At 41.3% G+C, this 144,179-nt stretch overlaps 1 protein-coding gene and 2 long non-coding RNA genes across 3 annotated transcripts; all 3 read left to right on the top strand.

Annotated features, from left to right (window-relative positions):
• Positions 1 to 4,171: 4,171 nt before the first annotated feature.
• Positions 4,172 to 13,261, top strand: LOC119088301. Its single transcript, XR_005091922.1, has 4 exons — positions 4,172 to 4,216; positions 6,765 to 6,807; positions 7,256 to 7,281; positions 13,174 to 13,261. It is a non-coding gene; the product is annotated as an uncharacterized LOC119088301 (long non-coding RNA).
• Positions 13,262 to 36,599: 23,338 nt separating this feature from the next.
• Positions 36,600 to 131,620, top strand: Vps13c (vacuolar protein sorting 13 homolog C). Its single transcript, XM_028866011.2, has 67 exons — positions 36,600 to 36,685; positions 37,835 to 38,006; positions 40,007 to 40,069; positions 43,322 to 43,448; positions 44,002 to 44,096; positions 46,586 to 46,728; positions 47,615 to 47,807; positions 48,969 to 49,083; positions 49,636 to 49,772; positions 50,896 to 51,019; positions 52,442 to 52,559; positions 54,225 to 54,354; positions 54,879 to 54,957; positions 55,606 to 55,745; positions 57,832 to 57,985; positions 60,102 to 60,181; positions 61,912 to 61,971; positions 63,285 to 63,444; positions 65,105 to 65,221; positions 66,586 to 66,689; positions 66,852 to 67,019; positions 67,488 to 67,792; positions 69,812 to 69,959; positions 70,540 to 70,648; positions 73,591 to 73,724; positions 75,482 to 75,638; positions 76,435 to 76,514; positions 77,424 to 77,483; positions 78,381 to 78,543; positions 80,451 to 80,564; positions 81,827 to 81,930; positions 82,269 to 82,436; positions 84,767 to 85,071; positions 86,123 to 86,270; positions 88,166 to 88,316; positions 90,202 to 90,311; positions 91,797 to 91,966; positions 93,383 to 93,630; positions 94,704 to 94,933; positions 96,142 to 96,234; positions 97,932 to 98,297; positions 98,634 to 98,720; positions 100,719 to 100,868; positions 101,031 to 101,295; positions 102,081 to 102,241; positions 103,253 to 103,374; positions 104,004 to 104,298; positions 105,644 to 106,033; positions 107,381 to 107,485; positions 108,140 to 108,304; positions 109,334 to 109,462; positions 109,730 to 109,863; positions 111,684 to 111,810; positions 113,426 to 113,661; positions 117,669 to 117,810; positions 119,167 to 119,307; positions 120,227 to 120,308; positions 120,402 to 120,471; positions 121,125 to 121,236; positions 121,351 to 121,464; positions 122,684 to 122,823; positions 125,685 to 125,766; positions 127,441 to 127,554; positions 128,312 to 128,387; positions 128,729 to 128,892; positions 129,177 to 129,222; positions 131,386 to 131,620. The coding sequence occupies exons 2-67, from the start codon at positions 37,890 to 37,892 to the stop codon at positions 131,511 to 131,513; spliced, it is 9,564 nt and encodes a 3,187-aa protein (XP_028721844.2). The 5' UTR covers positions 36,600 to 36,685; positions 37,835 to 37,889; the 3' UTR covers positions 131,514 to 131,620.
• Positions 131,621 to 132,020: 400 nt separating this feature from the next.
• Positions 132,021 to 134,881, top strand: LOC119088300. Its single transcript, XR_005091921.1, has 2 exons — positions 132,021 to 132,109; positions 132,817 to 134,881. It is a non-coding gene; the product is annotated as an uncharacterized LOC119088300 (long non-coding RNA).
• The last annotated feature ends 9,298 nt before the right edge of the window (positions 134,882 to 144,179 follow it).

Here is a 144,179-nt window from a genome sequence, read left to right as displayed (position 1 = left end):
GCTTGGGAGATGAGCGTCAGTAAACATTTGATACAAGTGCTGTAGATAAATCAAAGAAATCTGGAAAAGTCACATAGCACTCACTCTATGTGTTTGTCATTGTTTTAGGACATGTGCCTAGATTAGGGCCTGGTGTTTTTATTTCTTGCCATTCTGTTGTTGTGTCAGAGTTTGGATGAATCTTGGTGTTTTATATTAAGAACTGGCCAGGGAATCAGGAGACACAGGCTCTATTAGTACAGTGGCACAGTGGTTTTATAACCTTGGAGAAACCACCCCATGCGCTCAAACACCGGCTTCTCCATGTGACCATGGGAAGGGGGTGGGGTGAGATCTGCGTGGTCCTGGAGTAGTTCTGGAATGTAGCCTAGGAACCCTGTTAGAGATAAGGTCTAGCATGGTCATCTGCAGTGCCACTTCCTGTGTCCCCGAGAAACTGTCTCTTCCGGTGCTCCTGCTGTAATCCCCTGACTCCACCCTTTTCACTGCTTTCTGGATTTTTCTCTAACCCGTACAATGTAGAGACCCCGAGTGCCACCAACAGGCCTCTCATTGCAGAGTCTGGTTATTGCTTGGTGAACGAAGCAGACTTCTCCGGTGGGATTGGACCTCTACCTGTTCTACTCTGCTGTGTGGCAGAGACCATGGTGTGCTGAAGCATGGCATTGAGTATCAAAAGACTGAGTGTTGGCTTTTCCATGTGTAGGTCACCATGGTGTTCATAGGCCTTTCATTTAGCCTCAAGAAACATGTTTCTCTTTCTTGACGTGTACCACCTGCCTCCTGTCTGTGAGGATCCGGATATGCAACGCATCTGAGTATAGATTTTGAAATGTTAATTGATGGCCTCATTCGAGTTCTTTCTGTCCTGTAGTTATCTGTATTCTAAGGCAATTAAGCCACTCTTTATTGAGTCCCAGTGATGAAGGACACTGGTAGGGAGTTCATAATTGTGTTGGGGATTTATGTAAACTTACGTGTTAAATACTGGAAGGGAGATACAGCCTAAGCCTCTGTGAAAACATGGAGAGATGATTTCTGCTTGAAAGTACTTTTTTTTCCCTTTCTATTTGTTTTTTGAGACAGTCTTATGTAGCCCAGGCCAGTCTCAAACTCCCTATGTAGCCAAGGATGACCCAGAACTTTCGATGCCCCTGCCTTTGTTCGGTATTGGAATTACAGGTGAGTTGCCTGTTACTCTGACAATACCGCTTGAGAAACTCGTATTAACCTATTTTTTGGTGTCTCCCCGGACCTCTGTGGACTTGAGGTTAAGTGCCACCTGATGGCATGCTTGGCCTTGGTGTTTTCCTTGCAGGCAGAGTGGAGCGTGTCCATTTCCCATTGTTCAGCCTCCTGACTTTGTTTCTTTTCGTTATTTTAAAGACAAGACACAATTATTTAGTCTTTGCTTTTTTTTTTTCCCCCCCTAGAAACTTCCTGTGTCCTCTAAGTGTTCCTATCTCTGGTGATCTAGCTAAACAGGAAAGTTACTTCTGTGTGTTTGGAATTACTATTTCTGGAAGGAAAATGCCATCTTTTTTTTTTTTTTTTTAAATGTATTTTTCACCGGTACTCAGTTCAGTATGAAATGGCTGATTTTTAGGTGGGATGTGTTTCAGTCTTACAAACTATTTAAGTGGAAGATCCTGTGTTCTTGGGCCATGGAATGGAATGGATGCACATGTACCTGTCAGAACAGCGTGCACCGTGTTGGCCAGGTGGCTGGTGCTTCACCTCGCCAGGGCCCTGGCTGCTGGCTGAGGATGAACGCACTTTCCCCCATTCGCTGGGATCCCGCCAGTCTGCAAGGTGCTGATTTTCCTTCCTCCCTTGGCATTGGACTAGTGGCTCCTCCTTTAGTGCAAATAGCTGCAGAATGGCATCGCTATGGCTACCGTTTGTATCGTTTATCCAGGAAGTATGAGCAGGCCTAGCTAGTTCTTTGTTAGTTGTATGTGTCTGCAAGTAAGGTGGATGTAAGGTATGGGGAAGAATTCATATACAAACATTGAGGCAAATTAAACTTAGAATTTACCTTTGCTTTATTTCTTATTTCCTCATTTCCTCTGTTTTGTGTCATGATTTTACTTAAAAGTAACCTGGTAATTATAAAAATTGGAAAATACTGAAGATGGTTAATACAAAAGCCATCCTTTGTCCCACCATTAGTAATCATCACTTATAGTATTGTTAGGTTTTTTTTTGTGTGTGATTATTTATTTATTTTTTTTGTTTTTACATCCCTACTGCAGTTCTCCCTCCCTCCTCTCCTCCCAGTCTCTCCCTTCACCTCCCTCTTTCCCTCATCCACTCTTCCTCTTCTATTTCTCTTAGAAAAGGGCGGGTCTCCAGTGATTATCAGCACCCAGGATATATCAAGTTGCTATTCTGTCAGTTTTTTTTTTTTTCTTCTTTCTGTGACAGGTTTCTTTGTGTAGCCTGGAACTCGATCTGAAGTCCAGGCTGGCCTCGAACTCACAGAGATCTCCCTGCCTCTAACTCCCAAGTGTTGGGATTAAAGGCGTGTGCCACCATCACCCTTCTATTCTGTCAGTTTTTAAGATGTACTTCTTTGAACCTTGTTTGCCACGTTGGCAGTGGTCAATACCTGTTAGTTCATTGTAGGACCACAGTTCACTGTAGTAGAGACACCCCTGCTTTCACATGCATGTTTATATATAGTCACATTTGTATGTTACGTGCATGTTACTGTCTTACCAATTGTGAAAATGTCATTTTCAGTGTGGATGATCCGAGTACTCATTGAGAGTCTCTGGGCGGAACAGTCAGGACTCATGAGCAGGTTCAGGATCTCTGGTCACCCTAGAGCTTGTTAGACTACTGTGAATGGCTGAAGATAGGTGTGTGTGTGTGTGTGTGTGTGTGTGTGTGTGCGCGCGCGCGCGCGCACACACACCTGTTGGCTCACATGGTGGTGGGGGGCTTCATTGTAATTCCATGTAAGACATCACGTAATATAGTTAAACACAGAGCTGTGTACTTCTGTAATTTTAGAGAATGTTCTCACTAAGAATGCCTTCTCTGGGTTAGAGAAATAGCTCAGTGGTTAAGAGCACCGTAGCTGCTCTTGCAAAGGACCTGGGTTCAATTCCTAGCACCCACAGGGCCTCTCACTCTGTCTGTCCAGTTTCAGGGGATTTAGCACCCTCTTATGGCCTGCATAGGCACTGCATGTGGTGCTCTTGCGAGCATGAAGGCAGACCACCTAAACGCATTTAAAAAAAGATTCCTCCAAGAGCCGATTACTCTTCTAGGGTTACCCTCTGATTTTCATGTGTGCCAGTGGTGCCTTTCCTTCAATTCTGGCTCCAAATTTAGTCTGTACTGTGACGGCCCCTGTTTGACACTAAAGTTACTGCCTTATTTTAGGTAGATATATATGGATGTGACTTTGGGAGAGGGACTTGCTCTGTAGTCCAGGGTGGCTCGGAATTTACTGTCTAGTCCACACTGCTCTCAAACTAATAGCTGACCTGAGCCTTAGCCTCCCAAGTGCTGAGGACACAGGCTTATACCACCACACCTGGCCGTCCCAGGCTTTACCTTCTCCCAAGTGCTGAGGTCACAGGCTTATACCACCGCACCTGGCCTGTCCCAGGCTTTACTCTCTTTCCTGCTGTACGGTAGAGACTGCCAGGCAGTGAACTCTTTCCCTCCTCTCTAAATACAAAGCTGAAGTATTTCCTGCCCATTCCTGGGGGGTGGGGATGGGGTTGGGGCTACTTCCCTGCTTCTCTGCCTTTCTTGTAGCTTTCAACGATTGTCTTAGAAAAGTTGGAATATTCCATATACAGAGGAAGCACATATTATTCATAGAAGTGGTGTTGTGGTGACACAGCTTACGTTTGTTTGGTTTCTGTTTGTTGGTGTTTTGCACACACACATGTACATATATGGTTTTAGAAATTATATCAGCCTGGATGATGTGTAGCCTTTAGTAAACATTATTCTGTAAACGTTTTTGCCTGTCCTCCATTGCTTTGTTCCATAATGCAGGTGTGTTCTGGCCTCTGCCTCCTGCAGGACCTGAGTCCTCACATTCTTCCATCTGTGTTCTTAGCGCTGACTTTGCATCCTTGGTGTTTGGTAGATGTGGCACGTTATACTAATGGCTGTATTAATGTTACGTTGTTTCTTGTCTTTTACAGGTAATGTGGCTTTGGATAATCTGCAGATAAAAGAAAATGCTCTGGTAAGGGTTATTATTTTTTTTTAAGCTATGCTTAATAGCTCAGTTAATTTGGCAGGCTCTTTGAAATGTTTGGTTACTAGGCATCTGTACCAGGTACCAGATAAAGTGACTGAGTCACTCCAAGCAGGGTTCTTTATTTAACTATTTGCCATTGGAAATTATGGATTAAAGATTTACAGTTTTCCTCAAATGATCAAAATAGTATTTTTTTTTTTTTTGGTAAAATGTAGTTATTTCCATGACTTAATTTGGTTGTATAGCTTTTAGTATTTTTTGCAAAATAGTTTGTTCCATGACCTAATTGTATAGCTTTGCTGTCTCCATTTGTATTACAGAAATATTTTTCTTCAGATGATCCTTAGACATTTTCCAGGCACATTAGGGCTTGGTGCTAACCCGTGATCCAAATGATATGGACGTAATGCCGTGACAGGGGAGCCAGGGTGTACTGAGGTAGCGGTAAGGTAGAACTGGTACTTTAGCTTTAGGGAGGAATTTGCATCATTTGCTGTTAAGCTAAGGCAAGCAGCACTCACCCTTTCCACACCCAATGAGGTTCTGTGTAACTTGTTATGCAAATCTGTAGCCAGAAATTTCTCTGGTCTGCCTGGCCCCTGCAGTTGGTACAAATCTCTCCCATCTGCATGTCCCACAGCCTCTTGGTCCCAAGTAAACACACAGAGGCTTTTATTATTTACAGACTATATGGCCTATGGGTCAGGCTTCTTGTTAGCTAGCTCTTATAATTTAACTCAATCCATTTCTACTAATCTATACAGAACTGAAGTCAGTGATATCTCTTAAGAAAGTTTATTCATCATATTTCAGATTTCCTGCATGCATGCTTGTATGCATGTGTACATACGTGCTTCTTTTTCTTTTTTTGAGATAGGGTCTCGTGTAGATAATGTTAGCTACAAATTCACTACCTAGCTAAGGCTTACCTTGAATTCCTGATCCTCCTCATTCTGTTTCTCAAATGCTGAGATTACAAGCATGTGCTAGATTTTCTTTTTTCTTAGTTTCAGTTTCCTAATGTGCTTGAGCACTGGTTCATTAGCAGAACCGCCTTGGCCTTGTGGCCTGCCGGGATGAGAAAGGGAGCCTGGCACATTGGAGATACTCAGAGTGGTTAGCTGTCCTCCCCTGACTTCAGGTGGCATGCCTCCATTTGTAACATTTTATTTAAAAATTTAGAACGTAACACTTCTGTTGCTAGACGTTAGAGTCAAGTTCATTTTTTTTCCCTCAATTTATGAGAAGATTTTGTAAGACAATAAGTATAAATACAACTGTGGGCACAGTATTCATTAACATCTCCAAAAGACAGATTAAGTTGTCAGCCTAATTTGAGTTCTGGTTAAAATTAAAACAATAAGTTACTTTATAATTTATAGACTTTATTACTTAAAACTAACCCCCTTTCACAATATAACCAAATCAGTTTTATTTATGTATTTTTTTTTAAATAGTTTTGTGGATTGAACCTTATGTCTTCCCTGTGCTGGGCAGGTGCTTTCACACTGCTGTATCCCTAGCCTGAAGTTTTGCTTGGGAATAGGAACTTTATTAATTGTTAAAATTATTCCAAGTGAATTAAAAATGAGCACAGAGATGGGCAGTGGTGGTGCATGCCTTTAATGCCAGCACTTGGGAGGCAGAGGCAGGTGGATCTCTGTGAGTCCGAGGTCAGCCTGGGCTAGAGAGTGAGTTTCAGGATAGGCTCCAAAGCTACACAGAGAAAACTTGTCTCGAAAAACAAAAAACAAAAAAAAAAAAAAAACAAAACAAAACAAAAAAAAAAAAGCAGGGGACAACATTTATTAGGTGACTTATATTGAACATGCCTGTCCTGACCCCTGGAGAACTGAGTCACCGCTTATTCCAGTTCTTTTGTCAAAGGTTCTGTGATCAGTTCCTCTGCACCTAGATCATGAAAATGGATTCATAGTTAATTGGACCCTACAGTTCGTAGTTCAGTGTTCAAATAGTCACAGTATTCATATATGTTAAGTAATAACTAACAGCAAGTGTGCACTGACTGGTTAAAGTTTAATAATTCTGAAGATTTGTCCTCTTTATGAATGAGTTATGGCTTAGTGACCAGGAGTCCAGATCAGGCAAAAGTTATTGTTGTTGGTTGGCATGTATAATATCTAAGAGGAATAATAGTTTGGTAAATAGTATGTTAGAGCCTTCTTTTTCAGGGGGTTTTGTTTACTCATTAGCTAAATGTATTATCTGAAAGAATTATTCAGTGATTGTTTTTAGGTGACATAAGAATATGGCCTCTGTTCTTTCCCATTTCATGCATTTCAGATAAACAACATCCATCTGTTTCATTTATTAAAATAACCTGTTTGTACCATTATTTTCCTTATGAACTCCTTTCTATTTATAATTTTGCTTCTCTGTGACTTCTTTATGTAAAACTACCGTTTAAGGAAGCATTCATAGCCATGAGTTACTCAACTGTATACTGTTGATGGACAGAAGTGATTGGGGGGTTGCTTAAAGAAGTCCTGTAATTTTTTTCTTTCTTCTGAAGAGTGAGTTGGATGTTCCTTTCAAAGTCAAGGCTGGCCAAATTGGTAAGTACTTCACTCTTCAGTGAGTTACGTAGTCCTTTGTAGTTCCTGTTTGACCTCTACTGCTTGACCCAAGAAGTCGCCTTTGCTTTACCAAAAGTGGGGGAAGTTTTTTGGTTTATGTTCAGAGTTTAGTTATTTAGAAATAATTAATTTCAGAGTTCTAAACCCAATGTGCATCATATATGATACTTAAGTATTTTTTTTTAAATGAAGGGATAGAAAATTACTCTTTAAAATGGAAGGACATTTGAACTGTGATGGTCACGACCTCCAGGCTTTGGCTTTACTACATAAAACATCTTCAGTTTCAAAGCTGATAACCTAGTTTCCTATACATTTTCTTTATATATGTGAAAGTCATACAGTTGAAAACTCTGTTGAATAGACTGTTAATGAAGCTCACTTCCCTCATGTTTGTTCACCCATCTTCACTTGATGTGTTATGCAGCAGTGTGGTATGGAGGATATGCCTTGGTAAGTACGAAGTCTCCTTCCTTGCAGCTAAACTCATATCCGTTATCCATAACTCAGCATATGTGTCTGCTGAAGAAAATTTTCAATAGGAGATTTAATCTACAAAGCTCTCTCAAATTATCCATGTGACCTAGTTTTACTGTAACTTAAAGAAACAGAAATGTCTCTCTGTATCTATCATTTATTTGTCTAGCATCTATTTATTATCTATCTATCTGTCTGTCTATCTATCTGTCTGTCTATCTATCTAACTACCTACCTATCCTTCCTATCTGTCTATCTCTATCTATCTATCTATCTATCTATCTATCTATCTATCTATCTATCTATCTTCTACATCTCTCTCTTTGTATCTATCTATCTATCCATCCCATCTGTCCATCCATCCATCCATCCGTCTATCATCTATCATCTACCATCTATTTCTCTATCTCTCTTTGTATCTGTCTATCTCTATCATCTATGCATCATATCATCTATCTGTCTCTCTAGGTAGGTTACTGTTACTTTAGAGTTTGACTTAAAGACTCATTTGTCCACTCCTCCCCTACTGCTAGGTTACATTATTTCCCTTCTTCAATCACTATTTTGCTAAATTTTAGGATTTTATTCTTTACTGCTTTAGCATCCTTTCCCCCTTTTATTGAAAATAGATTCTTTTCTCACATAATATATCCTGATTACCATTTTCCCTCTCTCTGATCTTCCCAGTTCTTCCCCACCTCCTCTCACATCTGGATCCAGTCTCTTTCTTTCTCTCATTAGAAAACAAACAGGCTTCTAAAGGATAATAATATAACAAATATAATCTAATCTAACAAAACTTAACACATTGGAATTGGACAACACAGACAGAAGGAAAAGAGCCCAAGAGAAGGCACAAGAATCAGATGCCCACTCATGTGCATGTTCAGGGATCCCATGAAAACACTAAACTGGAATCCATAATACATATGTAGAGGACCTTGTACAGACCCATGCAGACCCTGTACATGTTTCCTCAGTCTCTGAGAGTTCATATGAGCTTTGATCATGTTGATTTTAGAGGGTCTTGTTTTCTTGGGGTCTTCCATCCCCTCTGGCTCTTACACTCTTTCTGGCCTCATCTTCCTCAGGGTTCTTTGAGCCCTGAGGGGAGGGAGTTAACAGAAACATTCCATTTAGGCTATGTCTGGCTGTGAGTCTCTGTACTTGTTCCCATCTACTATAGGAGGAAGCTTTTCTGATGTTGGCTGAGCAAGGCACTGATCTATGAGAAGAGCAGGATGTCATTAGGAGTCATTTTATTGCTACATTTTTATTATTAGTTTTTATATGGTTTTCTCTTAGGTCCCTGGACTATGTAATCTTAGGTTCTTTTTCCTCCAAGCAGTGTTGGGTATGGCTTCCATCTTGTGGAGTGGGTCTTAAGTCAAATAAGACGTTGATTGATTAACCCCACAAGCTTTGTGCCACCATTGCCCTAGCATATCATTCAGACAAGAGCATCGTAGATTGTAGGGTTTGTATTTATGTTTCTCCTTTGATATATTCAGAGTGTCTTCCTTCAAGGATGCTAGAACCTATGTGAAGGCACTCTTGGTACTGGAAGCTTCATCTGGTTACAAGAGATAGCCAGTTGGGGCTCTGTCTCCCCCATTATCTGTCTATTTCATTTAGATAGCCATCATGTATATAAATTTTAGAAAGCTTCTGCTGTATTATATTTCCATAATAACCATCCAATAATCCTTAATTTTAATCTCTATATCTCCCCATATTCCCTCCCTCATCTCCTTCTCTCCTCTTTCTCCCTACTTGATCCTCCCATTCCAGTCCTTTCCATCCATTCATAATTATCTATTCTATTTCCCTTTCCTAATGAGATCTGTCTGTCCCCTCAGTCCCTTACTGTATACCTAACCTCTGTGGTTCTACAGATTGTAGCTTGGTTATCAATGACTTACTAGCTAATATCCTCATATAAGCAAATATATGCCATATTTGTTTTTATGGGTCTCGGATACCTCAGGATGATTTTTTTTTTCTAGTTCCATCTAATTATCTGGAAATTTCATGTTTTCATTTTTTTAAATGGCTGAGTAATACTCTATTGTGTAAATGTATCACATTTTCTTTATCCATTCTTCTGTTTAGGGATATCTAGGTTTTTTCCAATTTCTGGCTATAATGAATAGAGCAACAATGAACATGGTTGAGCAAGTGTCCTTGTGGTAGGATTAATCATCCTTTGGGTATATGCCCAAGAGTGGATAGCTGGATCTTGAGGTAGATCGATTCCCATCTTCCTGAGAAATCACCACACTGATTTCCATAGTGGCTGTAAAAGTTTGCACCCCCATCAGCTACTGAGGAGTGTTCCCCTTACTCTACATCCTCGCCAGCATGAGCTGTCATTTTTTTTTTTTTTTTTTTTTGATCTTGGCCATTCTGATGGTGAAAAATGAAAGCTCAAAGTAGTTTTGATTTGCATTTCCTTGATGACTAAGGTTGTTGAACATTCCTTTAAGTGTTTCTTAGCTATTTGAGTTTTTTCTTTTGAGAATTCTCTTTTTAGATCTGTACCCCGATTTAAAATTGGGTTATTTGTTTACTTAATATCTACTTTTTTGAGTTCTTTATGTATTTGAACTTGAACTACAAATATAGCAAATTCAAGGCAGCTTGGACTCTGCCTCTAAAGAAAAGGTAGAATGTGTGGTTGGGAGACAGCTTAGTGAAGTAGTTGCCTAGCATGTGTGGGGTTCCTAGGTTCAGTCTCCAGTACCACATACACTCATAAACGAGACTGTCATGTAACTAACTGAATTACTTCAGGACCTTTTTGGGGGATGACTTGATAAGTCAGGGTAAATGGAGAAAAGGGTAAGGAACAGGCAGTCCTTTTCTGTTAAAGGGCTATTGTCTGTGTTTTTGATCTTATACTCTCTAAGAAGGCAATTTCTTGTGAGGAGGTCATGAAGTTATGTGTAAATACTGCTGGCAATGGTCGAGAGACGGCAGGAACTGACCTACTCTGGTGATGGGATGGCCAAACACCCTGATAGTTGTGCTAGAAACCCCATCCAAGGACTGAGGAATCTGGATGCAGACATCCACGGCTGGGCCCCTGGTGGAGCACTGGGAGTCTAATTAGTGAGAAAAAGGAGGGTTTATATGAGCGAGAATTGTTGAAGCCAAGGTTGGATAAAGCACAGGGACAAATAACCAAATGAATGGAAGCACATGAACTATGAACCAAAGGCTGAGGGGCCCCCAACTGGATCAGGCCCTCTGAATGGGTGAGACAGTCATTTGGCTTGATCTGTTTGGGAGGCAGCTGTGCGGTGGTGCCGGGTCCTAGGCTCGTTGCATGAGTTGGCTGTTTGAATCCTGGGACTTATGCAGGGACGCTTGGCTCGGTCTGGGAGGGGGGACTGGACCTGCCTGGACTGAGTCTATCAGGTCGATCCCGGTCCTCGGGGGAGACCTTGATCTGGAGGAGGTGGGAATGGGGGGTGGGCTGGGGGGAGGAGGAGGGGGGCGAGAGGGGGAGAACAGGGGAATCTGTGACTATTATGTGGAACTGAATGGTGTTGTAAAATAAAAAAAAAATATATAGTTGTTACTCACTATAAAAGTATAAGAATTAGAAGTGATCCAGAAGTGTGCTGACGTGACTTATAGGCTCCTCTGACCTGGAAGCCGTGAAACAAACTCAACAGCTTTACAAGCTGAAGAGAAATGAAATAAAAAATATTTTGATTATTTTAAATTATATGGATGTGGCTCTGTGTGTGTGTGTGTGTGTGTGCGCGCGCGCGCGCGCGTGCGCGCGCACACGCGCACGCGCATGAATGCAAGTACCCACAGAGGCCAAGGGTGCCCTTGGAGGTGGAGTTAAAGGTGTTTGTCAGTCACCTAATGTGGGTCCTCTGAAAGAGCAGTATATGTGCTTAACTTATCCACTGAGCCATCTCTCTGGCCCTTGAGAAATGAAAATTTTAATGCAGAAATAATTTGATATTCTATCCCTGGCACTACATTTCCACATTAAACTGACTTGGTTACATAGCTGTCCAACTGACCAGAATATTATCCCTTGTAGAACATTATTTTATTTCCTTTCAGTTTGTTGTATTGTTTTTCAGTTTGTTTGAATGGTGAGCACCTTTCTTTAAACATTGCCAGTGATGATAGTCATACGACTTCCTATCCGCAAGCGAGTCAAGTCAGATTTCTTTCTAATAAATCTTGTTAGCAGCACTCACCTGATATCTATATTTTTTAAAATGAAAATGATGGGGACCAGAGAGATGGTTCTGCAGTGAAGAGCACTGTCTGTTCTTGCCCTTGCAATCCTCAGCACCCACATGACAACTCACATCTCCTAACCCCAGTTACAGGGATCCAACACCCTCTTCTGACCTCCATAGGCACCAGGCATGCATGTGGTATACATATATGCATGCTGCCCACAAAACCATACACATAAAATAGATAAATAGAAATTATGATGAAGGAAGATGTTTGATATTTTGTTTTTGGAACATGGAAAACTTCAGGGGTAGGAAAGGTTAGGACAGAATTGTAATCATGACAACTGGCTAGGACATTAGCTGTCTGTGGCCTTGGAAAGAGGAGTTTGGAAAAAGATAAAGAGATAATGAAAAGATACCCCAAATGATTTCACTTGTTTCAGAATTCAGATCTCCTCTCTATTCTGCATGCATAGCCTTCTCCTCATACAACACCAAATGAGTTACTAATATTAGAGCCATAGTTCTTCTGTGAAGAGTGATAGTTTTATGGGCTCATTTCTGAATATCATTAGACTGACTTTGAATGTGCTGGTGGTGAGTCTGGCTTTGAACTCTTGATCCTCCTGCTTCTGTCTCCCAACTGCTGGGATCACAGGTGTGCACCACCATGCTCAGCTTAATACCATTGTTTCTAAGAGAGAACGTATGTTCTGCTTCTGAGTGATTTGTCAGTACATAATTGTAAACTAACAAATCTGAGTTGTATAGCATTAGCAACGTAAAAGAAGATAATGCTGGCTGTGAAACAGCATGCCTTGCCTTCAGATATGGCCTCTTCCATTCATTGCTGTTTGACCTGCTGCCCACATTCATAAAGGAGAGAAGGGACTTCTCTGCTGCTTTGGTTCCTGTTTGCACGGACACTACAGTGGCTGTGTTGATGGCCACGGGCAGTACTTACAGTGGCTGTGTTGATGGCCACGGGCAGTACTTACAGTGGCTGTGTTGATGGCCACGGGCAGTACTTACAGTGGCTGTGTTGATGGACGGGCAGGGGGGGGGCAGGGCAGTACTTACAGTGGCTGTGTTGATGGCCACGGGCAGTACTTACAGTGGCTGTGTTGATGGCCATGGGCAGTACTTACAGTGGCTGTGTTGATGGCCATGGACAGTACTTACAGTGGCTGGGTTGATTCAGTTGCTGGTAAGGCTGGAAGATTGTGTCTTCTGGTGTGTCCAGTGCAGAGCTCTGACTCCAGCATCTTTACTGATGACCTCGCTGGACACAGATGATTAATTTTTGCCTCTCTGAGACTGAGCTGCCTTTTCCTTTTCCAAATTTCTGTGATCACTGTTTGACTTACCAAATGAGGTATTGTCATAAAGTTTAGAAAGTATAAAATATACATTTTATTTATTTATTTCTCTTTTTTTATTTTATTTTATTTTTTATTTTACAATACTATTCAGTTCTACATAATAGCCACAGATTCCCTTGTTCTCTCCCTTCCACCCTTCCCCCCTTTTTTCTGGAGTGACAAATATACCAAGTGCCTGAAGAGTTTTGTACTTTTCATGAGAAATGAGAGCTTTATTTGTATCTTCTTCAGCAGTCAAATAAGGATTTAAGACGGAAATTGTGTTTCTTTAGATAAATTAACTTTGAAGATTCCTTGGAAAAACCTTTATGGAGAAGCAGTCGTTGCCACCCTAGAAGGATTATACCTGCTTGTGGTCCCTGGAGCAAGTATGTTGTTTTACACTGTAATCATTCAGTGACATTGCAAGCAAGTGAAACTGTTCCCCTCTGAAGTTCTCTAATATGAAGAGGAGCAAGAACGTATGTCAGACACTGACCCTATGTTCATAGGGCAGTGAGTAAGCATACCGTTACATATGTAGACACGTGTGCCGTCACATTTGTATACCAGGGGCTTTTCTGTTGTTGATGAAGACAGTACAGTCAGTCAGGTTTAACTTTACTTCCCACGAGTACGTATTTGGTATCTCAAGCTTTTTTAAGAGTTGCTAGGCAGTTGTTGATAGATGTATGTACTATTGAAGAATGAATTGAAGTAAGAAATTTAACATGTACCAGTATGTTAATTTACGTATTTTAAGACTGGAAACTTTTCCCATATTTTGTTACTTCTGATTTTAAACAGGTGTTCGTTCACACATGTGTACCAGGTTGTTTCTTCCTTAGGAATAGCAATATTTTAATAATAGTTAATATTTTGAGATACCGAAGCTTGATATCTCTAGTCATTGCTGTTTTCAGCTAAGATGGACAATATGAAAAAAATCTGAATGCTTTGGGAAAAATTACTCAGTTTCCCAGCCATAATATGGATATAGTGTTTCTTTTTCATCTTGCTTGTTTCACTGTCTACAATACTAGCTTCCTTGTTTAGTAGTTACCAACTAAATACATACTTCTTCAATGCTTTTTGTGTATCTTGGTTGTCAAGGTGATACTGAAAAGTTTTGAAAGGTAGTGAATATTAACTGTTTCTTTACTATTATGAAATACTATGATTATTTCCCTTTTTTTCTCTTAAAAATATTTTTTTTTTAGTTCATCATACAGATAATGCCTCTCATCATGGCAGCTTAATATATGTGCTACTATATTTCATTAAAAATCTCCTTCTTATAGATTTTTTTTTAACTTTTTTATTTTCTTAGAATATTATTATCAGATATGAGATTACAGATAAAATGATGTGTTAGGATTATTAATTACCCCCCAGATACTTTGTGAAAACACTTTTATCAGTCTACATTAATACCAGATAATAGATGTAATTATTCATTTTTTTTTGTTTGTTTATTTGTTTATAGTTTTTTTTTTGAGGCAAAACTTCTCTGTGTAGCCCTGGCTGTCCTGGAACTCACTTTGTAGACTAGGCTTGCCTTAAACTTGGAGGTCCTCTTATCTTTGCCTCTGGAGTGCTTAGATTAACGGCATCCACTACCACGCCCAGATTTTATTTATTTTAAAAATTTACTTATTTATGTGTATTTGTGTGTGCCTGTGTGAGTTTACGCTCACCACTTATGTGCAGGTGCCCCTGAAGGCTGGAAGAGGGTGTCAGATCTTCTGGAACTTGTGAGCTGCCTGATGTAGTGCTGGGAGCCGAACTTGGGTCCTCTGCAAGAGCAACAAATGTTCTGAACACTGTACCACATCTCCAGCACTCATTTTTATAGATACTAATTTTTACCAGTCAGGCAGTGGCAGCGAGTGTTCAGACCCATTTTTGTGTCTTCTGCTTTTCTCTTTGAGTTATCTACCCAGCCTTTCCTGTCTTTTCTATTTTTAGCTACCTTCTTCCTTCTAATTTCTGTCCTTTTTTTGCTTTGTGATGCTTTATAAACAAATAGGAATCATTTATGTGCAAATGATTTTATATAATTATTTAATGTAATTTTTATGTAAAAATGTAAATTTTTATAAGGTTAATTTTTTTTTTTTTTTTTTTAAAGGGTTTTCTGTGTAGTTTGTGTTTCTGAGCTCATTGGTAGCCAGGCTGCTCGAACTCAAAGATTGCTGTCTGCTCCGATGCTGGATTAAAGCGTGCCACACCTGCAATAAGGTTAATTTTTGCAGAAGTGGTTTTTGACATATAAAAATGATGTTAGCATATGATTATAACGAAGTTAAAGTTTCTCATTTGTGTACTGATTAACTTCTTTTTGTGAGAATTAACTGTGTGTTTTTAGGTATTAAGTATGATGCTGAGAAAGAGGAAAAATCCTTGCAGGACATTAAACAGAAAGAACTTTCCCGAATTGAAGATGCCCTTCAAAAGGCAGCAGAGAAAGGTACAGCAAGTTTATTTTAAATACCTAGACACTTATATTTCAGACATATTTAATATCATTTCCTACCTTCTTTTTTTTTTTTTTTTTTTTTTTTTTTTTTTAAGACAGAGTTTCTCTATGTAGCCCTGGCTGTCCTGGAACTCTCTCTGTAGACCAGGCTGGCCTTGAACTCACAGAGATCTGCCTGTCTCTGCCTGCCAAGAGCTGGGACTAAAGGCTTTCATAGACTTTCTTAAGCTCAGTTCCAAAGAAGGAACCTTCTTTTCCAGTCTTAAAGTGCCATTTATAAATATTTCATTGACCAACATTGAGGATTGATTGCTTTTGTCTAGTGACCGTTTTGTTCTAAGTTTCCAAAGATAACTAGCTCTGTTTTGAATAACATTGAGATATGTGTATTTTATGTGTGGCATTCATTTTAAACTGCGATTTGTAAGATGACAAGGTTAAGCTGTCACAGTGCAGACATGGCTAGATGCTAGCTGCTATGATCCTATTTCCCCATCTCTTCAGGAGATAAAAGATTTCCACAAGTCTTTTCTTCAGGTCTCACCATTTTAACACCCTCAAAAATTTCTGTTTTTATCTAAGATAAATTTGATAACTATGTTACATTTTGATTTTGACTTTGATTTCTAAAGCCAGATCAGAATGAAAGGAAAAGCATCATTAGTCTGTAGTGTGATGATTGAAGGACTCTTCCAGATTTCAGCTTGTTAATCTCTTTAAAATCAAACAGTATCTGTTTCTGACTGAGGTATAACTTACTAGTATTTCACCGCATTTTCCAGTCATTTGGTGTGTGTGGGTTTCAGTGATGACGACTGATAGTCTCTGATAATGTAAAGCAAATATTTTTGAATTTTATTATTTCACTCTATGTACAAAATTTCTTTTTTCTACAAAGAAAACAGGATAAGACAAGGCAAATATTAACTTAAAAAATGACCTGGATTTACAGTTACACACAGGGAGGGCTCTTTCTGTCGCGCTGGTAACGTGAACCAGTGAGAACTCTATTTTGAAATGACTTCTCGAGCTGAGTGTGGTTGTTTAGCTCTGGCTACTCTGGAGGTTGATGTGGGAGACCCCGTGGCCCAGTAGTGTGGGCTGGTCTGGGCACCAGGAGACCCTCCTTAAATAGTTGCAACAACAGTATCTGTTCCTGGAGGTTCCTGGTCACTGACCCTAATCCCTTTTTGTCTGAGGAATGTTTTTCTTATGCAGAAATGTTGATTCTTTACTAGAAGTTACTAATGCCAGTCATAATACAGAGGCCACCCTAAGGGAAGAAAATGGTTCTCTTTTCCACTTTAGAATGTTACCTTTCCATTGAAACTTAAATAGTTGCATCTTTAGGAAGAGTTTATCTGTGTTGCTTCTTTGTACAGAATAAAGCATGCTGAGGTTTTCTGAGGGAAGTCCCGTAGGATTTTTAAAAATCAGTTTTGTTTCATTAGTGTATGTAGAAATAGTTCAATAAAAATGAGGTGTGATACTCGGAGAGCGCTAGAATTTCATTTTTTTCTATAGAATTTTCAGAGTAAGTATATTTTCTTAATTCACATGTGTGTGCGCACGCACGCACGCACGCACACACGCACACACGCACACACGCACACACATACATTGTGCACACATGCACACACACACATGCACATACATGCATACACATATATCCATCTAGGCATAATGGCATATTTAGGTATACTGATACATAATTATACATTTATAGTGACATATATAATTAATATGTTACCTTTTGTGAAATCTCCAACTCCCTTTTTGGCAGGACTACTTGTAATTGCTTAAAAAAAATACTTTAGTATTTCCAGTGTTCTGTAAGAAGGTGTGAACTGATCTGTTTTAGTAATTGATGGTTTAATTGGGATACAGATAACGTCCTATACATTTTGTCCTTCGTGCTTACGAGATTTTGACTGCTAGGTATTTAGTGCTTAGCCCTGAGCTGACATGTTTGGGTCTGGTGGAGACTCGTGATTTCTCCGTAGAGGGTGAACAGGTATGGAGCTGGTCCTGCATGAGTAGGTCTGTTAGGTCTGTACAGTATGTAATACAAACATGGCAGCTTCTTGGGTGATACATTTTAGGATTTGTTGGAATGTATTTAAAATTCAGGAAATGGGGCCTGGAGAGATGGCTCAGGGGTAAAGGCACTTGCCCCCAAGCCTGACAACCTGAGTTCGATTCCCCAGACCCACGTGGTGGAAGGAGAGAACTGATTCCTGCAGTTGTTCCCTGACTTGTGCTTGTGCACTTGTTCACACATAAATACGTAATAAAAACATAACAGTAAAAAAATAAAATTCAGAACGTGAAATTCAGGTTTTCATGTACTGGTTCTGAATGTAAAATAGTTGAATTTAGTAATTGTTCTCAATATGCTGAGAGATTATTTTCCTGTAACTGAAGAAATTCATTTAATCATTTTGACTGCATTGTAAATATTCTTTCCTAGTTTCCATGGTTATGCATCATCTTCTTATGATGCTTTTCATGTGAATGATAACTATGTCCTTTAAGTACTTCACCTCTTACCACACTAATTAATAGTTATTACCTAATTATCACATTTTTCAGACTTATTTTCCTAGTCTTTCTTGATTTTAAAGTGCAATGGCACCTTTGCCTGTGTAGCGACTTGGGGAGATAAGGAGAGGGGGTGCTCCAGCCTTCATGGGCAGATAATAAGAGCAAAAATAAAACCCTCATGTTGACATACCTGAAAACATGTCACTTCTTAAAAATACCGCTACCATTGTTTGGAACAAAAACTCAATTTTTTTTTAGTTCACTTTCAGTGAATTTACTTAGCTGTAAAGATAACTTTTTCCCCCTTTCATTTCTCTGGAGTGACTTTCTGTACTTGGGAAGGCACAAGCTTCCCATATGTTAACCTCCGTATTCAAAATGTTAATTTCTCAAAGTAATATACACATACACTTAAAAATCCAGTGGTTCCCCATGGCACTCAGGGTGACAGGTGGCAGTCCCCTGTGCGCACTTTGCTGTCCTCCACACCCTTTTCTTCCAGATCAGTTATGTTTTAGGAGCGTCCGTGCTGTCATTTTCTGATTTGCTAATGTGCGACATTATCCCAGACTTCTTGTTATGGTCGTCAAGGAGTTTGCATCTTGCTGTTTCTTTCCACGCTAACTCCCTGTCTTCTCCTGTTGACATGAGCCCCAAAGGCCACGGCGCGATGCCCTCTGCGTCTTCTCAAAATCTGGATAGGTCATGACCCCTGGCCAGTTACTCTCTGTGACTAGGCTTCATTTGGGAGGAAAATGGGGGAGGGTGCTGTGACTCAGTGGGCAAAGGGTGCAGGCAGCCTATCTGCAAGGAACATGTCACACTAAAGTAAGATGAGATTTTTCTCATCTGACTTGAAAATGAATGGCAGATGTCATAGGAACTTAATGAACATGGGCAAAATGACAGGTGGGGAGAGAATCCAGAGAGCAGATCCGTGTTGTGTTTGAAGATGAAAATCACAGCAAGACCCAAACCATCACTGCTGTTGACCCGCCCTGACCAGTTTGATGGCTCCGACTGTCACGATGGAGAATTTTTGGTGTAATAGGAAAATACGGTTTGTTTGTGAAAAGGACGAACCTGCTGTCACTGGGAATGTCTCCTTAGGAGTGGGTGGTTTACTTAGCTGACTCTTCACTCGCCCCGTCGCGTGGTTTCTGAGTCTTTGCAGTTAAGTTTGGGTGCGTTTCCCGTGCAAGACTGAAGGTGTCTTACAATGCTTTGCCTTTCGGTTTCTGCTGCCGTGGGATGCAGGTGCACACTCAGGGGAGTTCATGTATGGCTTGGAGAACTTGCTTTACAAGGACGTCAAGCCTGGTGGGTATGCATGGTTAATTATACTTCGCTTCGTGAATGTGATGTTCTCATCCATGCCTGAGCGTTTAGTGGAGTCCATTCGATGGTGTGCCACCCTTTGAGAAATATGGAAATGTAATTCATGTTCACACCCTCGCCCTTCCCTCCTCTTCCCTCCCCTTTGCAGCCATTCACTCATTCACTGAGTCTTGTGAGTGTCTTCTGGGGCAAACTCCATGCTGGGGGCTTGGCGTTTGTGGATGAGCAAGCAGAGTTCACTGCCCCTGTGGAGCCAGCTCCCATAGCGGCAGGTGATTATGAAATTCCTACTGCCCTTTGGCCTTAGTTTCTAGTACAGTAGTAGTCCTGCCCACCTGACTACTTTCTCATGCTTACAGCAGAGATTTTCAAATTTTCAAGAAGCAGTAAGATGATTTTTTTTTTTTTGTAATACTTCATTCAGAGCCTCAAGGCAGGATTTCTGCATCTTCTCATGCCCTCCCTGATTGTAGAATCTTCTCTAGTCTGCTGCCCCGTGCAGTGTGTTGAAACCTGAAGCTTCACAAAGGCAAATTGAAGGCTGTTTGCTGTAGGATTTAGAAGGGGACCTTTTGTACACTAGGATTTGTACCAGATATATAGCAACAGTTTTTACTATTTTAAATAAAATGTTACGTTTTTGTAACTCTTCAGGAGTTTTTTTTTAATGTTAATTTAATCATACTTTAGATTTGCTGGACTAAATGGTAAATGGATCTGCATCTCAAATCTTAAACAGTGGGTGCTATGTTAGAATTCTCATGCAGATAGAAGCTTCTTTCATATTTGTGCCCATTTTGACAGTGGGAGAGCTTGCCTGGCAGAGTCATAGTGTTAAGTGAAGTTATCTCGAGGACAGTTGTTCTTTTTACAAATCTGCCATGGTAGTGACCATGGCTGACTGCTGATTGTTACTTTGTTCGACACAGAGGATAGTATGGGAAATCTCAGGGCTCATTGTGCAGTTTTATAGGCCATAATGAACCGGCTCTCTGTTGTCAGTGGGGCCAGGGTTTTCTGGTCTATAAATGGATGTTGGTGACCCTTTCTAATACGTTACACAATCACTTGTTAAAAGCCATCAGAAGTCACAGTGAAGGACCTTTACTGATTCATTACCCTCCTTTTAGATTTTAAAGTAATCCTGGATAAAGTGAGGCTCGTGGTACAGTGAGAAGAGTTCCTTTGATGTTGTCCTCATTCCCTTAGCTAGGAGCTAATGTGTGCTTTCTGACAGTTTCCCCTTTCAGTTTCCAAGTGCACAGTCTTCCCTTATTTCACACCACTCTTTTTTAACTTTAGAGCAGCCATTCTCAGAAAGGCAGAGCTAGCTATTTTCATAATGCTATCAAAACATTTAATTTATCACTGAGTTGGCATCTGTGTGCAGGTGTTCAAGCAGTGGCTTGTAAACTCAGTGGCTGCTGTGGCCTGATCCAAGGCGGGACACCTCACTGGACCAGTAGTCATTGTATTCTTTACTACAGTGTACTCATTACAAGACAAAAGAAAATGAAGTGTGCCAATACTTATTAACGTATTTCCTTGATAAAATAGAATTTCAGTTTTAACAGACATTAATTCTTGAGCAGGTCTCTAAAATTTTGTGGGACACGAGAGAAAGTATGTGTGAAGCCTTTCTGAATGCTGAGGCAGGTTCTTTCTCAAGGATGATTATTTGTGCAGATGTGGGAGTTGTTAGCTGAAGTTGCCTCTTATGAACAGAGGCTGTTTTTTACTTGAAAGATTGACCGATTGTCATCATTCAAATTTGAGTGTGTAGCTACTTCACAAAACAAAGTAAAAGTGAACCAGCGTATTTGAGTGGTAACACTTTGTACTTTGAAGGAAACATTAGAATTTTAAGAAGCCCTCGTTTGCCATCTTGAGCTAACAGCCACCCAGGATGGCCAGACTTTCCCATGAGACTGGTGGTGATTCCAGCAAGGGTGCCTCTGTGTTAAACAGTGACAAGACTGGGCCTGAGGAAGGCTTGCCCAGCTCACTGCAGCGGGATTTCCATATAGCCAGTGAGGATGAGTCACGGGTGTGTGAAAGGCCCACGCAATGTGTGAGGAGGCCAACTGATTGTGATCTGGCTGACTACAAAACTGTAATTAAGAAACTCTATATACTGAACTTGAGTGCATTCCCCATTATTACACAAAGAGACCACGAAAACACTTTTCATTGTGTACTTCAGTCAGAACAGCATATTTCAGTGGATTGAAGGCAGAAGCAGATATGTGAGTCCAGCCATCTTCTACTAAGCCAGATATTAAGGGGATTGGTAAAAATGAAAAAAATCACATGCTTCTCACGGTGACTTTAAATTGTGTTTGTATATAATATATATGTATACACATACAATATATGTATATATAGGGCATAATTATAAGTAATCAAATGATGCTTTAATATTATTTTGAAAGAATTAAGAAAATAGTTTCTGTTTTTATTTCCAGCATGGTAAATATGAATAATTATAGCCTATATTACTTAAAATCTCTTCAAACTGCTTATACTTTAAATGTGAATTAAAGGGTCCTGAGACCAAAGTTTTGAGAACTGTTTTAGAGTATTTGAGAGTAATACATTTATTCTTCATTAGATTAATTGGGAACTTTCATCACTATGTAGCACTCTTGTGGATTTAAAATGGTTTGAGGAGGACTGACGTGATGTCCCTCATGCTGACATTAAAGATTGGGCAGGGTCTAGACCACCTGTGAAGCTAGAGAGTTAACAGCTGGAATGGTTTCTGAACAGTGCTGACTTTTTTACTTTTTTCCAAGTAGTATTCCTTGAGAACTCAGTCTTTCTGTATGTTTGATTTATGGACTGGAATCAGGAACTGTGACTGTGTTAGGAAATGCTGGTGTCTGCGCTATCCAGCTTCTGTTATGTATGTAAGTGCTTTCTTCTGGAAACTCAGAGTTTATTTCTGTAATTCAAGTTCACGCCCTAATTTTATGGTAGGAAAGTTTGCAAATATCAACAAAACAAAATAGAGTTTACAACTATATACAAATATATTTCCATCTTATTTATGTATTTTGTTATAATGTTTATGTGTAGATGTTTTAATTCATTTGAACAGACAAATATTATGTACTTTTTGCTTAGATATGAATCTCTGTCCTTGGAAGCCTCCTGCTGGATAGGAACCTCTTGCTCATTGGCAAGAGAATCAGGCAAACACTTTAGATACAATGCCCTCCCTGTTTATTAGAATTTCGTGTAAGCTACAGGCCCTGGGGCTGCTAGAGGAGCTGTGAGAAGCTTCAGACAGGCAGCGAGTCATACAGCAGGATGTTGGACACGAGACAGCCAGCTATGCCTAGAAGATTGCTCAGCAAAGGACGGCAGCCATTTACAGAACAATGTGTAGGGAGGCAGTAGGCATTGACATTATGTGTGTTTTGTAGTTCATGACTGGCAGGATAAGGCCCGTGTCATGCAGACATTTGATTTTATCTGGCAGGCTGCAGAGAGCCTTTGAATGATTTTGAACAGGGAATTGATGGGCTCAACAGTATTTTAGATGCAGTAGCATGCAGAAGGTTCTGTAGCAGAAGGTGAGGATGGGGGCAGAGTCAGGAGAATGTCCTTGGGGAGTTCAGGTCACAGCTGATGCCTGGCTGCCTGTTGAGTAGAACATTCAGAGGCTGGGTAAGAAAGGTGTTGGTTAATGTGAAAATGTCAAATAAAAAAGGATGCAATTTAAAGGAGTGACTGCTAGTTGGATGGACTGTTTAGTATACAATTATGCCCTATGCCCTCATACTTTTATGAGCTATAAGACACGCCTAAGCAGTTCCTGTTTGTGAAGGGTATCATCAAGAGAGGCCATCAGCACTCAACCCTTTCATCCCATTTGTATCCCTGTGTCCCTGCCGCACATTGCTTAAAACCTTTCCCTGAAGGTTTTATATCATCACCATTACATTTCCAATATTTTGGTAACATTGAATTGTAATTGACACTGTAAATCTGTAGTCATGAGTATTAAAACACCATTGGGAATGGCTATATCTTATCCATATTTTGTATAATTGTTCCTGCCAAGCTATTCTCTAGATTAAAGGTTGTTCTTTAGTGCAGAATGCTAGTCTAGTAAAGGAAGTGTGTGAGTTTGTGTCTATGTTGAAGTAGTAGGTCAGTCAGTGTAGTCGGAGGTAAGTGACGCTGAGCTTTGATGTCAGGAAGAATTCTCGTATTTTCTTTCCTGTCCTCTTGTCTGCTAACTTGACTTTTATCCTTTTCTCACTAAAATGCTTCCACTGAGAAGGACGTAAGCGTAAAAAGCACAAAAAACATTTTAAGAAACGTTTTAAAGGTCTTGATCGCTCCAAAGGTAGGTACACACAGTTCTCTGCCTGTGCTGTTTATACACCTTGATTTCTGTCTTAGAAGGTAAAATGATCGTTAGAGTGCAGTTTAAATATAAAACTGATTTTTAAGTTGGAGCTGGATATCAGGCTCTACTGTAAACCTAAGAGAGGACCCTACAGCACATTGTAATTTCTATTGCGTAGTTCCATTAGTGCCCCTCGGCCGTCGGTTAGGAGGTGTGAGAATTGCAAGTCTTGAGCTCCTCTTTTTCTGTTTTTATAGATAAGCCCAAAGAAGCAAAAAAGGATACATTTTTGGAAAAATTGGCAACTCAAGTAATAAAAAACGTTCAAGTGAAAATCACAGACATTCACATTAAATATGAAGATGACGTAAGTGGTTTCAGTATTTTAAGTTGGTCATTAAATGTGTTTTATGATATTCTGTATCTTACAGTATTCCATCTGCAGATTATTTGAACCCAATTTAAATAATTTAAGATAGCCACTCCTGTAAATATGCCAGTGTTCCACCTTTTCCTCTAGGCTGAGTTAGCCGGGCTCTACATACATAAATACACTGTAAAACCGCTGCATGTAAAACCACGTGACTGTTCTCTGTGGTTTATTTGGATTTTGTTGTACATGTTATGATGTAACTTTAGGAAACTAATTTCATTTTTATATGGTCAGAACAATTTGTTCTGAAAGGTGATGGAGTGACTCTTGGTAATGGCAGCCAGCAGATAGGGCCTCTGGTCATGTAGTTACAGCCTCTTACCTGTCCTTAGAGTGGGCTTGAACTGGTCATGAGCACCCACAGTGGCTCTGAAGCCAGTCTTGACACAAGTCACCCTGGATTCTCTTGTTAATTTGCATTAAGTTTTGACTAGATTGGAAGCATATGATACACAGGGTTTTGATTTCCTTTCCGGGGTCTCTGTGTAACACTATTGAATATTGAAACAAAACAAACAAAACACTCTACTACTTACTTTATCTTTTAGCTTTCTGGAGGAATTAAAGTGAACTTTGATAACAACTTAAATGTTCTTGGTTATAGTAAACTAGGAAAAAATTGTACTCCATGTATTATGGAAGTGAAAGAGTTATTGTTAAAGCTATGTGGGGGCGTTTCTATACTTGGGGGTTCACATGCAAATGATATAACTAATTTTAAAAGCTGGAGTGCTTTTCCCCAAAACCTAAAATTAAGAGTACAATAAGATTCACAACTGATTTCTGGATATATAACTGAATAAATTGAATGAAACATCTTGAAGAGACATCCGCAGTGTTGTTCACAATAGCCTAGATGTAGGAGCAGCTGAAATGCAGTAGACAGATGAACAGATAACAAAAATACTGTACTTTTCCACAGTGAAGTACTTTTTGGCCTGAAAACAGGCCGTTTGTCATTCACAACAACATGGCTGGAGCTGGTGATTTTAAGAAAGCTAAATAAGAGAGTTACACAGAGATAAATACCGCAGATAGTAATGTATATCTGGGAACTAGGAAGTCAAATGCATAGTGGCTGCTGGTTATGAGAAGTAGGAAATGGTAGATGTGTGAGGTGAATTTCCCACGTTCCAGCCCTCCCCAGCAAATATAGCTATGGCAACATCACATTGTACTCTGTGTCCTAGTAACATAGTACTGAATGAGAACCTCAGTTTGAATCTGTCTAAGCTTCTCACCATTAGAAATACAATTAGGAAGTCATGTGACTTCTTTCTGTTTAATAAGGAATGCACAGAGATCCATAGGAGTCCACTCAGTCATATCTAGACTGGTGTCTGTGGCAGCATTTCACCTGTGACAAAATATAGTAAAATAACCTAAAAGGAAGAAAGTTGAAATGTGTAAACAGTTCTTATATCACATGTCTTTCAGGGTAGTTGCCTTAATTATTTTGTCTAAGAGTGTATGAGAAATATGGGATGTAAGAAATATACATTGGGGAATTACAGGCAGTCAGTCTTTCAGCTGTAGAGTTGGCTCATATCAGAATTTCTTCTGAAATCGCTGTAAGTTATTTTTGAAGTAGCTATCAAAAGATGAATAAATCATTTCCTTCTCCCTGTCGCTCCTTTTCTCCACCCCCCTCACACAGAGGTGCAGACTCACACACATGCAGACACACACATATGTACACTTTTTCCTTTTTTTTTGAGACAAGATCTTATGCAGCCCAAGCTGTCATGAAACTTTATATGTAGCTGAGCGTGGCTGCTTGCCCCATCTACTGAGTTCGGGTATTACAGGTATGTACCACCACACACGACTCCATTATATATTTAATTTAATTTTATTTTTTTAATTTTTTTTTTTTTTGTTTTTTTTTGAGACAGGGTTTCTCTGTATAGCTTTGCACCTTTCCTGGAACTCGCTTGGTAGACCAGGCTAGCCTCGAACTCAGAGAGATCCTCTTGCCTGTGCCTCCTGAGTGCTGGGATTAAAGGCATGCATCACTACCACCTGGCTTATATATTTATGTAAATTAAATATTTATGTGTATTAATTGCAAATAAGATCTATGAAGCTGTTTGTGCTCTCCAGCTCCCCCAGAGCATGCACATGTATTTCCTGTTTGAGAAGGGTCTGAGTGACAAGGCTGTGGAGTTCCATTTGGATGGCTTAGAACAACATTTACAGTTCCTTTTCTAGGAGTTCTCCATCACAAGCAAACAGTTGTCTATGGCTTTCCAACCTCTTCCGGCAGTCTCAGGCAGCGACATCAGGCATGTCATGGCACAGGCTAAACACTGTATCACATAGCAAAGTTCAGAGAGAGAAAAGCGGCTTATCATTGGGAGATCTGGGTAAATAGACCCGGGAAATTACATACCGAGATTCTGAAGCCTGGCTGCAATAGAAAGACTCAAAGTTCAGGACCAGGCTGGACTACAAAGCAAGATCCTGTCTCAAGAAAAGCAAAACAACCCCAGCAACACACAAAAGCCAGGCTTTCCCCTTTCCAGGCGCCTTTGAAGCGTCAAGGGAAGTGAAAGGTTATAAAGATAGTCTCATGTTTCCAAAGAGGAAAATCTGAGGTGTTGGAGCAGTCATTTAGTGATGAAGTCGTCATCTGTGATGCCTCCTTATACCTGTCTGAGAAGAACATTGTGATACACGCAAGCGTCTGTTGGTCATAGTTACGGAGCTTCTTAATTACAGGAAAACAGAGTTCTGGGAAGATCCCGAGTTAGTGGCATCGGAGCTGTCATATGCTCCTGTGGACACATGGCCATGTCAGAGTCCCCTCTCCTCCTTCAGAAGTCCCTTGGGCAGTGTGACTTCTTCCTAGACATGTGTCTACCTGCTGACTACTTATTATTTTTATTATTAAATTTACATTTTGTTTTAAATTTAATTTTTTTGAGAATTACATACACAAATACTATATTTACATAATTCTACCCCTCCTTTCCACCTCCTCCAGCTCTTTCTGTGTTCCTGTCACTTAGTCTCAAATTAATAATCTCTTCTTTTAAAATCACAATTTTTAGTTACAGGAAAACAAAATCTACCTCTGCATGCATTTGGTATTGTTCGTATGTACATGTGTTCTGTTTGAAAGCTTCTACCACCTCATATTTTAATGTTTCCTTTCTTCTTTGGTAGGTCACTGATCCAGAAAGGCCGCTTTCATTTGGTGTCACGCTGGGAGAATTTAGTTTATTGGTAATGTTGTCTTATTTAAAATTTCTGTGGGATCTGTAAAGTATTAATATTCTGAAATCAACTGAATTGCCTAAGGCACGTTGTTACTTCACAGAGCTTTCATGTTTCTGAAGAAGTCTGCTGCACATTTTCTGCAAGTTTACCATTTTTGGTATACTTTTATATTTAGTAATTATTTTAATTTTTTTACATGTTCCCACATAACAAATGTTAAACCATTTAGAAGAAATGAATGCTGTACCTTACCCATGTGGGAAGGAGCAGATGACTGTGTAGTGTGCTGAGCTCATACTTGGTATGATTTTGTAGGCTCTCCAGAGAGTAGACAAAGAGGGTGTGTGTGTGTGTGTGTTTGTGTGTGTGTGTGTGTGTGTGTGTGTGTCAGAGAGAGAGAGAGAGAGAGAGAGAGAGAGAGAGTGAGTGAGTCACATTGGGATGTATTATGTTACTCATTTTTATTAGATATTTCATAATACAGGTTGTTTACTGTCTAATCTCTTAAACAAAAGAGAATATGCATATTCTCAGAGTAGATTTTTTTTATTACTGTTCTAAGTAACTAAATGGTAAGAAACATGGTTGGGGACATGAAGTAGCTTTTGATAAAACAGAATAATCTGAAAGACCAGACTCTGGATTCTCAAGGGTAGAGAGATCGTTGGTTCAGAAGACTTAGCCTAATAGAGTGTTCACAAAGAGCATCCTACTTACCTTTGAGCATCTAACATGTAATACAGAAATGAGCACTGGTCGTCTACCCAGCCTGGTCTGGAAGGGCGTACTAGTGCAGATGGTCTCCTCACTGTGTGTTCTTGCGATTCCCTGAGTGTGTGCTCAGAGTCCGTGCTGTTTTATTTGCCTGTTTGACAGTTCCCTTTGCCAGCCTGGTCATTCTGCCCAGGCTTTAGGACTCCTCAGAGAGTATCTTGCCTTTGCTGTTTGTTTTTCCTTCCTTCTTAGAGCTTATCAGCCCCTCCTGTGCTCCCTATTGTATTGTGTCAGGATCTGTACGTAGCATGTCATCTTCCTAGGTACCAGGATAGGCTTCTAGCTAAACTACACTTATCGCTAATTCAGAGACCTACCTTGTGTTTGGTGAGATTGAGTCTGTCTGAAGCCTGTGGAGCATTGTCTGACTTGGTTATGTCCTGCTTCAGCTGCTGGGGTGTTGTAGGTAAAAGGAAGCCTGCTGCCTCTTGTGTACACACCATTCTTCCTTTCGTCTTCCCAGGAACCACCTTACTTCTGTGTTAGATCTGTGTCTGCGCAGGGTCTCATCTCCCCCATGTCCCCAGGAATCTTCGTTTCTTCCTCCTTTCTGTCATTCTTTTTTTTTTGTTTGTTTGTTTGTTTTTTGAGACAGGGTTTCTCTGTGTAGCTTTGCACCATTCCTGGGACTCACTCTGTAGCCCAGGCTGACCTCGAACTCACAGAGATCTGCCTGCTCTGTCTCCTGAGTGCTGGGATTAAAGGCGTGCGCAACCCCCGCCAGCTTCTGTCATTCTTTTCTAGAACAGCTTTCTTTTTCTCTTTCCTTGCATCTTCTCATAAGCAACTAAACACTTTTTTTTTTGAGACAGAATCACACTATATTGCCCTGGCCAGCTTGGAACTCACTAGGTAGACCAGACTGGCCTTGAACTTATAGAAATCCTCCTGCCTCTGCCTCCTGAGTGCTGGGATTAAAGGTGTGTGCTATCATGCCAGTCTTCACGTTCTTGTCTCTTCCTCACAGCTAAAATTAAACAGGCCCTGCTTAACTTTCTATCTGCAACCAGACTCTCTAACCTCTTTTCCCCGCCCTCCTTCCAGCCAGGCCTGTTGAGAACTGCCTGCTTTCTGCGTCTGACTCCCACTCAGGGCATCCTAATGCTTCTGCTTTTGAAGCCGTTCTTAAGCAGTCCTCAGGAATGCCATCAGTAAAGGTGGACGCTATTGGTGCTTGTCAGCCTGCTGAAAACATGATGACCTTCTTCACAGTGCACTCACCAGCTCCCTGCTCTTACTCTTGTTTATGACTTCAGACATATACCCAATAATAATTTCCTGAGCGGAGGAGCCTAGTTTAAGTAGAATTTCTTCAGTTTTAATTTTCATTGTTTCTTTGATTTTGTCATATAATATATAAAGAAACGGCTGACATTATTCGACATTACTTAGGTAACTTAAATTTTTAAAAAATAATGTCTATTTGTAAAGTGTGTGTTTGTGTGTGTGTGTGTGTGTGTGTGAGAGAGAGAGAGAGAGAGAGGAGAGAGAGAGAGAGAGAGAGAGGAGAGAGAGGAGGGGAGAGGATGGGCATGTGCGCACCACAATATGCATGTGGAAGTCAGAGGACAACTTGTTGGAGTCTGTTGTCCCCCATTCTACCTTGTGGATCATGGTGTCGAATTCAAGTTGTTAGCCTTGGTGGCCAGTGCCTTTACTCACTGAGCTGTCTGGCTGGCCACTTCTCTTCCTAAATGACTTGGTTATTGCATATAGATTAGATACTGGAGTGCTGGATGACACGTACTGCTTTGTAAGAGTTGACCCTCTCTTCTTTTTAGACGACAAATGAACACTGGACTCCATGCATTCTAAATGAAGCAGAAAAAATCATATATAAGGTACTATATTTTTCATAATAAGGTTTTAGAATTTCTTGCTGGGGATCAATTTTTGCACTCATGTAGATAAGATCTCTAAGTGCTGAAATATCTGTTCAGCCAGATGTTGGGGTGGAGCAGCAACATGGGAGTCCAGCCTCTGCAGCCAGCCTGGAGAGGTGTCTGGTTTCACTTTGCCCCCCAAGTGTCATCACTTAGTCATTTTAATGCACATGCTGCCAAAGTGTCAAGTACATCTTAAGGATAGATCAAAAGTCACACATCTTAGCCCTCAGAACTTCGGGAGAGGGCAGGAGCAAGTACAAAAGTGCATTGGTGTATAGTAAATGAACCGATTCTTGGCAACTGCTTTTGGCCATATAAAATGCTGGTGTGTAGAGGAAACCTGACTACCTTTGTATTTATGATAAAACTAGCAGCATGCCCGGAAATATTGTGTATGCAATCTCAGTATCCTGGACAGTGCCTCTCAGTGTGGTAATCTACTTATGTTTAACATTAAAGACGTCTAATGTATTTATGGAATTAATGTTGTTTGATTCTGAATTTTAGCCAGTCAGGATTCTGGGTGATCTGCATATGCCCACTTTGAATTTAAAAAGAGTTAAACACTATGTTTTAAATTGACTGTCTTAATCAATTTGTTAAATAACCTGTTTCTGAATTCTAAAATAATGCTTGTTGCCCTTGACAGACTTAGGTATTTCGTACTGATTGCGTGTTTAACAAGTCTGCCCCATAAAGCAGAAACATATAAAACGTGTTGAGTGTCAGAGCTATTTTAACAGGGTTGATGTATTCCTTGGCAAAGTTAGGTCAGTAGGGAAAATTGTGTTCAATATGAGTGACTAAGCGAGACCTAAATGCCCTAGATCTAAAGTACTTGCTTTGTCTTTAGAGTTTGTTAATAAAGATGGGTCAGGGGTGGAAAAAGTCCAGGATCTGGTTTGGATTAAGTTTTTGCCACATGACTTTCTGTGATCACTTGTCTACTCTGAAGTTTAGGTTCTTCATCCTTCAAGTGAAGGATCTGGAGACAAGTAGCATCCCCAAATGGTATTTTATGAAAGACTAGGTAATTGAGGTATAGGATGTAGAAAGAATAATTTGTGGATAACCAGGCAAGAGAACTGGTTAAGCTCCACCCCATGCATGACTGAGCACGTGTGTGCTCTGTGTTTACCTGCAGGACTGCTCAGTGCTTGCCATGGCTCATAAGCATGGTGGTATCGGCCAGTCTGTAGCTTTCCCTGCCTCTTATTGGCCACGGGCTCCTCTCCCGCAGTCCTCCCCAGGGCAGCCATTGATAACTGCTGGAGGAAGCTTGTGTTTTCTTATTTAGCAAAACAGTCTGTTATGTGCTCAATTCTTGCTGTTTGGTAATTGAATGAATGCGAATCTCCTGAAAATGTGTTCCCAGAAACACAGTTTAACAAATGCTAAACTTAACCAGTCCTATGTATCTGCCCCCCTTCATTTCTGCATATTTTCTTTCCTTAGAAGTTCAGGATTTCAGTGAGCATGAGGGCAGTTGTTGAATGCTGATGGGCAGTTTCAGGGTGCTGTGCCTGACCACTTTCATTTTTCCTGCATAGCTTGTGAAACTTGACAGCCTCAGTGCCTACTGGAATGTTGGCTGCAGCATGTCTTACCGTGGATCAAGGGAACACATCTTGGTAATTTCAGTTTCTACCTTGAAGTGCCAACTACACACCAAAAGTGTGTTGGAAAGGGAGGTCCTTCATGAGGACAGGCGGTCAGTTATTTGTTTAACTGGCCTATCAACTAAATCATAAGTGTGAAAAAACTTTTGAATTCCCATCTGGCTCTTTAGAAAAGTGAGAGTCTGAAGGTCTTTTGGAAACCGTTCCCCTGACAGTGACGGGGAGACCATTACAGTACCCTCTGTGGTTGTTCATGCTCATTTTGGAGGCGTTCTTAATACGCTGTTTCCTGTGAGGAGTGTTGTGACTGTGCCACCCGTCAGACCTGGAGCGGAGTGGGTCTCACAAGGGTTGAAATAGCTATGATGACGATCTCCTACGTGGTCGATGGACGACCCAGTGTTTCAGTGTCCGGAGCCAGTGCCTTATTTCTTCAGTTAGAAGATAGGGGCAAAATTATCATAGTTTTGAATTGAATACACTTTAAGTCTCCAGAAACATTCGAACGGAGCCTCAGCCTTCAACTAGGACTTTGTGGATATTTATCTGTCTGTGGGTGGTTTTCATAGAGAAGAGCATATTTACGCTCCTAGATATTTAGGCCTTTGTATCTTTATTGTAAGGAGAAACACCTGTACATTTATGCTTTATATTTTTCTTATGGATTAGTTGTTACAAGAGCAGTGAAGGTACTGATGTGAGAACCATTCTTTTTAAACATTTTTTATATATGTGTGGCTAAGTGTGTGTTTCTCTTTCATTCTCAAATCTCTTTAGGATCAACTGAAGCGTGACATTCTTACAAGTAGAAACATCCCCCCAAACTATCAGTACAGTGAGTACCAGGGAGAGTCGATTTACAGAGGAGACATGGAGGTCAATGTTGTCACAAACGTTTCTGAACGAAGTTACTCTCACCAACAGAGTGTTAATTTTATGGTATTTGGCTGTCCAACGTGTCTACAGCTCCTCAGGACTCGACTGCAACCTTGCAGCACTGGAGAATGGTGGAGGAGGGCGGAGGAAGAGCTGTGGCCACTCCTGCCGCCAGCCTCCTCCGACCTCTGTGACCTCTGTGCGTCCTCCTGTCTGTGGGCTTTTTTTTTTTTTGTGTGGTTTGGGCTCCTCCCCTCCCCTTCTCTCCCCTCAGTCTTGATCCCTTGCTTCCCCTTTTTCTCTTTTTTCTTCCCTCTTTCCCTTTTGGAGTCTTTAGGTTTGTGTTATTCAGGTCACTTCTAGCAGTGTAAGCCAACCACACTGGATTTTAAAAAGTGAACTTTGTACAGTTTGGGGCAGTTTCTCCTTTATTTTTGGACAGGGCTGCCTGCTTTTCTATTGACTGCATCTGCTTCTCCGTTTCAGTTTCACCCGAGAAGCTGTTTGTTTTTATTCAGTGAACTTTGTAATTCTTCATAGTCAGTCCTAGCGTCCACGTCCGTTTCCTTCCATATTTCAGTTGTCCTGGTTCTCTGTGGTTTTCTTCCTGTCCTTTGTAGCTCATTGCCACTAGATTATGGCATTTTCTGTTTTGTTCATACGTCTGAATAATGACAACATTTTCAAGTGTTCCCAGTTTGTAAAAAATTTCCGTTTCATTGGTAAGATAACTTGTTCAGAGAACGTACAACGTAATTCTCTGACATTCATGAATAATATGTCAGTTAAAATGTTATACAATCTAATGAAAATTACAATTACCATAAAGCAATACATCTATATGGCTTTCATACTATTTATAGTCATCATCCCTAGGAAACTTTTTGCTTTTACTATCACTTAACCTCAAGAGTATTTTCAGTTTTTCCTAAGGTTGTCCGTGTGTGATCAGTTTGAAAACAGTATACTGTAATTTGTTTCCTAGGATGATTTTATTTATGTTTCTGTTTCTAAATTTTGTCAATGATTAAGATAGAAATTAGATTTTACTTTTACAATAAATTACTAAATCACAGAGAAACCCAGTTGTAGACAGGAACTGTCTGTGTTCCACATACTCCCTACCTGGAAGCACATGACTCCAGTTAACTCTAGGGAGATTGGGTTTAGCCTATAAGCTTCCTAATTTGTTTTACACAGATAAGTGGATCCTTGTATATCTCTCCCTCTTCTCTCTTCTCTCTCCCTGTATATCTGACTCTGTCTCTGTTTCTCTCCGTTTCTGTCTCTCTTTAAATTGAAAATGGATTTTTTTCATACAATATATTCTGATCACAGTTTTCCCCACCTCCTCCCTTCCCAGATCCTCTCTGTATCCTCATCCATCCAACTCCACACCTTCTTCCTCTCTCTTTAGAAAACAGGCAAATACAAAAACAAACAAATGAGAATAGAACAAAACAGAGAAAGAAAAACAACAAACAAAAGCATGAGAAACACACGTGCAGAGACACAGGCACACAGAGAAAAGCCAGAAAAACACAGAAATGGAAACCATAATATGTAAACAAAACACTAGTAAGGTTAAAAAAATGCCCAGACAAGGTATAATGAGACAAAAAAGAAAAATCTCCAAAAATACCACTGAGTTAGTTTTGTGTTGGCTGTCTATTGCTGGGCATGGGCCAGTCCTTAAGTGTGGTTTGTATACCCAGAGAGACTCCCTTGGAGAAACTAAGTTTCCTTTGTGAAGTTGTCAGATGGAGACAACTTCTTGGTTAGGGATGGGAAATCATGTCCACTTCCCCCTCTTAGTGCTGGGACCCCCTCTGGCTTGGACCCTTGCAGGCTCAGTGCATACTGCCACTGTCTTTGTGGGTTCACATGCCTTGCACATTTCCTGATGGTGATTTTCTTACATATGCATGGCATTTACTTTGTCACTTTCAAAGTGCGGTAGTCTCATAATTATTCCTAGTTGTTCATAGTTAAGAGCATATAATCATACCATCTGTCTTCCCATGTGATGTCAGTTTTCCAGCCAATATCAGCCTCTGCAAAACTCTGCATGAATCCCTGTGCAGAATCAGAGTTCAAAACACCCAAACTTGATGGGAACATCGAAGTACAAAATATTGCCATCGAGCTGACGAAGCCTCAGGTAAGGTTCCCTTGGATACCTCTGGCTTTAATCAGCTTTGAATCCTGATTTTCAGTTGTCCTTGTCCTGGTCATTCTCTATGGTCTGGTGGTCTGGTGGTCCTTTTGTTTCATTCTGTTGGCAGTGAATGCAAAAAAAAAAAAGGTGGGTTGTGGGGGACTTAAAAGAGAAATTTCAGACAGACAGTTTCCTTTAATCTGACCTTTTTCACAAATGATACTTGATCTTATTAAATTGTAGTGGATGATATTTCCTTTTAATTCATAATTATAGGAGAATTGTAGTGTTTTTCTTCTCCTTTTCTCTTCTCATCTTTTAGACTGTGTGCACGCAGCGTGTGTGCATGAGTTTGGGGTTGGAAGACAACTTGAAGTTATCTGCCTCCACCTTTTAGGCTCTGGGAGTTGAACTCAGGTTGGCAGGCTGGGCACAAGCCTTTCCTCCCTAAGCATCTTGCCAGCCACTTTTTAAAAAACTTTATTTATTTCTATTTATATGTAGTGTGTGAGCCTCTGAATATATGGGCTTGCAGGAAACTAAGGAGATGAGGTGAGAGTGTTGGGTTCTTTAAAACTGGAGCTATTGGAGGTTGTGAGCTGCCATGTGGGTGCTGGAATTAAACCCCAGATCCTCTGCAAGAGCAGCCCCTGCTCCTAACCGCTGACTCATCTCTCCAACCCCATTGCCTCAGTTTTTAATAACAGACACTCAAGTGCCACTCCTTTAGTTTTTAAGAGCAACTGTCTTTCCTGTGTTTGTTTTCCGGTGTGGCTATAGGCTTGGAGGCTTTGCATAGCAGCCCTGGAGATCTGAATTGAGAGGATGAGGAGTGTTGATACCTGGGCATTTAGTTTAATGCTGTCTAATAAACAGAATGTAAATGGCCTTTGTCACTCCAGCTTTTCTAGTAGCTACATCACCAAAGGGGAAAATAACTGCTTTTCATCTGTTTATTCTTTTTTTGTTTGTTTGTTTGTTTTTGGGTTTTTCGAGACAGGGTTTCTCTGTGTGGCTTTGCTCCTTTCCTGGATCTCGCTCTGTAGACCAGGCTGGCCTCGAACTCAGAGATCCGCCACGCTCTGCTTCCTGAGTGCTGGGCTTAAAGGTGTGCACCACCACCGCCCGGCTCGTCTGTTTATTCTTGGTGGTCCAGAACTCACTATATAGCCCAGGATGGCTTTGAACTTGCAGCAATCCTCCTGTCTCAGCTTTCTGAGTACTAGGGTTATAGATGTGTGCCACCATGTCTAGTTTAGAACAAACCTGAATAATCTATTTTACTTAATGTTTCTATAATTTTATTTTATAACATTGTGAATATAAATTGTAACTAGAATTTTGTATCCTTTCTCCCTAATGTCTTTGAAATCTGGGATATAGTTCATTGTTGAAGTTTAGGCTAGACACATTTCTCAAATAACCCTTGGGTAGAATTGTATTGAGGGAAATTCAAAGGAAGCTAGACCTTATTCTGCTTGAGCCTGGGATCCTTCTCACCCATTTCCTGTGTGTTTCTCTTCATTTGAACTGTTTGTCAGGCTTACACAACACAAAGTTGTGTTGGTAGTAAATTGAGTGCTTAAATAGCTTCATCTTGCTTATGCATCCATTTTTCTGGAGCAGATTGAGAGTTAAAAAATGAGACAAAAAATTGGCAAAAATGAGGGTCCAGATGAAAAGCAGACAGGTTTAGAAACACAAATACAATCAATACTGGGAGACACACCATTTCCCTATTGCATTTATTTCCCATTTTAGAATATCTGAAAAAAAACGAAGTCTATTATTGGTCATGTGACAGTCTTAATACCAGCACAGTTGTCTTTTATAGAAGAACTTAAAATATTGTGCTTTAATTTCTAATTGATAATCTCAGGTTTAATCAGGTGTAGTTGGTATATTATTGAATTATCAGAGATTTTGGGTTTCTCAAGAAAGAGAGAATTAGATATAATTTTTATTTGCATGTTCACTGTAACAAACCTAATTTTGCTCTTGTCTCAATAGTACTTAAGCATGATTGACTTTTTGGAGTCACTGGATTATATGGTTAGAAATGGACCATATAGGAAGTACAAACCTTGCTTACCACTTCATACCAATGTCGACAGTGGTAAGTTAGAATTTGTTCTTTTAACTTAAAAATTATTCTCTCTCTCTCTCTCTCTCTCTCTCTCTCTCTCTCTCTCTCTCTCTCTCTCTCTGTGTGTGTGTGTGTGTGTGTGTGCATGTGTTGTAGATGTGAAGATGCGCTTGCCTGTGTGACTGTTTGGAGACTGGAGGTTGATGCCCTCCTCAATTGCTTCTCTATTCTCAGTCCCTATTTTTTGGGACATAGCCTCTCCCTGAATTCCGAACTCTCCCATTTCAGCTCTGCTGGCTGGCCAGCAAGCCCCTGAGCTCTGCCTTTTTGTTCCATTCCCCTTCTCCCCAGCACTGGGACTGTAGGTGTGCACCAATGAACCCAACTTTTATATGCGTTCTGGGGGTGCAAACACAGGTTCTTGTACTTGCTTATCCAGCACATGGACCACTGAGTCATTGCCTTAGCTCTTGTTCTTTTATTTTATGAGAAATGAATAATTATATAGTCCGGGCATTCAGAGTTAAGAAACCTTTAAGGTCTTGTTGTCTAGACTCTTCCAAAACAATAGGAAAAGAGAGATTTTTTTTTTTCTGTGTGTGTTACTGTTGTTGTTGTTTTTTCCTCACAAATACTTCTGGATTCCCAAAGTTTTGTCTTTGCATTCAAGACCTTGAGCATGTTTCAAAAAGTCTTTTCAGTCATCCATATGGACTCAAGATTACAATCAGTAGAACACAGCCTACAGGCATGTTTCACTTACCAGTGGAGATCTATTATGTGACATGCTTTTCATGGTTGTGTGGGCATCATGCAGTGTGAGCTCAGATAGCTGTGACATCACAAGATATAAATACAATTGTCTGAAGCCGTTGTGCTGTATGTGGTCTGCCATGTAGCATGAAGTTGCTGTCCAGCACGTGACTGTACTGTTTTCCACATACATCATTTTGTGCTTTTGTGGGTTTGCTTTGGCATATCCTCTTCTGGGTGTTTCTTCGCTCACTCTGTTTAGGTCAGAGAGTTGTACAGGGGCTTGCAGTGTTATTGTTGGAGGTATTGGAAGAAGGCGAAGAAGAAAACAAACAAACAAAATCAACAATGTGGTGTCTCTGAAAAGTCAAAACCATTTTCTTACATCTGTATATTCCTGTGCACATTAACAAAATTTGACTTTAGGTGGAAATATGCAATTGATTCTGTTCTTGAAGTTCATATAAGAAGATATACTCAGATGTGGTCATGGAGTAACATAAAAAAACACAGGCAGTTACTCAAGAGTTACAAAATTGCCTACAAAAGCAAGTTAACACAAACGAAAGTCTCAGAAGAACTACAGAAACAAATTCAGGTATGTTTTGAATGTTAGTATTGCTGTATGTCTGATCACCCTTTAATATTCTCTGTTTGTTTATTCAAGACAGGGTCTCACTCCATAGCCCTGGCTGGCCTGGAACTCACTCTATAGACCAGGCTGAGATCTGCCTGCCTCTGCCTCCTGAGTGCTGGGATTAAAGACCTGCACCACCACACCCAGCTATTTTAATATTCTTATGTATACAGTTTGAATTAGAATATAATTTGACAAAGAACAGACTCATGGGTTTGAGAATAATTACATGAGAACATAGAGTATTCTTTATTTTTTCTTTTCTTCCTTTTTATTAACCAACCGTCCCTTTTCCCTATCATAATGTCACATATGGTAAAACTGCTACAGACTATTTGGGAAAATGAGTTTGGTTTTTCTAATAATGTTTAGAAAATGGACATCAGACTCATTTAAATGTTCATTTGTTAGATCTTGTTTTGTTGATAAAAATTCCCTTACTTATATAGTAGTGGTCTCTCCCTTTTAGACCTTAAAGAATTATTTAGAAGCAAAACCAAACAGAAACCCATTCTTTCTGAGAAAGGCTTGGGGTCTTCCTTGTGCCCTGAATACAGAACTTGCTTACTAGCATCTGGTGCCATCGAGTCACGGTGTCCAGGATGTGAGACCGGACTGGACTCTTGTACTTAGGAACCATGGCAGTCACTAGTGTGAGACATCAGGAAGAGCATAGGTGTGGAGGTGAAGATCCGGAGTCAGGCGCTTGGTGCTTACCAGATGTTCTGGTCACAGACACAGGTTCCTCAGCTTCTGAAGTTGAGTGTTTCTCCTCAGGAATAAAGTGAAAACTACATCTGTCTCACAGTCCTAAGGGATGTATAAACAACGTTAATGAATGACCTGAGATACGGGTCATCCAGTAAATGTTAGAGTCCCAATGTCTCCTTTACTTTATGTGGTGACTTACATCCCTCCCTGCTTTTTTTTTGTAATGATATAGTGGCTATAAAATAATACAGAATAGGGGAGAGTAATAAGTAAGGATTTTACACACACACACACACACACACACACACACACACACACACACACCTAAAGTGAGCCTCCTTTTTGGATTCTTTTTCAAATTTTATGTCTTTAAAATTATGTATATATGCATGTTTGTGTGTGGATTTGTACACGCAAGTACAAAGTACAAAGAGGCAAGAAAGGGGCATCGGATGCCCTGGAGCTGGAGTTAGAGGTTGTGAGCTGCCAGAGTTGGGTGCTGGGAACTGAACTCCAGTCCTCTGCAGGGGATCCAGGGCTGTTTTCTAGCTATCTCTTCAGCCCTACCTAAACCTTTTTGTTGTTGTTGTTTTTTGGTTTTTTCAAGACAGGGTTTCTCTGTGTAGTTTTGGTGCCTGTCCTGGATCTCACTCTGTAGACCAGGCTAGCCTGGAACTCACAGAGACCTGCCCGGCTCTTCCTCCCGAGTACTAGAATTAGAGGTGTGAGCCACCGCTGCCTGGCCTTCTAAACCTTTTAAAAGGTGTATCTATTTTATTTATGTGTGTGAGTGTTCTGCCTGCATGTATGTCTGTGCATCACGTGTGTGCCAGGTGCCCGTGGAGGTCAGAAAGGGCATTGGATCTCCTGTTGCAGAGGAGCCTCTATGGGGATTCCGGGAACTGAACTTGGGTCCTTTGTTAGAGAAGCCAGTGGTCTTGACCTCTGAGCCATCTCTTCAGCCCCAGCACAGCTCCCATCGTAAACATTCTTGTTTTTATGTGCAATCATTTACAATGTCTTCCAGAAAAAAAACCCAAAAAACTTTATTTTCAAACTATTTAAGAGGGATTCCATTTTTTTTCTTATAAAACTTTCCTTTCTCTTACTATGGAAATTAAAATAATTGAAAGCCTTCTGTACATTTTAGCTCATGCTTTCCTTAGGCCACCACCAGTGTTCAGGACTGGGTGAGTCCATCAGTCAGAGAGTATGGCTTTTACCTAATCATTATTTCTCTTCTTTTGCAGGACTTGGAGAAGAGTCTCGATGTGTTTAACATAATTTTAGTGAGACAACAAGCACAAGTTGAGGTAATCATTTTTTATGATTTTAGCTGACTTTATTCTTTCTTAATCATGTTTCTGTCACTACTTTAAATCCAGAATGGAGAAATCTTCGTTTTATGGGAAGTTGCTGAGGTTTACCCGAATGAGAATAGAGATTAATTCCCTATTGCTTCATTTAGTCTCTCGAGAAAACTAACTGGGAAAAAAGCCACTAACATGCAAAGGAAGAGCTTTCAAACTGTGTAATCTAAAATTTATAAAAAAGTAAATCTAAGTTCTCTATCATTCCAGCAACTTGAAACTTTGCAGTTTACATTCTGCATCAGGCTCGTGGTTTTCCTTATGACTTAACATACTTAAGCATTTTTCCCCCTTTTTCCTGTCCTCTTCCTTCTTATCTCTTCCTTTCTGCTATCTTTCTCTTATTTTCCAAAATCAGAACCAATTTGTCGATAATGTTTTATCCTGCCTGTCCACCAGGACTCTTTGTACCTGTTTTTTGTCATTTCTCTTCCTTTTCAGTGATTAAAGATGAATTTCAGATTAAATAGAGCTTATAGAACCATTAGAAAACATAGATCAGCAGAAGAAAGGCTATGCTCTCGTTGTGTCATCTGGAATGCTGAGCTACTGCCCATAGCTGCCTGTCTTTCCTTTTAAGTCCTTCCTAGAGCTCTCGAAGGCATACCACCCCTGTTCTGTGATTCTGGGGATTGAGCCATGCTGTATCATTCAGCTGTCTGTCCAGTCCATACTCATTTTAAAGTGTGACTAAAGCACATGTACTTACTCATTTATCTAGCAAAAACTTAACGAATTTCTGTCATTCTAGATTATGGTTAAGTGTGTGGACTTGAAGGTCAGATGGTCCCAGTTGTATAGGCTTTTGACTTTGTGACCTGAGGCTAGCTGTTTAATCTCTTTGTGCTTTGGTTTTCTCATTTATAATGGGACCTGTGTCCTGTGTTTATTGTGGGGGTATGTGATAATCCATTTAAAACACTTGGACTGTTATGGGCCCGGCCCTCAGGAATGACTAAGTAAGTGATTCTTTTCTCCTTCTTCTTTGTCATTTGTATTAGCACATGGGAGTGAGCAACAAAGAAATCCCTTCCAGTGGGAGAGAAGGATAATAAACATACAGTTAAACATAAACATAGAGTGCTGGGGCTAGACCGTGAGGATAATTGGGGTTGCAGTTTTAAACAGGAGGCCAGAGACATCTTCACTCAGAAAGGGAGATTGGACTGATGACCGAAGGAGGGTGAGGGAGATGCCAGGGAGTTGTCCAAGGGCAGAGCTGAACCAGCAGGAGAGAATACATGGTCCCAGTTTAAAGGATTTGGGCTGGGAGCTCATGGGGCTCCTTCAGGGGATGCTGTAAGGGAGGGGAGGGGGGCAGCCACTGTGATGTACAGGAAGTGGCAGAGTGTAGTGGAGGTGGTGCTGCTGGGAACCGGGAGATCACCATCTTGGGTAGGCTCTTCTTAGAAGCAGCTGTGGGTTTGGGCTTTTATTCTGGCTTGGCAAGTCTTTAATATTGCTTTTGAGAAACAGGATGTTGTGACTGGGCATGCTTTAGAACTCATCCTAGCTGCTTTGCAAACAGCTGTAGGAGAGAGGATGAGGGTACAAATAGGGAGGCCACTTGGTATTGACCTGATTGGGTATGGGTGACAGGAACATGCTGGAGATTGGTTACAGTGGAATAGATACAGTGTGCTAGAGTCTAGATGTTTTGAAGGCAGAACCCATATTACCCGAGATAGGTTAGATATGAGAGTTAGAAAGCCTTGGGTTACTTTGGTATAGACAGTTGAAAGTGTAGATCTGTCATCAGATAAGATGGGGAAGACTGGGTTGGAACGGCTTGGGTGTGATGTGAGAAGATCAGAGTTCACATCAGATGCAGGAATATGAACTCAGAGCTCAGAAGAGAAGTCTATGCTGCGCGTATCAGTTCAGGACGTGGTAGACCAGTGAGATGGAATAAAATCACCTAAGGGAGTAGAGGGGAGTTGCAGAGATTGCAAGTCTTCTGTTGTCATGCTCAGAGAGATGGGAAACGACTCAGAGGTGACCAGTGGGTGGTGCGGAGTTGAAGGAGGGAGCTGTGTCAACATAGCTCCAGATCCAGGCAGAAAAGGGCTGCCAGGAGAGTGACCTGACCACCTGTGACTACCTGTGACCGATGCACCTGAGTGGCTGCTGAGCTTCAGACCCAACCTGTTACATGTGTGGAATGCTTTCAAATAATCTTCCTTTCTTCTTTCCTTTTCGGATGACTGACTGTCTCTGTCTATCTGTCTTTCTTGCTCATTCTGTCTATACACAAACACTACATGCAAATTGTCTATATAAAATATATATAATACAAACACACAGTGTGTAGTATATATGCACATATATGTTAATGCTAGAATGAAAATACCCTGTTTAATACATCTTGATAGCTTTTCCTATCTATTTCTCTCTTCACTCTTGAATGCTTGCACTCATGGGTGACATAAGACAAACACTGAACATATTCCCCCTGCTTAGCCTTATATTCAGTCATCAAACTCCTCTTTCATTATAGAACTTAACTCTTTTGACTTCTCTTTTGTATTGTTTTTACTTTTTATTATGGGATACTTAAGTATGTTAATGATTTGGTATCCATTGAAAAGTCTCTTGAAAGTGAATTGGCAGATCGTTAAAATCGGGGAATGAGAAGGTAGAGTCTGAATCATTTACCCCTTTTCTTCATACTTGTTTTCTGGTTTTGAAAGATGGGCTAAGAGAAGGATCAGTAGGAAGCGCATTAGGATTTATTTCAGGCCAGAGGTGAGATGGGATTTGAGGACTGTTTCTGTGACTGTCTCCCTCCTACAGTGAACTAGTTAGCAAACCAGTAATGTGTGTAAATTCTGAAATGTCCTTTTTAGATTACTCCATCATGGGTGCAGAAGTCTCTTCCTTTAAAGAATCCTTTTCATTTTATAAACCTGTTCTAGTGTCTCCTTAGACACCTGCACATTACAGTACACAGGGAAATTCGTGGAGTTCTTGGCTATAGCTAAACAGCGCGTTTTCCCCCAAATTCTATCAGTAGGTGCGGGAAGTAAGTTATCTGTAGACCATACTGTCCAGGCCATACTGTGAGCATCATTTCAGAAAGAATTGGCCTCCTCTCCTGTCTTACTCTATTGAAGCATTAAACAAAACTGACCATGGTTATACTTAACCGTGAACAGAGTGTTTCTTCTGAATGAATCTTCAATTTTTATTTTTCAGGTCATTCATTCTGGGCAGAAGTTAAGGAAAAAGTCTACTGAGGCAGGCGAGAAACGTGGCTGGTTTAGTGGGTTTTGGGGAAAGAAAGAATCTAAGAAGAAAGATGAGGACTCATTGATCCCTGAAAGTAAGTCTCAAGGCAGGCAATCATCATTCACTGGGAAGGAACAGCCATGCAGATTCTGTTTCACATGCCCAGCAGAGGAACACATGAACACATGGGACAGGCTATGGAATTGATTTCTTTTTCTACCTGGAGTAGAACTTGAAAGTTCTTGAGAAATGACTTGTGAGAAATTTAACATGTTCATGCTTAGAGGTCTCAGCGTTCTGTATTCCTTTTTGTGAAATTTTAGATGGGTTTTAGTGACAAGGTAAGTTTTGAAATTTTCAGCAAATTTAAAAATGTGTATACCTGAGAACTGAATTTCCTTAGCAGTGAGTATCTTTTTGTAGTTTCTTAATACAAATAGTCAAATACAGGGTGGTTTTATGTTTGTTTGTTTGTTTGTTTTTTAAATGAACCAGAGTGTTAGAAGGAATTAGTTGGCTGATTTTGCTTTAGCATTTGTGTCTGTGGACTTTTTTTCCCCAACATAATATTTTTATTGATTATTTTTAAAAAATTTGTCTTTAAAACCTTAGCCATTCATTTCCTAAAAGACCGTCTTGTCTCATAGCCATCGATGATCTCATGACTCCAGAGGAGAAAGACAAGCTCTTCACTGCCATTGGCTACAGTGAGAGTACCTACAACTTGGCTTTGCCCAAGCAGGTAGGTGTTGGGTGCCTTCACAAGTGTCTTGATTCACTTGCTGGGTTATCTTGAGTTGGGCTAACTTAGTGATGCTCTTAAGTAGCTACTGAAAATGTGTTGTCTTTAGTTTGGTTGCCTAATGCTGTTCTGGAGCCTTCCCAGTCAAAAGTCTCAACTGTAGGACAGCTTCATTTAGTGAGTAGAGGAAGAACCTGGTGAAAATCCTCATTAGAGCGTGTGGTTGAATCTTTGAGGTGTTTTTCTTGTGAAGTTTAGTGCATAGCAAGAGTGAACAGATCAAAAGCATTCTGTGTATTTGACAGGTTGAAAAGTCACTGGCTACAGGGACTGCCAGTGTCAAGGTTTGCAATATTGCAACCATCCTAGAATCCCCACACCTTCCCCATCTCTTCTCCAGGTATAACAGTGTCAAGGTTTGCAATATTGCAGTCATCCTAGAATCCCCACACCTCCCCCATCTCTTCCCCAGATATAACCAGCGTCCTGATCTGTACCACGGTCACTTCTTTCCTTTCCTTGGGTGTTTTGCTATGGACACCGTGATTTTGTTCTGCGTATTTTTTCATCTTTCTGTAAAGGGAAGCACAGAGCATGTTTTCTCTTGTCTGCCAGTGTCCTTGGAGCCTTCTCTGCGTGGCACCTAATGTATTTTACTCATTTTCATTGCTGTGCAGGAGTCTATCACTTGAAAATACCAGAACTTACTTATTGGTGCTTTTGTTGAAAAGCATCTGGGTTGTCTTTATTTTTAGTTCGCTTGCCCCCCCCCCCTTTTAAACTGTATGTTTTCATTCCCACTGAGTAAATAACTGGGAGTGAAATTGTTGGGTCATAGGGTAGATGTATGTATAATGTGAAACAAGAAGTTCCCCACACATCACTCATTGTGATGGCTGTTCTTCACATGTTTACTTTGAGCCATTCTAAGGGGATGACGTGCAATCCCACTGTATTTTTAATTTCTATTTTTCCTGATAATGATGTTGAGCTTGTTTCTGTGGCTTGTTGACCCTCCTGTGTGATCATTTGTAAGTGCCCACCTTAAGTGAGGTGAGGAGGTTTGTTCTCCACTGCTGACTGTGGGACTCTTTGTGGGTTTACCTACAGGTTTTGTGTCTTGTGCTTTTGGGAAAAACATGCTGCTGTGGTACCGTTAGAGATTATGTTGACTGCAGAGATGATTTTGGGGAGATGGAAAGTGTCATCCAGTTGCATCTTGGGTTGACATTGCCTTAATTTCCCTTCTCTTGAGTGATGTCTGCTGGTTTCTTGCCTCTAGTGAAGATCTGTTTGTAATTAGTTTCCTAAATTTTTGCTTTTTTCTAAAAATAACTATTGTTTTCCCATGTGTCTTAAAGATACTCCCCAGCCTTTGTGTTTAAGATTCTAGGTTGTTGATTCCTTTTTAAAAAGAGTTTGAGTCCATGATTTTATTGCTGTTTGGCTTACACTGTTTGTCAGTACATTCAGCTGTGATCCGTACTGTATCCAAGTGACATTTATGTTCATTCACTTCCTTTGTATGCTGTTTTAATCAATGAAGGGCATTTTTATTTACTTAAATTTTTCATAGTACAATTTTCTAATTTTCCTGTCTTCTTGAGAATTTCATATAGGAATGCAATGAAATATGATCAAACCCATCTCTATTTCCCTCTTCCACCTCCCCCATCCCCCGACGTCCCCCTCCTGACTGTTACTGTTTTCTTCCTCCATCCCCCATTGTTGTCTGGAAACTCACCAAGTCCACTTGATGTCGCTCACGCAAGATACGGGCCATGGAGCGGAGAAATCTTGGTGTTTAACTCGTTCGGTTTTCAGCATTTGCTGTGGTATACATTGACATCTGCTCTTGTTCACGTGGTTTGGCTCTCACAGGTCTCACCAGTGTGAATAGTGTCTGCCACAGTGCTTCCTCACAGTGTGAGCCGTGCCCTTGTGCTGTCCTCTGTCCCCTTCTCCGCTCTCTGCGTTTCAGTCTTTCCGCTCTTCATTTGGAGAGTTTCCTCTGATTCCCTTTAGCTGTGTGTTCCCGGGTCTCGACCAGACCAGATGATCGATCGCGGTTCCTCAGTGCCGCGGCCTTGTTCTAGACTCACCTCAGAGGCTGTCTTCATGCTCTTAAAAGTTCACACGCTCTGCGGGGAAACACGTCCCAAATTCTTTTCCTCAGCTAGAAGATTGGTGACATGCTAAGTTTGCTTAAGTGGAAGCTTTTCAGTGGAGATTTTCTTCCTCTAAAGGATTGTCACTGTTTCTTTAAAACTGAGCAAATGAGCTGGGATCGTTTGTAAGTGTGCTGTCTGTCCAAATAGCCTTGCGTTGAGTTTTCTAGTCTGTTCAGTTATGGAGAGTATGTAGAATATGTCGGTGCTAGAACCTGTAGGTTTTGTTGAGTCATTTGATAATTCGACATATTTAAGATGAAACCATGAAAGTCAGAATTCATTCCCATGATAACCATTTTCATGCATTCCTCTGTTTAGTATGTGGCCCATATACTGACTCTGAAGTTGGTGAGCACCTCTATTATAATAAGAGAAAACAAGAATGTTCCAGAAATCTTGAGGATTCAGATAATTGGCTTGGGTACCCAAGTATCCCAGCGACCAGGAGCACAAGCACTTAAGTAAGTTTTTAAGAAGTTAACTTCATTTTCATTTACATTTAGGATTTTAGGCTCCAAATATATATTTGGTTTTTTTGAGACAGGGCTTCTCTCAGTAGCCCTGGCTATCCTGGACCTCACTCTGTAGACCAGACTGGCCTCAAACTCAGAGAGTTTGCTGCTTCTGAAGATTTACCTGCTTCTGCCTCCCAGATATTAGGATTAAAGACATGTGCCACCACTGCCCAGCTCAGTTATGTAATCTTACGCAGCATGAAAGAAGATTTGTTTATTTTTTATGGTGAATGGTATAAGTCACTGTCCTATCTTTCCTCCTTGCCTCTGCAAGTGTTTGTCAGGCAGTGTTTTATTAGAGTGTCTGCACACGGCAGCTGTTCAGGGTGTAGTACATTTCTGTTTTCAGGACTTTTACATTGCATTTGGTAAGAGTATATACAAAGAATTAGTTCAAGACCATTTAACACATTAGACAACTTACCGTGGAGCATGGTGTGAAATGCCCACAGGTAGACTGCATGGCTCAGTTGTGGGCAAGAATAACCGAGACAGTAGGAGTTGGAGGCAGCTGGATGGGAAGGATGCCAGGAGAAGCAGGAGGAGGATGTGGGAGTGGCGTGGACACAGGATGGTGGTATTATCTGTGTTTAAACACCATGACCAGGACGTGTGCCATGTGCTGGGGTTGACTAAAGTGGGTTTTTATGTGGATGGTAAACAGCTAATAAGACAGTGACTGACAGCAACAGAGGCAGGTGTTGTAGGTAAACCAAGGCCAGCCTAAGAAGATGAGCTGTGACTTTGGCCATGGGGCTGGTTCTCAAAGGAAGTTTCAAAGGAATAGTTGTCACTTCACCTGTTACATGCTTGCTTTTTCCTTATTGGATAGGATAGAAGCAAAATTAGAACACTGGTACGTCACAGGCTTGCGACAGCAAGACATTGTGCCATCACTGGTGGCTTCCATTGGCGACACTTCATCGTCCTTGCTCAAAATTGAGTTTGAAACCAACCCTGAGAACAGTCCTGCTGACCAGACTCTGATCGTTCAGTCCCAGCCTGTGGAGGTCATCTATGACGCTGTAAGTGCAGGCAGGGGTGACTTCAAGCTGTTGGGGAGTTGGCTTAATATGTAAGTGCACTTGATATGCAAACACGAGGCTCTGAGTTCGAATTCTCAGCATCCAAGTAAAACACCGGCATGGGCATGTGTGTGCCTGCAACCCAGCACTGTGGGAGGTGGGCAGGAGGATTGCTGGGACTTGTTGGCTGCCAGCCTAGCTCCGTGTTCAGTGAGAAGCCCAGACTCAAGGGGAGAAGTCTGGGAGTAACAGGACAGGACAGCGTGCTCTCCTCTGGCCTCTGCACACATGGGTGCACTCACCTGCACATGCGCATGATTATATATTCCGTACACATACACCATATACACACACAAAATTTTTTAAACGTTTTTTTAGTGTTGAAAGGATGGCTCAGTGGATAAAGGTACTTGGCCGTGCAAGCCTGATGACCTGAGTTCAATTGCTGGAACCCATGTAAGGGCAGCAGAGGAGAATTGACTCCACAGAACTGTCCTCTGACCCCCCTCCATGTGCTATGATGTGTGTGTGTGTGTGTGTGTGTGTGTGTGTGTGTGTGTGTGTGTGTGCCTGTGCACAAGCACTCACACACAGATGATAAGATAAAGCTGAAAAGATTTTATATTGTAGTGGAACACATATGACAAGATTTACCATCTTACACATTCATGGTAAGATCGTGGTTTAGTTTGTTTAGCACATTCACAAATGTACGAAGTTGCTGTACAGCTGATCTCCAGAACTTTTCCCACCATATAAAATCTCTGATATTTGTATATTCAGGTTTTACACGCAGGTGAGAGTGACCAACTTCCCCCTTGTTTCTCCTCCAAATGTCAGAGCATGGTGGAATCCAAGTACAGTGTTGAGTGATGGATTTACTCTAACTGGAGGCTGAAACCAGAGGCCACGCCATTTGCTAGTACCGCATGCCGCTTAGACCTCTAACTGCTGTGAAATGTACAGGTTTTCCTCTCTCCAGTAAGCTCACTAGGCTCTGCCATGCTCGAAGTTGTCTCTCCCTCTTGAAGGGAATGCAGAGAGCATCTTTGGATTCCTTAGTTCAGAGCCTCAGCTATTTATAGTTGAGGTAAATCCTTTAGATTTATAACACAGATTTGACATCTAACCTGCTTGTCATGTTTTAAAATTCTTTTACAGAAAACTATCAATGCTGTAGTTGAATTCTTTCAGTCAAATAAGGGGTTGGATCTTGAGCAAATTACATCAGCCACATTGATGAAGCTGGAAGAAATTAAGGAGAGAACAGCTACAGGTGACATTTTTAGTGTGTCTCTCTGCACCAGCTAAACTTGAAGCATGTCCATCGCAATGGAAACATTGTGTTTAAAGTAGTTGAGGTTGTCTTATTTCTGTTTTAAAATTCGGCTGTGTTCTATGGCTAACTCAGGCTTGTATAAGTTGTTAGACTTCCTGGGAAAGAGAGTAATGGAGGGACAGATGCTTCTGTCTGCCTTACACCCAAGATCTTGTGCCTTGGAATGATCTTGAGGTGACCCTCCATCTCCTTCCTCCAAACCATTCACCATGCTGTGCATGCCTGGTTTAAAGGACGCAGCAGACTATTTCATCAGGCTGCCTAGACAAATACTAGTTACCTAGGCTTTACTATATTATGTATATACGCTATGAGACATTTGTTTCCTGTCAACTCAATGCAGTGTTCACTTCACACGATGAACTGAGAATCTACTTTTTGACAAAACTGACACTAATATCTTTCAAGTTCAATTCTTAGTCTTTGTGGTAACGGTATCACCATGTAGTTCAACTTGACCATATCCTTTTTTTCCTGGCCTTGTTTTAGGACTTACACATATTATTGAGACTCGGAAAACCCTCGACTTAAGGATCAATCTAAAGCCTTCTTATTTAATAATTCCACAGACAGGTTTTCACCATGAAAAGTCAAATCTTCTCATTTTAGATTTTGGTACTTTTCAGGTAGGTGTATGTGTACTTTTTTCTTTTTATCTTTGACAAGTTTACTAACCGTATGTCTGATAGCTTGCTGTTTTTCTTAAGTTCACTTAAATTAAGCCTAGACTTATTTCACACATATTGTATGGCTACCCAAACAAAGAAATGTCATTAGAAATTTCTGTAATGAGCTGGGCGGTGGTGGCGCACACCTTTAATCCCAGCACTTGGGAGGCAGAGCCAGGCAGATCTCTGTGAGTTCGAGGCCAGCCTGGTCTACAGAGCGAGTTCCAGGACAGGCACCAAAACTACACAGAGAAACCCTGTCTCGAAAAAACAAAACAAAACAAAAGAAATTTCTTTAATGGCAATAATTTGGCATTGAGGACTGGATGGATGATTTTTCTGTTTTCCTACTTAATAGGAGAGAAACTATCTTAGTTTTCATGGTTTAGTGTTTAATTTTACAGTGTCATTTTTTTGGGACATATATTTGACAGGAAATTATCTCTATATATGTATATATGTGCAATATATATCATTTATGTCATATATACACATACAATGTTATATTATGTATCTATATATTATAAATGTATACTTGATTGCTTTAAGCAAGTAGAGTCGGGTTTTGGATTTTGCATCTCGTTGAATCTAAGCATTTGGCAAAAGGTCACAGTTAAACTGAATTGAGCCTTGATTCCATCTGGGAAGGGGAAAAGGAAGTAGGTTGGAGCTGGTCCTAATGGCTTCTTCTTTCATGGTAGTGTCGCGAAGGTGAGGAGTTCAAGGTGGGCTGTAGGAGAGCCAAGTCATAGTTGGCAGTACCTACCGACTTAGGTACCTCTTAGGAGTCAGGCAGAGGAAGGAGCTTTCCTTCTGGACAGGACATTTGATGCAGACAGCTGTGTAATTGGCTCAGTGAGTGCAAATGTGCTCAGCATGTCTTACTCAAGCCTAACAGACATGTGGTGAGGTAATGTACCTCTAACGAACTGCTTACATATCACCAGGAAATTAGAATATGAGCTCATTAAGGAAGTCTCCTCTCTTCAGTTAGACGTTTTGAAATTTGACCAAAGTTTGTTATATGTATACTTTTATGTTATGTAAAAAAATTCAGTTTTTTTTCTTCACTCCATTTTAGCTCAACAGTAAAGACCAAGGTACACAGAAGACAACAAATTCATCTCTGGAAGAAATAATAGACAAGGCATATGACAAGTTTGATGTGGAAATAAAGAGTGTACAGTTGCTCTTTGCAAAAGCAGGTCAGCCACTGCTCAGCTCTTAGGGTGGTCAGATTAGCTCCAGTAGCTGTGAGGGTGTACATGCATGCATTATTAGGCTTGGCAGTGTGTGCATGGGTCTGTCTGCTCCTGGGTATCAGTCCCAGCCACTGTCCTGTGCACTTTTCCTGCTGATCACTTCAGTAGGAGTGGCCCAGTGCAGGATGTCACAGTTATAACAGACTGTAAGTTCTAGGGTAATCTTCAGTTTGTGCATGGCCTCTGTTTGTAGCATGACTGAGCTGTCAGAACACAGAAGAAGTTACAGTTGGTTCAAACTCTTCTGTTCTAATGTTTTGAGATGTTTCCATGTTCTCCATGCTGCCTTTATTTGAAAATATTTACGGTTTTTAGTTCAGTCTTTATTTTTTCATTGTTATAACTACTTTTATAGGTATCTGAGAAACATATATTTAAAGAATACTATATCTAAAAAAATACTATGGTAAACGTCGTTGATCCAAAAATCCTAAATGTGAGCTATTCCAAAATCTGAAACATTTTGAATGCTGATATGATGCCACAAGTAAAAACTCCATATGTAATTTCAGATATGGGCCGTACTTAAAGCATACATGCCCTGCAGATGCCAAATGGCCCTTGAGCTACATGTAGGATATGTCTGTAACACAGGTGGACTTTGTGATTAAACTTAGGTCCCATTCCCAGGATATCTCACTATGTATACGAACGTAGTCTCAGATCTGAAATTTAAGATATCTTCTCTGCTGTCCCGTGTTTTCACTACAGCTACTCATACTGTAGATACACTCATAAAACTTAAAAATAGTTTATGTTCTCACAGCATTAGTGTTTTCTGTTGCTTATGTACAGTTTTTTGGTCCGTCATATTCCTTTTGTAACTAGAAGAAGTAGGTGTTGATTAGATATCTTTGAGCATGTCCTTTTGTGAAAAGTCACCTGAGGATGTAATCTCTGAATGCAGAGGCCATGCTCTACCCTGCATAGTGAGCTCTGTTAACATTAAGATAACATATCTGCTTGGTGCCTGTCAGGAGCCTCAGAGGTTCTGAAAGGAGAGTATTTACACAGACCATCAACACTGCCTTCCTCTTTGCATGTCCTTACAAATAAGTATTTGAACAATGAGCTCTTCAGTCCCTGTCGTGGATAAAGGTCTGCATGGGACTATGTTAGCCACGTGGGAAATCTGTCTTTAGAATCTTCTTTTTGGAAAAATAGTGGTTATTACACATGCAGTCTTTTTTTGATATTTATTTGTCTTCTACCAATCTGTGTTAAAATACAGATTTAACTTGTATGCTAAAGGAAGTAAAAATTGTTCATTAAATTTGTTAAGTATTTTCTAGCAATGTAATTTTTTGCACAGAATATCTGATAACTTTTAAAAGTTATTTAATATTTAAATTTTTATTTTTAAAGAGGAAAACTGGAAAAAGTGTAGATTCCAACATCCATCAACTATGCACATATTGCAACCCATGGATATTCATGTTGAGTTGGCCAAGGCAATGGTGGAGAAGGATGTTAGAATGGCCAGGTATGTATGAATCTTTTATATTAGAAATCAACAAGGGTGCTGTATCTATATTAGCTGCTAAAGTTTAAGGAAACAGAGATGGATATATGTGGCAGAGGAAATAACAGTGATTATTCTGTCTTACAGCACAAATACATTTTAAAGAAAATACTTATTTGTATAGTATGCTGTGCTGGCTAGTTTTATGGCAACTTGACACAAGCCATGGTCATCTCAGAGGAGGGAACCTTTGTAGGCGGAAGTTTCTGTGTCTGGCCAGCAACTCCTAAATACCTGGCAGCCATTTCCCAAATAATTGACTCAGAGGCTTAATATTACTACTTATAAATGCTTGGCCAGTAGCTCAAGCTTGTTACTAACTAGCTCTTACATTTAAATTAACCCATAATTCTTATCTATGTTTAGTCACATGGCTTGTTACATTTTCTCAGTGTGGTATTCTCATCTTGCTTCCTGGCTGCTAGCTGACAACTCCAGACTCCACCCTTCCTCTTCCCAGAATTCTCCTAGTCTTCTTCCTATACTTCCTGCCTGACTACTGGCCAATCAGCATCTTGTTAAATCAATTAGAGTGACAAATCTCAAGAGCATAATCTTACAGCATTTCTCCTTTTTCATCTAATTAAAAAGGAAGGTTTTAACCTTAATATAGTAAAACTATATAAAACAAAAACAATTATTAAGTAAGAATTATAGTAACAATATCTAATTCATTTGCATTTGGCAAAATTAAAGGAAATACTTAATTATCTCTGTGAGTCTAAATTTTTATATCTAATTTACTTTCTATTATAACTAAGAAAAACTAACAAAATATCACCACAAACCTTAATTGAGAGAATGTCTCCATAAGATTGGATTAAAGGTGTGTGTCTTAAGGCCAGCCAGCTTTTAAGAGTTAGGAATCTGCAGGCTGTTCACAGCTTAGCCAGGCAGCCGGAGGATCAGCTGAACAAGCTTGTGAGCAGCCTGTGGTCAACACACTAGGAGACAGACACGAGGCAGCCACATTGTGTAAGGAAAGATAATATAACAACTGCCAGAGCAGGCTGGACACTCAGCAGCAAAACAAATGACCTCAGGGAGCTTACATTTTAACCTGAGGGACCGGAAATAAGTGCACATGTCACATGTCACCTATCAGGTGCTGCCAAGTGTAACGGATAAACAGAGCAGGGCAAGACAAGGTGATAGAGAGCAATGGGGCAGACATTCTGGGATTAGTAGAAAGAAGTCTTAGATGCCAGGAAATAAAATACATAATGTGGTTTTTGTTTTTAATAGTAGGGAATTGTGTTCAAAAGGACTTTTGTAATGCATTACTTAACTTTAATCTATGTGTGTTAGTGTACTCTCCTAATCATAGCACCTAGGAGGCAGAGAGTCTGTGAGGTAAGGCCAGTCTGATCTACATAGCAAGTTCCAGGCTAGCTGGGCCTACATAGTGAAACCCTGTTTTTAAAAAAGTTCATTTAAAAAGGTTTACTGCTTAAGGAAGATAGATTTAGATGGTCTGGAAAACTGGCTTACAGAGAACTTCTGTTCTCTAAGTGTGCATCTAAGTATGATGGATTCAAACATGGCTGGCCAGCCATTGACCTCACCACGTCATTTCCTGCCTATTTGCTTCCCCTCCCTGAGACCTCACTCAAATTGTATTTTTAGATTTAAAGTGTCAGGAGGACTGCCTTTGATGCATGTGAGGATTTCTGACCAGAAGATAAAAGATACGCTATGTTTGATTAATAGTATACCCTTGCCCCAGAAGTCATCCACACAGTCTCCAGAGAGACAGGTGAGTAAGTGATTGTAGTAGAAATGCCAAGGTGATTTCTAGAAAACCATAGAGTAGTAGTGATAGTTTAAAGACAGGCTTTCTAACCAAAAGGATCAAAGATGCAGAAATGGGGCCTGCACAGAGACAGGGGAATCTCTACTTTCAAGGCCAGCCTGGGCTACATAGCAAGTTACAGGCCCGCTAGGGCTACCCCATGAGACTCTGCCTCCAAAGAAGCAAACAAACGTAAAAAACAACAGAAATGAAAGTAAAAGGTCATTCACATGTATAAAACATGCCTTATATAGAACTAGGAATATAAGGCTTTAAAATAAGCTTGCAAATAAAATACCAACTTGAAACTGTTCTTTTTTGGTGAGTCTTAAATGTTCTGGGTCACTTTAATTGAAATGTAGCTGATACATATCTTCTCATCTCCCTCTGTCCCCTGTTGCTTTTTGGGATATAGAAAGACCTCATCTGTAGTCTTTAATCCTTCTTTTCAGTGAGTATTAAAACACAACTTTTGTGTTCTTTGTTAGGTAGCCTCGATTCCTGTTCTTTCAGGTGGGACGAAAGGTCTTCTTGGCACTTCCCTGTTGCTAGATGGAATGGAATCAGGTGAGGACCGGAAAATACTGTTTCTCTGTGACGCTAACCTCCCCAGGGTTATGTAGTGAGAGTGTTTTCAGAAAGCACAGGGTCCTGAAAGCACCATTCTAGCAGGCTGCCAACCAACGCTCACGTCTCATTGTTGGATCAATGAAGAAGAGGTTTTGCTGTTTTTCTAAGGGAGGGTGATGGAGTTGGCAGTGTTTTTCAAATATTTAAATACGTTGTTGTGTTCCTCTGTGATACTTTTCTCTAACCAGGGCTGAGTGATGTCTTATAATTTCAAATTAGAATATAGAATGTAACCTTCATAGAGACAAGGTCATATCTAACAAGGTCAAGGCCTGACCACTCTGGTTTCCATTGTGGTGGTCACATGCTGGTACATGTAGATGATGCCCAATAAATATTTTGCTGAATGGTGAGTGAATGAACTAAAGTGAAGAATGAGTCACTTCTGGAAAGATAGTAGAGTACTATTTGGTTTAAGTTTTTATCACATGCTGGTTCTAGTCACTTTGGGACTTGAAAAATTGCAAATATTTAAGTCTGAATATGAAGATTCTTGCATGAATGGACTTTGTTAGGTCTAGGCTTAGTGTCCGGGTGGGTTCTCAGTGAATACTGTCTGGGTTAATGCATGTCTCTTTGCTTTAGATTCTGATGACGAGTATTTTGATGCTGAGGATGGAGACTCGCAGACTGTCAGAACCGTGAAAGCCTCGGAACTGAAAAAAGCCCCTGAGGTTCCAAACGAGGAGCTGGTTAATCTTCTGCTCAAGTTTGAGATTAAAGAGGTCTGTGTTTTCTGTTCATGAACACATTCCTGTTGGTCTTCTGTACTGGGAGCTGACCTCAGCTTCAGGTGCATTGAAAATGTGGTGTTCTAGTTTCTTTTCTATCAGCTGTGCCTTTTTACCCAAAGGCACACACAGTTTCAGACCATGAAGATGATTAAAAAAATGGTTTAAGGGGGATCAATGTGTGTGTAATCTCTTCTGGAAAAGCCCAGGTCTCTTAATTAGGGTTTGTATTTCTGCATAAAATTTCTGTTTTTGTGTGTGGATGTATATATCACCCCCCATCCAGTCCCAGCTCTTTTGATTTTTTTTAAGATAGAGTTTTGCTGTGTATTCCAGGCTGACTTTGAACTCACTATCTCAGTATGTAGCCCAAGCTTTCTTTGAACATGTGACTTTCCTCCTACCTCCAGCACTCCCTCCTGAGTGCTGAGACTATAGGCCTGTGCTTCCACATGCAGTGAGACTTCCCCCTGAGCTAAATAGTGTTGGCCATTATAACACTGTTGTGCATGTATAACTGGAAAATGTTAGCAAACAAACTTAGAAATGTTGCTGGAGGGCTTCTCTCCAGGTTCCCCAAGCCCCACAGTCCCACAATCTATGTATAAAATAATCACTCAGACACTTATATTACTTATAAACTGTATGGCCATGGCAGGCTTCTTGTTAACTGTTCTTATATCTTAAATTAACCCATTTCTATAAATCTATACCTTGCCACGTGGCTGGTGGCTTACCGGCGTCTTTACAAGCTGCTTCTCCTGGTGGTGGCTGCAATGTCTCTCCCCCCTTCTTCCTGTTTCCCCAATTCTCCTCTCTCTTTGTCCCGCCTATACTTCCTGCCTGGTCACTGGCCATCAGTGTTTTATTTATATAGAGTGATATCCACAGCATAGAAACTCTTTTTCTTCACCTTTAAAAGTCATTTTGGCGAGGGGGGGGGGAGTGAGAGAAGTGGGGGAGGGGGACTGTGGTTGGTATGTAAAATGAAAAAAAAAAAGTCATGTAGAAAGCTAAGCAAGCATGGCGGCATAGGCCTATATACGCCTAGTTATCCAGAAGGCTGAGGCAGGAGGATTGCTGGATTCAGGCTCTGCTGGAGATATAAACTATCCTGGTCAATTTAACAAAACAGCAAACAAAACAAAAGGAAAAAAAAAAAAACAAAAAAGTGTGGGGTGGGATTGGCTGGAGACAGAGCTGGGTGCGGGATGTGTGGGGCATGGTGCTTTCTAGCTTCAGTCCTGAGACCTGTTGTTAGAGTGGCCACACAGAAAAAGAAAACCTGATGAGATGTGCACAGCATATTTTGGGGGTAAAGGAGATTTCGGTGCACAGGCATATGATTCCGTTTAGTTACATGTACATATTTTCATTTATAAATGATGGTGTTCATCTCCAGGTTGGTGGAATTGCAGTTTTTCACCCTCCCCCTTGCTTTCCTGAGTTTTAAATTTTTATAATAACTTATCACTTTGATAATAAAGTGCAAAATAATACAGAGGTGTTCATGGTTGAATTTGATATTCCAGAATGACAGCTTTTCCTAACTCATCATGTCAGATTTGATACATCTGAATGTTATTGGTATTTTCTTAGTCTGTTTCCTACCCTTGGCTTTTGACTTGTCTCCTCTTTTCATAATTTGACCCACAGTAACAGAAGAGCCCTTGACCTCTGTCTTCAAATGCTTCCAGGTGGTTGCTCTTCTCTTCCACTGCTGTGCCACCCCCAACCACCATTATTTTGTATCTGTCTTTTAAAAAGTGCCACACCTGTTTTAAATATTGTGGAAACGTACACTCTTACCTTTTGCTTTACTGGGACTGCAACTCTCAGAAGAATCCATACATTTGTTTTTTTCTAAGTTAAAAAACAGACATTAAGAACTATAGCTTTGTGTATGTGTGCTTATGGTCTTGATATTAGAGTTCTCAGCTAATCCAGGCTTTGTGTCTGGTGGGAGGATGTGGTCAGAGTCTTCACTCCTGCAGTGTTGTGTGTGTGTGTGGGGACTTTGTTTCTGTCATTTTATCAATGGCTTACCAACAACTTCCCACTGCCCCGTGGATTCTTTTAGGTGATTTTGGAACTCACTAAGCAACAGAAAGAAGAAGAGACAGTTCTAGTATTTAATGTCACTCAGTTAGGGACCGAAGCAACAATGAGGACATTTGACCTGACTGCAGTGTCTTATTTGAGGAAAATCAGCTTGGATTACCATGAAATTAAAGGTAATGGCCATGGAAACTGATACAGCACTCAGTAGTAAAAATAGCACCCTTGAGTGTCCGGAATAGTTTTATTTATAGTGAAATATCTCATTGCATTATAGTGGGTATAATAGCTACACTGTGGTAACACAATGGCTGTGAAGCATCCATGTTACTGTCTTCAGTTCACATGTCACTAATATGCAGATGATGATTCAGGTTCAGACAACTGTAAGTGATAGAACGCTGGCTAGAACACTGGAAGCCTGGCACTGGGGTCTGACAGCCTTGAACTCTATGGTCCACTACCTCAGAGTCCAGGAAAGTCCACTGATGTTAGGGAATATCATTCCCATTCACAGACCAAGAAAGACTGAAGGACCCCAAATAACTTGTTCACGCTCTGTATCTTGTTCATGACAGGTTTTAGTATTCAGACCTGGACTTAGGATACTGAAGCCTAGAACCATGGTTCTCAACTTTGCTAATGCTGCGACCCTTTAAGACAGTCCCTCACGTTGTGGTGACCCCCAATCATAACATCATTACATTGCTGTTTCATAACTGTAAATTTGCTGCTGTTATGAATTGTAATGTAAACATCTTTGTTTTCTAATGGTCTTAGGTGACCCCAGGTAGAGAATTGCTGTATTAGAGTGTTCACACAGCACAGAAGCACTGTGATAGAAATAAAGGGGGAAAATGCAAAGCCCACCCTCTTGTGAACTCTTTTAGTTTATCATTTCAATGTATATCTTTTCAGCTCAGGTATTTGAGGCATGAGTTAGTGAATTAGTCTGCAGCAATTAAAATTCTCCAACAGTTTGCCCGATACTTTAGTCAAATATTAAGACATTTTATGATTTTTAGAAAACATTTGAAACTAAAATAAACTACAGTTGAGGAGAAAAATGTTTCCCATGTTACTAATTTTCTTAGGTAATACATTATGATAGAATTCATATTGCAGACATGAGTAATGAATGTAAACAATAAACTGTCTAGGCGTTTCTTCTTTATGTCAGTTAAGACTGGAGGGGGGCTGGAGAGATGGCTCAGCAGTTGTACACACTTACTGCTCTTGCAGAGGACTTGGGTTTGATTTCCAGCATCCAAAACTGTTTGTAACTCCAGGTCCAGGAGATCTGACCCTTCTGAATTCCTAAGGCACCAGGCACAAATATGGTGCACATAGATACATGCGTGTAAAATAGTCATATACAAAAGTAAAATAAAGGAATCTTAAAAAACAGTGTATAAAAGGGAAAGACTAGAAACCAGGGGCAGCTTTCTAGTTTTTCCAGAAGCAGGATTTGCAGACTGAAGAGTAAAACGGGCATGATTCAATGGCTGACCAGCCAGTTCCTCTGTGTGTGTGTACACACAGCATAGTTTTGAGCTCAAAAGAGGTGTTTGTTTAGGTTTTGAAACCAAGTAGCCCATGCTGGCCTTCAACTCACAGTGTAGCCTAGGCTGGCCTTGTACTACGAGGATACTCCTTTATATCTCCCAAGGGCTAGGATTACAGCTATAAACTACCACAGCCTGCTAAAGAGAATTTTTTAACTGTTATCCTCTGTTAAAAAAGAAGACTTTTTGTATACTCCCCCCACCCCGCCCCCGCCAGGTTTAAGCAGAGGAATTATTTAAATTATTTGGGTTTAATAAATATAAATAAAATACTTTATACAATTTTAGAATCCAACAGTACATTAGAGATTGTCCCAGTTTATTTTCCTTGTTTTGTAGTTGAGAAAGTTTGATAGCTTTGGGTTAAGGCCAGAGATGAATTAGAATTCCCATTTCCACATTCTTAGACCCTTAGTCCACTCTGCTGCTCTGTAAATACACAGGCGTCCTGGAGAATATCTCGAGAAGTTTTGACTTTTTTTGAGCACACTATGAATAAGGGGAAGGGAATGTTTTTAAGTAAGCTAGATGTTTAAGGTAAGGATTTAAGCTGACATATTTCCACACCTGTTGGTTACTTCAGAGCTGTGAAAATGTATACAGATATACATGAAAATGTACACAGATACATGCTTAAAGCACTACTAGACAAAGACATATAGAACACTCTAAAATTTCATAAAAGCAACTTATCTGCAAATGTGTTCTCTCTATTTATTTAATCTAGGATCCAAAAAGAAGCCCCTTCACTTGATTAGCTCTTCAGACAAACCTGGATTAGATCTTTTAAAAGTGGAGTACATTAAGGTAAGGGCCATGGGAAGATGACATGGCTGTCTGGACCCCACACTGTACCCCTGGGAAGAGGATGACTGTGTTTCTCTAATGGCTCTGGGTGTGTATTTCGGGTTAGGTCATGGGACAGTCACTTGTTCCTGGACTTTTGCTTTCGCTGCTGAGAACAGGATGTTACAAAGCTGCCAGGCTGCTAAGCCAGGAGTTGGAACGCTGGGCAAAGCGGGTGGTGGTCTGACTCCTGTGAAAATAGGTGACAGTTAGTTGAGTCTTTTACATTAAAAAAGGACAGTGGAACTAGACTGAGTTCAGAGGAGAGCTGCTAGGACCAGGGATGGACTGAAGATCGTGCCCCATGAAATTTCCTTTGTTCTTGTTGATTCCCTGACCCTCGGTTATGTCTGCATGAATGTCTATGCTGTAAGGCACTTGGTTTGTAGTTAAAGTTGTTTCTCCCTATTCTCTAAGTCATTGTAAGTTAGAAGAGAAAGGACATGCAAACGAACAGTTAAATGTGATCCTGGAGCTGGAGAGATGGCTCAATGGTTAAGAGCACTGGCTGCTCTTGCAGAGGACCTGGGTTCAATTCCCAGCACCCACATGGCAGCTCACAACTGTCTGTAACTCCAGTTCCAGGGTTTCTGACAAGCTCACACAGAATATATACAGGCAAGACAACAGTGCACATTAAATAAATAAAATAAATCTTAAAAAAAATGTAATCCTGCCTGGTTGAAAATACAGTGACTGGTTTTCTAAGGGAAAGCACAGAGCAGAGTGGATGTGGAGAGACAGAGGGAGTAGCCAGGGCAGAAAGCTGCTCACAGAAGGGAGTCTTCTGAGTTCACATTTCCTCTTTGTTCCAAAGGACAGAGCTGAGTCCAATGAGTGGTTATGAAGACAGAGAGTTTTTTTTTTTTTTTTTTGACAAAGACCCCATTAAAACTGAGTTTTCTGTAGAGATTTGATTTGTGGAGAACTGATGTTTCTCTCACTGGAGATTGAACTGAACTTTGTAGAGTGGTGTATACATCAAATGATGGGCGAGTGAGATGACCTTTACACCTTCTCCCCTCAAAGTTTCTCTTTCTCATACTTAGTGTCCCCGAGGGAATAAATGTTCCTCCATGCTTAATAAGAGCACTTTGCACTGATATAAAAAATAGTGTTTGTATGTCATTTTAAAATATGACAAAATGATATATGGTTGTCATAGGTACACCACAACTCAGGCAGCTTATAAAAGAAAGCACTTAATTCACAATTTTCAAGGGTTAGAATCCGTGACCATCATGGCTAAGAGCAGGGCAGTATAGGCAAGGTGCAGGAGCATTAGCTGGGAGCTGACATCCTTTTCTGCAATTGGGAGGCAAAGAGCTAACAGAATGGTGTAAGATTTGAAACCTCAAAGCCTTCTTTGACACACTTCTTTCAACAAGGCCACACCCCTAATCCTTCCCAAATAGTTCCACCAACTGGGGATCAAGTATTCAAATATATTAGCCTATGGGGGCCGTTCTCATTCAAATCACCAAAGCATGTGCTTCCTCATCTCTCTCTCCCTTCCTTGCCCCTTCCACCTCTCTCTACACACACACACACACACACACACACACACACACACACACACAGAGAGAGAGAGAGAGAGAGAGAGAGAGAGAGAGAGAGAGAGAGAGAGAGAGATTATAAAATATTTGTTTATTTTGGTCTTAATTTATTCATTGGAACTTTTATTTTTTCAGGTTGATAAGAATGGACCTAGTTTTCAAACTACTTTTGAAAAAACTGAACAAACCATTAAGGTAAGAAGTTATATTAAGATGGTATATCCTATCTGGAAATCTCTGGTTACCCATTCTAGAAATCTCCAGGGTCTTTTGGAGAATATTATTTGATTTGAGATGTGATCAAGAACCAACTGAAATTATAAATTAGCCCCACAGGTGTTACACTGGCTTCTCCATGTGATCCAGCTTAGAAAGTAATACTCACTGTGTATCACAGTCTATGCTTTAAAGAGCCTCAGTATTATTCCCAAATAAGGAGATGCCATGACAGAGCATTTGGCTATAAAGAACTAAGAGGATCCTAAACAAACCAAGTTGATACCATCTAGCAGTACAGGAGTGAGAGACTATAGTACCTCTGTAGCTATTATGATTTGAGTAAAAAGTATAGAGGAGGAGGAAGAGTCAGAAAGTACTTATGAGCTACATTAAAAAGTAAATGAGACCCCCCCCCCATTCCACCCTGCCTCACCCACCCTTCAGTGGGTAAAGTCACTTCCTGCCAAGCCTGACCACCTGAGTTCAATCTACATGGTAGAAACTGAGAATCAACCTACTTCCATAAGTTGCCTTCTGGTCTCCCCAAGCACACAGTGGTCTGCTGCCCTCCACCACCACATGAAATAAATAAATGATAGAAAAACAAGTGAGATGAGCTGTAGGTCACATTTGGAAGAGATGATATCATCTACTATAATATTGTGGATCTTCCTTTTTTTTTTTTTTGGTTACTTAGTTCTTTTGTTTTTATAAGCAAATTTTTGTTTCAGTTTGCTTTCATAAAACCACAAACCCATAGGAGCAAATTTGTGATGCTAGTTAGCTCTCAGGAGTCATGTCTTAAATGTAATGCTTTCCTCTGTGAATCAGACCTGCTATTCTGATTTTAAATGGTAAGACCTTTACCATGTTTTAGAAGATCACTTCATACTTGAGACCATGTTCATGTTCACGGTTCTGCTCCCTAAGCTTAAAGGTCATGGATGCTGCATTTGTAATCACATGGTGATTCTGGAACTTCATACCAAGACAGCATTTTCTGTGATCTGTGAGCCCGTTACAGATCCGGGAAGCCACATGTGTTGGCTGTGCAGATGGCCGGCAGAGGCAGTTGCTAGCTCCATGACCATTTTGCTTGGGAGTGGAGTGAGTTGCTGTGATGCTTTCCCGAGTCCTGGAGTATGAAGGTCTCATTTGCCTTCTTTATGTCCCTGCACCGGGGAGTCATGGACCTTTGTCTCTCTTCTTTCCTGTGACGGAGGCAGCCTTTGCTGAGGTCACAGATGGCAACTGGGAAAGAACTAATTGTCTCTGCAAAATACTTTCAGGTGGCCTTTTCATCTTTGAATCTGATGCTGCAAACACAAGCTCTTCTGTCTTCCCTGAACTACTTGACAAGCATCATCCCATCAGATACTGAGAACACAGGTGCTGTCAAGGAGGCACAGGCTGCAACTGAGAAACAGAAGAACTCTCCCCTGCAGAAAGGTGTGTGAATTGTCAGTGTTCTCTGTGACAGACACCTAGAGAATAGCCAGTGGAAGGCAAAAATTTGTTTTGCTTACTGTTTCAGAGATGTCGGTCCACAGACATGTACATGGCTCTGTTGGTTCTGAGCCTGTGTGCTGCCAGGCAGAACATGATGGTGAAGCACATGGTAGAGATTGTGGTGGATAGGAGGCAGACAGACAGAGGCGGTCTGAAGATAAGCTGTGCCCCACAAAGGCACACCAGCACGCTACCTCTCAATAATACCATTAGATTATGAACCCATGAATGGATTAATCCATTCGTGAAAGTTCAGAGTCATTGTATTCCACTCTCTTTCACAACAAACAGGATAAAAAACAAATCTCCACAGTCAGCAACCAGATCTTCAACTCATGTCCCTCTTTGGGGGGCATTTCAGGTTCAAACTATACTATGGAAAAGATGTCTGTGTTCCTTTTTTGCAAGGGTTTTAAAATTTTAGTGCTAAGTGAGGAATGTTAGGATCAGCCGCTTCAGTTATTGGAATCCCGTTACCTCTGCTTCTCTGCTTTTCCTCAGTTGAATCATATGTGGTCAGCTGCTGCATAAAGTAGGTGTAATGGATAGGTGGTGACACATACTTGTAGTTTCAGCACTTGGGAGGCTGAGGCAGGAAGACTATGATTTCTAGCCACATTGGGTGGGCAACATACAAAGCCCTTGTCTCAATAAATAAATAAATAAAGCAACACACATACACACACACACACACACACACACACACACACACACACACACACACACACACACAGCAAATATAAGCAATATGTAGGCAGAGCTTCTCTGTGTCTTGGCAGCAGTCACTCCCAAATAACCATTCAGAGACTTACTATTATTTATAAATGCTCAGCCAAAAGCTTAGGCTTGTCTCCAACCAGCTCTTACAACCTAAATTAACCCATTTCTATTAATCTATGTGCTTCCCTGAGGCTCGTTTACCTCATCTATGAACTTCCCATGTTGCTTCTTCTGAGTCTGGCTCATGACTTCTCAGACTCTGCCCTTCTTCTTCCCAGCATTCCCTCTGCCCCCAAAATCCTGCTTAGCTATTGGCCAATCAGCTTTTTACTAACAATGAAAGCAATACATATTTACATGTACAAAGATTGTTCCACAGCAGTAAATACAATTAGTCTTTGAAGAAAGAGACTGGAAGACATGAAGACAGGGACTAACTGATTACATGTGTTGGGTGTTCTGTCTGTCTATGTACCACATGTGATCTGTGCTGGTGGAGTCCAAAAGAGGGCATTGGATCTTCTGTAACTAGAGTGATGGATGGTTGTGAGCCACCAGGTGGTTGCTGGGATCCCACGTTCTTTGAAACATTTCTTCAGCACCTTAGTGATTGCATCTTGTTGGCTGAGAATCTAGAATTTGGATCAAAAGAACTTAGTTCGTATTCTGACTATGTTACTTAAGCTGTGTGATTTTAGGCACATTATTTTTTTTGTGTTTTTGAATTTTATGTTCTATTTTCTTTAGACCATTTTTATATATGTATGTTTTATATAATATGTACTTTAAATTTTATATTCATATATTATATATTATGTAAAATATTTGAAGAAACTTCTGTAGAATTTAGCTTACTAAAATCCATTGTTTTTATTTTTAGCAATGGTGTCCTCTAGAGATAGTGACATTATTGGCTTTAGGCTGTTTGCCAAGTTGAATGCGTTCTGTGTCACAGTCTGTGATGAGAAGAGCAATATTGCTGAAATCAAGATACAAGGTAAAGTGTCACAGTATTTAACAGTTGTTTAACAATAAGTATTTTCTCCTCTGCCCTCTGTTCCTGTTCTCTTTATTGCAATGTTAAAGAATATACAGATAGAGGGCTGTGAACCGCACACGGTTGGCAGGGTATGCCTGAACTGCATGTTTTCTTCCTAGGATTAATGATGGCCTAATTCTGGTTAGTGTAGTTTTTATTTCTGTACTTTCCAAACTGGTAATACACCCACTTATTTAAACTTTGTTCATAAAACTGTTATAGCCTCTGTCAGGCAGGGCATCTTCTGCTGTGATGAACACTAGGACCACAAGCTGGGGAGGAAAGGTTCATTTCAGCTTATAGTTCCATATCACAGTCCATCATGGCAGGAAGACAGGGCAGGAACGGGAAGGCAGGAACTGAAGCAGAAGCCGTAGAAGAGTGCTGCTTACCAGCTTGCTCCCAATGGCATGCTCAGTCTGCTCTCTTTTACAACCCAGGACCACTAGCCCAGGGGTGGCACCACACACCATGGTTTGGGTTCACCCACATCAGTCATTCAGGCAATGCATTGTAGACTTTCCTACAGGCCAGTCTTATGGCCACGTTTTTCTCAGTTAAGAGTCCCTCTTCCCAAGTGTCTCTAGCTTGTGTCAAGTTGACATGAAACTGGACAGCACATTCCCCATGTAAATGGCTTAGTATCTATAAGGTATAAAATTTACTTTATGTTTACTTATCCTGAATTGATTTCTGTGCAGTAGATTTTTTGCCTCCTGGGAGACTGGACATAATTATCTAATTATACTTTGTTTTATTGCTTTTGGTTTTTAGCAGTCTTTATTGCACACCCAAGATAATAGGAGTCTTTTCAGTGTAGAAGGAGAAATGATAAACTTAGTGTGTTTTTCTATTTCTTTGATCCTTTGAGAATTTCATACATACATACATACACTGAAAGATGAGCATAGCTACTTCCAATGCCCCACTGTGGCTCCTCTCAGCTCCTCCCACTGGGTCCCCTCCCTTCTTCATATCCCCTTATTACACTTAGTAACCTACTAAATCCCGTTAGTGCTGCCCAAATATGCATGGAAGTGGGGCCACTCGGGGGAGCATGGCCAACCTCCCAGGGGCCGCATCCCCAAAGAACAGTGATCCTTTCTCACCAATCTACTATCAACTGTTCCTTAGTAAGGGATGGAGCTCATGCAATCAGATTTTAACCAATATGTAAGTTTGGTGTTTAGAAAACTAAGAATATTTAACATGAAATTTACTAATTATGAGTTCATACATTCTATATATCCCCAAATCATATAATGTAATGAAAATAAATATTATATCTATAGAAATTATAATGATTACTTTTTCTTTTTCAGGCCTTGATTCTTCCTTTTCTCTTCAGTCAAAAAAGCAGTCACTTTTTGCCAGGCTGGAAAACATTATTGTCACAGATGTTGACCCCAAAACAGTTCATAAGAAAGTATGTAACACTGAACAGATAGTTATTATTATTGCATAGGGATTTTATTTTAAAAATTAAATTTATTTCTATAAAGGTTATAATTACAGGCCTTTTCTCTCTGGGGCTTTATTTTGTAATTGCTTTTCTGGGCAGAGTACTTTCACATTTCTGTTTTTTCAGGCTGTATCTATAGTCGGAAATGAAGTTTTTCGTTTTAACCTGGATTTGTATCCAGATGCTACTGAAGGGGATTCCTACACTGACATGTCCACCGTGGATGGTGTGGTGGCATTGCACGTCGGCTGTATTCAGATCGTCTACCTTCATAAGTTCCTTATGTCATTGCTGGTAAAGTCAGTGTTTATATGTTCACATTTCACGGTAGAAGCCGTTAAGTGTCACGATTACGTTTGTTGTGAACATTGGGTTTTGGGTGGTGGATATTTTGATTATGCCTGGTGTGAATGTATGAAAGTAGCCGTGGAAAGCCCTCTTTAACACTTGACGTCTAAGTCATTGAATGATTTTTATCTGTGATTGAAGTTAGTTTTCTAGAACACACAGAAGACAACAATTATCTGAGTGTCAGAGCGTTGAGGATGAGTTTATCTTCACACCCTGCTCAGTGAGAGATCACTAGTCAGAGCTGGTCAGCTCATGACTGAGGAGAGATTTCTTGATTCCTTCCTTTCATGAGAAAAACAGGGCTCAACTCGGAGGACTCTGGTGGAGGAAATTGCATGTGAGCTAGCAGGAGGTCGGCTTACTTACAGATGGCCCTGTTTCTGAATTTCTCCCTTTACATTTTGTCCACAGAACTTCCTGAACAATTTCCAGGTGGCCAAAGAGGCGCTGAGTGCCGCCACTGCCCAGGCTGCGGAAAAGGCTGCCACGAGCGTGAAAGATCTCGCCCAGAGGAGTTTTCGTGTTTCCATCAATATTGATTTGAAAGCTCCAGTCATTGTCATTCCCCAGTCCTCCATCTCCACCAATGCTGTCGTGGTAGACCTTGGGTTAATTAGAGTTCACAATCAGTTCAGTCTGGTGTCTGGTGAGGACGCCGTAAATCCTCCAGTAATCGACAAGATGGAAGTGCAGCTTACGAAGCTGAAACTCTCTAGGTATGCATGTTCAGTAGCTATGGTCTGAAGGGTCGTGTCTCGTGATATTTGTATACCCTGCTTTTGTTACAAAGAACCATTTTCTGATCAGCTGGAGTGTATATGTGTATATACAACCTCCATGTAGAGCCACCAATTTGTTTACATTTTCTCTAATTCCTATATGTTGTTGTTCAAAACAGTGGTTGTTAACTGTTTGAGAATAGACATCTATACAGGTGTAATGGTGCATACCTTTAATTAAAGCATTTGGGAGGCAGAAGCAGGTGGATTTCTGTGAGTTCAAGGCTAGCCTGGTCTGTATATCAAGTTCCAGGACAGCCAGAGCTACACAGTGAGACACTATCTTAAAAGTAAAAGATTGAGCGAGACAGAATAGAATAATAAAACACACATCTTAATCCTTTGTCTCTAATGCCTTAGCCCGTGTCTCTCAAAAGCATGGGATTTTATTCTTATATTACCCATGATATAAACAGTAGTTTCTAGAAATTAATATTGTCATGCTATGTAATGTGAGTCAGTATTGAGATTGTGTCAGTTTTTGCAGTGATGTCCACTGTTGTGACCCCCCTCTCCCTGCTCCCACCCAGAATCACACATGGCATTCATTTGTGCCCTCCCTATTGAGGTGATTTCTATACCAGCAGACCTTTACTTCTATATGAGGTTGGTTGGTTTGAAGAGCACTGTCTGGCTCTCCTTAGGAATGGTTACCCGTGGTTTCCTGAGCTTACACATCGTGGTAGAATCACTGTGAGTCATACCGTGTCCTCAGTGCTCATGCTGTGTGGCATGTGAAGACACAAGATTTAAAAATGATTTTCATCCTATCGAAGGCAATTTAATTATAAAAAAGTATAAAAAGACAACTGTAGGCTAAGTCAAGTAGCTAACCCCTGGTGGGAGCTTTCTGAAACGCTTTAGTGACAGCTGGCCTTCTGACTTTCTGATCTCACTTTGCTGCTGCTTCCTCACTGATGTTGTGTTCGGTCTCATTACTGACAAATACCCTGCTGCTCTCTGCTTAACCACAAGCATGCGTGCTGAGGAAGGCACGCTCCGTGATTGTGTCATTGTGAGAGCATCACAGTGTGATTGTAATCAAGCCTAGAGTCCTTCCAGGTGTACCAGTGCAGACACGACACAGTAGATGTGACCTGGATGAGTCTGCTCCAAGTGTAAGATGCCATTTTTTAAGTGGTGATTATTCTTCTAAGTGGAACGAGTGGATTCTAAAATTGTAGAAAATGAGTGAGGGGACCACTGATGGGGTCATTTATGATCTTGTGGGACATTATGTACTGTACATAATTGCCCAAATTTTAGATGTATGAGGGGTAGAATTGTTTGTATATTATGTGGATGATGGGTAGTCTGGTAGGCCATCTACTCCAATTTCTCCACAAACACAGAAGTAAATGCATTGCAGTTGACTTTGGGAAAGGTGCATGGTCCCCAAGCAATAGGACCTTTCTGCTCCATTGTCTTAGCAGAGGACTCAGGTAGATGTGGCCCATCATTGACTAAAGGATTGTAATGTGACACAAACTATATTATCCCTAGACTAATATATTTGATTATTTCTTGTGTATCTGCAGCGTTGTGAATTAAAAACCCAAACCAAACCTTTAGCTAAGTTTTTCTCCTCTCTACAGTTTTAAGAAAAAGAAATGTTTTCCTAACTGGGCGTGGTGATACATACCTTTAAGTCCAGCACTCAGGAGGCAGAGGCAGGCAGATCTCTGAGTTCGAGGCCAGCCTGGTCTACAGAGCGAGTTCCGGGACAGCCAGGGCTACACAGAAAAATGCTGTCTTGGGAAAAAAGTTTTCCTAATGGCTCAAGGTTTCTCACATATTTTAATCTGTGTCTATTAGTGGATTATAGGCTGAAACCCCTCAAGCTGCAGTGTTATGAATTAGTGTCTAGAGCAGCAGTTAATGCTTGGCACTCTAACTGATGCTATGGTTCATTGTCTTCTGTGATGGCCTGTGATGGTGCATTCTCTCTTTTCCTAGGACAACAATTCAGCCAGGCGTCTCCCATCCTGATATTCAGCTGTTGCACCCAATTAACTTGGAGTTTTCTGTAAATCGGAATCTGGCTGCAAATTGGTACCATAAGATGCCTGTTGTAGAAATTAAAGGGTGTCTTGATTCAATGAATGTAAGTACATGAATGAAAACAATTTCAACCCTGAAAGCTTTCTCATATGCACCCAAGGGAAATGCAGATTTTACTGAGTGTTGAAACTTTGTCCAACAAGGACATTAATCTCTCCAATAGAATTTAATCTTCAGTTAAGTATTAGTGACTTTTGAATCTGCTACACACCCATTGCAAAAATCTGTGCACAAATTATTGTTATATTCTCTTTTCATAATGTGTATTATTTACACATTTGTTTTTAAGGAGGTCAAAGTATGCTTAAGGTAAACTATAGTACTCTTTAAGGATGAGTTTCCAGAACTTGCTATTTTAAAAATGAATTAGATTTCTTTAAGTACAATTAACTTTAAGTAAAAAGCAGTCAATAGAGTTAATATTGATTTGCAGATTTTTATGATTTATGTGTTTTATCATTTTATTTAAAATTGCAGAGGTTAAAGTGAAGCAAGTGGTAAAATCCATGGGTGGAGATTTTTCCACTTCTCAGTTACTGTCGGGATTGGTGCTGAGAATTTGCTTGCTATATTGTAGTTATCTCATTTTAAAATGAATGTTTTGTTCGTCACCTATTTCACAGGTTAGTCTCAATCAAGAGGATCTTAATCTTCTGTTTAGAATACTGGCAGAAAATCTTGGTGAGGCCACTGGAGACTTGGATAAAGGGAAACCTAGAGTACAAGAGATAGGTAAGAGACTGACAGCACGCACACACACACACACACACACACACACACACACACACACACACACACACACACATCTTTTTACAATTCGGTAGCCACTGAATGTTGTTTTCTAATCTAAATGGTTTCTTTTTTTTAACCATAGTAGGGATTGAACCAGGGTCTTACATATGCTGAGGAACATGGTGTACTATCGAGTTATATCTCCAGCCTGAAACACAATAAAATGTAGGGAAAAAAATACTTATTTGCAGATTGTGATTTGTTTTACCAAGAAAAATAACAAGATGCGGTTGAATGAAAGTGACTGGAGGTTATTCTCTCTTTTTAGTTAAGCAGACAGTTGCCAATTAACATGTTTTCCAGACTGCTTGAGCTCAGAGAAGGTCGTTAGGAAGGCTGGCCATTAACCAGTGTGGATTTCTGTAAAACATACTAATTTGTGTATTAAAAAAAAATTTAGTATTATTTAAATAATACAGTGGTAAAGTATACAAATTTAAATTATTAATAAATTATCACCCTCCAAAGATAGTAAATATAGTATATTAAAATAAAAATAACAATAACAGTTTAAATTATTAATTATGGCCATTTTTACTTAAATTAAAAAAGTTATAATATTTAAAGCTGTTATATATATGTATGAATAACACACACACATATATATATATACACACAATGAATTTATGAATTTATTATGCACACAAGATGTATCTATTTTTTTTTCAAACAAGCGTTGGTGTGTGTGTGTGTGTGTGTGTGTGTGTGTGTGTGTGTGTGTGTGCCCACTGCGCTTTGCTGATATGTTCCAAAATTAACAGTTGTAATTCTATATATTTCTTACTTGTGTATATGCTGTGTCTTGACTTCTGTCTTTTTGTGTGTGTGTGTGTGTGTGTGTGTGTGTGGTTTTTCAAGACAGGGTTTTTCTATGTAACAGTCCTGGCTGTTCTGGAACTCCATCTGTAGACTAGGCTGGCCTTAAACTCAGCGATCCAATCCACCTGCCTCTGCCTGCCGAGTGCTGGGTTAAAGGTGTGCGCCCCCACCACCTGCTTCCCTCTGTCATCTTTTAAAAAATAGCTTCCTTGCACTAGGTTCTGTTGAAGAATCATAATTTTTTGGACATTTCAGGTTGACTTTTTCACTGTTAGCCATGTTGCGCTGAAATGTCCTCACATATCTACTCTTCCTGTGTTTCTGTAGGGCCACACTAGTGAAAGGGTATGTAATCTTTATTAATATCATTTAAATCTAACTACTATTATAGGTTTTAATAAATTGATTTAACTTAAAATTTAAAACTTTGTTCGAGAGTTCCATACATGAATTTAATGTGTTTTGATCCATTTAAACTTTGATGGCTTTAAAGGAACTTGTACTTAGCACAACTGTTGTTTTTCTGTAGCTTTCTAACAGTTTTATCAAATTTTTTTGAAACTTTGCCTGTTGACTGAGTGAAAACTATTTCACTGCCCTTTTCGATTGTATAAAAGTCTAAGCATCGGCCTCCAACTGTTTACCTCATGTAATCGCCTTGAGCAAATGCAGTGTGCTCCTCAGCACGCCTTCCTGGGTCCCCTTCCTGTTAGGATAGACCCTGTCTGCCTCATAATCCACTCTGAGGTCACTGCTACTCTGACTTGTGACCCTGTCGATGGCTTGATTTTACTTTTTCATTATTTCATAGAAACGGAGCCATGAAAAGTCTGCCCTTGATATTTGATTTCTTGTTTATGATTCATGAGATTCATTCAGCTGGCTTCTGTAGTGGTCTTTGCTATGGGGAATCCCTGTCTCTGCCTTGTGAGACTGGAATTACAGGTGAGCCATCTCACCTTTTGGGGTTCCTTACTTGGTTTTTTAGAGATCCTCTTGCTTTCACAGCAAGTGTTCTAGCTGCTGAGCCCTTCCTGCAGCCCCTTACTGTGGGTGTCTTCTCTTGTGACCCTCCAAACCTGTAAAAACAGTAACGTTTTATTTGAGGTGATTCTGGACTAAGATGATAATACTTTGCTCTCTGTATTGCCTTCCCAAAGGTCTTAATGTGTAGTGTAGCATGGGTTTCCATGTGGGTTTCTAGTGTAGGTTACAGTGCAGGGCTGTGGTGTGGTGGTCAAGATGATGTGAATTACAATAATGTAGTTATGTAGTAGACAGTGAAGGCTGTCAAGTCAGACTGATGAACTTGGACTCCAGCGTTCGCATATGACACTAGGCAATGTACCAAATTTGTCTAAAAAAATTAACATGTTCATCTGTGGGATGGGGACAATGAAGTTCTCTCCCTAGAGGGGTGTTTTAAGACTTCAGCAGGACAGTCTATGCATAGCTTCTTGCTCAGTGTCTAGAACCATGTGTGAGGGTGCACATATAACAAATGATAGCTTTATTATTCTTGTGTGTTATTGGTTAGGAAACAGTTGTATTGCCCTTCATGGTATGTGTTTCAGAACAGCATCATAGCCATGGAGCTTTTCTTTTCCTCCCTAGGCTGGCATGCCTGGCCCTTCCTTTCTTAGCCTTATCTCTAGTTACCCGCCTCATGCCTTAGCCATACTACAGTCCAGTTTGCACACCCTGTCATGCGCCATCTCTGTATGGTTTCCCATCATTTCTTACCTTTAAAAAGGTGGGCTCTCTTTTCTGTGAGGAACTCCAAAACTGTGTGGGTGCTTCGTCTGTGTTAATATTTATCTCCCTGACTTCTCTCTGCATTTTATGTACAGCCTATTGGCATTTGCCTGTTTCCTGTGAATAGGTACAACTCCATTCTTCCGGTTGACTTTCAGCCTGTGTGTCTCTTTACTAAACCATGAGTTTGCTAAGGCTGAGAACTGTTACGGATTTGTGGATCTTCAGAGTGCTCATGCGTGTTTACAGCAAGTGTTTGTGAAAGAAAGGCGTGAATAGAAGCACGGATTTCTGTTTACCATCTTTAGGTGGAACGAAAGCATGCCGAGAGGTCTCCATGCCACAGGGCGTACACACCACGCAGGATGCGTCACCAGCCAGAGTGGAAGAGACCAGATCCATAGACATCATTAATGTCCTGTTAAACTTTGAAATTAAGGAGGTGTGTAATTTTCATCCCCTTTTACGAAGTGCAGTGAACAGGTTATGGATATTTCTGTTGTTTCTGTTAAGCTAAATTTGTAGATAATTGATATGTATGAGAAAAATCTTAGACTGTTAATGTGATAGTATGTGCTTTAAACTTTGAGGACTTACTAAGGACCAATTACATTTTAGGGATCCAGTGTTTTTTAGAGAAAGTGGAAGAATTTCCTGTAACTTGCTTTTTAGTCATTATAGGATGTTGGAATGTTTTCATGTAAGAAAGACAAGCGAGGGAAATAGAAAAATCTTTTGCAAATAAATGTTAAGAACTCTCTGTAGAATAAAGCACAGATCGTGTGCATTTAAAAATGCTATATTACTTCAGTATGATTTTCTTCCTTATCTGTTCTGCCACTGTCCCATGTATGTACCAGGGCTAAGGACACATTAGAAAATATCTAGATTCGAAATACAGTTTTGTATTTCCATTAAAATATGCTCAGGGTAGGCTACTGTGAGAGCCTGTGGTGTAGATGGTAGTACTGGGCATCTGAGCAGGCTGAGAGGGCTGGGGAAGGTTTCTGGGAGGAAGTGACATTTGAGTGGAGTTTGGAAAGAAAAGTAATAGTTTGAGAAAATGGAGTGAAGAAAGGGCCTGGGGTTAGGTAGGAAGGGTGGGTATGGAGAGAAGGGGTGGGCATGGAGAGAAGGGGTGGGCATGGAGAGAAAGGGTGGGCATGGAGAGAAAGGGTGGGCATGGAGAGAAGGGTGGGCATGGAGAGAAGGGGTGGGCATGGAGAGAAGGGGTGGGCATGGAGAGAAGGGTGGGCATAGATAGAAGGGGTGGGCATGGAGAGAAAGGGTGGGCATGGAGAGAAGGGGTGGGCATGGAGAGAAGGGTGGGCATGGAGAGAAGGGGTGGCATAGATAGAAGGGGTGGCATGGAGAGAAGGGTGGCATAGATAGAAGGGGTGGGCATGGAGAGAAAGGGTGGGCATGGAGAGAAGGGGTGGGCATGGAGAGAAAGGGTGGGTATAGATAGAAGGGTTGGGCATGGAGAGAAAGGGTGGGCATGGAGAGAAGGGGTGGGCATGGAGAGAAAGGGTGGGCATAGAGAGAAAGGTTGGGCATAGAGAGAAGGGGTGGGCATGGAGAGAAAGGGTGGGCATGGAGAGAAAGGGTGGGTATAGATTGAAAGGGTGGGCATTTTTTATATACACTAAGATAACCTGTGGATCTGGTTGGGCTGGAGGGAAGGGATTTGTTTGCCAGGTGGGGTATTTGGCATTGTACTGTCGCTATATACGGGAAGACTGCCACCTAGTGGGTAGAGACAGGAGTGCTGTGAATGACCTATTAACGCTCAGGATAGCAGCCCACTCAGTAGCCCAAGGTTAAGAAGCCTTCCTTGAGGATTTGTGTGAAAATTAGCTGCTGCTTTCAACAGAATTTCAGACAGGAGCTGTTGATCAGTTAGGATTTCTAGGATTGACCACTGCCTGCCTCCCTTCTTGCCACTCTCTTATCCCTTCCCACCATTTTTTTTTTTTTTTTTTTTTTTTTGGTACTTCACCTTTGAAAATGTCTAGAAAATAGTGGTGATGTCTCAAAAATCTGAAATATATGTAAGGTAATTAATGATAGGTGATTCTCAGCCTCAGAATATCTTTTCCTCGTGTGAGTTTCTTCATGTGACTACGTGTAGTTACTCAGTCCCTATTGTCACTGTGTACTAGTGAAGCAGTTTGTGGTAATCCATCCTCATTCTTTCAGGTTGTGGTGACGTTGATGAAGAAAGCGGAAAAGAAAGGCGCGCCCTTACATGAACTGAAGATCCTGCATCTTGGGTTGGAAGCGAAAGTAAAAGCCCACGACATGACTGCTGAAGCTTACCTGAGAGAAATTAGCATGCGGTGCTTTGATTTTCCTGGTAGGTGCGCAGGCCCGTCTGTGGAAAGGCAGTGCAGGCCTCATAACCAGATAAACACAGCGCTACATCCCGCGCTCTGCCTGCTGTGTGTGTGTGTTCCTTACATGGCCAGTGTGGTGGTGATGGTGGAATAAAGCACAAAGACCCCTTCTGAGAAGTTCATTTACTAGGAAGCCTAACTTTACGTTGATTTACTTGCACATTACATGAACGTTAAGGACTCTTTTGAATGACATTGGTAAGTGCTCATAAAAAGTAAACATTAAACAAAATGTAAATATATAGAGGGAGACACTTAGCTTCAGCTGCCAGTCTCACTGCCTCCCAGGTGACTGTGAAGTCGCTGTTTAGTGGGTATCCTGGATTTTTTAAGTTCACCTTTGAAATTTGCAGCCTTCTGAATTTTATAGTTCCCGTTTGTTTAAACCTGCTAAGGACTCTGTGGATCATCTTTGAGAAGATAAATTTGGGTTGAGAATAATCCCTTCTTGTGTTTTATGGCTGCCGTGTCTCATGTTAGGGTTTGTTCATGCGAGGGTCATACCTGTAGGACTAGTGTATGAGCTGTTACTGACTAGTGCTGATCTGTTGTTAAGTTTTCAGTCTTTCACTTTTTCTTTCCAGGTTTTCAAAGCTAGACTTGTTGAGATACGATTTATAGACAGTGTAATACATTTGCCTGTTTTGTGTACAGTTCTCTCGTTAGCATTTCTCTGTGTAACTGGCTGGTTCTCTGTTACAAGATGCTTGAAGTACTGAAGGGATGACATGGATCGGATTTTCCTTTTCCTTCCAGATTCTAAAGGCGAGCCTCTGTACATTGTCAACTCCTCTAATGTGTCTGATGGAACCCTCCTGAAAATGCTGTTCACTAAGGTACCACCTGTTCTGGTTTCATTCTGTGGCTGTGATAAATACTCTGACAGAAAGGCAGTTTAGTGGAGAAAAGATTTATTTTACCTTATAATCCCAGGCTACAGTCTATCATTGTAGGTGAATCAGGACAGGCACTTGAAACGCCCAGTGGCATCACATATCCACAGTCAGGAGCAGAGAGAAATGAACACATACATATTGCCTGCTCATTTGTGCTCAGCTCATTTCTCCACTATTATTATTATTCCCTTGCCTAGGGAATGGTGCTGTCCATATCAGTTCACTGAAGACAATCCTATACGGACATGCCCACAGACCAGCTTAATATAGACAACCCTCATTGAGACTTGCTTTCCAGATGATTCTAGGTTTTGTTAAGTTGACAATTAAAGCTAAGCATCACAGTACCTCATTTCATTTCTGTGGTTAATATCAAAGTATGAGAAGTTATTTATATTCCCCTCATACTTAATACTTGGATTCCACTCCTAAGTTTTTTTTTTCAGTCCTAGTTGGTTGATGATGAATTATGGAAGCATGTCAAAATCCTTTATACTCCACTAACTTAATGAGCTGCTCTGGAGCTATTGAATAAATGGGAGTGAACAGTTCAAAGCTGTGCCGTATCCCGAAGAGAAGTGTGTTATAAGTGAGATAGCAGCCTTTTCCACAGCCCACCTATTTAGATGCACTGACATATCCAGGGTAGAATAAGGAATTGGAGATTTTGCATCTGTAGAATGTAGAGCATGTTTATGTGGTCACTTTTGAGGGCACATTTTTATTTGCCTCTAAGAAACGTGTTTGTCATCTCTTAATAGCATACTTTAAGATGTGAAATATATGTGTTTTCCAATGTGTGAACTTCTACTGTTTTAACTCAGTGGTTTAATTATCAACTGCTTATAGGCAGACAGTGATGGACCAGAGTTTAAAACTGTTCATGATAACACCAAACAGAAGCTGAAGGTAAGTCTCTTGTCATTCATCTTAAGACTGGGTTATTGATGATTAAATGTAGCTTGGTGGCCACTTTCAGTTGTAAGATGCAAGACCTAAACTTAGAATTGGGAGCAGTAGTAATAGATCTAAAATTAGTGTATATAGAATTGAAATAATAGTCTTGCCAAAACTTGTTTCTGAAAATATTATTTTAAAATGTGAATTAATTATTATTTGTGGAATATACAAGTAATTTTTATTTTGAGATTTTGTTCACTTTAGCCTACTGTAGTTATTTGGCCTGATGTTGATGGCAGCATTGAACATTTGAATTCTGTATTGGCTTAGGTCTAGATAAGGAAAGGATAGAACATGGCCTAATATAGACACACACACAGTCCATTTGAGCATATGTAGTCAGTGTAGGAATGCTTCCATCTCTTTATTTAAGACTCATCAAGCTTGGCTGAGGTTAGAACTAATGTCTGCACTGGGAGTGGGCAGAGCATTGGTTTGTTGTCTGGTGAGGATTGACAGTATAATAGTAATACAAAGGATTAAAATGAAATTAGTAATTCATTCTTAATTATTTAGAAAGGGTCCTCAGTTGAGGCATTCTTGTGTTAGTTATATACATTGAAATACTACTCAGTGATGTGACTGTGACCCCAATGACATGACCATCCCCCTAGTGGTGTGACCGTCCCCACATTGATGGTGTGACCGTCCCCACAATGATGGTGTGACCGTCCCCACAATGATGGTGTGACCGTCCCCACAATGATGGTGTGACCGTCCCCACAATGATGGTGTGACCGTCCCCACAATGATGGTGTGACCGTCCCCACAATGATGGTGTGATCGTCCACACAATGATGGTGTGACTATCCCTGAAATCCTCCTCTCTGATGTTCATTGCCTTAGGTTTCGTTTTCGTCTTTGAACTTGGTGCTTCATTTGGAAGCTTTACTTTCCCTTATGGATTTTTTGTCATCTGCTGTCCCGTCCTCCGACCCTTCCTCCTCTCAGAAGGAATCTGAGCTGAAGCCGCTTGTGGGGGAATCCAAAAGTCTTGCCATCAAAGCCGGTATCAGTCTTTCCAATACGCTCTCATAGAATAACTCGTGTATATGAAGCTAGGATAAATGTTCACATCTCGATGTTCACTGAGTCTAACAGCTCAGGGTGGTTTCCGAAGAAAGTGGGTTCTGCTCTCACAGGAGAACATGGCAGTTTATTGAAGAATTTGAAATAAGTGTTAACAGTAATCGTGTACTTCCAGTGGCTTCGCTCTCTGGCTCTTACATAAAATAGAATTTGTAGGTTCTTTACGTTGACACCTCTTTGCAGTCTTCTGTCCAGTAAAAGCAAGAAGGTAAGACGTTAAAGGATGGCGACAGTCACGCGTAGCCACAGAGGCCCTCTGCAGCCAGCGCTGCCGTGCCCAGCCTTTGGGAGTTCCTTTGGGCACTGAAGGAGGATCTCACCGATGGCACAGATTCACCCTGACCTTTCATTTCATCCCTGTTTCGGTCACACATAGAACTTGGTCTGTGTTCACCTGGTGCATGACTTATGGTCTGAAATATTGGGTATAAAATACCAAGTGAATAAAGAACATGTGCCTGATTTTTAATTAAAAAGTTTACTTATTTTTTAAGATGGTGTAATAAGATGGTATAATCTAATTATTCCCAGATTCAATTGAATTGTATCTATTTTACTGACATCTTAAGTATAAAATTTTTAGTACTATTCGATCCAAGGATCTGAACTTTTAAAACCATAGGATGATAATGTTGTTAGAAGCAGAATTTCCTCTTCTTTGTTGTTTTGATGGTGCCTTGCTGTGTAGCCCGGGCTGGGCTTGAACTCTTGATCTTCCCGCCTCAGCCTCCTAAGTGGGGGAGCTTTCTAAATTTGGCCACCACACCTGACTTCCTGTCACAATGTGCTTAACACATTAATATCTTTAAGAGAGGGTGTTCTTAGAAATATCATCTCATTATAACATATGCATGTACCATTCACAGCACAGCGGAGTGAATGGGGGCCAGTGTTCAGGCAGCCGTAATCCAACCGAACTGTTCTCTGGTTTTGCTGCACAACTTGACTCTATGGTTTGTTTATCCTGCACCAAATGTTGAGAAAGGAAACAGCCTGTCATGTTAGGGTTAAAAACTGAGAGCCCCAAGCTTTTTGTGTATAGGAAAGTTCTGTTTCCTGCATGGAAGACGGAGTTGTCAGGACTGCACAAAAAAATTAAACCCATTCAGTTGTGATTCTTTTTTATTTGTTTGGTTGTTTTGAGATAACATCTCGCTGTATGTAGCTCAGGCTGGGCTTGAACTCACTGTATTGCTTAGGTTAGCTTCAAACTCAGGCACTCTTTCCATCGTAGCCTCCTGAATGTAGGATTTGCTACCATGCTTAGCCTGGCTGTATTCTTACGTACACATTTTGTGATGACTTTTTTTTTCAAACTTCGGCGTATTATGTGCTTTTCTTAGTGACTCTATCATAGAATTACTTATGGACCCATAGCATATAATCTAGAGAAACTGGGTTGGTTCTTCAGTTAAAGAACATGTAAAGGACATAATAAATAATAGGAATTTCATTGACTGCTCATTACTGTTTCAATTTTCATGAATTATTCTTTGATCTAGTATGTCATGTGACTAGTTAAAAACTTTGTACTAATCAAATTCTGGAATCTAATTTAGAGGGTTTCTTTTTATAGAAGAAAACCCAAAACTGCAGGACCATGTCTGCCTAGTGAGCAGCACCATCTAGGTGCTGTGGTCGCCTTTATCCATAACTGAAGGCCAACATGCTGCATTTTATATGAGTGGCAAAATCCGTATTTATCTTGTCTTGATAGAGATGTTAAGGGTTCCTTTTGCACATTATATGATTTTTTTATTAGTGAACTCAAAACTGTGTTTTACCGTCTTTGTACATCATTGACCACTGATTTCCACTGCTTTTCAGTGCCCAGCACTTCTGAAGGTGATGTGTTTGATTTGAAGATCACAGCTGAATTAAATGCCTTTAACATCTTCGTTTGTGATCAGAAGAGTAACATAGCAGATATTAAAATACATGGTAAGTAATTATTCTTCCATAGTAGTTTGGAAAGTTTAGTAAGATTTGTTTATATTGAAGAATGTATGCAAGCTTTGAACAAATGTACTTTGGAGCAATAGAGGTAAACTTGTTATGATTCATTGCTGACTTGAGATGGTCCTCACAAATTTAAAAAATTTTTAAATACATCTGAGGCTTACGGTTTTATTGCATTTTCAGAATAAGATAACGTCAAACAGGTGAATATCATAGTAACTCTCACAGTGTAAAAGTAAAAGTCATTTTTCTTGTTTCCCTTGTATCTCGAGCATACATAACATAGCAAAATATATTTGTGAAAAACAGTTTTGTGTTTTTTTTTTGTTTTTGTTTTTTTTTCCCTGTAGAGCAGCCCTGGCTGTCCTAGAACTCACTCTGTAGACCAGGCTGGCCTTGAACTCACAGAGATCTGCCTGCCTCTGCCTCCCGAGTGCTGAGACTAAAGGCATGCACCACCACTGCCCAGCTTGTGAAAGACGTTTGAAACTTTTCTTGTCAACAGCTTGAGTCGAGACTTCAGCCTCAGGTTATGCAGTAGGTTCTAGGAAGCCCGCAGTGGCTCAGACCTTGAAGCTGACCACTGGCCAATGTGGAAGAAATTAATTTAACTTTCTCTACCTTCCTTCCCCCTGTAAGTGGAGACACGGTTGTTATGAGGGTGACATTTAATACATTTATATGTGTGTGGACAGTTCTAGAAGGTTGGAAAATCAGCAACATTCAGTCAATATGCCTGTAGCTGTAGGCAGTCTCCCATGAGGAGCAGTGGTTTTCAAAAAAAAAAAAAAAAACAACTCTTATGTCTTTGATATCATGAGCATGACAAACTTTTTAAAATTTAGAAGATTGTAGATACAAATTATTGTAGAAATAATTCCTAGCCATAAGATGACACTTATTACAGTTTTAATAACATGTATTTGTGAAGTGCATTGGAAAATACTGTCCCCCAAGGGAGTGGCTCTGATCTCACATGCATAGGATATTGTTTTCAGAGAAATGACATTACTTTATTTAAAACTTAGTGGCTTTTATATTTTAAGTTTTCTTGACTTTTATGGACAAGGTATATGCTGACTTAAAAGGGGTACAGCCCCTTTTTTAAGGTGTCTCATACATGAGAAGTAGTTGTGTGAGCATGTCTGGTAGTAATTTTTATTTACCTGTATCTCAGTAGTATGTTAATGCATTTAAGTTTGCTAGCAAAAAGGAAATATCTGTAAATGGCATGTCTCCTGTAGGAATGGATGCCTCTATTTCTGTGAAGCCAAAGGAGACTGATGTGTTTGCCAGACTGGAGAACATCATAGTTATGAATGTTGATTCACTGTCCATTCACAAAAAGGTAATTACAAAGCCGATGTCCTGTTGGAGTGTGTTGTTTGGGGACCAGATGCCGCCATTTATTTGTCCGCTGTACGTGTGGTGTCTGTCTGACGTGTTGGGCATACTAGGGCTGGAGCTGAAAATGGAAGGTCGATTTCAGGTTGTAAAGCCCGCTGTGTAACGATTTGAAGGTAAGCATTTATTAATGAAGAGACGTTTGTAGGGAAGGGAAAGCTGACAGATGTTAAAGGTTGAGTTCCCAGGTTGCTTTTCACCTGTCAGGCCCCTGAGTTCGGAGGGTCCAGTGACCAGGATTCTGTAGCTCCGCTGTCATAACCAATTGTCTTGTAATGTCAGGCTGTCTCTATTTTGGGAGATGAAGTCTTCAGGTTCCAGATGACTCTGTACCCAGATGCCACAGAAGGCGAGGCCTATGGCGACATGTCTAAAGTGGACGGCAAACTTAGTCTCAAAGTGGGCTGTATTCAGATTGTCTATGTTCATAAATTCTTCATGTCTCTTTTGGTAAGTTTATTTTTATTTGCATTTATTTCCCAAGGAGGTCTAAATATTGTGGCCATGTACCTGAGTCTAGACAGTTAAATTTTTCCCTAGTAGGTGTGTTTGTTAGCCTTCCATCACTGTGACAAGATACCCAAGATTACAGCTTTAAAAAGATGCAATTGGACTCTGAGATGAATAGGTCCATGATTGCTTGGCTCTCTTGTTTTGGGGCTTATGATGAGGGAGACCATCCTGATGGAGGGTGTATGTTGGGACAGGGCTGTTGACTTCATGGCTGCTGGGGAACAGAGAGGAGCGATGGGGCCCAGGTCCCCGTAAAGAGCATCCCCCCAGTGGCCGCACTGGCAAGTCCTACTCTAAAAGTCATGGTGCATCAGTAGTGTCACAGCCTCGTAGCCCAATCTTCAGCACAGGATCTGTGGGGAACAGTGAAGATTGGAACTATAATAAGGGCTGTATAATAAACACCCAAATGCTGAACAGAATGTTCTAATTAAGTAAATATTTTAAATGATGGTAGACTGTGGGAGTCTGTGGGAGTCCAGCTCTGACCTGCTCCCACCTTTCAAAGGGCTCTTGGGTGGAGGAGAGAGGAATTAGGAAATATTAGGTAGAAAGATAAGAAAGATGGAGACACAGGATAGCTTCCAGAGGGCCTGGGTCAATACCCAGCTGCCAAGAGGTTTATTCAAAAGGGCTTTTTATAATATGCCAAGGGGAGAGGCAAAAGACCTCCTCCCCCTTGCAAGATCAAAGCACACCGTACAGCCAAGTGTAGACTCTTCCAAACACACCCATGGCCAAATCATCCCATTATGCAGCCCTGCTGGGTAAAGCAAGCTCAGATTCTCTGACTCTTGAGTAAGGTCTCACTTGATAGCCTCTGTGGGCTACCACAGTATACCAAACGGAGGTTGTTATTTTTAATTATTGTATGTGTATGTGTACATGTGTATTGTGTGTTGGCATGCATGCCACAGCATACTGTCTGCAGGTCAGAAGACAGCGTTGTGGAGTTGGTTTTCTCCTACCATCATGGGTTCCAGGGCTGGAATTCAGCTTGCCAGGCTTGGGCAATAAGTGCCTTTACCAGTTAAGTCATGTTGCTGGCCCCCAAATGGAAGCTTTAATCTTTGTTTAATTATGTTTTTTGAACATAAAAAACTGTCATTCTCAGCTGGGAGGTGGTGGTGCACACCTTCAATCCCAGCACTTGGGAGTCAGAAGCAGGCAGATCTCTGTGAGTTCGAGGCCAGCCTGGGCTACAGAGTGAGTTCCAGGACAGCAAAAGCTATACAGAGAAACCCTGTCTTGAAAAACCACAAAACAAAACAAAGCAAAAACTATCATTCTCTAATATTTTCATAGTTACGTTTTGGTATTTTATCTTTATTTATGTATGTATACATACACACATATGTAATGTTTGCTTTTTAGTACTTGGTTTGTTTTTTTCATGTTCACTGTGTAGCTGAGGATGACCTTGAATTTGTGATCCTCCTGCCTTTACCTCCTAAGTGCTGGGACTAAGGGTGTACACCACCACACCAAACTATTATTTTTATGTATTTTATTGTTTGTATTATTTGATATTGTTATTTAGGGCTTTTCAGTATTAGTTGTTTGGTAGAATGCCCAAAGGTCATCATGTAGTTGAAGAACAAATAATGAAACTTAGAGTTTTGATTATGTTTGTGATGAACCAGGCCATGGAATTCTTATTTTTACTGGGTCCTTGCAAATACCGTGGGCTGAAGAGTTTAAACCTTCCAGTTTAAGAGCTTACTGGTCAACCATTTCTACCTAAATCATTATGTTTATGTTTCTAGAATGTGTGTGCCTTGGGGTAGTAGAAGAGATGAAGTCACTCTTGTGTGATTAATGGATGCATACTAAGAATATTGTTTTTAGATTCTTCATTTGGAAAATACTTTATTTTCAGTTGAAATGGAGGTGAAGTATATCTTACCACAAATAACTTTTGATTCTTGTTAATGATTGCAAGATGATAGACAATTAACCATGTTTGACATGTCTGGTACATTACAGAACCTTTGTGAATCAGCTGCTAAAGCATTAGTTGCCAAGAATAAACTTTATTCCCACATCCTGAAAGCAGAGTGGAGCCTGCTGTGGAATCAAGTGCTGTCTGGCATCCTTTCCATTTAAATCCCAGCTGAAGATGCTTGGTCATTCTGAGCGAAATGGTTGCTTAAGTCAAAAATAACATTTCTCTCACATGCCCTCTTTATTGAGCTTTCACTCAGAGTAAATGCTTCTGCGGGGTTTTCTGTGGGGGACTGTGTCTACCTGCCCTTCTCTCCTAACAGAGCTTCCTCAACAATTTCCAAACTGCCAAAGAAGCCTTGAGCACAGCCACGGTCCAGGCTGCTGAAAGAGCTGCGTCCAGCGTGAAGGACCTGGCCCAGAAGAGCTTCCGGCTTCTGATGGACATCGATTTGAAAGCGCCCGTCATTACTATCCCCCAGTCTTCTGCGTCACCTAATGCCGTCATAGCAGACCTTGGCTTAATCAGGGTGGAGAACAAATTTAGCCTGGTTCCTGTGGAGCACTTCTCTCTTCCCCCGGTGGCCGATAAGATGAGCATCCAGCTTACTCAGCTGAAACTCTCCAGGTACGTGTGCCTCCGCGAGCTGTTTGTTGCCTTCTATGCATTTTCATAAATTTATTTTCACCTACAGTAATCATTGTGCTGATTCACAGTTCTCATTCTGTGTTTATTCCAATTAGGAAACTGACTCCTGCTTTCTGGTCGGTAGTTAATAGTAGTATGCTTTGTAGGGCCTGTGTTTTGTCTTAATAGTTTTATAATATGGTTATTTTTTCCCCATTCTTTAAAAATGATTATAAAATTAAAATTTCCTAATGAGGAAGGGGGCGGGGCACATGCCTCTAGTCCCACCTACTCAGGATGTTGAGATGGGAGAGTCGTGAGCTCACAAGTTTGAGATGAGCTTACCCAACATAGTGAGACCTTATCTCAAGGCAGAAAAAGAACTCTATATTTAGTAACACTTATTTCTTTTTCTTAGTTATACATAGCTATTTATTTTTCTGTGTGATAGAGATGTCTTTCTGAATTGTAGTATGATTTAAGATGTTCACTCTTAAACCTTGTAACATTTAGGAGTTTTCAGTGAAGCATGCAAGAGTCCATAAATCAAAATATGAAAGCCTTGACTCTGGTGAACAGCAGTACTTACGTGGTCATGTAAACAGTTAGTGGCGACAATCTAGAAATGACTGTATATGTTTGTTAACTTGTAGATTTGATAGGTTTTTCTCTTGCGTTTGGAGAAATAATACTACATTAAGGCTAAATTCACAGTGACTTTCTTAATGGTTTGGTTTTGGAAAGGTCTGGCATTTGCTTACACAGCATTATACTAGTGCCATATCAAATAGTCCTGGTGAGAGTAGACATATTCATCAAAGCTGATTCAAAGTTTATCTGAGTGTATTGTTTCAGATAGCTGTGCATATAAGCCTGATTTATTCTGATGGGTTGATATATGAAAAGAAACATGTTCTAAAATAATCCTGATCATAGCTTTTGAATGTTTAGGAAAGTGTTATAAAAGCATACAAAATATGGCCGTCCAAATTTTATGATATAAATTTAAAAATATGTGGATATTTACAAGAAATCATTGTTATTCTTTCAGAACTGTTTTACAGTCTGACTCGCTTCAGCATGACATTGAAATCTTAAAACCAGTGAACATGCTTTTGTCTGTTCAGCGGAATTTGTCAGCAGCATGGTACACAGAGATTCCAGGCATGGAGATAAAAGGAAAACTTCAGCCTATGCAGGTGAGTATGTACATTGTAGAAAGTGCTGGGTAGGCTTGTATTGCTCACAGTGCGGTTTCTGGTGTGTCTGAAAACCGACAGTGAGGTCCTTGTCCCACGCTGTTCTTCATTTCACTTTAGTTAGATACTTGGTAAAGCCAGGAGGAAGCCCGAGATGAAGCCTGTTGGGGATCTACTGAAAAAATATATTTTTTTAAATTAGAAAATTTGATTAAATTCTTTTTTTGTTTTTTATTTTTCGAGACAGGGTTTCTCTGTGTAGTTTTGGTGCCTGTCCTGGATCTTGCTCTGTAGACCAGGCTGGCCTCAAATTCACAGAGAACCGCCTGGCTCTGCTTCCTGAGTGCTGTGATTAAAGGCGTGTGCCACCACCACCCGGCTTAAGTTCTTAATGTAGAAAAATTATCAGAGAATTCAAAGTGATGCTCAGATATCACATTCAAAACAAAAGTGTTTTTTTTTTTTTAATTTTAGTTTAGGGATGTTATATTGATGCATGATTTGCATGTATTGTGATATAACAGCGTGACTAGTATTGCACTGTATAGGGACCCTCTTTTATTTAGAAATAGTTATTTGAGTAGGCATATGCATTTCTTTAGGAGGAAGCAGTATTTTCAGTGGCAGAGTTTGGGTGTGTCTAGGTTTCGGAGGTCGGGGTGAAACCAGGAAGGATATCAATGGATGACCCCAGTAATGTCATTTCCTGGAGATCACTTCAACCGTGGAACCACACTCTCAGCATTGTCCTCCAGAGGTATGGAAGGGCCGCCTAATCGGTGATGCAGGTTCTCAAGTTAGCTGCTGCCCAGGCAGGCCTGATGTCTTCTTGGGTGACATCACAAGTAGGAAGTTTGAAAGTTGATGCCCCACATGTTACCAGAGGACTGGCTTGGGATAAGCAAAAGGTCCTTGGCTATTAGATGGCTTCGTGTTCCCCCATCATCATATAGGCAGGAAGCTAGACTTGAAGAAGATGCATGTGTGTGTTTTGTGTGAAGTTAAATGCAAATGCTTAAAACAACTCACGCACAAGTGCTTCTACAAGCTTTGAGGACTGTGTGTGTGCTGGGGGAGGGCGGGCTGCCCAAGGAGAAGGATGAGAAGCTTCCAAGCAAAGCCCGAGTTAATGGATTGGAGTAGCCGGTGGCAGTCTCATTCAGTCTGGCTGCTTCATGTTGTGCAGCCTCCACTATAAAGAATGCTATTATTTATGTCCTAAAGATAAAAAAGACTTGCATTAAAGAAGCTGAGGAACTTGGCTCACACGCAGCTTGAAGGCGTAGAGCCGATACAGATCTGTCTCAAGAGCCCTTTATTCTTTTTATCTCCCATGCCCTTTTGTAAAGGTAAAAAGGGAGATGCTGCTTTCCTGGTGTGTGTGATGGCTTAGGAATTACTTGGTAGTCGGGTTAGTTATTGCTAAGCTAACCATATGTTTTGTGTATGTCCAGTTGTGTCTGTGCGGAGAACAGAGCTACAGAGAAAGAGAACATCTCAGTTCTGGTAGAGACCAGACACCGAGCGCCTCCCTGTATTGAACTTGGAGGGAAGGAAATGGTAGCAAAGGAGCTAGTGCTGGATGAGATGAGAGAGGGGCAGGGTAGAGACTGGGGTGAAGCCTAGCAATAGGGTGGTGTGGTGTCAGGTCAGGCAGGAAGGGCATTGGCTTCCAAAGGGTCTGGCTGCACTGGAGGCATGTGTCATCCTAGATAGGATGACATACTTCTCTACTGATGCTCTGGTCTCAGCACATGCATTCTCCCCCCATCTCGTCTCCCTCTCCCTCCCTCTCTCAAATAGATGAAATAGATGAATCATTCATCCTGAAGCTACAAAGCATAATATTCTATTTTTTTCTTATATCATGTAAACAAATTATTGGTGGTTTTCAGGTTGCTCTCAGTCAAGATGACTTGACAGTTTTAATGAAAATTTTGCTGGAAAACCTTGGGGAAGCTTCTTCACAGCCAAGCCCTACCCAGTCTGCACAAGAGGCTGTAAGAGTAAAGAGAGATACTCGGAGTGGGCCTGACTACCTTAAAGGTAAAAGCTGATGAAGAGTTTTGTGTTGGTATTGAAAAATTAACAGTACCATACAGTGTTCTTCTGTTAGCTCTGCAGCACAGTGCTGTGAAAGGATTCAGTATTCTTAGTGTTCACCCTGGAAGGTCTGCTGGAGTTGGGGCTCCTGTTGAAGCTCCCAGGGGTGGGTCTATACATTGTCTACAACAAGGGGAGAGTCCGTTGTTCTTGCCTGCATAGTGAGTATTTGCCCTTGGTTTGTGGAAGCTAAATTTGCTGCGTTCCCCGGGCACTGAGGTGGGCTAGGTTGAGAGAAAATACTAAGCAGGCAGGTACTGTAGTAAGATGCCATCATAATTCAGAGACAAAAGAACCGTGGTGTGTTGACTGAATCATGAAGAAGGAAGGTATTCTCTTACAGTAGTAGCTTTATATCTGGCTTTGATGGAGAATGATGCTTTGAAATGTGTCAGGGAATTTCTAGGTTATTAAATTTAAAGGTTTTAAGAGTACTGTGGCCCTTTAAATTCAGCCATTTGAAGTGGCACATGGGTTATAATTTCAGTTATTTTTCTTTCATTTCTAATTTTTTTTGAGGAACACTCTCACTTTGTAGGCCAGGCTGGCCTCGAACCTGTGATGGTTCTGCTGATTTAGTCCCTGGGTGCTGGAGTTATGGGTGTGCCCCACTGTGCCCTGCTTGGCATGGCCCATTATTAAAAGTCATTGATGTGGATAGCAGATGTTCTTATGAGACAGCCAGTAGGTGATGTTTCCAGAACTAAAGCAAGATAAAGCACCCTTTCCTCCCATGAACCCCTCGATACTGCTCCATATGTTTCACATGGTGAGGCTGCCATTAGTAATTCCTGTTATGATACCAACATTATGGCTGTAGTTAGGCTGGGCATGTTTTGGAATCCTAGGAGTATGTAAAAGAGGTTTCTGGTTTAAATGGCTGAGACACCAGGGTCATCCTTGGAGTTTGGGTTTGTATTGGGTGTAGACAAATGCTAGATAAGTAGACTGTTGTTAATAATCAGGACACTGTGGAGATGAACAAATGTTGGAGATGAATGGTCTCACCAGGTTTAGCTGTGATTCAAATTTGTGTTTCTGGTTCTCACTTTATGGTTAATGTGACACCTGGGAACGTTTATATGTTCATATACAAACTGCAAATACAATGTAAGATTGGAACAGAAATTGTTTTCTGAAAACATGGAGTAAAAGCCCCAGTATTTTCCAGCCTCGCAAAGCCTTGCTTTTCTAGTAATTTTCCAAAAGAAGGACCCTGAGTGTCCAAAAGGGTTGTAGACTTGCTTTATCAGAGCATTGAACCAGGATCTTTTCTGCATATCCTGTCTGTCTAAAGATGGGAAGGAAATTGAAGAGTCTCTTCATGCCAGTATTCCAAGGCTTTCTCCTCACGAAGCACTCCAGGTCTGCTAGTGAGCAAGTCTTCTCTTCTAGATCATTAAAGATTGTGGGAAGAGTTCTTGGCCTGCAGAAGATCTTGGTCAGCTACCCAGTCTAGGCAGTGTTTGACTTCACTGTACATTCAGTTTCATAATATCTTGAGGATGACCAAAGCAGTTAGGAAAAATGTGCTGTGGTAATTACAAGCTGCAGTAACTGGCCTTACTTTGAAGGGACGTTTCAAAAAGTTGTCTTGATATTATTTGTAAGATCATTTTTTTCTGTAGTCTGCCTCTGCCACTTTGCCATTTATTAACTATGTGGAGACAGTCATTGCCATTTTTATTAATTGTCTGGTGAGTTATTTAAATATGATAGAAAGTATGATACAAATTTAGAATAACTTACCATCCCAGCTTTCAAATCTTTAAAACAATGTACCTACCTAAGAGATGTGTGATTTTCTTATTCCTGTTTGAACCACCAGAACAAGAGTTGACAGACTCAAAGCCCCCCATGGATCAGACTGTCACCCTTCAGTTTGCCTTCCACTTCGACTCCCTGTCCATCATCCTATATAACAATGACAGCCACCAGGTGAGTAGTACATTTTTTGTTGCCCGAGATAAATCCTTTGCTCTTGAGAGTTTTTGTATGTTGGCATTTTCTGTTTTAACTATTAATAAAATTCACTGCATCTACAAAGCACTATTTGGCCTGAAAAAATGTACATGGTTCCGTATGCTCAGCCTGGTTTCTATTCTTACCAGTCCAAGGAAAGGTTGTTCAGGGTTTCTCTCTTTCTAGTAACATAGCACCAAAATACATTTTATCCATCACTAATAGAGGAGTTTTCCATATGACTGACTGGCCACATGTTTAATTTTATGTATCAGTAGTCATCACTATTTAGGAAGAATAATACTGTCTTTGGAGCCCTTCATGATTATGTCTCAGTCAGTAATAGATAAGCTTGTATATAATAAGTCAAAAGTGCTTTAGAAAGCCATTTTGTACTGTATAGTATCTTGTAATAAATATTTTTATTTTTTAAATTAGTTATGTCATATGTTAATGCCTATAACATGTCATATAATACCCACAGTCTATATCTGTTATAGAGTGTATATCTGTGTTCATATGCATTTCACATGCTATTTGCACTTCATATTTTCTGGAAGTTATACAATATTCATACATTTCTCCAGTTGAGCTTGATGATAACATCTGTCGTTTGTGCAGTGAGCTGCCTAAAGTTCTAGTGTTTGGTGCCCATTCACATCTCAGCAAATGCCTTTACTGAAAGTGCAAGTTCCACATATTCTTTGTTTCACTTAAGGACAGTCGGCTGCTGCTCTCCAGCCTGAGAATGCTGCTGCTGTCTTCGGCTTCCTTCTTTAACCTTACTCTTGTAGACTCTGCATACTGCCACCTTCCTTTTGGTGCACATCCTTATTTCTCTTATACTTCCCCCCTCTCGTTTCTCACTGCTTTATTTGAGACTCTTCTGAGCTCATACTTGTAGTTCAGTGGCTTCCTTTATCTCTACTAAGCAGTGGTACAGTTTGTGTCCTTAGTAATTCACATGGAGTCACTTGGAGCTTTTTATTTTGCTCAGAAACATTCACTGTTACAGAGAGCTCTGGGTTATCTAAAAACCACCACTCTAGACATCTGCCTCCTCAGGGATTGATTGGAAATGTCTGTGTGTTAAAGCATCAGCTGTGTAACAGGTCCTTTCTGTCATTAGTTACACAAGTGTGTGATTGTGTCTGTGTTTATAAGTTAAAAGCACACTCTTTGCCAGTAACATGACCATTCTCACCTCCCTGAAGTCCCTGTACTGTCTGAAATTAGTGATCATGTTGGTTGAGTATGACCAGTGTGCCAAGGGTTCACACAGGCACCTGAGTGCGCTCATGTCCTCACCTGTGTGCATAGTACTCAGTTCCGTTTATGCGACTCGGCACTTAGAAACGTTGTGAGTTGGTTTGCATTTAGGCTTTGAATTAAGTAATGTGCCTAAATGTATTTATAATATTTAAAGATCATGTATTCCTTTGCTTGGAAAATGTACTACAGGAGTCCAGACTTTCATTTCATAACGACAGTTTCCGTCTTGGTGAGCTCAGACTGCACCTGATGGCCTCTGCAGGGAAGATGTTCAAGGATGGGTCCATGAATGTCAGCCTTAAACTGAAGACGTGCACTCTTGATGATCTCCGAGAAGGCATTGAGAGAGCAACATCCAGGTTTGTCAGATCAGGGTTTCTGGTGCAGGGTTTCAGGTGAATGTCAGGCGCCATTGCGAGGATCCTAGGAGAGTCTATCCTGTGGTTGTATTTTCAGAATTGAGTTGTGAGAAGGTGTAATGGTGCCCTCTGATCCTTCTGCTTCAAACTTTAAATGAAAGGGGAATTGATTAGTAAAACCAAGTGCCATCTTAACCATGACAGCTAGAGGATTTAGGATTAGTTTTAATGGCTAAACCCACGGAGGATTGGTAATGTATTTTTCCAGATGATTGCCAGTAGGCAGAATTATTATTTTTCAGAATCCTTAAATTTGTGCATCTTTCTTTTTCTTGTTTATTTTGTCTTTCACAGCAATTCTACAGAATTTCTTTCAGTTTTAGCAGGAATATACTCTGTAGCGTTGTCACATTAGCAACCCATTTTGAAAGATTAACTTTGCCACACCTTTAATCCCAGCACTCGGGAGGCAGAGACGGGCAGATCTCTGTGAGTTTGGGGCCAATCTGGACTACAGAGTGAGTTCCAGGACAGCCAGGGCTATTACACAGAGAAATCCTGTCTTGAAAAAACAACAACAACAACAAAAAGATAAACTTGTATCAGTCTGGTATGAGATATGGAAGTATGTATGTAACCTAAATTGCTTAATTGTGTTTTTATTACATTCTCATGTAATGAGATATGTCATATTTTGTACTTTTTTGTCTGTGAAAGACTATATTGATATTTAAACTTGGACAGCATTGTCTATTTATTGGATTCTGCTGAACCCTGTGGTTTTCAGAGATGTGAACAAGCAAGGAAAGTGTGCTATCATGCAACCAACTTTTCTAGTTACAAATTTCATGGCCAAGGGAGCTGTTCACAGATCTTTAGGCAATAGTGACATATTGATTGATGAAATCATCGTGTTTGGTAGCCTTAATCTCTTCATCACATGTGAGGGTGTATAGGAACTATCACTGTAGATACTGATGAACACTTGTTTGGGGTTTCATTGAGCACTATGGGAATAAATTCTATATGGCAATCAAATTATATAGATAAATTATTTCAGGGGATCTTATTTAGTGGAATAAAAAGGCTGTGTTGTATTTTGAGGGACTGTGCTCATGCATTGCTAATTGCCCAAGGTCATTTCCAGCACTCATTGGTTTCTCTGGTATTGCATTATAATTACAGAATATCCCATAATTGCTTCATCACATCAATCTTTCTTTGGAGATTAGGCAGCCATGTCTTGGTTGCTAATTGGGTGATTACGTTCCAATTAACACCGTTGTATATTCTATTCAGATTAGAAACTAAAGGGGAAAAGGAAGATGATTAAAATGCAAGGGAACATTTCCATGCCTTTGTTATCTTGGCAGGAGAAAGAGGAGTAAAATAGTGAATGGCATATTTGTCTTTCAGGATGATCGACAGAAAGGATGACCAAGATAACAACAGTTCTATGATTGATGTAAGTTATAGACAAGATAAAAATGGAAGCGAGATCGATGCTGTTCTTGATAAACTATACGTGTGTGCCAGTGTGGAGTTTCTGATGACCGTGGCCGATTTCTTCATCAAAGCTATGCCTCAGAGTCCAGAAAACATAGCAAAAGAAATACAGATTCCGTCAAGACAGACTGCCGTGGGGAGAGTCAAGATGGAGAAAGGTTAGGAGAACTTACCTGTCTGTTCTGCATGAAGATGTCTGTATTTTAAAAAAAGTTAGAAGCAGAACCCGGGGGTGGAGAATTTGAGGAAGCAAAGCTGGACTTTTAGATTTAAGCACATTCTTTGTAAAACTCCAGGAAGTAATTGTTTTTAAATGAGTTACAATAGATGTATTCTGTGATAGTACGGAAACTGTTCTGGCTCCATTCAGAGTTTTCTTCATCCCGAAACAGGGAGTTAACCAGTCAGTGATTATCTGTTTTATAGAAGGAAGTCATTTATGAAAGACTTCCAATGCATTGGCGGGCAACAGACAAGCTAGAAGGGGGAGCTGGGGACAGGAGAGGACACGGCATGGCTGACCCAGAACCGCCTTTAGTTCCTTAAACTTTGAGGGAGACTGCAGAAGCCATTTCAACTTGGTAGTTGTTATACTCCAGCTTTATCAAGTAGATTGATGATTCTCTGTGTTAAATTTAAAATTTTTTTAAGGTCAGGTATTGTGTTTGATTTTGTTTTCTGTGATGTAAAACCTGGCAAAGTCACAAACTGTGTGTGCATTGGCAAGATTGGAATATTATTTTCCCATTTGCTGTGATGATTTGAATAGTGGTCATACGTAATAGTGGTCATGCCTGTAGATCATATGGCACGGAGAGTGGTCTTTTGGCTGAGACTGAAGTGAACTAGTGGTAGTGGTTAATCTGCTTCATTGGAGTCTTTTCCTCACAGCTCTCTCTGATTTCTGCTCCTGGCCCTGCAGCCTTACTTAACACATTGCATGTTTGCTTATATGTGCATACATCTGTATTCTGTCCCAAGGAACCTCCCGAACCATGACCTTTCTAAATGCTCCTGTAGTAATGACCATCTTCGGCTAGATTTCTGATTGCATCTTCTTCTTCTTTTTTTTTTTTTTTTTTTTTCTTTTCTCTCTCCTCTCTCTCTCTCTCTCTCTCTCTATATATATATATATATATATACACACACACACACATACATACTCAGCAATGGATAGATAGCCTGTTGTGAAGATTTGCATTAAAATTTTCTTGCCCTGCTGTTTCTTCAGATGAGTCTGTGAGGCCAAATATGACCTTGAAGGCCATGCTCACAGACCCGGAAGTGGTGTTCGTGGCCAACCTGACCAAGGCCGATGCTCCCGCTCTGACAGCCTCATTCCAGTGTAACGTCTCCCTGTCAACCTCCAAACTTGAGCAGATGATGGAAGCTTCTGTGAGAGATCTGAAAGTGCTCGCCTGCCCCTTCTTGAGAGAAAGGAGAGGGAAGAGTGTCACCACGGTGAGGAAGACTATGGACACTGCTGGGGAAGCAAGGGGGAGAGTGGAATCCTAGACTCTGCTAGGGAGGGCTTGCTGCACATCACAGACTTGGGCTGGATGGTTCAGGCCTTGAGGTTGGACAGTATGAGGAGGAGGCTTAGTCATGCCCACCGGTGGCAGAGGTGGGGTGCCTCCAGATGAGCTCTTCTTATTGTTGCATTTCTAGTGGGTAGATTTTGAATTTGATCAGGACCCAGTGGTTTCTTTTTTCTTTTTTCCCCCCAGCTTTCTATTTGTTTTCTGCAATATTACCAATGAGTGAATGAAAAAATAAACTTGGTATGAAAAAAATTTAATTGGAGTCATGTGACTAAAAGAGAGGGTTGTATTCTGTTGTTAAAAGTTAATTTAAATTATGCTTTTCATTATTATCGAAATTTGTGATTTTTCGCTAATTACCTTACTTATGCCAATGATTTTTAGTGCCATATCTATAACTTTGTGGAAAGAGAATCTTAGATCGCTTGACTCACTTGCAGCATTGTTTTGAATCTGAAGAGTTTTTGAGCTCTGTTGTAAGCACAGAGAAGTGAAGCACAAGCCTCTGTAATTGATCATGAATTATTCTTTGACATGCCATCTTTTACATGTCACAGAAAACTGAGAGCAGTCATTTCATTGAAGACAGGTTCTAATTAAAAACCACCATAATTGTGCCATTGTCATGGCCTCATTTATTAAGAGGCAAAGCTACTTTATATCATTAATGACATATATAGGATTCCAGGCTTCATAGTTCAGTCATCAAGTTTGAAAACTTGAGATCTGTCCATAGAAGGACCGTCTGTGGTATTCACAACCAATTAGTCTTCATGAAAATCATGTACTCAGTGGCACCTAGGCATTAGCTCATGTTTATAGTTACCTTAAAGGTGCATTTTATTCAAGGCATCATCTAGAAGGTATTTCAGCAAGAGGGGAATACTTTGGGGTAGTAAACCCACATCCCCATTCCTTCTTTTTTTGAATTTGGAGTGAGGGCCCTTTTCAGAACTACTTAGAGTCCTTGAACTGTGCCTGCTTTTTTCTGGTGTAGAAGAGAGTCACTAAGAGCATCAGCTAGTGTGCCTTTTCTTGTAGTAAAGCTGGGCTAGTTATTACAAGTGTGTGGCGGTACATAATGGATCCGTTACTGGGGGAATGTGACTTTCAATTTTCTGTTTCTAGGTGTTACAACCCTGCTCTTTATTTATGGAAAAGTGTACATGGGCTTCAGGAAAACAAAACATAAATATCATGGTTAAAGAGTTTGTAATTAAGGTTGGTGCCTTTCATACATATTCTTTGACTGAAAGTTCGTTTTTACTTTTATGCAGTATTGTATATTTTCAGAGACCAATAATAATTGAATTAAGACTTAAATTGATTTCATCTGCAGTATTGTGTAAATGACAGTGTATTTTTCTGACTCTAACTGGATAGTCTTAAATTGTGTTTTGCTAACTAATGAATTTATCAGTTTAAATACATGGAATGCTAAGTGGAGCAAAACCTCTTTGAATTTATATGTATTTTCTCTAAGACACAAGGTTAACTGCTGGGATAATATTTCATATCTGTATATATTGTTTATTTATTAAATAAGCATTTTATTTTTTAATTTTGAAGCAGGGTCTTACTTTGTAGCCCCAGCTGGCCTTTAATTCTCTGAGATCCCCCTGACTCTGCCACCCACTGCTGGTTAGATTAAAGGTGTGTGCCATCACACTGTACCAGACACTTTTTTCTCTTACTGTATGTAAACATGTCCTGTGTCGGGCATTGGGTAGTCATAGTTCTTTCCTGCAAGAGAGTTAATGCCACACATAAGAGAGAGAAGGAAAAAATTATAGCCTTTTGGGCAGGCAGCCCACACAAGGCGCTGTTGGGAGAAAAGGAACAGCCAGACCAGTATGTAAGCAAAAGCTCCCTGCAAACAGGGCTTCCTGAACTGAGTCTTTAGAAGTTGGATGATTGGTGAAGAGGAGGAAAAGGCTATCCCTATAGAACTGGCAGTATGCACAAAGTATGAAGAATTTGAACTTAAGAACTTAGAGGGTGGGCCGCTGTGGCTGGACAGATGGTGTGGTAGAGCGTAAGTCTCTGAGCACTCCTTAACTGTAGGATGTGTTCACAAGGCCAGGGAAAACAAAGGTCTCAGCTGACAATCGGCAAAGCAGCAGTGTGTGCTGGAGTCTCTATTTGGTGATGTCTTACGTCTGCTCAGCCTATTAGAAGGGTGGAGGTTGTGAGAAATGAACAGTAAAGGGATCCTTCCAAATTATTTACCCCAAGGTGTTTCAAACTCTGGAGAACTCTGGCTAGCCTATCCATCAGGTGCTGCCTCACAAGAACTTTTTGTACATAGCCAAGGAGAATTTGAATCTAGTTTGATAGTGCTGGAAAGTTTCCAGGGATTCTAACACAACAATGCCTTGCCTAGATGTGGCATTAAACACAGTTGTGCTGGTGGCGTTTGGAGGGCGGGCTGAGGGTGCCGGCTGGATTCAAGGTGTTATTTGTGTAGCACTGAGGTAGAGAGAGGATTGAGAGTGAGCCAGGGCACTCTCCAGCGATGAGCAGGCATAGTTTCTAGAATCTGGGCTCTGATGAGAGGGTCTCCGATCTCAGCCTCCTGCTTTTGACCTTGATTAGTGAAGTTCGCTAGGAGTACCAAGTGAAAAAGTTGGCTACGTGTGTAAACTTTTGTTGATGTTCATGTAACGTTATCTGATTCTGAGTTATTAGTTTCCCCTTTGGCTTTTGACCGTTGATGTAACATGGACTACTTAATTCCAGGCAACCGGGGCTGAAATTGTTAAGCAGTTAGTTGAATTCCTGTTTTCTTACTTTCCTTTGTTCAGAACTTAATATATTTAAATTTAAGTTACTTAATCTGTAACTTTTGAAATCACATGTTTTAAGTCTCCCTTGGGAAAGAATCTATTCTAAATATTTTTCTGCTTTCCTTTTTAAAGATCTCGCCTATAATCCTTAATACTGTGATGACAATCCTGGCCGCCATGTCTCCAAAGGCCAAAGAAGACGAGTCGAGGGACACTGCTGAGGAGATGGGCAATCTCTGGGCCATCAAGTCCATCACTGACTATAACTCTTGGTTTCTTGGTGTGGACACGGCGACAGAAGTGACAGAAAATTTCAGAGACTTTGACCATCCCCCAGTAGAGGAGAATTGTGTGATCGCCGTGGAGTCCGTTCAAGTCACCTTAGAATGTGGCCTCGGGCACCGCACCGTGCCCCTGTTACTGGCAGAGTCTAAGTTTTCTGGAAATGTTAAAAACTGGACTTCGCTGATGGCGGCTGCTGCTGACATGACCCTAGAGGTATGGCCACATTGGCACCCCCAGAGCACAGCTGGAAAGTACCATTGCAGAAGTAAGATGCACAGCTGTAGCAAGTCTCCACGTGAACAGATGGCATAGTGTGATGGTGTAGAATTCCATGGGATAATTACTCTTAAAGAATCTCTTGCTAAGTAACCTATGGCAGTAGAGCAATAGAAAGTGGGGGATTACGCTGTATTTTTGTGTGTTTCTTTAGGTGGGTTTTTAAAATGGCTTTTGATATAAAACAGTAGTTTAATATATGTTTTCTACTGATTACATAATTATGTGATTAATGTTGAACAACCAAGTAATGGAAATTCTGTACCTTTTCAGGTTCACTATTATAACGAAATCCATGCAGTCTGGGAACCACTGATTGAAAGAGTGGAGGGGAAAACACCGTGGAGCTTGAAACTTAATGTAAGGAAGCCAGTGCTTTGTACAGTGTGATGCCAAGCATCATCCTTAGGAGTTTTTAGTTCAGTGATTTTTCCAAGATTTGTTCCAGGGTCTGTGAAACCCCTTAAAAAGTTCTTGAGGTGATATCTCCTTTTGTAGTAATACTGAAAACATTGTATATAATTCTTATTCCTATTTTCTCATGATATACAGTATAGTTTTTGAGAGACTGAATATTGAAGTTCAGCAGGCTGTATGTATAGCAGAAGTGAGAATTAATCTCTTACTGCAGGCATTCAAGGCACTTGTCGAAGACTCTCTTTGTGTTTATATATTTAAGATAATTTTTCCATTAAAATGTTAATATCAGGGACAGCACTCCCACTCTTATGACCACAGGGCCAGCTCTGCCACCTCCCACAGGCCCTGCCACCATAAGACAGGCGAGAGATGGGGACAGCAATCCCATGTTCACAACTTCGGGGCTGACTCACACACACCTGACCTAACAGGGATGGCTCTATTGTGCTGCCCTGGTGAGGTGCAGGGCCTGCTCTCCCAAGTGTTGCAGGTGGCGGGGGGGTCTGGGACAGTTCTGCTCTTACAACCACAGGACCCAGCATCAATAGGGTAGTAGAAGCTGGAGGCCTTGAGCCAGACCAGTGACTCTTTGCCATGAACACTTGCAAGTAAAGATACATGGACAAAGGGGTTTACAGCATGCCTCACTGTGTCACACTGCAGCTTCTGTGATGAGATTTTTAAGTTTTTTTCTTTCTTTTCTTTTCTCCTTAAATTTTGTTTTATTTGGCCGGGCAGTGGTGGTGCACACCTTTAATCTCAGCACTCGGGAGGCAGAGGCAGGCACATCTCTGGGAGTTTGAGGCCATCCTGGGCTACCAAGTGAGTTCCAGGAAAGGCGCAAAGCTACACAGAGAAACCCTGTCTGAAAAAACCAAAAAGAAAATTTTTTTTTTGTTTTATTTGGAGTATGCAGGGGTGGAGGTTGGATGAGTAGGGACGGGGAAATGAATGAGATCAAGAAGATACATGATGAAAAAGACACATAGAACAAAAAAAAAAGGTTAATACATAATTTTTATTTTTAAATATTAAAAGTTCTCAGTTTTCATTTCTAATATAGTACATATTGGTAGATAAAACTCATGAGTAGAACCTTTTTAACTATCCAGTGATTTTTAGGGATGAGTCTCCCAAATTGAGAATTAATATTATTATAAACTCTCTGTTTTTGACATTTATTATTTGACATTTAGTATTTCACAATCCTTAATGTTGAAGTATGTTTTTCTAGGCATGCAGAAATGTCAGATGTGTGCGATTAACAGATTATCACCACTGAGCCTCGCTGAGGCCACTGATGGAGGAGTCTCACATATAGAAACTGCTATAGCAAATTGTTTTTTAAAGATGACCACTCACTTACCTTCTACCCCTACTCCTCCTGACTAAAGTAGAGATAGTATCTGGTCTGCCTCTCTCTGGCATAATGAGACTGAAAGAGAATATTTAACAAAGGTTTTGAAATGCTATTGGAATAAAATCATGAATGTTATTTGCAATAAATGTAATCCAAAAGCTTACCATATTACTTACCACAAAAGCATAGGAAAAAAATCACCTAATCTCCAGATGTCATTTCCAGAATCAGTTATATTTTGGAGTCACCTTCAATTGCTAAGGGACTCAGAACCCAGTCACTCGTGCTCAGAAGCTAGCTTGCCCTGGCAGTGCAAGGAGTCAGAAAGTGTGGCTGAGTCCTCATGCTTTGACCTTGGCATCGTGTTGAGCATTTCCTTGTCCATGACCTAAGTGCAGAGAGAAGGCTGCTGATCTTCACCAAATCACAGGGATGCTCTTTATGGTTGAAAAGGAGATTTTTGAGGAGCCATATTGTGAACTAACCAGTTCAGCTGAATCTTTAGTGTTGAGCTTTTAAAAGTGATCATTGGCTAGTTGGCTGAAAACTTAAATTCTGTGTGGTGTTTATCTTCCTAGGTGAAGAAGAACCCGATCCAGGATAAAAGTTTGATGCCGGGGGATGATTTTATTCCTGAACCACAAATGGCAGTTCATATTTCTTCAGGAGCTACGATGAATATCACAATATCCAAAAGTTGTCTTAATGTTTTCAACAATTTAGCAAAAGTATGTGTGATTCTGATTTGGAACATTTCATGTAGGATTAAAGAGGGAAATGTATATGGATTTTTTTTTTCATCAAAATGAATTTCAGAAAACGTGTAGCTATGGTAAAGTACTCGTAAGAAATACACTGCTGGGGTTTTACTGTGCTGTGTTCCTTTGCAGGGTTTCTCAGAGGGAGCTGCTTCCACTTTCGACTACTCTCTAAAAGACAGGGCTCCTTTTACAGTCAGAAATGCCCTAGGTGTTCCCATTAAGGTGCAGCCCAATCGTAACCTCAGGGTGATGGGTTCCCTGGAGAAGAGTGACCTTTATGATGTGGGTGCTGGTCAGCAGTTGGAGCTAGAATATGCCAGCCTGGAGCCTTCACGTCAAGGGAAGCTGTCGGTCCTGAGTCGGCAGGAGAGTTCCTTCTTCACGTTGACCTTCGGTAGGCATGCTGCGTTCTCCAGAGCATCGCAGAGATTGTAGCAGCTTATTAAATCATCCAATACTGTTTCACTGAAGATGTCCATGAGACATTGTCAGAGGTTGCAGTAAACAGTTGATAATTCATCTCTGGGTTTTTCTAGACATAAATTCACCTTAATAAGTATCCTATAAAACTTGATTATTGCTGTGCCCTAAAAAATAAGTACTATGTTTTAAAAAGATTGAGCATTCAGTTAAAGGAGAAAAGTGGTCATAAGCAGAAGTCTAAAATATTGATGGTAATGATATCATTACAAAGACAAGGGGATTGTTGTTACTTAGTTTAGAGAATAAAAAAATAGGTTGGATTTTATTTTTAGCATATTCAACCCCTCATTGTTTGTAGCAAAAGTTATACTATTGGTTGTTTTTCTTTTTTTTAAATCTCAGAATCTTAGAAAAACGCTTATGTTTTCTAATAATGAGAAAGAAGCATACCCCTGTCATTATTGTGACATGTTATTTTGCTTAAATTATTTATTGATTTTATGGGTGTTTTGCTTACATGTATGTCTGTGTACCATGTGCATGCCTGGTGCCCTTGGTGGCCAGAAGAGGACTTCGGATCCCTAGGACTGGTATTACAGATGGTTGTGAGGTGCCATATGGGTGCTGGGAATTGAACCCAGGTCCTCTGTAAGAGCAACAAGTGCTCTTAACTTCCAAGCCATCTCTCTTGGTCCAGGGTTTGTTATTATTAAAAAGTGAATATTTATAATTGTCTTCCCCTGTGCTCTGCTTTAGTACCACACGGCTATACAGAAGTGGGCAGTGTGCCTGTGGCCAGGCCTGGCAGGCGATTGTATAATGTACGGAATCCCAGTGCCAGCCGTTCTGATTCTGTACTGGTGCAGATTGACGCAACAGAAGGGAATAAGGTCATCACTCTCCGCTCGCCTCTGCAGGTACTGTGTGACCACGTGTGTCCCTTAGGAGTGCCAGGCAGAATCCAGTCATTTAGCTGGGTTAGAGAGGTGCAGTGGAACTTCCTGGGCACCTCTGATGACTCAGGAGTAAATGGCCAAGTGAACCAGCTTCTGTTCCTGCCTGGCTCTGTCACTATGGTTTATTTTAAATGGCTTGAAAAGCAGTTTTATTTATTTATTTTTTAAGTCCAGTTTTACTGCCCATAAACCCAGAGCACTTATGTTCCTTTAGAGATTCGGAACCCTTAAACATCTAAACATTATTAGGGTCTCTTAGGAATTTGGACTGAGATGCTGTAATTATGGTTGATTGTCAAGTAGGATAGCCTTCTGTTCTCTTAGTCTATCATCACTTGAGGTTGTATTTTTCGGATGTGTGTGAGGTATTTGGAATGACCGACTCCCATGTGAAAAAAGAAAGGCATTTTAATCTGTATAAACATTTTCCTTTCTACTTTTGGGCTTACGTCAAACCTTTTAGTCTCTCCAGTGTTCCTACAGGCTTTATGTGTCAGTGTAAAGAACATTTCTCCCTGCCTGATGTGTGCATATGGATGGGAAATAATTCACATCTGGACCCTGTCCCATCGCAGTTCATTGTTAGCTGCAGGACACAGCACAGGGCAGCCAGGAAAAGAGCTCCATGGCTTTGCTCTTTTCTTTCTCACGTGCTGTGTTAATGGGAGGCTGTAGTGGGAAAACATGGCTGAACTCTTCAAGAGCGGTGCATCCTTAATAGTGGCATTGACTAACAATGTCCGCGTGATACATAGATGACGTGGCAATGTCGACTTGGAACTGTCACTTAAACATGAAGTTTAACATTGATATATAACACTTAAATACCTAAATATTATTGTTAGCCCATTGAGATACCTTTCCAATATTAAGTTTAAGATTTTTAGGTCTGTAGTAAATCTTTGTATTGCTAATACATTCTTTTTAACTTATATATCACTTTAAAAAACATTTCTATGTCCATCCCAACAGATTAAAAACCACTTCTCCATAGCATTTATCATCTACAAATTTGTCAAGAATGTTAAGCTATTTGAGCGCATTGGAATAGCCAGACCTGAGGAGGAGTTCCATGTCCCTTTGGATTCCTACAGGTACGCACGTCCGTGGATATATTAAGCTTCCAAGTGGGATGGTGGTCACCAGAGCTGGGGGTGGATGGGCAGCACTGCCGAGAAAATTTGAGGGTCTTGGGGTGTTGGGGGTGGAGTACAGAAGGGTTAGGGTGCGTGGAAATGCCATCGTGAAGCCTGCCGATTAGTACAATTAATGTGGGTCGTTAATTATATAAATAAATAAATGTTGTAAAAGAAAAGGAACTTGTGTATTCTTAGTTTTATGAATTGGATCTCAACCTTTTAGGGAGAGCAGCCTCACATTTTTACTGCCCTAGCCATACAACAGCTATTTTTAGGACACATAAGAGTTTATTCTTTTGAGTAGAAATACATGTGTTACCATTGAATTTACAATATAAACTCTTCATCAGATACTTGATGCCGTACAGTTTTCTAAGATTATATATTTTATTAGCTTGCCTTTAGAGTCAAAATGAAACTATTTAAGTTGTCCTTCCTCTGTGGGGCAGTTCTGTCACTTTGGACATGTTCTGAGCTTTCTTAGCAGTGGTTTCTGCATTTGTAAGAATATCAGCACCCACTTTAGTGAGTCGTTAGGAAGAATCTGCGGTTCTTTTCCTTCCCTTCTGTCGACCTCTCTGTAGATGTCAGCTGTACGTTCAGCCGGCTGGAAGCTTAGAGCAGCAGTACACTCAGTCCACCACGTACATTTCCTGGAAGGAAGAGCTTCACCGTAGCAAGGAGGTCAGGTGCATGCTCCAGTGCCCTGCATTGGAAGTCAACTTCTTACCGCTCATCGTGAACACGGTCGCCCTGCCTGACGAGCTGAGCTACATCGGTGCCCACGGGGAAGACTGGGACCCAGCCTACGTGATCCACCTTTACCCTCCTCTCACCTTGCGGAACCTTCTCCCGTATTCGCTAAGATACTTGCTTGAGGTTTGCGTCTTGAATTTTTATGATTATCACTATTATTGTACGGAGTAAATTCTTGTTCTGTTTCGTGGTGTCAGTTGAAGTCGGTGTTGCCTGTTTTTAAGAGGCGTTGATTCTAGCTACCCTGGCGCAGCTCTGCCGCTTGGCCTTCTACTGTGTGCTTTCTGTGGATTAGCATGCTCCAGTCCTCACCGTAGCCTCTGCAGTGGGTGCAGACCTTTTACTGAGTCGCAGAGGGGTCAATGACTGATCAAGGTCCTACTGCTAGACAGTGGTGAAGCTGGCATGTAAACCCAGGAGTTCGGCTTCCCAGTTCCTGCTTCTTTTCTTTGCTGTGTTTGTTGTAAATTAAAAGTCTCTTTATTATGTTAAGTCTAAAGGAGAAAAAAATGCAAACAGAAATATTTCATGCTGATTTTTGCCTTCAAGTTTACGCTGAAAGTAAAATCCACTCTGCTGTGTGGACACATGGGATGCTATAAATATGATTGAATTTGCACGTTCTGTGTTGTTTTCAAATGCAATGGCCTTAGGAAGTGTCTGGAACCTTAATGATTCCTTTTCTTTGTCAAACAATGATCCCTTCCTGAGTATGGAGACAAAAGTTAATTAAGCAAATCAAATAGCATCTGTTGTCCAAAAGAAGGCCACAGTAGGGAAGCCTGGTTTCTATTGCTAAAAAGATCTATTCTTTGTTTTTAAGTGTGTGTGCATGTGTGTGTGCGTGTGTGTGTGTGTGTGTGTGTGTGTGTGTGTGTGTGTACATGTGTGAATGCAGCATCCCAGGAGTCTAGGAGAAGGCCTCATTCTTGGAGTTACAGGTGGCTGTGAGCCACTGGATGTGGGTGCTGGGAGCTGAACCCAGGTCTACTACAAGAGCAGTACATTTCCTAAGTGCTGAGCCGTCTCTCCAGCCCAGGCATTAATTTTTAAAGCAGTTCACCTTGCTTGGCATGACTTTCCTGGTTCTGTACATACAGTAGCCGTGAGCCACGGTATGGGAATAGAGAGGGTGAAGCCGATGCCCATTCGGTGAAAAGGCTCATGTTATGATCTAGCTCTAATGGGAACGACTGGGGTCCCAGATGCAGTCTTTGATTCTTGGCATAGACACAGGTTTTTCTCAAAGCTTAGGGTGGTTTCCCTACAGATAGCCAGAAGACACCGACTGTGGCTGTGATACAGTTTCCTTTGGAGTCCTTAGTAATCGCTAGACATTTCTAACATATCAGTGGGGTTAGACTTGGTGGCCAGCCTTCGTGGGCAGGATGTTTAGCCCCGTGTAAACTGCAGATTTGGGAATTAAAGAGGATAGGTGGTAAGCTTGGTTGTGTGTGCTTGTTTTTAGGGAACTGCAGAAACCCACGAGCTGGCAGAAGGCAATGCTGCCGATGTTCTCCACTCGCGAATCAGCGGCGAGATCATGGAGTTAGTCCTGGTCAAATACCTGGGCAAGAACTGGAACGGACACTTGCGCATTTGCGACACACTCCCCGAGTTCTTCCTCGTGTGCTTTTCCTCGGACACGGCCGAAGTGATGACAGTCGACTTGTCAGTGCATGTCAGGCGAATTGGCTGCCGCATGGAGCTGTCTGTCTTTAGTCCCTATTGGCTGATCAACAAAACTTCTCGGGTTCTCCAGTATTGCTCTGAGGAGATACATGTTAAACATCCAGCCGATTTCAGGGACATCGTTTTATTCTCTTTCAAGAAGAAGAACATTTTTAGCAAAAATAAGGTATGCTCTATCAAGTTAAAATAGGAAAGCTGCTCAATCTAGAGACTTGGGAATCTAGGCATGTTTGGGCTGTGTGTGCAGTGCCCTTGGTATACGATAAGTCCAAGGGGACTTTAAAGACAGCACAGTCCTCCTGGACATTGGGAACTTGCAGCCCCAGTCAGCTGAGGCAGGGCTCCCCATTTTTCAGGGGCGGTAGGTTCACTGCTGGTACTCAAGCCCTGCCGGGTGGAATGGCTTTATTTTATTCACTGTTGCAGTATGGTGTGGTGGTGTGAATACCTGCAGCAGTTGGCCTTCCCTGGGCTTCCCAAGCCAGCCTTTGGGGAAGCAGCCTGGTGTCCAAGCGTGGTCAGCATTCAGCCCTAGGCTTTTGTGTATGCTGTGCCGGCTACACAGATTGCTAGCCTCCCCAACTCTGTCAGTGTCTCCCCGGCCTGTCTCATCTTCTCGTCTGCTGTTTGTCCTGAGACACTCTGCTCATCGCTGATGTGGTGAAGCTTTTCTGTTTACAGTGACTCTCCGTAGCCCAGTCATGTTGCTTGGAGTCCTGGCTCTCAGAACTCCGTGTACATTATTGTCACCCGAATGGCTTCAGAATTGTTTGCTGAGTCCTGTGCCTGGGATCATTAGTAAAAGATCTTTCTTGGCAGAGCCTGAGAATTGATGTCTATAACAGAATCCCAGGTGATGCTGCAGTCTGGGGATGAGTGTTTAGAGTTTGGGTCAACACGTGGCATAGGGATTGCCTCTGTGTGTGACTTGTCTTCGTGTTTCTTAGGGTCTTGGTGGCTGCAGAGGGGTGCGTCTCTTCTGTAGACTTCCCTCTAAGTCCCAGAGCCGGTCCACTCACTGGCCTCTGGCCCCTTGTGTTTTGCACCTCTTGTGTGGTGTCATAATTGTTAGAACATGCTTCCTTTTATCTGCGTTGAGTTCAGTGCTCACTGAGGACGACGGCCATGTCCTGTGCCCTAGTCTTTCACAGTGTCTGTCTTTTATTATCTGCTGAATGATGTGAAAGTTGTCTTTTATTTGCTAACCCTTTTGAGAATTGTTTTTATCTCTGTCATAAATCTAGCATTGGAATATTAAATAGTACTGTGATCCTTTTAAGAAACCACATAAAGGCATGTTTAAATCTGTTGCATTCATTGCTGAGGTGAATGGGAAGGTCAGAGTGGTACTATTCTTTGGTTCCCTGGAACCATTGCATATCATTGCGATTATGATTTTCTGTGTCTCAAAATAGTGGAGGAATTTCCAGAAGACTAGGAATTTTTTCCTATAAAGTAAAATTAATGCCATCTTTTCGGTTTCTTAGATGATGTTATGTGTTCTCTGGTATAGGTACAGTTAAAAATTTCGACCAGTGGCTGGTCCAGTGCTTTCTCATTGGACACCGTGGGAAGTTACGGGTGTGTGAAGTGTCCTGCCACCAATATGGAGTACCTGGTAAGAGTGTCCGCTTCACCGCCTTTGGCCTCATTGACTTTTGCACACCTCAGTAAGCAAGCCGGCTCCTCAAGCAGACAGAAATCTCAAATCAAATTATGCCGTGGAGGACTGTCTGCAGATTTCCTGTGATTACTATATTAGAGAAGAACTTGAATTTGTCAAAATCTAAGCAGGGAGTTGAATCCACTGGAGTGGGCAAATTTAATATTCAAGATACACTAAAATCTTCATCCCATAAGCCCTGTCAGCTACTTCTTAAATCTTAAGTGTGATGCCTTTGAAAATTTGAGTAATCTGGTACCATGTAACCCATTTACCACTGCTTCAGAATTCTAATTTTATTGGTAACAGACAAAGCAGTAAAATTTGAGCTTACTAATTATGAAAAATTAACATTTGGATTATTACTAAGTAAAAATACTAGGCAGTAAGTCTGTCATTACAAGTTGTCATTGAGTTAGTGACCTTTATTCTGCAACTGATTTCTGATAAAGCTGATGTAAGAAACCAGACCTGCTCTGTGGTAGAGTACAGCTTTTATTCGTTACCTTATTTAAGAATTCCTACTTTAGATAATTAAGTTCTGTGTGTATGACGTGTGCCTTCCTTTCTGACCCTGTGGAGATCGAGCTGGCTTGTTTCCTTCCTCAGGTTGGAGTTAGCATCAAAATGAGCAGTTTCAACCTCTCAAGGATAGTCACTCTGACCCCTTTCTGCACCGTCGCCAACAAGTCCTCCTTGGAGCTGGAAGTGGGAGAGATTGCCTCGGATGGCTCCATACCGACCAACAAGTGGCACTATGTGGCTTCTTCAGAGGTAACTTTCCCTAAATCATGACTGATTCTTAAAATCTACAGATGCATAGGGACATGGAAATATGAATTGCATAGGTATTGTTTTACACCATCTCATATATATATGTGTGTGTGTGTGTGTGTGTGTGTGTGTGTGTGTTAAGTGTGACAGCAGCTTTGAAAGATCTCTATTTCATCCTATTTTAAAGTAGAAAATTATTGGTAATATTTACTAGTGGCCCTGTCTAGGTGGCTAGCAGTCCCTCCCTGGTTCTTCCCACGTGACTACAATCGAAACGTGTTGTGGAAAGCACACAGAACCAATGAGGTGTGTAAAAATGCTTGTGTTATCTTTGATGTGGGTTTGCCACCGTCGTGTATTGATTCAGAAATAGAATTTACCAAGAGTTCTATAGTCGAACCACATTGGAGTTACATAAAGAACTGAGAGTCCCCCTTTATAGATGGAGAAACAGAGGCTTAGAGTGACATCTGCTCCTGGGGTCTGGACTTGCAGCCTGCTCTGTGCTAGCACCTTCCATGTCTGCGTCTGGCTTTCTGGTGTGTGTAAAGAAGATGTTCTGTGAACAATTCCTTGTGTATCACTGAAGTGAATTTGGCAAGACACAAAAGCAAATGCAATGAAGAATATAGATCTTAAGTATTCAGGATATGGAGGCATCCGTAATCAATAAGCACTTGAGTTTCTTATCATGTAATTGCTGCAACTACATATAGATTAATAGACTTTTATTCTAGTGAATGAGCTTGGTTGCACAGTTATATCAATAGTGTTTTGTTTTTCTAGTAGGTTCTTACTATGTAACCCAGGCTGGCCTTAAACTTGGAATCATCCTGTTTCAGCCTCCGAGTGTACCACCACACCCAGCCTGTCAGTGTTTTTACTATCAAGTGTAGGGGACATTTAAACACTTTTGATGACATTTTACTCTGATTTAGACTTGAAAATGTGGTTACCCAGTGTCCTTAATGTGGCAGTATCTTACGTCACAGCACAGTTTTAAAAGTGACATTACATTTGTGTTTCCAGTGCATTCCATTTTGGCCTGAAAATTTGTCTGGCAAACTTTGTGTGAGAGTGGTGGGCTATGAAGGGTCTTCCAAGCCATTCTTTTACAACCGACAGGACAATGGCACTTTATTGAGTTTAGAAGATTTGGTAAGTCTTCATATTATAAAGCACCTTGTCTTTGACTTTTAAAACTTGCTTGAACGTACTTCTGTAAGCTTGTGCTGTAGAGATCTGGTAATTATTTGTAGGCCTGCCGTGTGCATGTTTAGTGCCAGCATATGTTTGTAAGAACCAGAGCCAGTAAGAACTTGAGAAAGTAAGGAGTTTGTACAGCTGATTGAACTGTGAAATGGTTCCGTGTGTAACCAAGATTCAGCCAGTACACTGGAAATGCTTTCTTTCCCCCTGGGACAGAATGGAGGTGTCGTGGTGGATATAAACACTGCTGAACACTCAACTGTCATAACCTTCTCTGATTACCACGAGGGATCTGCACCTGCCCTGATCATGAACCATACACAGTGGGACGTCCTCACGTATAAACAGAGGTATGAGAAAAGGCCATGTTAGAAACTTGACTTTGCTGGCATGAGTCCATGGTCCCTTCTGGGAAATGTTGGAGTTTCACATCCTCAGTGTCTTCAGACTTTATCATGGTGATAAGGAGCATGGGGTGTTTATTCGATATGCTGGCAAGTCTTGACACAGTATTCATTCACCAGAACATTTACATTTCTACAGCAAAATTTACATGTACCACGTGAACCTGGGACAAAGAGATGCTGTTAAAGGTCTCATCAGTTCAGATGGGTCTTTTTGCCAAATGGCTTCACAGCAAACATAAGAAAAATCTTTGGGTCTTTATAATATTCAGAATGCAGACAAAGGACTATGAAGTTATTTATTAAACATTATTCCCTTTGTAATATGGTAATGGTAAGTGAGCCTCTCCCTGTAAATGCATCTCTAGTTGGAGGTAGGATCAGTAAAGGTTAGAGGAGACATGAGTTGTAATACTGTATCTATACCATGGGTGATGGGAATCTTATTATTCTTGTTCTTGGTATGTTGTCATATGGATGATGTCATTATTTAAGGGTGTGAAAAATAGTTTAAACCAAGCCTGTGCCTCACTCAGGCCTGTAATTTTAGCTCTCCAGGAGGTTAAGGCAAAAAGATTGCAAGTAAAAAGCCAGCCCAGGCAACTTGGAGAGGTCCTGTCTGAAAAATAATGCATATAAAAAGGACCAGGGATATAGCTCAGTGATAGAGCACTAGCCTGGCCAGTAAAACCGTGAGCTTAATCATCACACACACACACACACACACACACACACACACACACACACACACACAAAAGAAAAAAGAGAACAGGAAGAAGGAGAAAGAGAGGGCTGGGGAAAGGAGTCTAAAAATTTTCAAATATACAATACATGTAAATAAGTGTGCACGCATACAAATTCACTTAAGATTTCTATTTTCCTTGTTCTTTAATTTTTTTTAGATTTCATTTATTTTTTATTTTATGTGTTTGAGTGTTTTGCCTGCATTTATATCTATACTGTATGGCTGCAGTTCCTATGGATGCCAGAAGAGGGCATTTGATTCCCCTGGGACTAGAGTTGCAGACAGTTGTGAGCCACCAAGTGGGTGCTGGGAATTGAACTGGGTCCTCTGGAAGAGAAACCTATACTTTTAACCACTCAGCCATGTCTCCAGTTCTTGTATTTACTGTTCTTAATTCTCATGATATGAATGCAGGGAGAAACATTAAAAGCACAAATTAGGATAAAAACTTAATTGATTTACTTTTTATCCCCTCTGAGTTGTGTTTGCAGTCTATAAACCAATGCCTCTTCCACGTTAATGATCCACTTTAAAGCCTTTGGGGATCTTGTTCAGATTCCTGTTGGCTTAGTGTTGATGAGGTTCAGGACTTTACAATTTAGTTGGTCCAGCTACTGGTCCTTAGACTACACTTTGAGTAGGAATGGATTCTTATTTCCTTCTGTCTCTGTGGTATATATTATTGCTAAGCTTTTGCATTTTATTAAAAACTTTAAACTTAGGCACTGAATGAAGTTCTGCCATGTACGATGTTGACTGTTCACAGTCATTTTAGAGGGACTTTGATAGATTTGCCTTCATGGATTCCTCTGGTGTGTTCCTTCCTGGCTCCACTTTGAAGCTGGAAGTGGTACTGCACTGCAACATTCTGTCTGCCCAGGCTTCAGAACTGTTAGTTATGGACCATGTTAGTGCACTTGTTTGGGCTTGAGTTGTGTTTTATTAACTAAGCGAGTTCCTAAGACCTTTGTGGTTTCTCAAGGCCAAGGTGTGCTGATCTTCCCTCTGTTGATCATTTCAGTGGGTCACAGGAGGAATTAGTATTGCTGCCAAAAGAAACGAGACTCTTTGCCTGGGCAGATCCCACTGGCACCAGGAAACTCACGTGGAGCTATGCATCGAACGTTGGCGAGCATGATCTCTTAAAGGTAACGTTTGATACGGAAATGCTGTCTTCCAGGAACAAAAGCGAATGGAGATGTTTGTAGAAAGTGACATTGCAAATCATTTGTATCCGTTGCTTTTCTGACTGCTGTGATGAAGTGCTGGCAAGGTCTGTTTAATGAGGAAAGGACTTTGTTTGGGCCTTTGTGGTTCATGGGAATGCAGTCCATCAGGCCAGGGACTGTGAAGCAGCTGGCCACATGACATCTGGAGTGAGGGAGCAGAGAGAGATGGATGCTGGTACTAAGCTTGTTTTTCCTTTTTATGCAGTCTAGGACTGCAACTCCTGGAAGGGTGCTGTCTACATTGGGGTGTATCTACCCACATCTATTAGTTTTATTTAGAAAACCCTTCACAGATATGTCCAGAGATTTGTCTCCAAGGTGATTCTAGATCATATCAAGTTGACAATCAGTGTAAATAATCACAGGTCTACTCACCCCTGGTCTACTTGACACTCAACCAACCATTTACTTTTATATGCTAGCCTTCTGTCCCTTTCCCAGCTCCCCACGACCACTTAATAGTGTACATTGCATTCAGCCCCAGCACTGTTCAGAAGTGTGAGTACAATCGCTTCTGAGACACCCCCACCCCTGACAATCATGACAAAGTCACATATTTCTAACATACAATGCCATATAGGAAATAGTCCTATTCTAAAGGGAGGGGATGGGGGCAAAGCATGGAATGATCGTACTCAAACAAGAGGGATCCCAGCAGAGAGAAGGTGAAATCCTGCATTTCCATTCCATTAGCATCTGGGGCTGGTGGAGGAATCATCTGGGGCCCCGAGGGCTGTGCAGCCCTGCCCTGCCGACTCTGCTGCCGACAGCAGACACAGCCCTTCTCTCGGAAGCAGCTCCCCTCCATAGCTGAAGCTTTTCTCACAGGTGCCCCATGGTTCTAGCATCTCAAACATCCTGAGATTTCCACTGCAACTTAGGGTCTCCCCCTCCGCTTCTTGCAATGACCTCTTTGGGCTTCCTTGCAGGAACCCATCTCCGGTTTGGAGACGGCACTGGTGCCTGTGAAGGGTGCTCAGTGCCCCGCTCACTGCCCTGTCAGCACTAGCTAGGAACACAAACCAAGGTGTTGCTCTGCCGATGATAGGGAAAAAATGGATGGTTTTGTGTATGTGTGTTCTGTGCATGGGTGTTGGCACGTGCATGAGTGTGTGAGTGCATGTGCTTATGCATGTAGAACCCTGAAATTGATTTCTGGGGCCTTCCTCAATCTTTTCCCACTTTATCAATGTGACTAGTCTAAGTAGCCAGCTTTCCCCAGAATGCTCTGCCTCTGCCTCCCAAGTGCTGGGAATATAGGCAACCACTCTTCCCACTTAGCTTTTAAATAGGTTCTAGAGCTCAAAACTTTAGATCTTGCTTGCAGAACTCTGCTTCATCCTGAGCCATAGCCCCAGACCTGGTGAGTAGTACTATTATTTTTATATAAATGATGGCTTTATGTCAATTTGATCACTGGATTTTTCTATCTTATAGTCATTCTTTTTAAGCTTTTCTAATCCTTCCCAGTTATTATATTCAGTTTGAAGTATGAAAATTCCATTCAGGTTTAACTCAGTCTTTCTTTTTCCAGGATGAGTGTGGACAGTTTCCATATGATGCAAACATCCAGATCCACTGGGTGTCCTTCCTTGATGGGCGCCAGAGGGTTCTTCTTTTCACGGACGATGTTGCTTTGGTTTCCAAAGCACTCCAGGCAGAAGAAATGGAACAGGCTGATCACGAAGTCACCTTGTCTCTCCACAGCCTTGGGCTCTCTCTGGTTAACAATGAAAACAAGCAGGAAGTCTCATATGTTGGAATCACCAGGTATACACAAAGGGAGATAAGATGCTGGGAATCCTTAAAAGGCCCGGGGTTCATAATACCCAGTTAGTGAGAGTATAAACAGATCCTTGTTCTTAATGTGACCTATTTACTAAGTAATTCTTCGACTGTCAGCTGAGAGGCCCAGAGACACAGAGGACTCAGATACTTCTGTGCCTTCACAGTACCCATGTTAGTTGGCCAGGAAGAAAGTCAGTCCTTCCTTCCTTCCTTTCCTTCCTTCCTTCCTTCCTTCCTTCCTTCCTTCCTTCCTTCCTTCCTTCCTTCCTTCCTTCCTTCCCTCCCTCCCTCCCTCCTCCCTCCTCCCTCCCTCCCTCCCCCTCTCTTTTTTGTTTTAAAAAATGACTTACAAAAACCTTGTGAAAAGCTCAAAATGGTACCTGCATCTGCAGTGGAAATAATTCATTTTGTGCAGTGGAATTTGGGGAAATTAACATGCTTTAGGCACTACAAATAAGTTAGAAATAAGGTTCCTAAGGGAAGCAGTATATACTGTGATATGTATTTGAAATGTCTGGGTTGTGGAGATCAAGGACACTAAGATGGATTGTTGAGGGTTAAAAGTTTATAGACAACAGCATGGTGGGGACACACTCCAGGAGAGTTTAGGTCCTGTATCAAAGACAGCATTTTAGGGACTCTGGAGTAGAGTAGCGTCCATATGGCAAAGTCTGGGTCCCTTGTCACAAAACTTGAGGAAGGGGACAGGTTGCCTAACACGAGCAGCAGCTAAGCGCTCTGATGCTCCGCACCAACCTGGAGGGTGTGGGAAGGGAGTGTGTGGGCACCAGTAACTACAGGAGGCCCTGTGAAGTGTCAGAGCCTTGTAAACTCATTTCCCCAAGTGAGAAATCGAGCTGGAAGTGTTAGGTAGAGATTCACCGCACTCAAAGGATGCCTGCAAGCATGTCAGAGGGTCGAGAGGCCAAGCGCACTGCGGCCTGAGCAGCCATCTGCTCTGGACTCTACGTCTTGTAGGGTTAGTTGTTTAGAATTTTTGCAACCAGTTATTTCCTCCAATTCTTTTTCTGTCAAGAAAACACTTGTCTCCTCTAATCACACTGAGTTTGGTGAAGGACTTATTTGGAGGACAGTTTCCCACAATGAAACAATCCGTTTAGATACCCCTTATCCATGAGGAAGTTTTCCCAGGTTTCTTGGCTTTTTATCAGGAAGAGCTGTTGAGTTTATGTAACACATAAGTAACATTATCAATTACTAATATCAGTAAGCTAAGTAAATCAATATATTACAGATTCATATTTACTTTAAGAACAATATTCTTTAATATATATTCCTCAGCAAAGTACAAATTATAAGTCACATCTAACCCACTGCCTGTCTATGTACAGCTTTCAGTTTCAAACCAAAGCTTTTAATACTGAAAAGATGGGAAAATAATATTTTATAAGAAGTGAAATTATGTGAATTCCTAATGTGCAGCTCGTGAGTAGCTTTTGGGAACACAGCCCCGTTTCTCGTCTTACATGTATAGCTGCTTCCTCACGGTTGCTCTGTGCATTCAAATCACAGTGAACATTGTCTTGCTATATTGCTTATTTATTTATTCTTAGTACTGGATACCCATAACATGAAAATGAGAAGAATGGACTTTGAATGTCCCTCTTCTAAGGCATAGCAAAGTGAGCATCATCTCGGACAAAGCATTAATTTATTGTGTAATGCCGTTATAGCTGTGCCAGAAGAAGATGGAAAACATTGACACTTCCAAACTAAGCATGCTTGCAAGTGAACAGTGGCTGGAAAAGTTAGAAACTTCTAATACAGACCATCTCACGACAGCCCAAGTTTTCACAAAGGCAAATGTGAATGAGGCTGTAGCCAGTCAGCTTCTGGGGAACTCCTCTGTCAAGTGTAGCAAGGAACGCTTTTGTAGTCAGTCACGGGCTGGTTGAGTCCGTCTGATTGCAGCAGCTAGAGAGATGTGTGCAGAGATGATAACTTACTAAAGGCCATGAGCGTTTTGGTGAGGACAGTTGTATAAGAAGTCGGGAACATTCAGAACAACACTAGTCAGCAACCAAAGGCCAGTGGCACAGATGGTGCCCTGGCTTTGAGGAGTCAGCTGATGTTCCTTTGCACTCAGTCACTGTGCATCTGGGAAGTCATTGCAGAGCCTAAAATGACTGATTAGCTTTTAAGTGTAGGTAGCTCAGAATATTTTCAAACAGGAGAAAGATGAATTCTGCTTGACTGAGCTGAAGTCTGAAATGCATTACAACTGGGAACAGAATCTTAGTTGGGCAAGTTCATAAAACTTTGAAATGCAAAGCATTTCATGCCTTCTGTTCTTCATATTGTGTGCCAGCAGATCTATGGGAAATACTTGAGTCTGTTGTATGCTGTCAAACTCAGCCTCATGGGTTTAGCCACCATCACTTTGGTAATGTTTTGGTGACGGTAGACGTTCCTTGTGCTGTGTCTTACCACACAGCAGTTGAAGGGCTTAGCAGTGGAAGCCTCTCACTGACCGCTCAATTCTGGGTCAAGAGTAAAGTCTTTCAGAAGGGAATGAGTTCCCCTCCGGTACTGCTCTTGCACTCTCACTGGAACTGGAAACCATCTTTTGCTAAGGAATTGACTGGTTCCATATGAACTTTAATTGACAATTAGAAAGCCAAATAGTGCTCCTATGCAAAATGCATGTTGTCATTAACTCATTGTTAAGACAGTTAATGTTTAAATCATGGGCCATGTCAGTCCGTTGGTGTGCATCTCCTGTGCTGTCTTGAGTTAAAAGGTCTCCAGTCCCTGTGTGTTTGGAGAGGACATATTTTATATCCTGAGCCTTCAGTTGCACAGACATTGTTCATATATGCAAAGGAAATGTTTACATTTCAAGATCCCCCTGTTGAGGGACTTCTTTGTAATCTGTCATTACAAGTCATTATCTGCAATGTACTGATAGGCTAAAAGGCAAGTATCAGCACAAGAATTTATTAGAATTTTATAAATCCCTGCCAGGTAATAAATAAAAAACAATATAGTTACAATGTTCTCATAGATTAATGTCAGTACTTGGAAGTAACTGTGAAATGGTTGGTAAGATGCATGTTATAAATCAGCATGGATATAGGGCTGGAGAGATGGATCAGAGATTAAGAGTGCTTATTATTCTTGTAAAGAACTCAAAGTAGAATCCCAGCATCCATGTTGGGTGACTCACAAAAACCTCTAACACCTGCTCTAGAGATCTGGTGCCCTCTTCTGGCTTCCATAGGCACTGCACACAGGAGCACACACACAGTCATAAAAATAAACAATAAATCTTTATTTTTAAAAATCCACTTGAATAGTTGATCATTTGCACTTGATCTGGATAGTAAAGAACAATAATTGTGTAAAATGTTGACATCTCCAGAAGAATATTGTAGATTTATGTTTCTAAAAAAATTGTGTTTAGTTATTTTTATATTTTAAATTCCATCAGTTAAAAATTTTATGGAAGGTTTTTTTTTTCTTCCCTTGACATTGACAATATACAATCTTTGTGACCCTGTAAAAAAATAAACAGAAACAGTCAGTTGCTTGGTTGATGCCACTGTGTTGCCATGAAAGATCTTTTCCCCTTACCTTTCCTTTTGAGCATTTTTTCAGGTAGGTGAAATTTGCTGTTTTAAAAGAATCTCTTGTGTTTAAAATCATCTCTTGGGGGCTGGAGAGATGGCTCAGAGGTTGAGAGCACTGGCTGCTCTTCCAGAGGTCCTAAGTTCAATTCCCAGCAACCACATGGTGGCTCACAACCATCTGTAGTGAGATCTGGTGCCCTCTTCTGGCCTGCAGCATACATGCAGACAGAACACTGTATACATAGTAAATAAATAAATCTTTAAAAAAATGTTAAAAAAAATCATCTCTTGTATCGATGTGATTTTCATAGGAAATTGATAGCCAGATAAATACAAAATTCAGCAACTATCTCATGAAAATATATGCTTGTAATTAATTTCACTTGTGGATTATTTTAGTTCAGGTGTTGTTTGGGAGATGAAGCCGAAACAGAAGTGGAAACCATTTAGTCAGAAGCAGATAATGTCCCTGGAGCAGTCCTATCAGAAGCATCTCACATCGCAAGACCGTGGCTGGATTAAGCTAGACAGCAATTTTGAGGTATACCGAAGTGTTGTTTGATGGTCTTATGGTTTGTGGTGTTACAGCTTTGGAAGTCCTTTGTTCTAGGTCATGGTACCAGGAGCAGGTAAACTTTTAATGCCCTGTGTACGGAAACTGACTCAAAAGTGAATAAACCTGTTTTTATTAGGAAGATTGTCAGTATACTTAATCAGAGCAGAGTTATGAAACCATTTAACTCTGGCTTTCTTCTCTATGTTTATCATATGTTCTACTTGCTGATCATTTCCATGGAACTTGTTTTCAGTAAGATTATGACTGTGGACAGAGCTTCTCACAGTTTGAGTAACACCTTCACTTTGATGAATACAGTTTGTGATATTATGTATTTTATTGATGAAAATGTACATAAACTTTGATGCATTATTTCATCCAGTGGGAATGATTGTTGGATGTAGGTTAGCACCCACATATAAAGCTGTGCTCTTCATTTGTCACTCAGAGCAAAAACATGAAGTCCTCTTTGCTGCGCAGTGTCTCCAGAAGCTTCCCTGTATTTCTAGACTGTTCCGCTGCAGGCCTGAGTTTTGGCTGTTCTTGTCTTTGCCATCCTAGGGCAGAGTTTACACAAGCCCCAGCCATGTGCTCTTCCTACACCCATCAGTGTTTGCGTGTGCCATTAGGTCAGACAGGAACAAGCTCGGCTTCACTACTAAACTGTTTTGCCTAAGGATTCCCTGGAATTGGGATGGAGAGATGGCCCAGCAGCTAAGATCACTGGCTGCTCTTGCAGGGGACTGAGGTTCAATTTCCATCATTCAGTGGCAGCTGACAACCTCCATTAACTCCAGTACCAGGGGATTTGATGCCCTCTCCTGGCCTCCACAGGCACCTCATGCATGTGGCACATATAACATATGCAGGCAACTCTCATATCTACAGCATAAAAATAAATTAGACCTATTTAAAAAAAAGAAGTCTCTGTTACTGTTGATTTTTTTTTCTATAAAGCATTTTGAGTACAGTTTCTATCATTTCAAGCATTCAGAAGTCCTAGTTTCCTAGTAAGTGTTAGAAAAGCAGCGCTCCCGCTGCAGAGGCTGTGGCTGCAGATGACCCGAAGAGCTCTTCCAGTTGGGTGTGGTGGTTTGTGTATGTCATGCCAGAACTTAGGAGGCTGAGGCAGGAGGGTTGCTGTGAGTCTGAGGACAGTCTAGGCTATAGAGTGAGACCTGACCTCAAAGGAAACAGAATAAAGCAAGATCCCTTCGTGGGACAGAGAGAGACGAATGTGTCCTGCTCATGCAACGCCGTGAGTGAATTGGTGTTTTAAATGCTGTTAGAGAGCTGCCAGCTGACACCAGCTCATCACAAAAGCGCTTTTGTTTCTTACAGGTCAATTTTGACAAAGTTCCGATGGAAATGCGACTTCCCGTCCGGTGCCCTATTAAACGGGACTTCTTAGCAGGGATTCAGGTTGAATTTAAGCAGTCTCCTCACCAGAGAAGCTTAAGGGCCCAGTTATACTGGCTCCAGGTAACCTTGCCACTCTCAGCTAAATAGATCTCTATGACCACTTAGGCAGATATGGAAATGAGACTTAACTTACTCTTAGAAAGCTGTGGTTTGTGTTAAATTATTATGTTCTGGGGTGTAGCTTGAGAAGAGTAGGTGTGGTGTGCATGAGGTCCCCGAACCAGTCCTCAGCAGTAAAGTTATAAAAGTAAATTGGTATTTTATTTATTATTATTGTTTTTGTATGTGTGTGTATGTGTGCGTGCACGCGTGTGCGCATGTGTGTGCACATGTATGTGTATTTTCCCCCTACTCTCACACACCCTGTGGACTCAGCTGCTTACCATACCAGTCCAAAGCACTGTATGCTATTGAGACGGTCAGTTTGACCATTGGCCTGCCAAGGGGTTTCTTACACTATTATGTTGTTCTTATACATTCCTTTCTGTTTGTCATGAGAACCCTAATTAATGGGCTTCTTCATGGCAAAGTGCAGAGCTTTATTGAACCGTGATTGGGGGTGATTTCTTACTAGTCCCCTTCTCCATCCTTCCTCTCCTCTGCTCCCCCACCCCCCTTAGTGCCCCTCCACCTCTCCGAGGTTTGATTTAGGTAGGTCACCTTTTCTTTTTCCACTTTCTCTAATTTTATATTCACTTCCTACTTACATTTTATTTGAGCCCACAGAGTCAGAATTTCACATCCCAAAGAACAGACATCTGCCTTGCTGTGCCAGTGGGCTGCACAAGGTCAATGCAGCTGTGAGGTTTTTCACTTATTCTCTTCAATGAAGGCATGGCCTTGCTGGGACACATCCGGTTTACATGTAGTGAAGCTGCTAATGGCACCTCTTGTGTGTGCAGACACTTAATTACCATCTCTGGAGCTGAGTGTTTATGTTTGATTTGCCCTAACCTGATCAAATGCTTTGTGCTTCCAGGTTGACAATCAGTTACCAGGCACCATGTTCCCAGTGGTATTCCATCCCGTGGCTCCTCCCAAATCCATTGCTTTAGATTCAGGTAAAAAAAAAGAAGAGAGAGAGCTACCGACATCCTTTCCAGTGTGACTGGTGGAAAGGTTGACTCGGTTCCTTTCTCCTGTGTTTCTTTTAGAGCCCAAACCTTTCATCGATGTGAGCGTCATCACAAGATTCAATGAGTACAGCCAAGTCTTACAGTTCAAGTGAGTCGAGTTCTACTGTTCTCATCCAGGAATCCAAACAAGCATCGTTTTGAAAATACATTTTGTTGCCCTTTTGTTGTTGTCTGTACAGAAATTCTTTTTCCAATGAATATATTGGGGGGCTAGTGGATTTTTTCTTTAATACTTAGACATATTTTAAAGTAGGCCGCACATATTTCCATCTCTAGAGTTAGAATATAAAGTAGTGAAGTACGGATCTGTGAGCTCTGTTCTTTAGAGCAGGTGCCTTGAACTTTGAGACTCAGGTGATATGTGCTGTGTCTTCTCATTTATCATCTCTCCTGTGACATGATGAATGTGGCACCATGTGGGACTTTGGGTGGAAGTGCTAATACAGCAGTATTTCTTCAGTGGTGGCTTCCCCAGACTAATAAGTCTCAGCCTCGGAGACTTTGATCTTATTAGCATAATGTTAAGACACAAAGAAGTAAGAACTTACTGTAGCTTTTAGGTGAAAAAAAAAAATCAGTTATGACCATGTTTAGAATTTTTTTTTTGGAGACAGGGTCTTACTGTATAGCCCTGGATGTCCTCAAACTCACAGAAATCCATCTGCCTTGCCTTCTGAGTGCTGAGCTCAAACATGTACACTACTGCTTCTAGCTTAAAATATTATACGTATTTCCCCACAGGTATTTTATGGTTCTCATCCAGGAAATGGCCTTAAAAGTTGATCAGGGTTTCCTTGGAGCTGTTATTGCCCTGTTTACCCCAACAACTGCCCCCGAAGCTGAAAGAAAACGGGTAACAATTTTTTTTATTTCTTGAGCCAAACTTAAAATAAAAAATTAAATTAGCCACCTTTGAGCTAATCCTTATAGTGAGAAAAAAAATTAACTGTTTGAAAATTTTTTTCAGACAAAGTTAATCCAGCAAGATATCGATGCTCTCAACACAGAGTTAATGGAGTCTTCCATGACTGATATGTCGATCCTGAGTTTCTTCGAACATTTCCATATATCTCCTGTTAAGGTTTGTTATTAGAGGATGGGTGTGATTGCCTCAGAACTTGTGAAGCGTCTGTATACCAGTGTAGCTTCATTTGTTACATCAGGTATTTGATGGGGTTTCATTTGACCAATGGTGACAATTAAGACAGTCCTCTGGGACATATGTGCAGCCATTAATTCCCACAGAGGTACCACTGGAGCATGTTCTCTGGAGTTGGATTAATAACCCCGGTACTCAGGGAAGAAGCTGACAGTGGCATTTCTTAATTAAGCGTAGAGTGCTCACCAGTGTTTAATGTTTTGGCTGCATTTTGTAGTAACTACCACTGTGTAAACAGAGCTGTGGCGGCTGCTCTCGCTGGCAAGTGAAAACGCTGAAGTGGGTCTTATCTGTTGACGGGTGTGTTTGCCCCTTCCCAAATGTGATTGTACCTAAGGGAGTGGAAAATTGAATACCTTTCACTTCCCTGACTGCACCTTATGAACCCATTTCATTTTTCCCTTTCGTTGTTCTTTACAGCTCACTCAGGGGAAGATGGCTTCTTAGTAAATTCACAAATGCAGTCAACTGTTACGTGCTGAACCTGTGTAATGGTCCAGATTTACAATTAAGTAATGCTTTACAATATTGATGATCCTTTGCATTCTCAGGAACTGTCCACAGCACCATAGATTCAATTATATTCACCAGTGTGTTCGGCTAACAGGGTGTATAAAGCAGAGTTGGTATTCTGAACGGTTGTATTAGTTTGGAGATACCGGGCATTTCCAGAGCTTATGTAATAGACTGTATATAGTTTCATTCTAACCAATGAGTGAAGATCAGTTACTATTGGGATTAATGTTATAATCATTGATTGTGATAATAGATTATTTGCTTTAATTAGATAGAAATGGATGCTTAGCCATTGTTTTGCCTGGTGGATTGCTTGTGTGCCACTTGGCACGTTTTACTCTTAGACAGTGATTCCATTTTGCAAAGGATTCTGGTCTTCTCCATCCAGATTCAGAGGCGTTTATTCACTATAGGAATGGAACTTTGATGTTAGATCAGACTAATTGGTATTTTATGGAAAGACCAGCAGGAATCAAATGTACTTGCGCTGTGTCTATTGAGCTGTATGTGAACAGGATGTGGGAGACTTCCCCGGGATACCTTTGGTGGTGCTGGAAGATCTAGTCCCTGTGTCTGCACAGCTTTGTTTGGGTTTTCCATGTATTGAATGCTATTTTTCTTTCAGTTGCATTTGAGTCTGTCTTTGGGTTCCGGAGGTGAAGAATCAGACAAAGAGAAACAGGAAATGATTGCAATTCATTCTGTGAACCTGCTGTTGAAAAGCATAGGTGCCACCCTGACTGACGTGGATGACCTCATATTCAAGTAAGACCCTTGTTAAAGTGCGTGCTGGGAACCACCCATACCCGAGGTGCTTTAGGATATTGATTCTCTCCAGTGGTGCAGTGTTAGCTTAGAGAATGGATGCATCTTCCTGCTCATGACTTGAAGAGTGTGGTCTGTGTTACACTCTAGGCTTTAGGACAAAGTTATAACTTTGGTTATTTTTGAATATTTCATAAAAACTAAATTACTCTGAAGTGTATATTATGAATTGACTGTGTTTTACTACTGAGTTCTATTTTTTTTTAATTAAAAAAAATTTTTTTTTCATTTTACATACCAACCTCAGTTCCCTTTCCTTCCCCTTCTTTCCATCTACCTGCCTCCCATTCCACCCCCATCCACTCCTCAGTGAGGAGTCAACAAAGTCTGGCATACCAAGTTGAGGTAGGATCCAGTCCTTTCCCCTTGCATCAAGGCTGAGCAAGGTGTCCCACCATGGGGAATTGGCTCCAGAAAGCCAGTTCATGCATCTGGGATAAGTCCTGGTCCCACTACCAGGCACTCCACAAACATATCAAGCCACACAACTGTTACCCACATTCAGAGGGCCTAGTTTGGTCCCATATAGCTTTCCTAGCTGTCAGTCCAGAGTCCATGAGCTCCCACTAGCTTGGGTCAGCTGTCTCTGTGGTTTTCCCCATCATGGTCTTGACCCCCCACACCCCACACCCTTCTTGCTCATATGAACCCTTGTTCCTCCCTTCAGCTGAACTCCAGGAGCTTAGCCCAGTGCTTAGCTGTGGGTCTCTGCATCTACTTCCATCAGTTATTGGATGTAGGTTCTATGATGACAATTAGGATAATCTCCAATCTGATTACAGGGAAAGCCAGCTTAGGCACCCTCTCCATTGTTGATGGGAGTCTTAGATGGGGTCATCCTTGTGGACTCCTGGGAATTTCCATTTGGAAACATGTGGCAGTGGGTGAGATCGCAGTGAGTGAGATCGCAGTGGGTGAGGTCGAAGCAGATCACAGCGGGTGGGACCGCAGCGGGTGAGATTGCAGTGGGTGAGATTGCAGTGGGTGAGATTGCAGTGGGTGAAATTGCAGTGGGTGGGATTGCAGTGGGACATGTAGCAGAGTGTAACGAACCCCCCCCCCCCCCGTTGCTCTCAGGAGGAGGTTCCGTGTGCATGCCAGTTCCATATGCATTCCGTAGCTGTCTGCTGAATGGAATAGTCCACAGTGGTGTTGGAATAAGGGGTTACCTGAGAGAAAAAGCCCTTTTAGATGATTTCTATCTCACTTGTGTGCTGAGTTTCAGAGAAAACAAGGAGAAAAATATAAGATTCAAAGTGAAAGACTTGAATAGTTAAGAAAGCTCAGCTGGTGAAGTGTTTGAAGCCTGAGCTCAGTCCCCAGAACCCACACAAAATCCAGGGGGGGGGGTGGTGTGCACTTGTGACCCAGTGCTGGGGAGTGGAGGCAGGAGGGTCCCTGGGTCCCAGTGTGCAGCCAGTCTAGTCTACTTGGTCGTTTCCAGACCAGTGTGAGAGCCTGTCCCTCCTCCCCAAATGGCAGACAACACCTTGAGATAGCGTGCAGGGTCGACTTCCGGCCCCCACATGCTTGTGCACATACTTGCAAGATAGGTTTGATTATGTAAGAGTTAAGTACTCGGGCTGAAGATTTAGCTCAGTGGTAGAACATGTGTGCACGCACGTGAGAGTGTGTGTGTGTGTGTGTGTGTGTGTGTGTGTGTGTGTGTGTGTATGTGTGTGTGTGAGAAAGCAAGACTGAGCTTAATCTCTCTGGCTATACATAACAACAACCCTAGACACTTTTCTCAAAACCAAGCTGTGGAGTGGGATGGCAGATGGGGCAGGGAGATGGTTCTGGTCCCAGGGTTAGACACAGAGCAGCCAGACTGTGTGGAGGCCTCACAGTGAGAAAATGGAGTGGCCGGCAGGTCTTAGAGATGGCCACCATCATTATCAGAAATACATACAGATACTAGAGAGGGCTGAATTAAGAAATGGGTACTTTAAGAATGCTGATTATATGAATGGAAACTTATATGTCTATACATACATGCATATCATATACACACACATGTAGATGTACACACACAGATGCCTTCAGGGTTTTTGTTGTTGACCACTCAGTAGTTTTTGGATGTGTGTGTGGTGGGGAGATTCAGTTATAAAATGATCTGAATTGCAAGCAAAGAGGTATCCTCACTGTGTACCTGCCAACACCCTTTATTATAACAACCTTGGGCGTATCTGAAAACAGGATTGTTCTCTGTGACTCTACTGTGTGATGGATGCTACACACACAGTCAAACGCTTATGGAAATTTTGAAAAAAAATTATTAAATACATATTTTAAAAATATAAATACACAATTCATAATGTTGAGTTTAAAAGTGACATACAGAATGCTTTAAGTTTTGGGCTGTATAGAAAAGGAAAGAAAGAACCAAAAATGGGAAGCAATAAGAAAAAGCTTAAAAATGTAGCATGTCATTTTATCATTATTATTTAAAGGTTTTATGTGTGTGTGTGCACACACACATATGTGCACGCACGTGCGTGCACTAACGCACTCCCTGCTGAGGATAAAACCAGGGCCTCACACATGCTACACAAACACTCTAACACTGTGCTGCATCTCCAGCCCTGTGGCTGACTTTTTAAAATTGTTTTCCTCTTTATTTATTTATAAAAATCTTACATGAGAATTACTGTTTTTGTAGCAATCATTTTAATATTTTGTTACCATAATATTAAGATACCAACTATAAATTAAATGTTACTGGAATTAGCTGCCACTGAAAGTTTCATTTTACTCCGAACATCGTTGTTGCAGTAGCCTTAACTCTCCCTTGTCTCCCTCAGACTTGCTTACTATGAGATCCGCTATCAGTTTTACAAGAGAGATCAGCTCATGTGGAGTGTCGTTAGACACTACAGTGAACAGGTAACTAACTTCCTGCTGCGGTAGCCTGGGAACACACTGCATAAAGCGGGTGGGCGAGAGTGGAGTGTGTGCGGAAATGTGGTGGTTGACTTTGGTCTTGCTCCTCTGTGGCTTTCCCTGTTGTTGTTGGCTGTTTGAGACATGCTCTCCTGCAGTCCAGCCTGGCCTTCAGCACTACAGCTGAGGCTGTCCTTGACTTCCCAGCCTCCCTTTCTCACTCTCCCCAGACCTGGGTTTACAGGCATGTCCCATCATACTCAGCATTGCTTAGTGGTTGTCTTAAGTGTCTGATTCAGTTCTTTTTTTTTTTTTTTGGTTTTTCGAGACAGGGTTTCTCTGTGTAGCTTTGCGCCTTTCCTGGAGCTCACTTGGTAGCCCAGGCTGGCCTCGAACTCACAGAGATCCGCCTGGCTCTGCCTCCCGAGTGCTGGGATTAAAGGCGTGCGCCACCAACGCCCGGCTAATTCAGTTCTTTTTTAAAAGTGAATTTTACTCTAGATTAACTTGCTTTTATTTCATTACGATATCAAGGCTCAAACATCATTTTATGTGGGTCTTACAATGAACTGATTTCTTTCAGTGTAGCCTAGATGTCCATATAAGAAGGGATATCAGATATTCTTAGTAATTCTAATTTTTCCTCTTGAACATTTCATACATGCATATAATGTTTTGATTAAATCCACTCCCCCTTTCCTCCCTTCCAATTCCTCCTTACCCATTTCCCTCCCTCCCCCCCATTAAGTTCACCTAGGGCTGCCAGTGTGCATGGGTGTGGGACCATCTACTGGAGTATGGGTAGCATCTCAGTGGCCAAATCTCTGATGAAAAGTGACTCCCCTCCCTCTCCCTATAACCATCAGTTGCCAAAGTTTCTCAGTGATGGGCGGGACTTCATGGGCCCCTGCCCATCCCTGTTGGGTTTTGGCTGGCTTGATGTTGTGCAGGTCTTGTGCACACAGCTAGTTCTGTTTCGCTAGCTTGCCTTCCATTACACACTTCAAAATGTTTTCTCCCAGGGCCCCTTTCCTTTTTCAATGATACCTTTACCACTTCAGGACATGTACAATGCAGGCTAGGGGATTGTGAGAGGACTTCTCAGCCAGCTTCTCCCTGGGTATCAGGTACTGCGGGCGTTGGATTTATAGGCAAGGAGGGGGGCAACATTACAGGCCACTCCGGTACAGTTACCACATGGAACTGCAGGGCTGCGTTCATCTTTCCGTCCTCTGCTGGGAGATCACTCTTATGATGCACATGGACAGTAGGTTCAGACAAGTATACATTTTCCTTATTTTGCCTTAATTACTAGTGATTGCCTATGTAATTTAACAATAATAAAACAATAAAGACAGCCAACAGTCATTGAATTTTATATTCCTTTACTGTGCCTGATCTTCCATGCAAGGTCAGTGTAATCTTCCATTTTGCAGCTGGGAAAGTCGGGATTAACAAGTCCCTTGTCTCAGGTCACGACTGCTAAATGGCAGCTGTCTCAAACCCTAGCAGTTTGGTTGAAGGCACACACAACAGGATATCAGGCTGGGGAGCGCTGGTGGTTAGTGTGCACCCTCTCCTTTAGCTCTGTTCTCCCTGTCATCCCCTCCTCCCGTTGCTTCCTAACGTTTCTTCAGCACCTGGGAAGGACTTAGCTGACTGTCTTTTCTCCTGTAGTTCCTGAAGCAGATGTATGTGCTTGTGTTGGGCTTGGATGTGCTTGGAAACCCGTTTGGACTCATTAGGGGCCTGACCGAAGGAGTTGAAGCACTGTTCTATGAGCCCTTCCAGGTACTGGCTTGCTGCTTATCTACCTGTGTACAAAAACAGGTGTCCTGCTGTCCGGTGACAAGTGTTGGCATTTTAGCCGTGTATGTCAGTGGAATAATGTTCAGATAATTTGAAAAAAAGTTTTCGGGTTTTGTTCAAAGTACTTTTGGTGACACTGAAAGATTGTTTATATTCAGATGAACACATCTAATGTTTATCCAGGCCATGAAGGGCGCCTGAGGTTGGGTATTCAGTGTAAGTGTCTGAGAGCTTGGTAGATTACAGACGGCTTCTGCTGCCGTGGAAAGGACAGAGCTGGGTCTTAGGAACCAGCTGTCCATGTTGGGGCTCTCATCCCACATATCCACCTTTGTTTCCAGAGTCCAGAAGGCCAGAGTCATAAAGTTTTAGAAGGACCATGTGGAGAGAATAAGGGAGCGATAGAGCCCCATACTGTGGGCCTGTCCTGTGAGCAGAGCTGGTTTTTCACTCTGGTGGACATTTGCCCTGGGAAACCAACTTCATGTTGTGGTCAAAGCCAGTGATTCCCATCCGTGCAATATTCATCTTGTCGAATCTGCTGAGATTTTGTAGGTTGAAACTATTTTTAACCACTGTCAGGGTAAATCTATCAATATTTAAGAGGTAGAGTAAAAATGTTTTGGTCTCAGTCCTTACTGATTTTTATACATTCTTTGTCTTATGGAATCTCTGTAATGCTAGGTTAAAAGTCTCACACTTACTGGAGTTTAATACTCAACCTTTTTTTTTGGATCAGGGTGCTGTTCAAGGCCCTGAAGAATTTGCTGAAGGATTAGTGATTGGGGTGAGAAGTCTCTTCGGACACACAGTAGGTGAGTATGACCTATGTGTCTATGTGTATGTAATTATTACTCTACAGTACATTGTTTATGGAAAGCAAGTGGTTATATGTAATAAGAGAGAGTCCACCTTTCTATTAATCCCTCTTAAAGCACATTTCCTTTATTTCAACTGAGGCGTGACATAGCAGTGGCCTCCTGGACTCTTAATGTTCATAGGTTGGGTGAATGTACTTTAAAAAGTACACTTGATAGCAAAAAGTCATAGTAATTTTCCATTTGCGTATGAGAAGGATCTGCAGGTGCCCGTTCAAAGCCGGTGGATGCTGCTGCCTGGCCGTGACTGACTTCACTTCTCCATGTGCACTCTGTAGGTGGTGCTGCGGGAGTCGTATCTCGAATCACAGGTTCTGTTGGCAAAGGCCTGGCAGCAATTACAATGGACAAAGAGTATCAGCAGAAGAGAAGAGAGGAGATGGGTCGACAGCCTAAAGATTTTGGAGACAGTCTGGCCAGAGGAGGGAAGGGCTTACTGCGTGTGAGTCTCCTGTTGAGTCTTCCGGAATCCACCCTAGACACGCTGAAGTTGTTCAACAGATGCCACCTGCTTTATGGGTCTTTCTGCTGTGAATTTCCTATGATTTAATATTTGCAAAATCAAAGTGGTCATTTATATGTGTGTGTTGTTCACTGTCAGGAAGTCCTCAAATCTTAAAAAAACCCAGAAAAGCAAATGTAGTATGTCTATGGAGACCTCTAGTGGTTGGTTTGGTGTTAAGCACCTTCCATTTTTGAGAGACTGATGACGGATTTCTCTTGCAGGGAGTTTTCGGTGGGGTGACTGGAATAATAACAAAGCCTGTGGAAGGTAGGTAGAGAACACTTTCCTGCTGCACAGAGGTGAAGGGTGTGTGCATGCTATTGCTTCTTGGTGTTTGAGAGGGTTGCCAACTAAATTTTATATTATAGTCCTGATTATTAATGTATTTGAATCATGTTCTCATCAAGGCCAACAGATAGCTAGATTCTCTGAGGCCCTCAGTAGCAATTGATGTGGATTAGTTGTATGTGTTCATCCTGTGATAAAAACACCTGCTTTTCAGAGTATTCTATCAAAATCCTCTTTCTTTTCAGAAATTGGTGAGCTAAATCTAAAGCTTAAATGTAATTCAAAAGATCTAAAATAACTAAAGTCTCCTTAAAAATTAAAAAAGCAGTGTTGGAGGACTCACATGTCCCAGCAGTGCTGAATGTCCCAGTTTTAAACATTGCAGCATGAAGCTACAGTAAGCTTACATGGCATGATGCTGGCATGAAGGCAGGCGTGTAGGTCAGTGAGCTTTTGCAGGTCCCTGAGATGAGTGCTGAGATGATCTAGCAATGGCTTCAGCAGATGGTAGTTACATCTGCATGTGGAGAACAGTAACCCATCCCTGCTACACACTGTAAAAATAAACCCAGAATGGTTGAAGTGCCGGAATGTGAGAGCAAAACTCAGTACTTAGAAGCAGATGCAACAGCTAGTGCTGTGGTTGGGCAGAGCCCTTGTAGACAGGACACCAGGGTGTGGGTCACAAAAGAAAAGGTAGAAAAGTTGGACTCACCAAGATTTACATTTTTATGTGTTGAAGAATACCATGAGGAAATAAAAAAGACAGCTTGCCAAAATTTAAAAATATATATATGCCTTGAGAGAATATTATCATAAAAGGAAAAAATCCACAAAATGGGATAAAAGTTTTGTAAACTATATTTGATCAGAGATTGATATTTTGACTGTAGAAAGAACTTGTGCAAGCTAACAATAAGAAGATAACCCAACTTAAAATGGGCAAAGGATCTGAATAGACTTTTCCTCAAGGAAGATGTGCAAACGGTGTATTTCATTAGTCATCAGTGAAGTGTGGATTGTAAATCAAAGCAAGAGCCCATGTAACATCTGTTAGGATCCCTAAAGTCAGGTTATTGAGAGTGTGGGGAAGCGGGAGTCTTGATGGGCTGCAGTTAGGAGCTCACAGTAGTGCAGCCACTTAGAGGAGAACATTCTGCCTGCCCATCCCTGGTCAAACATGGAGGGACCACAAATCAGCAAGGAACCCTAAAGTGTTGAAAACAGACATTCAGATAAAATATTACACGTGAACGTTCACAGCTTCATTATTCATTGTAGCAAAAACATGGGAAGACTGTCTATCACCAATGCATGACTAAATAAAATGTGACATATCTGCTCAGTGCAATATTATTCAGCCATAAGCAGAAACCAAGAAGTAATTAATACATGCCACAATATAGACGAATTTAGAAAACATGATGCTAAGCAAAAAATAGCTCCAGTCCTTATAGACAGTACAGTGAATGCTACTTGGATGCAGTGTGCAGAAGAGCAGCTCTACAGGAAGTAATCTAGGTGATTGCCTGAGTCTGAAGGGGAACAGGAAGGAGAGGAGGTAAGTTGGATAGGTTCTGAAGAGGAGGTGGGGAAAGCGGGAAGTGATGAACTGTAGGCACAGGGTGTCTTTCTGAGACAACAAAGACTTTCGAAAATTGATTGTAATGATGTTGTACAGTTCTTCACACACAGAAAACACTTAATTTGTATAATGGGACGTTTTACAGTGTGTGAACAGAGTTTCCAATAATTGTGAGTTGTTTTAAATACACTGCTTGGATGTCCTAATGGTTGCGATGGAATATGTGCTTTCTGCTAAGTTCTCAGACCTCTCAAGCATGGGTGTTGACTGAGCGGGATCAGTGCCTCTGTTCTGCGCGGACCTCAGGGTCTGTCTTCTGGGACTTGCTGCTCACCCTTAGCATAAGCAACTGCTGCAGCAGGGCTGGCGTTAGCCCAGGAATCTGCTTAGGAGGCTTGGAGAGCAGCCATGTTATCACGTGAAGATGAAATGTGACTCCCCCTCAGATACCTAAATACTCCTGGCTTCTGAGTTGGCTTGGGGTTTGGTTGAGTTCGAACTTGCTGACCTTAAACTATCATTGCGTATTCATTTTATTCATTCATGGTTTCCTAAAGGTGCCAAGAAGGAGGGCGCTGCTGGCTTCTTTAAAGGAATTGGAAAAGGACTCGTGGGTGCCGTAGCTCGTCCAACTGGCGGAATCATAGATATGGCTAGCAGCACCTTCCAAGGCATTCAGAGGTAACAGTCTCCACACGGTGGGGGTGTGTGTGTGTGTGTGCTGTGTGTGCCTATTGCTTCTGGGTATATATGACTGGGCTGGGTGTTTAGTCTGTTCTTAAGGCTCTTGAATCTAATTGGAAGCCATGGAGGCTTTATAAGGCAAAGGGCAATGGAAAGGACTACAAAGCATAGAAAGGACCAGTTTTCATTTATTCAGAGCTTTAAATGTGCTCCCCTTACGCCAGGCACTGATAGCAAGGGTACAAAGTGTCCAGGACCTTTCAGGGATGCTTAGAGTCCATCAGGTAAGGCTTTAATAATTTTTTCTTCACTTTGAGTAATTTGTAATTTATAAATTACAGTTTTTACTCATTTATTTGTGAGTTCGACCAACATAAATTTGTCTGATTTTGAAAGAGTCTCACATCATTCTCTGGTAGTGCTGAGCTACTTGGTACTCTCGTAATTGCAGGGTTAAAGCGAACACCTGGAATCGACTTTTGGTATTAGGTAGGTCGACTGGAGGTCTGCAGCCTGCGTCCACCTCGCCTGATCCACGAAGATGGCATCATTCGTCCCTATGACAGGCAGGAATCTGAGGGCTCTGACTTATTTGAGGTAAATTCTGCTCTTCGTGTTGTGAGAAGGGAAGGGTCTAGGACTTAAGATCTCACGGGTGGTTTTTCAAGTCCCCAATCATGAGTCTTTGAAGGAATCTCCATGGTTTGCAGAGTAGCATGTATTGTATGTTCTGTATGATGACCTGGCAGGTAAGGAGAAGTAACTGGTAACTGTTTTCTGCACGGGACAGGAAAAAGGCTCAAGGCTTTTTTCGTGCCCAGAAGACTGTCTTGAAAGGAGCTGTTGGCTGCTTCACTGTCTCTGTGGCAGCTCTTAGTTACTGTGCTCAGTTTTGGCTTCTTGCTTTGTGGCTAATTGTTGGAATTCCTCTGCTTCCGTTGCTCTCAGTCAAATGAATGTACGCCTCTTACTGTGAAAAATCTAAGTTTATTCTGGTAAACAGGACTGGAGGAGAGAAAAAGAGATTATACACTTATATCTACATTATAATCTCGTTAAACACTTAAAAATTCATGTATTTTGGCATTTTGTTTTGGTCATAGTTTCATTATACTTAAATAATATGTACATGCTTAAATGGCTATTCTCCCAAGACTGGCTTTCCCTCAACAGAAACGTACTAATATTTTTGTACTTTATGATAAAGACAATTATTCTTAGCCTTTGTTTTTTGTTGTATATGATTACATTTTATCTTTTTGCACACTTCTAACTTTATTTTCTTTCTTTTTCTGCCTACACAGCAAGAACTGGAAACACAGGAGTAAATGTTTCCTGTACTGCCTGATTCCATCCTTAAAACTCAAACTACTACTATTAACTGTGTGTGAATCAGACTGAGGGTTAATTTTAATGAAATTTTGTCTATAACTCTCACTGATGTCTGAACTTTTCATAATAGTGGCTTGACGACAGTTGAAAATTGTGACTTCTTGTAATTCTGCACATGTCTAAGAGGTGCAGGAAATAACTTGGCCAGTTTGGGGTTGGGGTCAAAGGATATTGGACCCAGCGCATATATTTTGCTACAGTTTTGGAAATTTATCATTTTTGTGTATTAGGTTGTTCATGTACAGATGGAGTTGGGAGGATGGTTCTGTGCAGTGAGTGTCTCTGTATATTTGTGAATCTCGATGATGGAGTTACGTACAGTTCTGCTCCATATGTCACCAAACTTACTCATTATGGGACTACTAACAAGCAATGTGTCAGTTTCTCTGAGCTTGTCCTTAGACCTGAGATGAGACCTGACAGGCATAGGAATTGTAGGACAGTGTTCCTTCAGTACCTTTTTCTTTCTGAGCTCACTTGCAGCTCAGTACATGAAATGTTTTTGTGGAGTCCGCACCCTTAACCTTGAGCAGAATGCTTCTGGAAAACAGAGCCCCGTGGCTGGTTATGCTTACTTCATAGTTACTGAATTTAATTATTGCCACTAGACTCAGTAGCAGACCATGTAATTAGGCAAATTACCTCCGTGGCAGCTGAATGTATAGAGACCTTTACCTTTTCAAAACAAACTCTTTAGAGGCTCGGACGATGGCTCGGTTGGTAAAGTCTTTACAAACAAGCCCAGAGACCTGAGTTCAGATCTCCAGGACCCACATAAAAAAGGCAGATGTGGTGGTGGTGGTATCCATCTATCACTCCAGTACTAGAGTCGGGGCTGGGAAACAGGCAGAAGCTGGGGCTCCCTTAGTGAGCACCAGATTTAGTGGGAGAGCCTGCTCACAAACAAAGCAAAACAAAAGATAGAGAGTAATGGCAGAAGATGCCTGATAGTGACCTTAGGCCTCCATACATACGCGTGTGCATACCTTCATATACACATGCACAGACATAGACATGCATATGACATTGACACTTCATAAACTTCTTGATGTGAAAAAAATTAAATTATCATTTCTACCCCCAGTTAACTCTCAAGTTATATTTTAATTTCTTTTTAAAATAAATAATGGAAATGTTTAATTTTGTAATTTAACAGTGTCTTATCAAACAATTACAATTGAAAGTAGAAACCCCATCCCTGATATATGTTTGAAGATAGTGAAACTGTTAAGATGCAAGCATTCAGTAGGATTCATTTTTTTAGGCAGGGTCTCACTGTGTGGCCCGCCTGGCCTAGAAACTCTCTGTATTGACCAGGCTGGCCTTGAACTCACAGAGATCCTCTTGTTTCTGCCTCCCAAGTGCTGGAATTAAAGGCATGAATTTATATGTTTTTAAACATATAGTTGTAAAAGCCAATTATCTGAATGCTTTACATTAAAAAAAACAATTTAAAGAGAAAATAATTGATGTCCAACAACCAGACAGTGCTGGACAAAGGAAATGACTTACATCATTGGGCTGGGGCACAGCTCAGGTAAAAAAGCACACACGAGGCCTGGGTTTGAACCTGGAACCACTGTGTTCCCCTCAAAATAAGACTTCTGTGCTTATGGGACCAAGGATAGAAAAAACATGTAAATATTAACAGTAGCAAAAAATAAATAAATATAAATAAATAAAATAAATAAAAATATCTTCTTGTGCCTGGGTAACAGGGGATAGGCACAGTGTCTCTGTGTACGCAGCTTCTATGAGGATCAAGCACAATCTGTCGCTTCAGATGCTGTAGGTTCTTGTGTCAGAGCCACAATTTTTAGTTTTCCTGACTATACTTCGATTTTACTCCGACTTTTGTGAACCTCTGAAACCTAAGGTCTTTATTTATTGTGTATTTGTATTTTATTTTTTTTAGCTCCTGAGTGATTCCTGTGGTTTCTCTTTTTATAAGTGTATATTACTAAGCACAAAAGGTTATTTCGGCTAAGCATATAGTCATCTCGAATGGCGCTTTAGTTCCCACATCAGACAACCCTTTACACTTGACTCTATTGTAACAATTATTGGAAGGCACGGAGAATAAGTCGCTGTAGGCTTTGACAGTTGGCTCCTGGGTGACTGAGAAGTTTAGCCACTGCATCTCCTGCTCGCCCATCTCGCTGCAGTCAGCCAGTTGGGTCAGAAGCAATTACCGGTTATTTAGACTCTGCTGGACTGACTCCATAAGGGAATAAGTAGACCTGTAACTATCGCAGAGTCTTGGAGTAGTAGATTATATCCTCCTAGATCCTACTGTCGTATTAGTTTATTCGAAATAATTTATTTGGGGATCTTTATTTGGGGAGCCTTTTTAACCTCTCAAGCATTCCTCTGTGTTCTCTACCACTTTGCTGTGAAAAGCCTTACTCACATGCCATGTGCATAGTCCACTCCAGTATTCCCTTAGGAAATGCTGCTTATGCTGTACATGTATGTGTATATGATGTATATAGAGACAGGTTTTATTTATTATTTATTTTGCTTATGACTCTTAACGGTCATACAAGATTTAAAGTGGAATTCCTTGCTTTCTTCTATCCAAGTGTGTTTTTCCATGTGTGGAAATGTTTCATTAACGTTTTACCCCTCGCCTGTCTCCCCGCTGAGATAACCTTTGTTAGACCGTTGTATATCCGACTGTTCTCGGTCCCCTGGATCGGCTCCTGTGCTGTACTTGGTACTATTAACTCCCTGATAAATACCGCTGTGCATTTGTATTTTGCCATTTCATGCCCTGTGCCATTTCCTTAGAATTGATTTGAAAGGGAAGAGAGGGAATGGGCAAAGGGCCCGTTCTTTAGCAAAGTCTTACTAAATTCCTTGTGCTGCGTTGGGAAGAGAGCATCACTTTATTCAGTCTGGCCTCCTGCTGCCCTCAGTGGCTGAGCGTCTTACTCTGAACTTCAGAGTCTACTGGATCTTTACGAGCACTGAAATGATATTTTTCAGTGTATCTTGGTAATAGAGTTCCCATTAAGGCTCTTCAATGGTGGTTGAAGCACAGCTTGATAAACAATAGAAATATTGAGAAAGAAGCATGTGTCTCTGCTCCCTCCAACCTCCCCGAACTCCAGCTCAAGGCACTACATTAGTATAGTGTGCTATTCCATTTTCCCATTTTCCCTGAAGAAACTGAGGTATTGATGGCAAAATATTGGAGCTAATTCCCAGGGGCAAACTGTGAATCAAGTGCCCATCTCCTCTGAGATGCGTTCTGAAGATGCCACCTCAGCTCTTTAGTTCTTTTCCTTATTCATGGCTTTTGTAATCCTTGGTCATGATTTTTTTTTTTGTAATTGTCAAGTGTGTGGGTTCCATCCCCAGCACCACAAGTGAAGAAGGAACTTCAGCTTTGCAATCACACCATCAAGCATGCTTTCTCTGCTGTGTGTATGTTGACTTTGTGATCCTAGTGCTGTTGGTGGTATGTTCTCAGTCCTGCAGTGTGACAGGCTCCTTCATTCAGTGTGTCTGTCTGTCTTCTGTGTTTTACGCCCATGTATCATTTGATCTTTAATCATTCGCTATAGGTGATATCAGTAATAGTCTTTCATTAGTATGTGTTATAAAAACGGTTTGTTATTTTTAATGTGTATTGACTAATTTAAGTCAATCGTTTTAAGATACTTGAAAAAGAAAATAAATATTTTATTGGCTACAATTTATACTTGGGTTTTTTTGTGCATTAGAAATAAACTGTGTGAACTATTTTGAAATGCTATTTTATTTCAAACTATTTTGAAATTATTCGTGTCCATAATTGTCTATTTTAGTCAGAAATACAATTCGTATGCAAATGTTCCTTTTCAACTTGTACTTAATCTACAAAACTAAATATGGCCCAAACCAGCAAATACCTTGGAGGTTTACCATTACATAGTACATAACCTTGTCCAAAGAAGTGGTTGGGTCTTAGCATTTTAAAAATTACTATTTTTTATGTGTGTGCCTGAGTGTATGTATGTGTACTGTGTGTGTGTTTAAGCCTTTGGAAGCCAGAAGAGGCATTAGAGCCCTTGGAACTGGACTTACATGCGATTATAAACTGCAGGGTGGGGTCAGAAATAGAGCCCAGGTCCTCTGAAAGAGCAGTAAGTGCTCTTATCCAATGAGTCAGCTCTCCAGCCCCTGGGCCTTAGCTTTTCAGAAGGGTAACAAACTTCTCTCGAGGAATAGGAAGAAAAATATAAACCATCCTCGGAAAAGAATCTCAAGACCATGATTTCTAAATATTATGTTCTTTGGTGAGCAGTTATTAGACCCACCCAAGCCCTTGCCAGGGAGGGATCCTTTAAGGACTGCTGAGACATTAATACAGCAGTTTTATACTTACCACGTGTTTATATATTCTTAATTAAGATGTATGCTTGCTTCTGGTTGATAGTTTCAAATCTCTTAAGTTACTAAGAACAAGATGTTTTTCATCAGACGTTCACCTGGTAAGCATTCAATACATTTCTCTTTAAGGCAATAGTGAAAAGTAATTGATACTGTAAATAAGTTGTTTTCTTGCTTCAGATGCCAATATGTAGTATTCTAGTTTTGTTTCTAATGTACCTTTTCCAAACATTAATTATCATCAACTATTATACAGATAGTATTTAAATATATATAGTTCCCAAGTCTTAACTCTTGTGTCTTTTTCAGAACCATGTCAAGAAGCTGGAAGACGAGACCTACCAGTTCCACTGTGCTGTTCCTGGGAACAAGAGAGCAGTCCTTATGATTACAAACAGGTATTGGCATCCAGATGCAGCCTAGCTGTGTTCATGGGAGGACTTTCAGGGACTGTAGTGACAGAGGAGTTGGAAAACTATACTTCAGGGGCAAGGTGACCATTTTTATTCAGTCACAGAAACACAGTTCTAGATAGTTCCGAGAGCACGTGTTCAGAGACCCTCATTCTGGAGAGGCAGAAGCTGGGCCCAGCTTGGCTTAGGGTTTATCCAGATGTGGCAGCTGCTGCTGATCCAGTGAGCATAGCCTTCATCCTGCAGTGGTGATGTCATGGTAAGGAGTCACACTACAAATTGAAGAGGGTGATATCACTTTCCCTTGTGAGGTTTTATTGGGGGGCATTGACAAATCCCTTTTAAGGATGGTGTGGTTTCTATATGCCCATCTGAGTTCCTTCTCAGTATTTTGGTAAGCACTTTTTCCAGAGAAAAGGGGTTTGTGCTTAAATATCAAATGTAATGTCTCAGGATTTACTCTAGAAATAAACATCTCCAGATAACTACTGTAGATTAATGATTTTCCAAGTGCTATATTTGTAGGATTAAAGCAGAGTGTTTGGAGTAGACACACTCTGCCCTTGTTTCTTCCTTCTCTCTCTTCTTTACCCATCCCTTCTTCCCTCCCTCTCTCTCCTGCTCCCTTCCTCTCTCCCTCCCTCCCTCTAATGTATCCATTCCATCTATCTGAGTTTTGGAAATCAAACCCAGGGTGTTAAGTGAGTGTTCTTGAACTGAGCAGCAACCCAGCTCCTCACTGTTGGACCTGAATAGACCTGGATGAGAAGAAAAATACGAGAAGGTGAACTACAGAATCCAGACTCTGAACATGTCTTTCTAAAGGGGTTAACCAACCAGTCATATAAGGAAGGCTTGTTCAATCATCTTATTGACCCATTAGTTGAGGTGTGACCACGGGAGCTGTAGAGATGGCTTGGTGCTTAAGGGCACTTACTGCTCTTGTAGTGCCCAGGTTCGGGTCTCAGCATCCACATTGGGCTGATGCCTCTGACCTCTGTGGACAGCTGCACTTAAGTGCACATACCCACGAATACATACACACTTACAAATGAAAACAGACCTTTAAAAAGATCTGGAGTGGATCATGGAGTGGACTCCATGCCAGGGTGTGTCACACAGGAGATGATGAGATTTGAACGGTGATACTTGGAGCAGGAAGGAGAATGGAGGCTGCAGGTATGGGAGAACAGCTGTTGATGGAGTGGTCAGAAGAAGAGAGGGAGCCTAGAATCACATAGAACAGGAAGCTGCATCTGGCACAAGGCCCTGATACCTGATACTGAACTGGGCTCGGGGTCAGGGGTGTGGGGGCGCTCATCAGAGACTGGTCAGAATGCTGTGTGGGTGTTGAATGTGTCAAATGAGGGAAGGCTCTGCTGGCTCTTCTCTGCAAGGGCCAGGGGTACTGTAGGTATCGGCCCCAAAGAGTCCAAAAGTCTCCTGGCACCCCCTCTGAGAAGCAGTGTCAGGGCCTGCTGTAGTTCCCCTGACTACCGGGTTCGTTCAGCTCTGCCTTCCTGAGCACCCAGAGTCTAGCCATTCCTCTCGCACTTTACAGCCACTGTCATAAGTGAGGCTGTCACCGCTTCCTCATCGGGCTTTGCAGCAACTGCCCGTCTTAATTGTCTACTTCACCGTTTCCTCCTCGGGCTTTGCAGCAACTGCCCGTCTTAATTGTCTGCTCCAGGCCCTGAGCCCCACCCCCCACTCTCTCTCGCTGTCACTGGAAGTATGTCTAAAACAAAGAACCTTCATATCATGTCCAGTTACCCGTAAGAGAAAGCCCGAATTTCAGGATGACAGTGAATAAATATCATTCTAAAATTAGGCCTTAAGGTGATATTCTCACCAAAGTATGCATTTGGTATTCCAGCCACAGACCTCCACACTCCTCATTTAGCTCCTTTGGCTGGGGTTGGTGGTACAGGCCTGTTATTCCTGCTGCTTGGGAGAGAGAGTCAGGAAGACTGCAAGGTCAAGCCCTGATTAGGGTACTGAGTTCAGGGCAATGTTGTGAGATCCTGCCTCCAAATAAAGAATGATAAGGTGCATGGGGCCATAGCTGAGTGAGAGAGTGCTTGCCGAGCCTTTGTGAGGTCCTGAGTTCAATTCTCAGCGCAGCACACTCAGTCCCTTCTTTGTACACTTAATCTGTTGCTGTGTCTGTATTGTCTGAACAGTAACTGCCTCTCTCTAAAGAGATCTCCTTTTCAGTGGTCAACAAGAACTCAACCCCATGCTGCCAGTGCGGCCCGCCCCTCTCCAGTGCAGCCTGTCCCCCTCTCCAGTGCGGCCCACACCTTCTCCAGTGCAGCCCGCCCCTCTCCAGTGCGGCCCGCCCCTCTCCAGTGCAGCCCGCCCCCTCTCCAGTGTGGCCTGTCCCCCTCTCCAGTGCGGCCCACCCCCTCTCCAGTGCGGCCCACCCCTCTCCAGTGCGGCCCGCCCCCTCCAGTGTGGCCCGCCCCCTCTCCAGTGCAGCCTACACCCTCTCCAGTGTGGCCCTCCCCCTCTCCAGTGCAGCCTACACCCTCTCCAGTGCAGCCCGCCCCTCTCCAGTGCAGCCTGCCCCCCTCTCCAGTGTGCCCTTCCCCTCTCCAGTGCAGCCTGTCCCCCTCTCCAGTGCGGCCCACCCCTCTCCAGTGTGCCCTCCCCTCTCCAGTGTGGCCTGCCCCTCTCCAGTGTGGCCCGCCCCTCTCCAGTGTGACCTTCCCCCTCTCCAGTGCAGCCTGTCCCCTCTCCAGTGCGGCCTGCCCCCTCTCCAGTGCGGCCCACCCCTCTCCAGTGTGGCCCTGCCCCTCTCCAGTGTGGCCCTGCCCCTCCAGTGCGGCCCGCCCCCCTCCAGTGTGGCCCGCCCCCTCTCCAGTGCGGCCTACACCCTCTTCAGTGTGGCCCTGCCCCTCTCCAGTACGACCCGCCCCCTCCAGTGCGGCCTGCCCCCTCCAGTGCGGCCCGCCCCCTCTCCAGTGCTCTGCAGCTGTGTGGCCTTGTCTCCTGGGCTTGTTTTCCCTTCTAGGCACTGGGTGCCTCTCAAGCAGAGTTGCAAAGTTTGTTCTTTTCTCTGGCATGTTTCCCTGGATGTTGTCTGAATTCACAGATCTGCATTTCTAGTTTTACTGTCTTCAATGGAACTTAAAATCAACTATAGTTGTATCAGTAATTAATCTGACTCACTGACTGGGAAATCAGTGTGGGTGTCCTTTAAGGATTATGTTATTTTTTTATTACTATTGAGTAAAGCGAACCATTCCTCCTGTGATATACATTAGCGTTAAAATGTTCAAGTCTGGTATTTATTAGTAGGTCCGAAGTGCGTCTTTGCTGACATTTGGGCTTGTGACATTTCCTGCACGGTCTGTCTTGGCTGGAAGGCGTAAGTGACTGACAGGAGGGAGCAATTAGGAATGTTCAAGTAAATCTAAATCATCTTCAGGGCCTTCTGCTCTCCCGCCTCCCAGATGAGGGTGCATCCTGCGCCTCTTGTGTTTCAAATGGGATTCCCTGCTCAGTTGTTTTGCTGGTTCAAAACCCCAAACAACGTTACTGAATTCTTCCAGATTGACAGAAGGGGAAGTTTGAAAGTCCGTTTTGTTAGGTAGAGAATTATATTGCATTCCACTTGACATTTACATAGACTTTTTTTTTTTAATGAAAAGCATGCTTTTTCTGTAAGTGATTTTTTTTTAAATTTTTAAATTGTTTTCTTTATTCTTAAGAATTTCATGCATATATACAATGAAATATGATCTTATCTGTCCTCCATTTCTCCCTTCCAACTGCCCTTGTATCCTCCCCCAACATGCTCCCTTCTCAACTTCACGTCCCTCCACCCTCTTTTTTTTTCTTTTTGAATAATCCACTAAATCTAATTTTTGCTGCTAGTATGTGCATGAGTAAGGGCCGTCCACTGGAGTGTAGGAAACCTTCCAGTGGCCATACTCAAAACAGAATGATTCTCCTTCCCCGAGGACTACCCACTGCCAGGAGCTCCTCAGTCCTGGGGCCTGGAGACCGGCTCCCGTGTGTGCTGGGATTTGGGCTGGCTGAGCTTGTGCATGTCTTGTAATGGTGGCTTTGAGTTCCTGAGGCAGTAGCCACGTCATGTCCAGAAGACAGCAGCATGTCACAGCTTCCTCTCATCCTCCAGCCCTCCCTTTCTTTCTGCCTGCTCTTCCTGAGTCCTAGGGCGAGGAGGTTGATAAGGATTTCCATGCCACTTCTGGCTGAGCCCTCGGCCTCTGGTCCTCAACACTCTTGTGTGGGTCAGTTTTGTTCTTTACTAAACACATGCAGAATAAAGGATGGAGCTGAAATATGGCCGTATTTGTTTTCTTTTCCAAAATAGGCGGGTACTGTTTATAAAGGAAGTGGAAATCCTCGGCCATATGTCTGTGGACTGGCAGTGTCTGTTTGAAGATTTTGTGTGTCCTCCCGGAGTCAGTGAAAATCTGCTGAAGATTTCAGTGAAGGTAAGAAGATAGGAATCAGACCCTGAGAGCCCGGGACTCAGTCATCAGTGCTTTCCGGCTGCCTCACGGTCACAGAGGCAGACTGTCTGGAGGAAGAGTGCCCTTGCTGTCGGAGTTAGCGCATGCTAAGCTGTAAACAAACCTGACTAATTTTGTGTAACATTTATTCTGACATAGAGTGAAATGTCAATTTATCTGCCAGAACCAGAGTGCTGGCAGCAACTTCTTCTGCCTTTTGATAAAATTAAGCATTAGTGAGTAGGAGTTTTTCTTTCCTAATATCTATATCCATTTTGCTAGACTCTTAGACATTTCTAGAAGCATTCTCTCTGCTAAGCTTTTGGGAGACTACGTGCTTCAGTGGAAATAGCTATTAGGTCTAAGGCCTGTGGGATGTTCAACAGGTTGAACCACTTACTGTGCAAACTTGGTGGCCGGAGTTGGATCCCAGAACTCTGGAGGGAAACAACCCTGCAAAGTAGTTTTGACCTCTGCACTCATATTGTGGCCTGCACACCTACCTGCCACACATCACACACACAAGAGTTAAAATAGACTAGGTCTGAATAGCTCTGTTTATAATTTGGTGTGCCCAGAATGTGAATGTAACTTAGGTCTTGTGTGTCCTTTTGTGTCTTCCTATCCTTTTCTAAGGATGAACTTTCCATTCAACGGTAAAGCATTAGCAGAAGTGATACCTCATCTCTGCTGGGTTCTTGGGCTTAACCACTGCGGGGACACACACACACACACACACACACACACACACACACACACACTATTCTAGGTGTATTTTCATCTCTCTTAAGAAGATGTATACAATTGGCATCCTAAATATGGTAACTTTTATAGTGTCTTCGTTTTGCCTAAATAACAATGATATCATCCCCTTTACTGAAATTCTCCAAACAACATTTCCCACAAGAATTTAATAGATATTAAGTAGGTTTGAAGTGAATGTCCTTTATTTCTCTTATTGGAGACATTTGCAAACAGAAGGTTACCGAGTCAGCCTGCCCATTTGTGTTCTGGAGCAGATCCTTGCATAGTTCAGGGAACCCTGGTAGGAAACAGTTTTGGAGCTGGGGCAGACTGTCCTGTGCATATTTTATAGTTCCCTGGCTACTACCTATCTCTCAGTTACTTTTCCATTGCTGTGATTAAACACCATGAAAAGGCAATTTTTAAAAGAAACAGTTTCATTTGGTGCTTACAGTTTTGGAGGGTAAAAGTCCATGATTCAGGAGCAAAGGCATTGTGGCAGGAACAGCTGAGAGCTTACATCATGATCTGATAGTTGGAAGCAAAGAGAAAGAGAGGCTGAGTATGGTGCCAGTCTTTTGAATCCTCAAAGCCTGCCCCCAGGTACACACCTTCTCCAACAAGGCCACACCTCCCAATCCTTCTCAAACAGTTCCACCAACTGGAGACCAAATATTCAAACATATGAGCCTGTGGGAGCCGTTCTCATTCAAGCTACCACAGTACCTTGCCTTCACATCAGTGGTGAGAATTGAGTCAATGTATTTTACATTGTATAAGGATTTTATTTGTCAGCAGAGGGAATGAAGGGGCGGGCCTTTTGGTCTGCCACTGGTCTGTCAGCTGTCATGTGTGGTCACACTGTGATCCTGTAGGCTATTTATTGTTGCCCGCAGAGGCTCTTATTTTACCCAGATAGGCCTATAAATTCTGACTCTAGAGTACAGTCGCTCTCCTTGTAGCAAATTGATTTATTTTATATAGTTCTTGATTTCATGCATTGCATAGTATAGTGCTTATAAAGGAAGTTGACATTTAAGCATTCAATTAAAGATTACGGTAGTTTTTTTTCTTCTAGAGAGTAATTTCTTTTCTCCCATTATTTCTTTTAATACCAGGAACAGGGTCTCTTCCATAAAAAAGACAGCGCCAGTCTAGGCTGTCTTCGGAAAATTTACCTGAAGGATTCCATCACAGCAAAGGTAAACTGTTCATTTTAACAAACCCCTCAAGATTTTTAACTGGCAGACCTTT

The sequence above is a fragment of the Peromyscus leucopus genome, chromosome 7 (assembly GCF_004664715.2).
Source record: "Peromyscus leucopus breed LL Stock chromosome 7, UCI_PerLeu_2.1, whole genome shotgun sequence".
Lineage (NCBI taxonomy): Eukaryota > Metazoa > Chordata > Mammalia > Rodentia > Cricetidae > Peromyscus > Peromyscus leucopus.
The sequence above is the reverse complement of the archived record's forward strand: the minus strand, read 5'-3'. Positions and strand labels throughout refer to the sequence as shown.

Bases quoted from the DNA above. Each gene is read 5' to 3' on its own strand.
- Vps13c (XM_028866011.2), top strand. From the start codon at position 37,890: ATGTGGTCATGGAGTAACATAAAAAAACACAGGCAGTTACTCAAGAGT. The intron at 61,972-63,284 runs GTAAGAAGTTAT...AAATACTTTCAG, and splicing joins AAACTGAACAAACCATTAAG to GTGGCCTTTTCATCTTTGAA. The intron at 109,864-111,683 runs GTATGAGAAAAG...TGATCATTTCAG, and splicing joins GTCCTCACGTATAAACAGAG to TGGGTCACAGGAGGAATTAG.